Source organism: Falco peregrinus, chromosome 2 (genome assembly GCF_023634155.1).
Source record: "Falco peregrinus isolate bFalPer1 chromosome 2, bFalPer1.pri, whole genome shotgun sequence".
Classification (NCBI taxonomy): Eukaryota; Metazoa; Chordata; class Aves; order Falconiformes; family Falconidae; genus Falco; species Falco peregrinus.
The window spans coordinates 43698751-43842929 of NC_073722.1; positions in this window are offsets into that span (position 1 = coordinate 43698751).

The window sequence follows — 144179 nt, forward strand, 5'->3', positions numbered from 1 at the left end:
CTTGTCAACAGCAAAGTTGCTACAGCAACTGTATCCATGTAAATCCTTTCAGATTTGAATTAGATTCTGGTTTTATTAATTTGTTGTTAGGTTTGATACCTCTGCTTATTAAAACATTCAAAGGGGTGACATCCCAATGATGTATTTTTAATAAAAATAGACAAATTCTTAGCATATTTTTGTATAGTCCCATGGGAGTCAGTGTTGCTACTTTGAATTAACTCCTGTCTGATTCCAAGACTCCTGCACATAAACTAATTGGTGCACATTGAAAAGCATCTAGTAGCATTTGAAATCTCCTAGGGTATCTTGTTGGTCCTTCAACTGTCATGCCAAAGGGCCTAAAGTGCTCTACTGTACCCTGAAACCTCTGCAGATGTCTCAGAGACCTTATGGCTTCTCAGATTACACTTGACCCCTATATGTGGACAATTTAATCAAGCCTTTGCTACATTGTCCCTAAGTTGTGAGAAGTATTATGACTAGCATTAATGGGACATGAAATATGCATTGCCAGTTTCCCAATGCGTTTTGCACCAAAAGCAGAATGTGTAGGTGTGGTGGGTTGGCCCCAGCTGGCAGCCAAGCACCCATACAGCTGCTCACTCACTCCCCTGCCTCAACAAGAGCAGTCAGGAAATAGGAGGAATGAGAGTTAGAAAACCTGTGGGTCAAGGTAAAGACAAAGAGATTACTTGCCTATTACTGTCACAGGCAAAACAGACTCGATTTGAGAAAATAAATTTATTGCCAATTAATATAAATATATGATTACTGAATTCGGTATTGTTAAAAAAAACAAACAAACAAAAAAAAAAAAACATTAAAACTTAGGGAAAACACACTCCTTCTCCTTTCCCAGGTTCAACATCACTCCCAACACCTCTCCTTCTTGTTTGTTATCAATGCAAGTTACTCCGTCCCATCAGTGAGGCAAGAAGCAGCATGTGGGGACTGCAGTCAGGACAGAAGTTTCTTTCTGCTGCTCCTTCCTTCTCACTCTTACTTTGCTCTGTCATGAGTCCTCCAGGGGCTGCAGTCCCTACCGGCATGTCTGCCCCACCATGAAGCATCTTGGTGTTCCCTCTGTTGTGTCTCTGATTCCCTCCCCCTCTTTCCAGCATTTTCTGCTCTTAATTAAATATGTTTTCACAGAGGCACCACAAATATCACCAACGGGCTCAGCTTTGGCCCACAGTGGGTCCATTGCAGATCTGGCTGCGGTGTCTGGCACAGGGCAGCCACTGACCTCTTCTCACAGAGGCCTCCCCTGGAGCCCCCCATTACCAAAACCTACACAACCTACTCCCAATACAGTAGGATATGAAATGTGCATGCAAATAATTTCTGTTCTCTACAATACAGACTTTACTCTTCCTGGGGACTGCACATATGAGGCAGGATGTGTTAGAACTGTGGGCAATTGATCTTGGTTTTGCTATCACCAGGTTCTGACTTGCAGTGTGTCACAAAATAGTGTAATACGTCTAAATTCCTATAAAGGTGACCTAGATGGGTAGCTCACCTACCTTTAATCCCCTAATAATTAAGACATGAGGGTGACGTTCAGCTTGCAATTGAGCCTGTTTGTAGATTTCTCCATGTGAGCTAGGGGGTTGATTCATCTGCCCTATGTTTCCACAGGAGATGAGTATCATATCTCCTATGTGGATCTAGGCAACTGTCCCCAGGCAGTGCTATATAAATAGATGCCCACAGTAGACAATGGAAGTTAGAGATTTCCATGGGGCAGTCCAACATGCCCAAAAATGAATGCCTAAGACAACTGGAAAAAGTCATCTTTTGTAAGCGAATCCATTCCCAATTACTATGGAGATGAGCATATTAAAATAAACTTCCAAATTTCTTCTGGCTCAAGTTCAGATGAACCTCAGCCCTTGTGCTGACATGCATAGAGATGCTTGCTACATAACAATTTACTGGCATTCTGAAGCAAGTGAACTGGCAGGAGACAAGACAGTGCAGCTAAATCAGGACACGGAAGCTCCCTAATTAAAATAGATTAGCAGTATGTAGCTTCTTGTTCAGGAAAAAGAGTTACTAAAGAATTGAGTGGGGCTACTTCAGGAGCGGGCTGGAAACTAGGACCATGCATGGCAATCAGTTAGCTGAGGGCAATGTGCTCGAGCTTGTCTCAACAACAATTAACATGATGAGTCATGTTGACAGAGCATAGGGGAGTGGGGGACGGATGGCGCCAAGGATGGCGCCGAGGAAAGATAACACCTTGCTGTTGATTGATGGTAGTTAACCACCAATCGGGGATTGCCTAGTATGCAATGCTTAGCTCAAAAGAACCAATCTGTTTAAAACACGTGATTTCTGAATGTATATATACCCGTGTTTCTATACAATAAATTGACATTTGTTTGCATCAAGCTGCGTCCCGTCTCTCCATCACAGCAGGCTACTGTGCAATGTTTGTGTTTACTATGCAGAATAGTTGTTACCCACAATGCTTTCAGCTGTTCCTGAGTTAAGAAATACAAATTGGTTAGGTCCTGCCATCATGTCAGGTTGATGCTTCAGTAGATATCATCCCCATTTCACCTATGCCTTTGCTAGAAAAAACCAAGCACATAGACAAGTAGAAAGGTGTGGTGCACTTCAGTAAGCCTTCTGATCTGGCAAGCCATGAGAAAGAGCATTAAAGTGCATTAGGAGTACACCAGATCCTACAGTCAACATATATCAGGTCCGTTTTTGTAGTGTGGTTAGTATGACTGAATACCATATGCTCATAGTTATGCTGGACTACAGAATTAAATATTTCTTCAACAGGAGGAATCACTGATGGACACTTGTTTTGGGAGCCATCTGTATTCAAAACCCAGAAATGAGTTCATGGTACTGTGAAAAGACTTTTTTTTATTGCGTGACTTGAAAGCCAAAGGCAGAAGAAGAGACTGCCTCAATGGTGGTGGGTAGAACAGAACAGGGGAACCGAATCTCCCTCCTTTGCATCATTTCATGTCAGGAATTAGTGGCAAGAGATGCATCTTTTCCTGGCAGTGTGGTCTTTTTTGCTCTACACCTCTGGTACATGAAATAAGGCTGCTGGGGACATCATGCTGCACTGAACTAGAAATAGGCTAAACTCAGAGCTGCAGGGATGCTAGAAACAACCAATGTCTGCTGAAGTCCTCATGTCTCTAGTAAATCTACTGTATCTACTAAAGGTGTTGTAAGTGCTAAGACGCTTGGGAAATACACATACACATTTGCAATTTGCAGTGACTTCTTTGGGCTTTTGCAAACCCATTAGGCATTTTATGACAATGTTCTGTGGATGCCTGTAGTTACAACAGATGAGCAAAAGCCAAACTATCAGTTCTTTCATCCTTGTAACATCCCTGAGTTAGAAGAGAATCAGAAGAATATTATGACACTGGACTGGGCAAAAAGGTGAAGATACTGCCTGTATAAAATTAATACACTGTGTAAAAACCCACTTTATTGTTATTAATTGAAAAGCTCCATTAACTTAAAAAGCAAAAACAATGTGTGGTAAATTATTTTTTTCAGGGTTAATCTGCCATTGAATGGAAAGGGCACATTATTTCCTTCCATTAAAGTGATATTAAAGTTATATTCTTAAATGTTTATGAAAAAGTGATGTTGCATGGAAAATGAGGTACGACTTGATACCCTTTTACTGGGAATTTATTTTGCACAGGGTGATATGATGTGGATGATCAGGATTCCCTCCCCAATGTAGGGACTATTTTGGGGTAATACAAATTTCATACAAATGAAAACATTGGAGTAGTCATGCAGTCTTCCTTGTTACAGAATACTAGTATTTCACAACTGTTCAGAGATTTCAACCCCATAGCAGGTCTAGCAACAAAAAACAGAACCATGGCTCAATTTGTTATTTACGCAAGGTCACTTCAGAAATGCCTGTTCAGTAATCAAACTCAAGCTTGTAAATTCCCTTTCCAGACTATTGACTATTTAATTCCTTACCCGGTAGCAGTTTTAGCAAAAGAGCAAAAGCAAACTGGACCATGTTTTCAGAGTACTTGCACAGAATGGAATTACAATAGTTCTACAAGCTGCCAGGTGTCAACAGAGCTGTGGAATTTTTTGCTTGAACACTTGTTACCTTCACCAAATCTGACATTGGACTTAGCTTAGCCTATTAGAAAAAGGGCTTACACTAAGTTATTCCCATCATATAAGAGTGTATATAGGAGCTGTTACCACCCCTAACCTAACATGTGCTGTCTTCTTTCCAAGTGTCCTGGGATCCCTGTTGCTGGAACAGAATACCAAAAAGATTATTGTAAATGTGACAGTCAACAGCAGCCAGGCTTCAAGCTCTAGTTGCACAAATATGCAGCAAGAGATTCTCCATACCTGATTTCTTTCATAGCCTACATGGACAAGCCGCACACAGAAAAGAGCTATCATGCAAGCAAAACTGGTAGGGGCAGGGATTTCAAATCATAAGCAACCTACAATTGACATTCGGAATTCAAATTTATTTCTTTAATTTCAGTTAATTTCAGGTTTTAGCTATTACTTGTGTTTCTTTAATATGCAATTTCAATACATGCTTTAAGTGCAGTGAGGATGTGAGAAGTGGAATAAGACATAATGTGAAGAAGGACAGAGATTACATCAGATGAGTCAGAGTATGGAGAAGAAGAGGGGAAAAAAAACACAAATAGGAAGAGAATAATGGGCATTTAGAATAACATGAGGACAAAGTAAAGAGCAGACCAGAAAGCCTGCACTAACAATTAAAAGTTTCTTGATGACACTGATAATCAATACAAAGATCGTACATGCCTGGCCCACTGCAGATGTTCCTTCATGAAAGATGCAATTGTCAGCAAAGGTGGAAGAGGAAGTAGTAACAGAAGAAGAATCACTGTAGACTCTTAGATATTCGACTGGAGGTGCCTCCTGGAGACCTTATCACCATTCAGATCTTCATATCAATAGATGAGGAGAAGCACAAGATCTGAACACAGAAGACCATCTGGTGAAACATTTCATCCACTGACAACAGAAGGAAACTAGAGCAATTATGTTTCCAAGATAGATGTACGGACTAAGTGCCTTAAAGTATTTGTTCAAATACAGATTTCACTTTTCTGGATATTGTCTTCTCTGATCATGTATCAGAAAAGGACATTTTTATAAGTTAACTTCATTTTTCCCTTCAGCAATTGTTCTTCCAGGCAGCACAGGTGATAATCATTGCATTATCTGGTGAAGTTTATATTGCCACTTGCTGAGTTTGATGTACCCTAAGGAGAAAGACTACTTCTAGAAATTTCTTTTAAAGCTATGACTAAAAATAGAAAAGCAAGAAATGCCAGGTTATCCAAGCTTTTGGTACAAACAAACTACCAAAGTAAAAGCTGACAGTGACTTTTTTCTTTGCAAAAAGGAGAAGCAGAAGTCTGCATTTGCTGGTTTTGCTAGCAAGTTTTTCCCCTTCTTTTTAAGATGTTTAAAAAAACATCTCAAAATGTGAAGTCTTGTCTTTTTCTTATCTGAGACACATGGCAGAACAAGATATCGGGGACTTTGAAAGCAAGGTGAGAGTACTTACTTCTCCTGTAATAGCTACTGTATCTAAGATTTGAAGGATGCTGACTTCACATCCTTTCTGGAAGACTACTTAGTTACTTCTACAACACGTACAGTTCAGAAGTTGGTATAGTAGATTATATCTGAAGCCTTCTAAATTTATCAAAGTTAAGTGGAAGATCAAAATCACTAATGTTCTCTTTCCACTATAACAAAAAAATGTATTGCAAAGGAGAGACTTAACAGAACAAGAAGAAAAAGAAACCTTTTTTGAAGGGACTATACTGGGTCCAAGTTTTTAGAGATGAAAAGAAATGAAAGAGACTGAAAGAAGCAATTTTCTTTTGTGATGAAATGCATAAATGGGATTATGGAGATTGCATGCCGAATCCAAATGCCAGGCATCTTTCCTGTAGGAATTTGTAACAAGTTATTAATTTTATTTACCTTTGTAAAATATACACAACTTTCCTGAATTTAATCTCTTTATTTAGGAACAGAAATTTAGAAATAGGAAAGCATTACAGACCTAAATAGTACCTCAAATAGAAACTCTTAATGTCAGTATCACTTTTTTGCGGTCTGCTGCCTGAGTATATGGATCAGTCTTGCATTACCTAAACACCTGGTTTACTGGCCGCACAATTCAAAGCTGTTTCAGTAATTAAAGCAAGCAAGGCTTTTTCCCCCTTCCTTCTCATATTCCTTTCATATTTTAAATCAATGTGTTTTACAAATAATTGGCTTTCTTTTCCATTTGCTTGAAATTCTTTTATGCAATATAACAACAATTTTTTATTAAAGATTTTGATACTTCTTTTTCAGAAAGCAGAAAAAAAACCCAGGTTTTTTGTTTTATGGTTTTGACAAGATGCAGCTTCATTGTAGAAAGACTGCGAAAAAAAGATTCCGTTCTCTCGGTTTGGTTCACTCCTTCCCTCATGCACTCAGTCAGCACACATGGCATGTGCTGACTTATTCTGTCAGCATTCACTGTCAGCTTTGCCATCACTGTCAGTCAGGGTTGATCAAAAGGCAAAAGGCAGTGATTTGCCATTTGGCTTCCATTTGGCTAACATGAGCCATGGAGCAGCCTGTTTCTTCCAGTTCCTAGTACAAACTGCAAATGTGGAGATTTTGGGAGGGATAAGTCATTTATATATTGAAAGTACAGCTTCAAAACAGTCTAAACTATTCACCGGCTGATATATCCAAGTTGTTTTAAATTAAATAAAAATGACAGTATATTTCAGAAGTGTCAAAACAATTCACTCACCAAATCAAAAATGCCGGTGATTCATGCAGCTCATACCTGTAACACTTCAAATATTTGATGTTTTCAGTCAGCGAATCCTGACTCTCTAATGGTACATCTCGATCACTGCACAGCTAGATTTATCACTTTGCTAGATGTGACAAAATGGAAGAGTCTTTTATTCTTTTCCCCTTCTCTTAATACTACCAAGTCACAGAAAAAAGGAAAAGTCAAATTATCGGATTGAATTTTTCAAAAACACTCTGCATTTTTCTGAGTCATCACCTATTGAACTCCATGATTAAACTCTTGCTGATTTCCATGGCAGCAGAGTTATGCTAATTCTTACTACTCCTGGACACGCCATGCTGAAATACATCTGTGACATGCACTTTCTTTTCAGCTGGGGTTGTTTAGCACCCATTGATTCCATTTTGCTTTCTTTTTTCTTTTTCCTTTTCTGCATTCTGGTTTTCAATCTAGTAAGTCAGCCGGATGTCTCAGCGTAACAATTCATGATCAAAGTGCTTCAGGAAATAACAGCAATTCCCCCATTCATAAAAAAAAAAAAAAAATGGGAAGTAGTACACTGTAGGAAAATGTATCATTTGCTAACAGCATGCTGATTTTTAAACAAGATTCATACAAATAATAGCTTCTACCTTGCCATTCATTACATTGTAGAACTTTTTATTTTTCAGCCGGTTTGTTTGTTGTTTCTTAGGCTGTAATAAAACCTAATAGTTTTATTTTACTTAGTGAAATATCCTTTGGGGTTTGTTTGGTTTTTTATGATGGAATCTATTTATAAGCTTGGTATGGATAAAAATATACTCATAGGAGCATTGTTACTAATTTATCATTCTTCCTAAGTTCTCTAAGTCTATTGGAAAGATAGTAATATCTTTTGCAATAATATTTTTTTAAAGAAGGAAATCTGGTTTATGTTTTGGGGATGTGGGAATGACTAATTACAATGCATTACATATAGGTTAAGGGCCTTGAATCATGGCAGGAAAAAAAATATTGGGTTTTGGGTATACAGCACAGTTTCCATGAAATTTAGAGCAAATGGATACTTATGAGGCTGCAGAAACTGACTACAAGAACCCCAAAGCATTCTGTGGTTTCCCAAGTGCACTATAGCAGTCAGTTTTCTACCAAATCCTAATACAAAAGCATTTTGCATTAAGCATGGTAATTCAGAAATACCTATGCAGCCATGAGGGACTGGGAATCCCTTGTTACACCAATGTTCCTGTAGCACCAAATGACCCTCTTAGCTTCTTTTCCACATCTCTCAAAAACATGTATAACATATAGTGACAGGCTGACTGTCTCAAAAATTATTGTAAGGGAGAGAAAAGGGCTGGGGAGAAAGAGACCCAGGAAAGTGAATTTACTTGTTTAGAGTTATAGAGTCACAGAGAACAGGCTCCAGACCAAGTGAAATGAGACTAAGACTGAAGGTAGTACCCACACCTAAGGCACTTGGATCCCACAAGCAAGACTGGCCACACTTCAGTGACCATTTAAGGTTTGCATAAAACTCATAGTGTCTCCTCAGTCTTCTTGAAAGTCCCCAAGTGCCTAATCTTAAGAGTCTAACTGTGCCCAGAAAATCTTTCTGAGGAGTTAGTAGCCTGGGGTGAAATGCACAGAAATGCTTAGGTGTCCATCACAAAATGTGAATAGACTGTGCCTGCCCAAGCACAGAGGGCTGCCCCAGACCTAGGCTGCTGAGAAGCCACATTCACTGTTTGGTAGTGGTCCTGATGTTCTCCTACTGTGTATTCTCACAGTTGTTTCCTGCAGCACTGAGCTGAGGACCCGGCAGGCTCTGGGAAGGACTAACAGTTTAGGAATTTTCTCACTTATATTCCGTGAAAAGCTCAACCTGGGCATTTCCACAACACTGACAACTTTAATCCATCAAAGGCTACAGCCCCAACACTTGAACATGACTGGACAAGAAAGAATTGGCACCCGTCTTTAACTGGGAACCCAGAATAGCAGGCAGGGGATCAGGTTAGCTGCTGTCATTATCCTGAGGAGGCACCAGTTCACATGTCCAACCTCTTAACACCAGCTCTAACCACCAAGTGATCTCTTTTCATGCCTCCAGGTCAAAATGCTTATGGTAATTTATACATTCAGCTTCACTTACCCCACAAAGCAGACCAATATCTATATGTCTTTAAAAATTTGAATCTAAATCACCTCACAGGATGTCTGTCTTCCTCCTAGGACTACCTTCCACAAATCAGATAAATATCTAAACCTGTTCAAAATTTTGTGGCCCTATTTTTCTCTTTTGTCAAGCAAGCCGAGCCAAAGGGACCATATTTCTGTCTACATTGTATTTCAACAGAACAGTGCAATAAAATATGTACGTATGAATTGTCATATCTCTAGAATATATGAATTCTCATAAACTCACCAGATGTTTTGAAGCAAGCACTAGGTTTTAATTGGGACATTTAAACTTGAAAAGGCCAATCTGCAATGACACTGTGCTTCTTATTTATTTTAGGCTATTTACATTTTAGAAAGAAGGGAATAGAAAGTTTCTTGCCCTATTTTACAGAAAGAAAAAAAAAAAGAAACAAAGTAATCATTCCATTAATTCTGCTTAATAGAAAGGTGAAAGTGTTAGGAAAGTGAAACAGAAAGATTTCAAAGCACTTTAGCCCTACAACGAAAAAATTTCCAGGTTAAATCCTTTGTGAACTTCACCACAAAATTACAAAATTTATGGCCACAAAGTAAGGATATTATTTCATTCCTGAGTAATGGATTTCCTCTTGAGAACAAGATATTTGTAAGTTAAAAGCATGAGGACTAAGTCCTTTCCTGAATGAGCTAGATTGACTATTACCATATTTCCACAGCAGAATCAAAACAGTGAAAACTGCACTTTCGAAACTGCAATGGCAAAGTGACACCCATCCACCCACTGGACTGCAAAGGTCACTGAATACTTTAGGGTATTTAAAATGACACTAGGGACTTATTATAGTAATCTGAATCCATCTCCAGGGCTCGCTCTGTTAGAATGAGAACTAAGGCAAACAGCTTAGCTACTGTAAGTATCTTAATTTTGACCTAACTCCAAGGAGTCTCACCTGTTCTTGAAAATCATCACCCTAGAGCACTAAGCAGCACATAAGTTCAATGTGAATACCATTCAGGAGAATCACTGGACCTGAAAATCACATGAAATAGGGCTTGAAGAGCTCTTGAGAGATGAATGAACCTATCCTTGCACTGTAAGGCAGGATCAATTCTACCTGTGGTATTTTTCACTGATGTTTAGCCAAGCTCTTATTAAAAACACCAAATGTGAAAATAAGTTCCCAAAATCTTTTTTCACGCAAAAGTCTGTTCTGATCTGAAGACATGGTTGAACAACTTAAGATGCCTTTTTTTACAGAGACTTGGCAGGGACCCATGGAGGGGAGACTGTGGTCACAGGTGCTGTATTTGTCATGTCACAACACCACTTCAGAAGCAGATTGAAGAGCAAGACATGATAATTGAAATGTTTTTCATTGAATTGCATCACTTGGTCCAGTGACTGGTTACAAGGTCCATTTCAATGTACGCCCCAGTGCATCTGCATTAGTCCGATCTAACCCCATCTGCTGTTGCCTTCCCAGTGTTGTCTCTGCAAAGGGAATTGGGAAAATCTTGCAAAGAAGTCAGCCTCCCCCTAATATAAACACTCTTTGGGCTTGGTAGAACAAAAGGTTTCATTACTATCAAACTGACACTATATTGTAGCACAAGAAAACTGAAATAAGTTAGAAACTGGCTAAAATCAGAAGGTACTTCATGTACATGGATGGATAGATGAAAGGAAGGAAGGATAGATAGATATTCTACAACATATTCACATAACTATTCAAACAAAAATGTTAATAATACAAAGACAATCTCCAAATATTAAGAAATACCAGAATTAAAGCAAGCCAAATTTTCCATCTTTTTTTAGCCTGTACTTTTCCATTATCCTCCTGAATCTCAGTATAGTGTCAGGACTAGGCAGGAAAGATATTTTCCCTGTCCTGCTCTACTCAAAATCAATCTAGGACTAAAATTTCAGGATGCTATTTCTTAGCCAACAGCAGCTCTCAGTGGGAGCATCCTCTACATGGATATTTGTGGTGGTTGCTCTTTTGCAAGTCCAACCTAAACCATGACTTTAAAAGGGCACCATAAACCACTTCTATGTGAATGATGGCAAAATATTGATAAATAGACAAAACCTCCCAACAAACTTTGAGTAACTCTTCTGCAAGATGGATTTGTTCCTGCTTAAGAGTTAAAAAAATTGTCCATGTTTTCACTAGGAATAAAACACAGTATTTTTTCCTTGCCTTATTATTCAAAACCATTAAACTTTCCTTGGCAAAATTTCTTCACAGAATTAATTCTGAGGTAGACACCTGGCATGAGATATTTCAGTCCAAACAGTTCACATTTGTCAAAGGTATGAGTCTCTGAAAACAGATTCTCATAATGGGAAGTGTCAGGCAACCTTAAATACACAGACCTATTGGCCTGCCTGCAATGCAGTTTTTAAATGAAATAGCCATTTCATCACACAGATTAAAAAATGCAGTCTATGTTCATTCCAAAACTTCCTTCCAATCTTTCAGACAGACAGCTTTTGTGCTTTAGCCATAGGTGATATCTGTTATAAACACAGTTCTTTTTTTCAACTCTTTAAGTCTCATAATTACTGGATTGTGAAGTGTTAGTGGATAGAAATACACAGATACAGGAGTATTCTTTGGTAATAGCTTTGTCCAAGGCATGAGAAGTCTTGAATACATCTCTTCTACTGGCTAGAGATGATTTATTCTGAAGTTCTCCTTTCTTGCTTGTTTTCCTTTCCAGCTGTCAAGGACGACGTACCCAATAAGAAGGACTGAAAGTAAATGCTCACACTACATAAATGCTGGATAATGCATATATTTACAGCTTGCTCTCTGTTTTTACAGTTAAATAATAATATTTTTCAAAGGCATTTACTTGGATTGGGGCATTGTTCATCTCTTGGAAATGAAATAATTTTAGCATCTGGAAATGTGTTCTAAATTAAAGGCAAGAATATCAAAGCATGCTGTATCAAGAACCAAATTCTAACATTATTTCAGAGGTGAAACCTTCTGTATTGACTTAATCTTGCTCCAGGTGAGCTGCCTTTCCCTCCTAAAGGGTTTGAAAGACATTTGCACATATAGGTCTTATATGCAAAGGGCAGCAGATTATTGGTGCTGATTGGCACTGCTCTGCAATAACTGTGGGAGAATCTGAAGGTGCATATGATGGTTTCACCTATTTGGTTTTAGCCAGGGCACTTCAATATATGTAAAAATTACTGCAATTATTTTAATGAACATGTAATCAGTATTGTTATTCTATCTCATATTCACATTCATTTCAGGTTGTGGGCCTCATATATATCAGGTTCACAACCTCAAAAGTTAGCATAAGCCCTTCACTTTATGGTACACTTATGACCTTAACTGCTGGACCCCTACATTACAACCCCTGTCAGGGAAAAGGTGCCATTCAACCAACATATGGCTTTTTAAAATATTGGTTCATAAGGAGAAGCAAAATGCTTACTGCGTCTGTTATACCACTTCTTCCTTTATCTACAGACATTGCTTTCAGGAGTCATCTCCAAGTTGCAGTCTGGCGTAACCTTGTTTTACCCAGTAAATATGACATAGGCATAGCACACAGTGATCGATGTAGGTCAGCATTTATATGTTCTGCTCTTCAGAACAGGTTTGTATAGCTGAACTTTCTGTAAGCATATAAATCTTTGCCCTACTAGAAGTCTGTGAAGCAACAGATGAGTCCTGGTGTTAGAAGGGCGAAAGAAAGGAAAGGATGAAAAGAAAAATTTTTTAAAAATATATAGTGATCATGGTTTCCACATTAGGGGAACCTTTAAAGTAGAAATGATGTACAGCAATTGTTGGAGAAGATCAATCAATGTTACCTAGGGTTTGAAAATAGTTCTCTCTGTTAATTTATGCAAAATTTAAGCCTGCTGTGTAAACTATGTGGGAACTTATTTGAAATATTGATGTTTAAAATGGCACTCTCAGTCCTTCTTTTTCTTTTTTTTTGAAACAACACTTACTGAAATTTATGTTGACAAGTTGCAGACAGAATGATGGAGTGCCCATTTTTGATCTGCAGTTAGAAGTCATTTACATCCCTCCACCTTATTCTTTTTTTCCACAGAGGGAAGTTTCCTTAACTCAGTTATCAATCAACGAAAGCTCTGAAGGGCTATTTCATACAATTTGTTAAAGTGACAACAATGGTATCAAACACACAGCTCTCCAGTAATAGCCCGAAAAGATCCATGTCACTTGGTTATAAATTGTATAAGGAAAATAATTTAAAGCCATTAGAATTGACTGCCTTTGCTTCCAAAGTGAATATTTTTTCTCTGAAATTGCCATTCCTTTTTTCTTGTTTCATTGCTGTTCTGATAGCTCGCAACTTTAATCATCTGTATTATGAAAACTTGTTTCTGCAAGTGATTACTATCATCTTCATATAAATTTTTAAAACAAAACATCAAATAAAAATAAACAAGCCAAAGAAACAAACAAATTAAAAAATTGTGTGCCCTCTGATCAGTAAGTATTGTTAGTATATATAAACATTAGAACCTAATATATATAGCAATAGTTAGAAGTATGGAGTAATTTAGGGCCACATTTCTTTAGGCATTGTGAAAACATATAAAGTTCTGATTTGGTTTTAAGCATTTATTGAGAACTGACTGAGGCATACCAGGTGCATGTTTGTGAGATTTTCTCCCAGGCAAATGGTAGTTGTTCAATTGCCATGTTAGTGATGGAGACAGAGGTTTTGAGCTGGACAGAGTGGTCCATGGCCCAACCTGTTGCCCACCCCAGTAATTCCAAGTGTGCATCAATCTGTTCTGTACTGATTCTCCTTGTATATCAAGAAATTTTGCCTGTGTTTGACAACTTGTGATTGTATTCCCTCTGGTTTAGCAGTGTCTATAAAGCTACTAAGTAGGTGTTTTGTTTTGCAACATAACAACCAGCCTCTCTTTAGCCATTGCTACGCTGGTATCCAGATACTTCCCAATGTGCTTCTGATTCTCCAAGGGATGATAGCTGGGCTTACTTCTTCAAACATCATCTCAGTGCCTTGAGTGGTGTCATTCCCACATACAAAGATGTAAACCTGTATATTTGCAGAACTGGGCCAAAGGTGGTATAGTCTTATCTTATGAAGGAGTTAGCTTTGACATTTTCCCGTTATTCCAGTGATAAATTGTCCTAAGGGCCCCTTTCTTTCTGTCTGAGCTCCACAGTGTATTCCTTTAATAAAAGGAAAGAGAAGTAGCTCCATTCAAATTTCTGTAAAGGTCCTTTGAACACAAAAAATGGATATGTCTTTGTTGTGGAAGGGAAGACGTGTTCTTTGAAAGTGTGTTGCATCACAGTAGGACTGACAAGCCAACTTTTCCAAACTTTAAAGCAATGTCTGGGTGCAAATCTTTTTATAGCTAAGAAATCATAAATCTAAAGGTGAGAGCTGCAGTTTAAGAGAAAGAAATATAGAGGGACACATGTTATTTCACGAGGAATTCAAACTAATTAAAATTACAAATAGCTGATGTTAGGATGACTAATAACCCAGATAAAAAAATAGGATTTGGGTGTGTAAACTAGACTTAAATGGACTTCAGCTGCTTAATTTCAACATTTTAGTCAAAGCGACAGAGTACCTGTAACTCTTCAGAGCTGTGCGGGGCAGAAATTACTTGTATGTGGAAAGAAGGGGCAATTATCCCGTCAGTTCAGAGGAGAACTGCTTCTCACTGGATCTGGTTCTCCACAGACCCAGTGAGGTAACATTTCCCTACGGCAGCATGAAGAGCTTTCTGCTAAGTCCACACGTCCTGTAAGTGCCTACAGATCTCGTGTACATACCCAGAGATGCCCAGGTCTACCTGCTGACCGAGGTGTGCTGTGGCCAGCAGTGCTGGGCAGCAAGATCGCTGGTGCCCTGGGAGGGCTGTGTTTAGCAAGGCCATTCAAAGAACATCTAGCATATACCAATGGATCAGGTGCCTCATAAAATGCAATTGATTTTTTGTTTTCTTTTTTTAAATGAGAGACAATACAAAGCCCTTCTCCATCTTCCAAGCAAATGGCTGTAGGCAGGAGAGCATGGGTTAGAGAGGGTTCTTTTCCAGGAGACAGTAGGGACTGCCTCTAAAGGGAGGAAGGATTCACCCCTGTAGCCCTGTCCCTGCTAAAGAGAGGCAAAGTTTGGAGGTACAACCTTGAGCTTATTGTGTCACGTAGTTAACCTCTAAAGCAGCATTCAGGTGTTTTCCTTAGCTTTTACAAGTACTTAACATTCTCCTCCCACTAACCAGGCATCCTGTGTCTGGCTGGTTCCTTATTTTGTATCAGAAGAGAGTGTTCAAAAGTTAGGGGTAGCATAGCCCAACGTGTCAGTATCAAATTGTCTTTGGGATATGGTTCCACAAAGTTGACTCAGAGGGTGATGCTGAATTTCCACTCAGTTTATTTAGGCTGAAGGTGCTCCACCAGGGATTTAAGATGAAATTTCCCTCTTCACACCTCCTCTCCCTCTTTCCTATGTGCTTCCATTCTCTTTTCAAATACTTTGATAAGACTTATCCAAAGCCTGGTCAATCCAGTCATGTAATAAGTGAAATAATTATTGATAATAGCCATCCCGATAGAACTATCCCTTTCCACAAATTTATAATTATCTTTCACGGAACCTAATGTGAGTTGAAGTTTCCAGTATTACTGAACATGGCACTTCAGTACTCCGTGTAGAACAAATACACAGCTTCACATGACATAACCTGTGTTTTTAATATTATAATATGTATTTAAAGGAATTATGCAGCAGCAGCAACTGTGAAATCTTTGCTGAATACAAGACTATCCTTTCCTCTCTTCTCCATACCATTTCATTTCCCTCTGCTATAATTTCGCATTGTAATATGCAAGCCAGTAACAGAACTCTATACTGAATTTTGGGATGCAGTTCTTAAGAATGATTGCACAAAACAGTTTTCCTCTGGGTCAAGCAGGACTGGCTTTAAGAAGCTTTGAACTGAAGATGCATCATAGATGTAAATGGTACGATTTCAGTGCTTTAAACTAACATATGCATGCAATCATGCTGAGTTTATTACTGCAACAATGTACAAGACAGTAAATAAAGTCTGGCATAAAACTTTATGCAGTTTCTTCTTCCAGTTGAAAAAAATGATACAAATCAAGACTCAGTGCTAAATGACTGGTAAAGTGAGGTTAGGTAGCAACTGAATAATTACTCTATGTATCAAATTTCCTCAATTGGAATATTATGATCCAATGAGTAAAAATTTATTATATATTTTCTCCTAAAGTCAATGAAAGCCACTGGGATCATGTTTGTCTCCTTTGCTGGAGACTATTACCCGTTGAAACAAAGCTGTGATCAGAATATCTTGAGGCTTTGCACCAGGCAAATGTGCTCTTCTTCATGGTGGAAGAGTGATGCTTCCTTTCTTGCAATCCACCTGCACAGGCACAGATTCCTGTGGGCAGGCTGAGAACATCTCATGTGAGTGGTTGTAACAGGTCGTTGGCAGTATGCAAAGTGACTTTGTACCTTACAAACCAACGTGAGCATTTGCCCCTGTGGGACGCTGTGCTGTACAGGGTGCCCCTGTGTTCACATGGAGGAGCTGTGTCATAGCCACAGCTTGCTGTCTGTATGGCCAAAAGGTCTTCTTTTGAGGGCAAATCACCCTCTAAAGATATGGTTAACATCCCCTGCACTGCAGCTGGATGCAACAGTCAGCCCAGGAGCTCGTGCAGGTGGGGAATGGGGAAAGGTGGGCTGCAGCTGAGCAGGACCTTGGAGCAGGATCCTCCTTGCTTTGTACAGCAGGCAAAGAGGCCGGAGCAGGAAGGACTTGGGACTATCTCCACTGTGCTGCTTTGACACAAGCGCTTCAATGGCACTGTGGTATGCACAGAGCTATAGAGCTGGTTGTTACAATCAAGGATAAACAGACAACCTTCCTGCAATCTGCTGAATAACATTGTTTTTCTTGCTACCATCAAACTCTGATGCAACAATTTAATCCACTCTCTTTTTAAAGTAGATGAAAGTAATATCTTTTGCTATTGTGCACTCAAATGAAATAAAACATTGCTAGCTGGAGCCAGTCAAATCAGTCCTTTCATGAATTTTGATTGGTTTCCATGGAAACACTGACATACTCCATTTAGCACCAGGGTCCATGCCTGAACAAAGGAACTGCTGAATGAAAGTCACAGCATCTTCCTACCTATGTGCATGGCAGAGGGATGCATTTTCAAGTAATGTTAGTGATTAAGTGTTTGTGTAAACATGTATAGTGATGTGAGTGCACTGGAGATCAAAATCAGTTCGGAAGAAGCATCTGTCAGCTCTAATTAAGAGTTAGGAAAAGATGAAGCATACAGTAAGTGAAATATATGCATTGCTATTGGGAATAGAGCTCTATTTTTATTTAATATGAGGATTTTAAAAAATAGGTTTATTTGCAACACAGAGGAGAAATCTGGAGAAACTGAGCTCTTCCAAGGAAGCTGAGGAACTTAGCATCTCTCTGAACTTATCTATTTATCACTGGCCAAGGTGATAACAACAGCTTGCATTCTTCTAGCTGCTTTCTTCTCAAGGTGTCCTGGCTGCACTCTCCACAAGACTCAACTCTTTTGTTGCTCTCTCTCGTGTTTACTGGGAGTAACTCCACAGAAATTGATGGAGTTCTACTGCTATAAAATAACATAAAGAAGAAACTAAATCCTGTTTTCTCTCCCAGACTTGTTTCACAGCCTAGTGGTTAATATATCAGAACTAATTAACAGTCTGATAAGAACCCCACGGAACAGCATGGAGTATGTGTGTGTGCGTGCTGAATGCAGGAGACTTGACAATACCGCGTCCAGATGAAGGTGAAAGAAAAGCTAGTAAAGTGGAACTTTTCAAATTACAAAGACCCCTTATTAAATATCTTGACACCACATCTCAAGCTGCTTGTGAAATGCTATGTACAGCAAACAGGAATGAAAACAACATGCCTGAAAAATGCTGAGACTTTAGAGAAGTGATTTTTTTTTAACCTTTTCTCCCAGTAGTTGGGATGTTGCCAACTTTCTGAGAATGGAATTTGATTTTGCCTTTTCTAGATTCACTGCATTCCAGCTAAACAGTTTGATTGCTTTAGGACCCAAGTGTTTGAGGTGCTGGGATGGAGCTACTGCAGATTGTAGTCCTCATCAGAGTAAGGGCTAGCACTGCTCATTATCAACTATTGTGAGCAATTTTGGGGAAGCAGAAAATATGCAAGACCTGCCCTGTCTGCCTTGAATTTAAAACCATGGGTAGTTCTAGGTGTTATTTTTTTCTTTTTATTTTTTAGCAATAGGAAAGGTAAAGTTAAAATAGCAACTAAGAATTTTATATAAAACAAAGTAATTACCTTAAACTTTTCTCTGAAATTTTACCCCTGCAGGTTTTATGAACTTTTCCCATCTTTGCAAGTATTTCTTACAAGTGCTTGAGTGGCAAAGTGAATTATCTGCATAAGTGATTTTTTTATGAAGAATTTGTGTAGGCAAATTGAGTAACTCAAACAGTGCTCACTTAATAAATTAGATGCCTTTTAGTCAGAAAAGTTCCTTAAGCACAGCAAAGATTTCTAGTCTGGAAATCAGAAAGGCGCAGAGGTGCCAAAGTCCTACACATAGGTGCCTAAGACCACGAGAGGGATGAAATTTCCTGATAAAGATTCTTTTTTTTTTTTTTTTTTTTTTTTTTTGGGGGGGGGGAGATTGATTAGGTAGCCCTTCACTTCTCTTCAGCATGACGGATTTTAAGATTTCTATTAGAAACCTGAATTTTCACAGTCGGAGAGTTGGAGAACAAATGCTGTGTATTCTTACAAAACAGAGTAGCAGTGCTCTCTAGAGGCAGCCAAGCCAGGTGTGAGCGAGCTCTCCTGGCCCTGGAAGCAAGGTAGCGGTGTTAACACGGAATTTTTAGGGCTAATTCACGGTGGCGAGAGGAAGATTAGCAACGCCCAGACAGTTCCAGACTATGCAAACGTGGCTGACCTAGCTCAGTGTCTGAGCTCGCTGCCCGAGCTGGTACTTGCAGTCTGCTGCTGGGGAATAAAACTCGGCAACGCACAGGAATCTTACTGGGAGAGCCAAGCATGCACATAGTTCACCGTGGCAAGAAGCAGCTGTTAACTGAAAATATATTAGAAGATCTGAAACAATCCAACAGATAAAAATCTGTCACATGCTGAATTTTCAATAACTTTTCATGCTTTTTTATGTTTTCATGGTCCTGGCTTCCTTTAGTTTGGGAGAAAAGGGGATAAGTTTAAATGAATAAAAAAGGGAGAGAGAATAATTCTCTCCTGAAAAATCTGTGTTGATGACATAATGCAGAAGATTATGCAAAAGGGAATTATGCATATTTAATCATGGTGCTTTTTTTCTTTCTGCCTCACAGGAACACTAAATAAAACAAAACGTTAGGAAAGTCAAACTGGACAAAACGTTGTATTCACACACAGCATGTTATAAAGTCAAGACACTAATTTCTAGCACAGAGTTGCAGCAGGGAAAATAGCAGGGTTATTTGTAAGGCTGACAAGGTGTGTGGGGCCTGCATGGCCAGGTCTGGGGCGGCTGCCGGGCGGCTCCTGTGAGCAGGTGCCAGCAGGTTCCCCCGTGCCCGATGGCGCCAACGCCAGCCGGCTCCCAGCCGGGCCCGCCGCTGGCCACGGCCCAGCCCAGCGGCCACGCTGGCACCGCCTGGGGGGCGCCGCTTACGCCGGGGACAAGGGACAGATCCTGCGGCAGCGCCAGGCGGCGGAGCAGAGGTGCCCCCCACCCGCGGGGCAGCCCCCGGCCAGGCAGCCCGTGCCCCCCGGCCCGGCCCGGGGAGCCCCGGGGGAGCAGCTGCCCCCCGCAGCCCGGGGAGGGCCCCGGGCAGGAGCGGGCCGTGCCTGAGGGCCGGCACCCCGCGGGGGGGTGAGGAGCCGCCCCTGAGGGGGCAGGAGCGGCAGCGGCAGCGAGTGCGGGACGGGCCGCAGCCCCGCGCCGGCAGGCAGAGCCGGCTGGGGGGAAGGGGTGGCGGCACTGGGGGTTGTTTCTCCTGCCCCGCTCTGGGCTGGCTGGCAATCAGTGCCGCCGGTGTCCCCGAGCGGGGCCGGTGCTGGCCGTGAGGGCACCCGCTGAGCGATCTCCCCCTGCCCTCACCCCCAGCCTGTCGGTGCATTTTCTCTGCCCGGCCCAGCTGAGGAGGGCAGGGACCGAGCGGCTGGGGGGGCACCCGGCGCCCAGCCACGGTCAGCCCAGCACAAAAGAGTATCAAGAGTTGTATTTAATGCCCACATGAGTGGTGGAAGGTAAAATCAATTTAGTGCTTCACAGATCACAGCTCTTCGGATGAACTGTGTGAATTTAACGTTCAGCCCAGGTTTACTGCATGTCAGCATGTCTGAGGGCTTCTACCAGCCTCTCTTGAAACAGCTCCTGGCCAGTGCAAGCAGCGGGCTGGAGGGGCTGGGCCATCACTCTGAGCTAATCTAGCAACTTAAATGTGTAAACACAAGATGTTTCACATTTCATTTTTCATTCCCTTGTTATCTTCTGGTTTAGGGAAAAGCAAACTGCAAATAATTAGGCACAAACTTCAGTGCAAGGCTATGTGTCTTGCAGCAAGGACTGATCAAGCTGTTGGAAATACAGAGAGGCCTAAATGTTGTGAGATTAGGACTTAAAATGGTACTCAACAGAACTAAGGCAATTCTCCTGCCTTGCATGAATTTATAGAGGAATTAATTCTGGTTCCTGGTTGCACTGAATCCAACAGATTTACTATTGCACTTAATGGAAAGAGTAATGATAGCTATAAACAACACACTAATGAACAGGTCTGTCGATCTATCTGTCTGTGTGTCTATGAACTTCATTATATTCATAGCTACCTATGTCATTAGCATCATTATGAAACATTATTAATATCTCATTGGTTTTACCCATCACTGTATAATATATATATTTAGATATATGCATATGATACACATATGATGTACAAAATAGAGTGATTTCATTATTCATTAAATAACTATGGGAGTCTTCCTCAGCAATGAAATGTAATATGCCTCCCTAATGTTTTAAGGACAGTCACTTAATAATAATTCCTCATTTAATCGCATTTCATCTTACCAGTAGTTACGTTTTAAATCAAAAGGGACTATATAAAGTGAATTTTTATTTGAATATATATACTTTAAAGATGTATGGGGCAATACATTATTTATTCACAGCTCTAGCTTAACATTTTCAAAGTATTTTTTCAGTGGCACTTGTGTTAATTATTATCCTTTAATAATTTATATTATTTTTGTAGTAAGTTTGAGTCTGAAAACTAATTCTTACAACTATTTTTTTAATTGCACTGGTTTTTTATCTTACAATCATTGTTATAGGAAATAATTTTATGGATAAATGTCTCCATCTAGAGTTTGTTTTTAGTAAAGAAGAAAATGCTTAATAAATCATATTTCTACATATAGCGTATTTAAAAGCCCACACTACAATAACTTCTCAGTAAAGGCTTTCCAAACAAGATACAAATTAAACTTTATTATATCACTAAATATTACATCATGGAAATCATTGCTTAGATTGTTTCAGCCATGTTTAATTTCATATGAGAGAAAAAAATCTCATCAAGGGGGAACAAAGGTATTTCATTCTTTCTGAGAAGACTTTTGCTGCTTATTTGGCTTCTCTCTGAATCATTCTGAACACCACACTCAGAGCACTGCAGATGGGTTTTCAAAGTGAATGCATCTGTTTGGGGAGATTGAAAAAGTGAGCTGCGTGCTGTTTGCTACCACAGGAAAGAGGGCTAATGAAGTCAGGTAAGAGTGTCAACAATGACTAAAGAGACAGAGACTGCTTCATCACAGGTCCATCTCAGCAGTCATTTTTAAACAGCTGAATCAATAGATATGTTCTGCTTATAGTGAGCCCATTTATGAGCCCATTGCTAACCAGAAGCATAACTTCTTCATTCCTTGGAATACATGACCTAGGAGGGAGGAAAGCAAAGGCCCAAGAGATGTCTGATGCACAACTACATGTAAGTGCTCTGAGCACCCTTCAAACACAGCTATTTCTGCATGGACATGGTATCCTGACCACTACTGGTCTCCAGCGTGGAGACTTGCTCCTGATAATCACACACGCAGGACAGTTAGGAGTTGCCCGTGTTAATTCCCATTACAAATGGCATGCAGAGATGTTAACTTGAGCTTTGGAAATCAGAGCGCTTTCAGCCCGCTTCTGTTCCTGCCTTAATCAGCTTCCTCTAAGTAGGTCTAATTAGTATAAGCTCAGGAACATAATGTCATGGGTTGCTCAGATCTCTAATGACAGGATATAAACAATGGGTAAAGACAGAGGAGATAATTTTTCCTCCCTTAGTGTCTGAGAATAGATGATTGCAATTGATGCAGTATCCTGTATCAAAAAGTAGGGCTGAATTACATTGTTGTGTGGATTGGATTAAAAGCTGATTTCAGAAGATCACCCAGATGCTTTAATTTCTGTCCTGTTAAATCTCTTCCACCACTCTGCTTGTGCCCATCCGCTTTCTTCTTCATCTTCTGTGCTGTCCAGATTTTATGTGGAGCCTTCATCTTCCTTTAGCAAATAACTAAATTATATTGATGGTCTGATGGAGCTAGTTGTCATGCTAGCCATGGTTTACTGCTGGCAACCCATAAAATGCCTTAGTTAGGTAAGATTGATGTCAGTGGACAGGAGGAAGGGAGGTATCTCTTTTTTAGTTAATTAATGCAACATTTCTGCATTAATTAATGGGATTTTGCAAAGAAACATGACTGGTAAGTCAGGAACAGCTGAGCTTTACAACCAAAAGCAGTGAAATACCATAAAATTGCTCATACTTTGTACTATAAATAGCCAGTAATTTTTAGGTTCTTTAGCACAGTAAATAAATCAAAATTTTGTTACTACTAGGTGCTTTCACCTGGCTGTGGCAAAGACTGTTTCCAGTTCCTGGAATAATAGCTCAAATTGTTCTTTTTCACAAAATGAATAGTTGTGAGAAATACCGCCTTGAGCTATGAACTTGGTTCTCAGGCAGCTAATTTTCAGAATGCCCTTACAAACCTTGTACCTTTGGTTTTTTTAACGAAGTGTATACTGTTTAGCTCAACAGCCACACTATTAAAACTTTAAGACGGGGCAGTGAATCTGACTTGGCAATGGAGTATGAAATGGTGCAACTGTAGTGATGTTAAAAATATCAAACAGTAACTTTCTATAGATGACAGACGTTCACAGTGGTTAATGCATCAGAAAGCAACTCAGAACAGGCTTCTGCTGCTAGGATCTGATACTGAAATACTCTCTGATCTCCAGCTAGACACTCAGTTCTTCCATATCTCAGTTACTACTATTTCACAAGTGACTGCATGTCAACTGCTCATAAGCACTCTTAACTGGAGACAAATGGGGTTCACACAGCTTGCTTTTGCCTATGTAGGCTCCTTATTTAATTCCATGCCTACTAAAATGTGACCCCTTCTTAGGCATGTTCTGATAGATGTTTCATGTTAAAAAAAAATATGTTTGATTGCAACAATCATCGGTTTAGCTTACTCCAGTTTGTGAAGGTGCAGTCTACTCAGGCAATGTAAAAATGTCTGTGCACTTTCCTCCAAGAGGCCTTTAGCATGGTCTTTTAAGCTGACCTGGATTTTCAGAATATGCACACCCTAATATCTTCCTTGATGTTATTCACTTGTTCAGAAGAAATAGTTGTTGAGGCTAGAAGAAAATGTGTTTAGCCTTTCAGTTAGACCATTAAATGTCTTTTAAAATTCTTTTTTCTGTATCAGTTTAGAGATTAATAGCCTAGAGACAAAAGTCCCTTTATTATTAAGTGCCGCCTTAAAATCTAATGGGGACAGGAAACATATTCTCTCTTTCACCCTGTGCTGGTATCTCTTAATTACTTTTTCCAGTCTTGCTCTGGACTTCACCTCACTGCATGTTGTCAAATCCTCTAGAGAGCCTGACTAAAACCAGCAACCCAGGTTTGTGCTCAGTTTGCAAGGCATACATTTATATTTGTAGCTGGTGGGGGGGGACACACACGATTTTTGTATCTGCAGGTAAATGGGGCAGGAGATGGGTGCCATTTGCCAGGCTCTCCTGCCAACAGTAGTAAATGGCTTATGGCCAATTCAAATTAACAATATCATCCCTTAATTAAATTCCTGAAAATATTACAACCTTTGACTAAAATAAGCCACTGGTTTTCTATTACTGTGTACTGGCATTTGATTTTCTTATCATCTATGGAGGAAGACAGGAAACTACAGAGAGAAATTCGGCCATTTCCAAAACAGGTATAGAAACTGGACAACATGAATTATCTTGGAAGCAACCTAGGAGTTCCTAAATTAACCTGATCTACACTGACTTGACAAGACATGCCCTGCTTTCAGGGAGGTAAAGTTAGTAGAGTGGAATCACACTAGGAGTTCTTTAGGACAAGGGTTTCTAGAATTTACTTTTTCCAGATTTTCAAACTCCTGTTAAGATTTATACCTCACTGTTGTTAGGTATCTTAGCACTGCAGTGCTCTCAGATAACTGGTTTCAGGAGATACATTAGGTATATAGATCATTGTTCCAAGACATCTTTATACCCATTTTTTTTCTCTGCTGGGATGAACACAGTATGAATGTCACCACGCTTGTTGAGATCAACCTCTTTGATCTCGGCTGACGAGCCCTGGGCAGGGCCAGAAGCAGCAGCTGCCATGTCCCGCACACCTATGGAGGAAGCCCCTGGGGGAGAGATGGCGACCAGGAGTGCCATCAACAGGGTGGGCAAACAGGGCCTGGTGTGGCAGTTGGCACAGAAGGGTGCACAGGGTGGGCATCAGGGCATTGCTGGCTCAAGCAAGGAGCAATGGCATCCACCAGGGAGAAAGCCACGGCCTTTCTCAGTGCTGCACCTGCTGCCACTGAGGCAGCTGCCCAGCCAGCTCCAGTGGGAGCAGGCAGTCACTCCTGTGCTGGGCTGCCGGCCATGCCCTGTGCTCGGTGACAGCACAGGGATGTGGAGCAGCATCAGCGAGTGCGAGAGAGATAGACTCCTGGCATGGCACCCTGCCTTCCCTGGGACAGGCCCAACAGGCAGACAGGACACATGACAGGGAGGATTCTCCGTCCTCTGTCCTCCTGGCTGAACACAGTGACTGAAGAGACAGGGGCCATGGTGACAAGTCCCTGCCCAGTGCATCCCTGCTGTGTCCACCCACCCACCCAGCTGCCCTCACAGGATAGGTATGAGGCTCTTCAAGTGGAACTGAGCAATGACGAGGACGATGGTTCATCTAGCATGGAGGTGTCACTGAGGTTAAGCCGGCCTATATCCTCTGTCAAAACTGCTCCCATAAAGCAAAGAAGATGGGTCTTTGTCACAGCAGACCCCCTTCTGAAGGGAACAGAAGGCCCAGTGTGCAGACCAGACCCACTTCTTAGGGCAGTCTGCTGCCTCCCTGAGGCGCAGGTTAAAGAGGTGGAGAGAATACCTTGGCATGGCCCTCAGATTATTATCCATTATCAATTTTTTAGGTAGGCAGTGATGAATTTACAACAAGTCTGAAGGCAATCAAGAGAGACCTCAGGGCCTTGGGACAAGTGGTTAAGGGACCAGGAGCACAGGTAGTGCTCTCCTCTGTCCTTCCAGTCGCAGGAAACAATGAGGGAAGAAACAGGCAGAGCCAGCACATCAACACCTGGCTCCTAGCCTGGTGTCACCAGCAGAATTTTGAGGGTTTTGATCCTGGGTGGTGACAGACGGGGTACACCTGTCCCAAAGGGGGAAAAGGATCTTTGCACAGGAGTTACCAGGGTTCACTGAAAGAGCTTTAAGCTAGATTTGAAGGGGGAAAGGGATAAAACCAGGCTCACTAGAGAGAAGCCCGGGGGCAGTGTTTGAGGGGTGGGGTGCTAGTGAGGTCCACAATCCAAGGGGAAATGACTAGCGACCTTCTATACCACTTAGACACATACAGGTCTCTGGGGCCAGACGGGATCTACCCAAGGGTACAAAAGGAGCTGGAAGCTCAGCAAGCCGCTCTCCATCATTTATCAGCAGTCCTGGCTAACCATGGAGGTCCCATTTGATTGGGTCAGCAAATGTGACACCCAGGCACAAGAAGGACCATAAGGAGGATATGGGGAGCTACAGGCCTGTCAGCCTGACCTCAGTGCCAGGGAAGGTTATGGAACAGATCATCCTGAGCACCATCACATGGCACATGCAGGACAACCAGGGTATCAGGCCCAGCCAGCATGGGGTATGAAAGGCAGGTCCTGTGTGATGACCCTGATCTCCTTCTACAACAAGGTGACCCACCTAGTGGATGAGGGAAAGGCTGTGGATGGTGTCTACCTGGACGTTAGTAAAGCCTTTGACACCATTTCCCACAGCATTCTCCTGGAGAACCTGGCTGCTCATGGCTTTGGTGAGTGTAGTCTTCGCTGGGTAAAAAGCTGGCTGGGTGGCTGAGCCCAAAGAGTGGTGGGGAATGGAGTTACATCGACCCAGCAGCTGTTCACAAGTGGTATTCCCCAGGGCTCAGTACTGGGGCCAGTCCTGTCTAATATCTTTATCAATGATCTGGATGAGAGGATCGAGTGAATGCTTAGTTGGCAGATGACACCAGACCAGGCTGGGGGGGTGGGCGGGGTGGTGGGTGGTGTTGGGGAGGAGGTGATGATCTGCTTGAGGATAGAAAGGCTCTGCAGAGGGATCTGGGCAGGCTGGATCATTGGGCCAAGGCCAATTGTATGAGGTTCACCAAGGTTCAGTGCTGGGTCCTGCCCTTGGGTCACAACCCCAAGCAAAGCTATGGGCTTGGGGAAGAGTGACTGGAAAACTGCCTGGAGGAAGAAAACCTGGGGGTGTTGGTTGACAGCTGGCTGAATATGAGCCAGCAGTGTGCCCAGGTGGCCAAGAAGGTCAATAGCTTCCTGGCTTGTAACCAAAACAGTGTGGCCAGCATGACCAAGGCAATGACTGTCCCCCTGCACTCGGCACTGATGGGGCCACATCTTGAATCCTGGGTTCAGTTTTGGGCCCCTCACTAGAAGAGGGACACTGAGGTGCTGGAGCATGTCCAGAGATGGGCAACAGGGCTGGGCTGGAATACAAGTCTGATGAGGAGCAGCTGAGGGAACTGGGAGTCTTTACCCTAGAAAAAAGACTGAGGGGAGACCTGATTGCTCTGTACCACTACCTGAAATGAGGCTGTAGCAAGGTTCTTCTGCCTTCTGTGAAGTAACAAGCATTAGGACAAAAAGCAATGGCCTAAAGTTGCATCAGGGAAGTTTAGATTGGGTATTAGGAAAAATGTCTTCACCACAAGGGCTGTCCAGCACTGGAACAGGCTGCCCAGGGAAGTGGTTGAGTCACCATCCCTGAGGGTATATAAAAGAATTTAGATGTGGCACTTAAGGACATGGTTTAGTGGTGAACTTGCCAGTGCTGGCTTAACATTTGGACTCAATGATCTTAAAGGCCTTGTCCACCCTAAATGATTCTTTGATTCTATGATTCTATGATTCTTGCTATGTTAGCTTTTCTCCTATGTTACGTCTTCTATGTCCACTGGTGATATTTATGGCTGGAACACTTTGGGTACAGAACATAACCTTAGCAGGAAACTATGAAAATAGCATTTCTCAAGCAATCATTGCATGAGCAGAAACTCATAGCTGTCTTCCTCAGTGCTGGAGACATCACAAGTGTTCCTCCTTTACATATCTGCTGAGTTGCTCAGGGACTATTCATGAATAAAAACTTGAGTCTGGTTTTACATGCATGCTGGTACCAGTGAAATAAGTCAAGTCACTCCCTTAATTCTTCTATTCACAGTCTGACTTTGATAACATTAGTATCCACTTTGTTCTTTACAGCTCTATCTTGTTGAGAGAGACTGTCCTAATGGGAAACAGGGACATGTGGCTCTTTCATATACATGCTTCATTTCTCTGCAATTAAAATGGGTACTCCAGCTCTGCCTCAAATATCTTGTCCACCACTGCTCCACTGAGTGCATTCTTCTGATGCCATCAAGGACATCACAGCATATCTTTAACACAATGATGTCTACCTTTTGTTCAAACACTATTATGAATGTCTCTTTTCAGACAGTAACTTTCTCACATATTTGTCTCACATTTTGTGTTGCTGCTGAAGAACTTATCACCCACCTTGGAGTTCAAAATTTATCCCCCAGTACCTGTAGCCTTTCTTTTATAACTCATATCACTGTTTCTGTCAGATCTCTGGCTTCTGTCCCAGAGTTCAATTAAAAGTTAACAAACATCCTATTCTCATTGAGTTTCTATGCCACTCTGCTGTTCCTGCAATGTTGTCCATGGCTCCTATAAAAAAATTGAACATAACTTGCAGCACTTTATCATCCCCGTGATCCTGGTCTTCTGCCAGCCCACCTGCTCACCACCTTCTCTGCTGGCTGGCAGGCAAACCTCCGGGTTTCCCAGTCATGTGGGGTTTTATACATCTTGCCTGAGGATTTCCCTGCACTTTGGCTGTTGGTCTGCATCAGAGTCAAGGTACACAGCTCCTCAGCTGGGGGAGCCAGGGAACCCCAAGGAGCCAGGGTCAGGCTTTGCTGGGCTACATAGGCACAGGGCTGCTGCAGGTTCATGGGCTGCAATGCTCCTGCTCCATGAGACAGCTACTGCTCACTGATTTGCCCTTCTTCCAAGGGTGCCAGGCAGTATGGGAAGTGGGCAGCAGGCAAGCTTCTTGAAGCAGGATGGAAGGATTCCCATGGTATCACTGGATGGTGAATTAAGGTCACAAAAGTAGCAATTTTTTGAGGGAAGGAGCCTAGCAGGCCTACAAATGTGGACGCAGGTTAATGGGATTGCTTTGCCTAAGGCACACCATTTCTGTAGGTAAATACATGATGTTTGCCTCCAAAGCTGCTAAGCTAAGGCATTTCAACAGCACTAAATGAATTTTTTAAAGCTGCTGGTGAATGATGAGATGGTATTTGGTTCCCAAAAAATGTATTATAGGAGGATGTGCTGTTCTGAATTCCATCTTTGAGCAACCTGGTCTTGTGGAAGGTGTCCCTGCCCATGGCAGGTGGTATTTGGTTCCCAAAAAATGTATTATAGGAGGATGTGCTGTTCTGAATTCCATCTTTGAGCAACCTGGTCTTGTGGAAGGTGTCCCTGCCCATGGCAGGGAGTTGAAACTGGATGATCTTTAAAGTCCCTTCCAACCTAAACCATTTCTTCTGGCAGATTCCACGTAAATCAGAAACTACAAATTTTTCAATTCATTTTGTCTGTCCAAGGGAATATTTGCCACAAATATGAGGTGAATTGCACAGAACAAAGCTTTAAAGAATAACCTTTTAAAATAAAATTTGTACATTCAACATGGAATAAAATAACCTCGCACCTGTTTTATGGAGGAAAGGACTCTGTGCTAAGCTTCATAACAGCTTATTAAATAAGACAACCAGGTATCCAAGGAGATGGGATTGAAAATAAATATTTCTTGGAGAAATTCTGAAAAAGGCACAAGGGGGTACCTGCTGTACAACTTTAACATTCAAAGGATTGATTAGTACAGCATAGGCTGCCTTGCAGTTCATAGCCCGAAAATACAATTATACCTCAGCAGATGTTTTAATGAGGTTAATGTGATTATTATTATTTTTTAATGTAACTATGGTAATGTAATAATAGTAAAGCATTTTCAAAGAGAACTGTTCAAGGCGGCTGCCAGTACCAGAATATCACCTGTGCTTTAAGAAAAAACAATTCATACAGAATGAAAAACCACCCCAGTGGTGTATGAGTGAAATCTCAATATAAAAAACAAATTACACAGTTAATAAGCTTGATGTTCATTTTGCCAGGAAGTATCCAGCACATGATAGTGCTATCAGAGAACAGCTTGCTGTAAAAGGAACTTAGGTAAAATCAGTGAAAAAAAAGATGTCTACACGTTTTGAGAATTTCCCTTCATATCTTCATTTTTCATCCTATCTCTCCAGAATATAGTTCTTCCCCAGATAATAAACACACATTGTTTGAGTGTGAAGAATTAAGGATTCTTGTTGCCTTCAGGCATTATACTCTTAGAAGAAATTACTAATTAGTTTATTTGGAGCCTTTCGCGGATTGCACCTCTAAGGGACAATTTCTTTCATCACATGTATGTGATTTTTTTCTATTTTAAACAACACAGAGGTCATCTCTACAATGAACACATCTGATCTGGCACATCAGGTAACTTTTTGTGTAGACCTAAAATTTGAATTTCAATTAGGTACATTAAAAATATATCAATTGGCATGCATGTTGGGATCTATAGCTCTCTGTTTCATCCTGACAGTTTATCTTTGCTATGAATCCTTCATAGCTCAAAGCTATCTGTGCAGAGAGTTAAGGGGACAATTCAGCCAAAGACACTCAGAAATACTCGAAGGAAATACCAAGATTCACAGAGAAATGAATTCTCAGAATATTAAGTGATTCAAAATGACTGATAATGCTAAAAAAAAGTATTTCAATAGAGATGATTTAAAAAGTGCTTCTGCAAGTCCATGTTAACATGTGAATTCTAAATCTTGAAGAAGGTTGTGATCTCCCCAGGACCTCAGGGAAGGAAATAGGCCAGATGCTATGTCTCCCAGATTCTAGACTAAAACCAGGATAATCATTGTCTATCCCTAAGCAAACAGTACCACAAGGGATATTGAATTACTAAAGCAAAAGAGGAGCTCTACTGTTTATACTGCTTCGGGATAGTTCCTCAGACATCTTCAAAACCTTTACGAAGAAGAAGTCTCTTGCGGCGTACCAGTATCAATCGCAGGGACTCTTTTGCAGTAGACCAGTGTAGTCAAATAACACAAGATGTAAAGGCTATAATATTTGGACACCAGCAGTCTGCACAGTGTTCATATTCTTTGTATTTTATATTTAGTTCATATTTACATCTCAAATTGTTTAGTAATAAATCTCCACAAACCCTTGAGAAAACAAGCAAGTATTTATCAGCAGTACTACTGCCTTTTTATTTGCTTGTTTCTTTACGTAAATTAATTAACAGGTAGAAAAACTGTGATGAAGAAAGGTTAAGCAGATGAACTATGGAACTATGGAGAACCATTTAAATTGCTCTAAACTTTTGATGAATATGCACTTAGGCAACTACTGTTCACAAAAAAGTTTCTGTTTCGCAAAAAGAAAATCAATGTAAAATTAGTGTTTTTTCTCTGGGATTCCTGATTCCTAGGCCTATATAAAAAAAACCCCAAGGAATATTTGTCTAAAATGTCTGACACATTTCTGTTACAAGGAAGGACACTGCCAATCCCATGACAAAGACCCTCATGTCTTTGATGGGAGTTTACAAGCCACTGACGTGATGGGTGAAAAGTGAAATGGAGCTCCAGGCGAGACACTTGGGTGATCAGTACTGCATAGAGCCTCACTATAACAATACTATATATATCTGTATAAAATGTAACGTATAATAATATAATAATAATAAGTACTCTGTACCAATGTGTAGCCTTCCCATTCTCAGTGCTCAAGGGCTTCAGACTGGAGCAGGTAAAACAAAGGACAAGTAGGGTGGCCATAGAAAGGAGACCCTATCTTATCAGAGGAGGTGAGGGAAACATCTATCCATGATTCCTCCAAGTAGCAGTAAATCAGCCAGCTCCAAACTGGGAAGCAATATAGCTGGATCAGCATGTACTCAGCATGTGCAGCCACATCTCTGGTTCAGGTGGAGTTCTGGTCCCACTGCCCCATGCTGGTATGGCTAGGTGATTTCAAGGGCCCAGCCTAGAACAGTTTTCTAGGAAGATTCACCATTTTTATTGGCTTACATTTTTGCTATTGCTTCAGTTTTATGGGGTTTGGGTTTGTTGGTTTGTTGGGTTTTTTCCTTTTACAAATGATCAAAACCTTCTATCTAAAACTCTACATAAAATGTTGAACCCAGACTCTGAGGGAGGTTTTCCCCAGGCAATACCAAATTTGCCTTGAAGTACCTCAATTAATTTATCATTCTAGTTTCCACCAAAAGACACGTCAAGCATTTATTTTAAAAAAAGGTATGGAAAAGTTTAGCATTTGCCTTAGGGAAGTGTTTTTGAGAAATTACCTCAATAACTCTGAGGTACTTCATGGGATTATGTTACTGTCATGAGCTACCTATCAGATACCCAGTGTGTGAAAGAAGGCACAGGCATAATTTTCTTCATAAACAAAAATACAGCCACTGTAATTGTTTCATCTGGTTGCAATTCTCTACTGAGTGACATAAACGGTGCTGTCACTTCTTTCAGTAGGTCATAATTGCGCTGTATTTCATGTGAAATTAAGATGTTGACTGCAATGTCAAGGGTGGTGCATTCATGAACTAAATAATTAAAATGGTCTCTATTATGTCTCCAGCTGGAAAGGTGATACATTCCTGCTTCTGCAGTTCACGACTGTTACTGACTACATTTTCTGTACAATTTTGCTTCATCCTTTAGCATTAAAAGGAGAAATTTTCACATAGGAGAGTTTTAATTAAAAAAAAAAAGACAAACCATAATTTGGTCATTGATCCCAGAACGGTCTTGGACCAAATGAATGTGAGTTCAGGGTCAGCACCTCAAACGCTGAAGTAATTCCTTTTTACCTCCTAAAAAAACTAAGTAATCTTTTCCATAAAGTAGGGAAGCAATTCCCAGTGACTTACATGGAAACTGGAACAGGGCCAGGGTCCAGACTGGGGTGGGTAAAACGTGCGCTGGAATTGCCATTTGTGCACTTAGACCTTGTGCTCACGCTAAGGAGGGCTCGAGCACCTATTGCCATTTGGGGAAATGAGGCTGGCAGCCCCTCAAGAGTGTGATGAAATCAATTCAGCTCTTTCCTCTGACTTCAAAAGCCTCAGTCCCAAAACCACTAAGCACTGATTTATATGTTCATTATCTGGGCTTGACAGCAGAGACGACTTCTCTAATTCCTATGATTTCCAATGGGGAGAAGCAGGGTGAGGGGTCAGATAAACTGGGGAAAGGAAGGACCCACCATGGCCCACGATTCATACCACATGAAAATTAGAAGCAAGCCCACAGTGCTGTGCTCACCTCTGTGTCAGAGTTGTACCCAGCTCCAATTGTCTCAGTTTATTGAAAAGGACGTATTCATGGTGTTTGTGTGGGGATTTTTTCTTAAGTAAAGCACTCAGCCAACTGATTGTTTCTTTATTACTTGTGAAATTGTTTATGTATTACCAAAAATATAAACTAAAGATACAGTGAGAAGAAAATCACAGAGCTATAGATAAATTACTAGAAAAAACATGAATAATTCAAGCAATGGGACTCAAGTGTTTCTTAAAACTTGTTTCTTTTTTTTTCATAAAAGGGGAAAAATGAGTTTCATATGAACAAAACCGATCTACATCTATAACAGCAGTGTGCAATTTTAAAGGCGACAAATGACAAATGTTGAGACTGGCAGGTAACACTGGGAAAAAAGGCTCTGAATTCAAATAAGGTGTTGAAGAAAGATGAATGTTAACATAATGAGAAAAATAAGATAATTATCATATAGCAAATACTCATCTTGGCTTAATCCAGTACACTATAAGTACGGCAAAGAGTTCACAAGCAAAGTAACTCTACAATAAGCTCTAGATAGTAAGCTCATTAGTGAATTAGAAACTGTTTTCTGATCATATGACCCTTAGGTGGAAGACCTCACATCTTCAGTCTGCAGATGTGGATTCAATCTGGTAGATTTAGATCCAGATGAATTTATTTTCCAACCAGCATTTGCTGGAGCTGGGATGAAAGCCCCTGGGGGACTCAGAACATCACCACATTGGTGACTAAGGCTGGAAACTGCTGAGGAAACTTTCTCTTACAGGAGTTTCACTTGGTGATTTACCCAGTGTTGTGGCAACCATAACGTGAAGTATTTTATTTAATGATAATGCACGCTGCTGCTGCATAAGCTCTGTGTCTCAGGGATCTGATTAACATTATGCTGGAAAAATGTCTCATTTATCGGCAGCAGCAGTCATATTACAATAGACCTGAGAGCTTCATGTGCAGGTGAGCATACCATTGTGCTAAATGTCATATGCCAGTAACGGAGAGATTCCTAGTCCCAGAAATTTTATGGCTGTAACATTTGACTGTGAAGTAGCAAAACAAATAGAAAACAGGATGACTTTTCTTCCAGCTTCCTAGTTAGAAGTGCCTATCTCCTTGCCCTTTTACTAATATCCATTCTCCACTGCTCAGAGCTTTACGTACCTCACTCTGTCCTGTACTGATTACACAGTGCATGCTCCCCAAATGCTAAGGTGCTAAGAAAAAAAATAGGTTTAAACTGAAATTAATTGCATTTCAGAAAAAAATATTTTCAACATTTTTTATTTAATTGACAGCAGATTAAACCAAGTATTATAAAGAACTAAAACGTTCTTTGTAGGATACAACCAACCTAATTCCTTTTTTTATTTTTTCTTTCTTTCTTTCTTTTGTGGACAACTAATGAATTGAATTAAAGAGCCTACCGTGCTGTTATTATTCAAATCTGCTTGAAAGAGATGTTAAGATTAGAGATGACAGACGAGATAGAAATGTCTGTCTTTTTTAGTCACCCAAAGTTAATTAAAATAAACCTGACCTGTTATCTACCACCCGAAGTGTCCTATGGAAACTAGACTCTAATGGTACTATAGACAAATTGGCTTGTCTTGCTAAAACTCCTTAGGGTTAATTAAAAAGCAGCTTATTCTTTGAAGAGTGCCACATCAGAGATGGTTACTTTTCCCCCGTTCCTGTTACACATTTTCTGAACATTTATGATAAGATTTTATATAACTAAACAAGAAAGCTGTGATTTGTATCAAAGTGAGCAAAGCTTTTGCTTAGCATAGGGAAAGAGCATGACAGCTCTCAAGGTGCTCAGAGCTGGGAAGAGTCAGAAAGCTCCTACAGCTTAAGGCAGAAACTTATGGAAACATGACCATGCTGGCTTCAAACCAGCTGGCTCTGGTGCTGGAGCAACTTGGATCTGAGTGTGAGGTGTATGCTAATTCTGGATGTCTTTTTAGTCCTGGTCCTTTTTTGAGCTCCCAAGTAGTATAGTAATGCATATGGTACACAATGGAGAAAGGGAGGTGGTCATGGCTCTCTTTATAGAAAGTGCCTTAGTTGCCACATCATTTTAGAAGTGTTTTGTAAACAACACAGGTGATGGGGAAGTGACCTCATTTTCCAATTAGACATCCTTGTCAGGAGCCAGAACTGCTCAGCCTAAATGAAGATTGTTTACCCTAGAAGCGTTTCCATATATCCATCTAAATCACCCTCTATTTTGAACAGGATAATGATATTTAAACTACTCCTAACAGGTGTCTGTTTAAACTGATTAAAAAGACCTTGGTGAAGACTACACAGCAGCCATCCAAGAAGCCTGGGTTTGTGCTGCATCACCACTATTGTTAGGAAGCATCCCCAAAGAGTCAATGAACCTCTCCTCACATCTTTTTGCTACAATGTAATCCTAATATTTACCCTTATACCTTGAACTGGATGTAACAAAAACTAATCTGGTTTGTATTTGAAGCTATACACATTGGAAGATTGTGTACAGTAGGTAGAACCTAAGTCCTTCCCAGCTGGCAGTAAACCAGTGCTTCAAGAATCCCTTATATATGATATTTGCTGAAGTTTTTGTTCCAGTTCTTAAGTGGTACACAAAAAAATGGATACAGCAGTCTAGTTGCAGTCACTCTGGTGCTGTGCAAAAATAAATTCATGGGAAGGATAGGAAAAGTTAACATCCAAGGCCTGGCACAAAGCTCTCCTATGAACACATTCCAGAATAAGATGTGTCTTTATTATACTTGTACTGTTAGTCAGATCTATTACCTGATGTTTCATAAATCAATTGTCTTTTCCTTAATCTATCAGGTAATCCAGATATGCAACTCAGTGCTGCAGGACACGTTAAGGACCTTTGTAATATCTGAAGAGAATGTACATTTATATGCCTAGCAAGAATATTAATATTATTATATCTCAGTTTAATATGGATCTTGAAGAGTCAAAATTCACATGTCAGGACTTATAAAAAGCTCAGACACTAAGGACAAAGATACAGCTTCCTGTGGAAGGCTATTTTTTCTCATTTGCTGAATGTGCACTACATTAAATGACAACACAGGACAGTTTGCTCATCAAGGCTGCTACCACAAATATTATTAAAGCCTCTTGACACAATTTTTTTTTCACAGTAGTGGCCTTAGAAAATTGTTTAGCCAATCTGAGTGAATAATATTCCTAGTGAGAAAAGTCATGCTCTAGATTTTAAGGACAAGTCACTTCATATCTGAATAGTGTGGAGACAGATAACAAAATATGTAGATGTGTTTATTGATTCAGGTGTTCAACACTGTGACTTTTAAACTGGTTTGGGGGAGAATCAGCTTATCCAGGTTTCTGTGTTGGATTTGATCCTTAGATTAAGAATCATGGCTGCTTTTTGGAAAGCCTCATTATCTTTCCAAACAAAAGTGTGTATAAGCTCTGTCTACATATGACCGATGGTATTCAAGTGAAGCTGGATTCACCACCTCCAGAAAACTTCACAAATCAATCTTTCTGTAACTTTAACATACTGCTTTCTTATTGAATTTTGGAAATCTCATAGTCTGAATGAAGGAGACCTCATTACCAGTGAGAAGAGTAGGTCAATGATACACATCAACTTCATTCATAACAAAGCCAATTGCTGATGAAAAGGAACTGAACTAGGGATGATTAATTCTTTTTCAGTGGCTACTTTTGGTAGTCATGACAATTATTCATCCTAAAGAGCTAATACTTTTTTGCCTTATTTAATTCATCTTAAACCACCTAAGGGGAAATTTCAAAGTCCAGTGAAACCAGCTAGAGGATGCTGTTTATAATGGGCCTGCCTACAGGAAGAGCTATCCCTCTTTCCAGTTATGCAACTTATGTCATTTGTCATACTTGCCATTGCAATCTGTTTTCCTTTCATTGTTTAATCAATTTTCAGTTAAATAGACCCTTTTTGATCCAGAAACAAAACTGCTTTGAGATGGTAGGCACACTAAAAACACAATAAGGTGTGATCAGCCTCCTGAGGTAAGCAGTTCATATTTTAGAGAAGTCTTTGTGAACCTTATTTCCTAAAGGAGGGTAAAGCCAGAATACCAACCTGAACAGTGCAAGTAGGAAGCAGGCATTTTGACCAGGTACCTCAGTTCCTCTCTGACTTGATGGTATATGTCATATCAGAGCTATGGGTTCCAATTAAGCTAACATTTCCAGCTACCAATCTATCAGTGTCCTGTGGGGTTTTTTTATACATATTACTTCTAACCCTATGGCAACAGGTCAAATTTGACAGCAGGTCTAAATCGCCTCAGCCTAATAACCCCACATCAGTAGCACCATGAGTTGAAGTTTCAATTACAGGCAAAAAAAAAATGTTACTCTTTTCCCTGCTGACCATTCCTTGTACGATTCAGTTATTCCTTTACACACCCTTAGCCCCTGCTTACATATTTCCCCCTTGGTTCTTTTTCTGTTGCCAGCAAGAGTTTGCTGGAACAGAAGTCAATCCATTGATTACATACAGATCTGGATTTATCTTTAGCTTTGATATAAATGTCCTCCGAAAGGTCAGATTGTTCAAAATCCTCCATTTTCAGGAGTTGTTAGATTTAATCTAAACTCTTCCGTGTGGTTTTATATCTGATGTTGAAAATTAGTTTTAAAATTATGTTGGATTACTAAGAAGAGCACAAAAGCCTCTTGAAAGCATATTTTTGATCCTCAGTTGTCAGTCTGCATTCAAATGTTAAGAATTCTATTGGAAATTCAAAGAGACATCTTCACATATATTAAATCATCACTGTTTTATGCTGAAAGTTGGCACAGAAATTGGAGAGAACAGGCAGAGCCCCAGTTAACCTCTCAAATTACTTTTTTTTGTTTTGGGCTTTTTTTAAACTATTTTTAAATAGAAATGAGAAGATATACTATAAAGAACTCTAGGTGGAAGAAAAGCAGTAAATAATTCAACACTAGGGAAACAGAAGGAACTGTAGAAAGTCCTGCAGGCATTTTGTTATAGAGCAGTTGGCTATCTCAAAGGTGAACAACACACAAGAGGTGCAAATAGAACTGGCAAACAGCCCTTCCTATTTGCAGCTGTTGTGCTCTCAACTCACTGATGAACGTTATAGTAGGTTCCAGATAAAAATTAGTATTTCCTTCACGGCTTGTGTCCCATCATTCCTATGTTATTTCTGCCAGGACCATGTTGTCATCTCAGATACCTTACATCTGATCAACTGAAAGGAATATCCCCTGTAGAAGGATGAAAGCCTAAAATGTAGCCTAACCACATCCATCAATTATGTAGGGAAAGAAATTCAAAGCCAAATCTCCATCTCAGCTGCCTTTTTTTTTATTATTCCTCTTTAATCAAATAAAGTTGAAAACAGTCTTAATGTAAAGGACATTAATTGCCTCCTGACTATGCATCTGTATGAAAGTAAGGATATGTCATGCCATCTCTGTGCAGCACATTAGGATTTTTCAGGTTTAGAAATGGAAAAAAAATTAGATTGGAATTTAAAAATGGGAGAATGGGAGAATGTATTACCCACTTGTTATGATCCACCACTCCCATCCAGACAGCAATAACCATTCATACTCTCTTGAGCTGAATAGTCAGAGACAACCATCTTTGTCATTTGCCTTGTCAGGAGACCTACTTCTCTCTTTTTGAGTATACTTTAAGTTTTCTTCTGCCTCAACAAATCAAAGAAAAATCTTTTTCTCTTTCATTGCAAATGCTGATACTTTTGGCAATACCAGGCAAAAGGTCAGTGAGGTTAACACACTATCAAAAAAAAAAGTTAGGAAAAGAATCAAGTGCCAAGGAACTGGCACTAAAAATATTTCTCCTTTCTGTCTTTTATCTTTTTCTATATATTCCAGCTGAGGAAAAACAAAATTAAAATAGCAGAGAAGCCAAAAAAAAAGGGGGGGGGGGGGGGGGGGGGAGGGGAATCCAAATGAAAAGTAGATTTTTTTTGTTTGATTTTTTTAAAAGGGAGAGGGGGAACAAACTTTTAAAAATCTGAAGATTTGTTTTGGATCATTTTTTTCCATAGGGAACATGCATTTTATTTTAACACAGACAACTCTATAGTTTAAAAAGTCTTTATATGTTTGAGCTTCTCAGAAGAAGAAAAAAGAAACCACGCTTATAAGAAAGACTCAGTTGAAAACCAGATGGCTTCTTCAACTGTGAATAGTTTGAAAACTGTGCTGGGAGTGAACAGCTCCATAGATTAGGCAAGAAGTTGGAGAGATCTTCTCAAAGAACACAACAGCCATGATTCAAAACACTTACTGAGTTTTTATTACAACATAATTGACTGAAATATATCATGATTTATTTCACTATGCCTTATAGTTAGTACATTTGCTGAAATTACAGGAGAATAGAAATAAAACAAACACTCTTTTAGATTGAAATGTGGCGGGTATTTTCAAGAAATTATTAAAGCTTGCGTTTAAAATATTTTTAAACTGAAAGTTGTGCTTTCCTGAAGGGAAACTCCTCTACAATAAAGTAATTATTTACTAATGGGGTTTCATGTTCAAATAAATAAAATTAAAAAAAGAGCCTTTCAGCATTTTGTTTTTTCCCTCCAGCATCTATAGGTTCAATTTAAATTTTTTTTTATTATTATTATTTCCTTCTTTTTCTTCTGAGAAAGGAGAGAAGAAAGGGATGGAAATGGAGAAGCAAAGTAGAAAATGGAAAATATAAGATTGAACGGTTACATTTCTTGGGAATTAAAATACTTCCATGAGGAAAAACTTCACAGAGGAAAATAGGAAAGTACCAAAGTACCAAAAACCCCACAATTACTTTGTTCTTTCAAAGGTTTTTATTTTAATATTGTAGAATTGCAGTTATGAAAACAATTATAAAACCCTGCAAAATATAAAAGAAGATAGATGGTAAAAGCTCCATACTTTCCCTGAGTTGGCATATGGCTTTCCAATTCCGTAGAACAAGGATGATAGTCATGTGAAAAACAGAAGCAATAAGAAAAACCCAGGGGACCTCCCTGAGTGCCTGCTACATCTATTCTTGAGTTTATACACTCTGTTGGGAAGACGCATGTGATTTTTATCCATTTCTCTTTTTACTTTTTCTATGTAAAGAGATACAGGTTTTCAGGTTCTGCTTAGTTTCTGCTGGGGCATGAACACTGAATATTTGTTGGAATGGCCATTTCTAGACTGGCCTCTGCATTTCAACCTCTAATTCTTGAAGACAGTTGTCAAAGATGTTTTCCTTTAAAGCCTAAGCACAAGAGCAGCATGGCTGAAATAAAAAAGAATTTCATCATCAAAGAGAATCAAAGAGAATTTTAAACTACCTACCCTGCCCTCCAAAGCTGAATCATATCTTTTATGAGACCAGGGAAAGTTTAACATCAGCTTTTGAGAGATCCAAGGACAAAAAGATGTTGATTGGGCCCTTTATCTAGGGATCAACTTTCTTCTTAGCTCAGTACCATATATAAAAATACACAAAACTGAAACATAAAACAGAAAAGCAATGAGGAAGAAAATCATTGCTTTTCAACAACAATTAAGTACACTATAACACCTAATAAATTAACACCAGTGTCACTGAAAAATAAAAATAACATATTCAAAGGACAGCTTGTCATGTTCTCATGACTCAGGGACTGTTGTTTGTTTTTCACCTTTCTACTCCCCCCTTTAATTAATATATTTACTTCCAAATAAGATCCAAGCATTAGGAAAATGTCAGACCATATGTGTGTTTATTTTTGCTCAAGTAATTATAATGGTGTAGGATATCTCTTTTCCTTTCTTCGCTTGCTGAGACAGAATGTTCCTTCAGAGGATAGAACAGCCTCAAAGCAGCTGCTGCGACATCTGAGGCAGACAAAAAGTCAAGTCTTCATACTCTTTTCCTTGTGCGTGCAATGACCTTTACGAGAGAGTGAAGGAGTCCTTCCCGCAGGTGCTCTGCCCGCAAGCTTCGGGGGAATCTGCCTATGGCAGCAAATAGAAAAGGGGTCTCCTGTAGTCAAATGCAAAGCTCCAACATGACAAATAGCATCCCTGTGAATGCATTTGCAAACGAATGCCCAGCAACTTATGCACTTCAGCATGGGAAACCTCCAAATGCTGACTGCTCCTTTGAAGAAAAAGCTACTAGCATTTTGACAGCAATAAGTCAGTCTGAATCGTATCTAAGCAACTTGTAACATGGAGCCAAGCCACTTCAAGCTGTAGCCCAAAAAGACTGCCCTCTTGCACTGGGATGGTAGAAGCAGCTTCCTTAAAGTTTCTGGGGTGGAATTTTCTTCTTCACTGGTGAATATTTCTTTTTCATCTTCCCAATGACATCTGATGTTTTCTGAGTGCTCAGATATTTGCAGGTGTTTTTCTATTATTATTTCTGTTATTGCAATCTTATTCCAGTTTCTAATCCAATATTATACTCAGGTATCATTGTTAATCAAGCAGAAACCTCTCTCCCAGAAAACAGAGATCATCTAGAGGTCCCCTGGGGTTTTCTTACTGCTATTGGTTTCCACATGTTCGTGTTAAGATGGTGTCAAAACACGGAAAATATCTTGTGCAGAAGGAAATCGTGTGACAACTTTGTGATTCTAGACATAAAGGGAAATACCATTGCCACCAAGTTGGATGTTTCAGATGCCAGGTGATTTTAAAGGTCTTCAAAATATCTGTGATACTTTCTGCAACTGTAGCCTTCTATACCTATAGTTCTTCTGATTCCATTCTCAGAAGACTGACATTTGCAGAGCTGAGAAAACAGCAAGATACCAGAAATAAGAGCCAAAAATTTCAATTCAGGCTGCTTATTCTAGACACTGTAGGAATGGACAGTACAGACAAAAACATGGACCAAAACACTTCCCTTTCTCTTTAAGACATGAATAAAGAGTTCTTATAACCAAAGCAAAACTGCACAGAGGCTCTAGTCCTCTGGTTATTGATTAAAATAGAGTCTTGTCCTTCCTGTATCCACTACTAAACTTGTGGGATGCTGCTGTCCATTTGGGTTTTGATTCTTTTCTCCAAGAGCTCTATTTCGTTCCAGTACAACAAATCATGATGCTGGGAAGCAGAATTTAGACTTAAGGTCGTTCACTTTCATATCTATTTACCCACAATAGTCCCAATGGCATAGCTAATATGAGATTTCTATCTGAAATAGATTTTATTACTTCATTTCCATGGGTAAAGGAATGAGGGGTTTAATATAGCAGGTTCAGGGTTTTCTACTTAGTTGTTTTAAAGTGTTGTGTAGGTAATGAAATTCCCTGTACTTATTTATCTGTCTCAGTGTTCATTTCCTTGATGTCAAGATTCAAAAGTCCCAATATTACTGTAATATATATTTGACTATTAGGTATTACTGAGAAAGTCTTTTTTGCCTGGGTGTTTTTTTTAATCTATCTTCAATGATAGCGCAACACTATGGGATATTAGGATACACTTCTGACAATCCTAACCTGAATAGTGCAGGAATTAGAGACTTCTTGGGGATTTCCTACCTCTTGCAGTGATTTACTTGCACATGATAAATCCATTCTGAGGCAGATCCTTCCCAAGCATAGTGGTGTCCAAGGACCTAATGGATTCACAATAGAGGTGCAATGGTCATACTCAGTGTATTCAATAAAAGGGTTGTCAGAATAAGTTCCCTTGTGCTCACAAATCCTTCTTGAGACCCAACACAGCTACAAATAAGCATTGGCCTTTTACCCCTTCCTCCATGCACAAGGATGTATCTATGGCTTTGGAGAGCAGATGGTTCAGCTTGCTAGGTCACTGTGGTGGTGAGAAAAAGTTAAACTCCTCCACAGATAGCCTCCAAAACAGAAATTTCCTGATGAAAGAATTATGTCCTATTGCTCACAGCAGAGATCATCAGAGAGGAGAACTTCACCAGGTCCTCCATCTGTCTTCTTTGGCTGAGTGACCAACAATAATGACAGTCATGGCTGCAAGCAACCCCAAAATACATCTTCACCCCAGAGCGCTGAAGCCAGGGACTCCTTGCTGTATCTCTAACACCTCAGCTTATTTACCTAAAACAGCTGAGGACTTTAGAAGGCATTTAGATTACTTTTTCACCATCTTCCTTGCAGAAGTCCATATATAATGTGCAAGACCTATGGAAAGGTAGGAAGAGTTGCTAAGAGATGGCTGCAGAGGCGACATCATACATTACATGTGGACCGATGCCTAGCTAGGAAGCATGCACCCAAACTGGCTGCTGTACTCTTAGCTGTGAGAGCACCTTTGATGAAACATGAGGCATAGCTCAGCTGGTGAGGCACCACTGCCTTTCTAAGGTAGGAAATCTGTTGGACTGCTTCTCTTACTTCTCTCCTCCATAAAAAACAGCAGACAACGAGACTAAGAGGTAAAATTCAAATAATAAGTTGTCTATGTCTCTCATTAGGCACACCACAGAGAAGTTTTAAAAAGCTGGTCCTGAAATGTGATGTCAGAGAGACTGTCACATCATGGTGGACCACATAAAAAAAATAATATGATTATTTACATGCTTTTTAACAAAACTCTCTTAAGACATCATAGTCAAGTCATGGTGGCCTAAGAAGTCCTTGCCTAGCAGCTAACAATAATTACCTTGTAGATGACCATAGCTCACACTGATTGTAGGATTCACTACTTTCAGGGACACATGAGCAACCACACTGAGTAAGGTGCTGCAGCTACTAGACAGTGTACACCTGAGTCATGCTTGTGTTTTACAAAAAAAAAAAAATGTTCTTTGAGTTCAGAAGCATTTTGGTCTGGCACTGGTTATTGAGGGAGGAAGGAGTCATTTGTTATGCCTTGGTTTTTCTTTTCCTTCAAAATGGAGTTAACAACAAAATTGACCCTGAGTTGCATCTTAGCATTGATTGTTCCCTATCTGGCGCTATTGCTAGGCACTTAAAACCCTGCAAGGGAACACTAAAACACCTTTGGGATGCTAGGCTTTCCATAGCATGCCTTTTTTATACTGGACTATGGATGCCAAAGTGACCTCTGACTTCTGTGATTTTCTCGTTATTTCATTCTATTGCAGAGTCTGAAGGATTCAGCTAAAATCACTCACTTCACTACTCATATATGAAGTAAGCATGACCTTCACTGCTTTTCTTTCACCTTCTTCCTCCCCTTCATCCTCCTTGACACAAGCTTAAATCAAGTACACAGCTATAAGCAATGGCAAATTATTTATGTAGCAATGCATAAGCAAAGGCAATGTTGCCTGATAGATTATTTTAAATCTCACTGACTGACCATTAGTTAGTGAAAGCAAACATTGAGCACAGTTTCAACAGACACGGATGCTTTTCATGTTTAATGAAAAAGCAACTTGTTTCTGCATTGTTTCCTTGACTCACTCACTTAGTCTGTGTGACTCAGTATCTTTAAGCATTCCATGTAGTTTGAATAAAACTGGATGTTGGGTAATAATCCAAGATTGATCAACACAAATAAAACAATTTATCTTGGGGAATGTAGAACATTTGGGATTCAAATCACAATGTTTTCCAAGGTTCTTTAGCTTGAGAATTTAAACCAAGAATTACCTGCACCCTAGCATTATTTGGAGTAATTAAAAAGCCTATGAAAGGCAATATAAATGATCCCATGTACTTTGACTCAAATACTATAGTTTTTTACAGCGTGCTTAATATCTTGGTATAAAATGTATGTTGAACAAAACAAAATGTAGGTGAAATTTGCTACTTTTTTTTTTTTTTTTCATTTTAACATTAACTTCCAGACTTCAATCGTGCTAGCATTTATGCATGAACTTATCTGGAAGCACATCGATAATCCTCTTTATTTCAGTAGCAATACTCATCTGCTTAAACTAAGCTTTAAAGGCTTCCCACAGAAGCCATTTTTAAACACATTTTGAAAGTTGTGTTGTGAGCAATGTAACTTAAATTATAAGGGAATTGTATTGCTTCTCTTGGACATAAATCCGGCGCTTTGTACTCCAGGGAAAATAGCTAGTGTACATTAGTGCACCAATCAAATCATTGAAAATTTCAAAGTTAGTAGCTCTGACCAGAAATGCAGAGAGAAAAACTGTGGAGACAGTCCCCAACAAAAACAGAATGCCAAAAAAGCACCTGTCTAGAGGTGTTCTGGACCAAGGAAAAATTAGGCAGTGTCAGCTTGAGCTAGATTCAAAACAGGTTGCTGATCTGCTCCTCCAGCCTTCTTTACAATGAAATGAAATCCAGTCCCACACTGGGTAAGGATGAGGTTTATCCCAGTTAACAGCAATGAACTGAATAACAGAATCAAGTTCTGCATGAATGTGACTTTTTCAGCAATATAAGGAAGGCAACTTCAAAGTATTAACCTATCAAACGATTTATAGCATCATGTCAATTTATGTAAAATGGGGATTTGGCTCTTAAAATCGTTCTAGCTTGCATGCAGTAAAATCACACAGTACATCCAAAGTTCAGTACACTCTAGCAGTGCATCCGAAGCATCTACTTGATCTATGGGGTGAACTATGCACAGTCATGGGACTGGGTCCATAAACCTGGACTGAATTAATTAGACTGGGATCACCTCGCTTTGTCTTTTGCATATGCTTTTACTTAAGGAACTAGATCTTTTTTAGCATGATACTGGGATCTGTCATGCAGTGATGCCATGCAAGTAATCCCTATTCAAATGGCTTTACGCACACAGTTGCTAGAGAAGGTCCTCAGGCCAAAGTGACCTGTTGTCCTGCCAGCACCCATAATATTGTAGATTCCTGATCACAAGCAACAGATAAACAAAATGAAAAGAAATCCTCGCACAAGATAGAAACCCAGCCAACCAAGTGGAAAAATTTGTCCATTTCTCTTTCTTTATATCAAGACACCTCCAAGTGTGTATGTCCCAAGGACTGCTTCCAGCACAGATAGCTATCATGCTTGGCAACAGAGGAACTTTGTTGAAGGTACCACATGCTCCTCACAAAGGTCCTTTCAAGACAGTATGGTCCAGCTCCATTTTCCACTGGGCTGTGGCTGTACAATGAGGGGCAGGTGCTCTGAGCAATGGTTTTCCACCATTTTTTGCTTGCAGAGCATTATATTTCTTTCAATGAACATGTAGATCGATATGGGGCAAATCCAAGACAACTGATAGGAGAATGGCTTTTCTAACTACTTGTCAAGGGTCCTGGAGCTGTCAGCTAAGAGGTTTGACCTGAGAGGAATATATGTTGACAATCTCACCTGTACAGGTTTGTTCAATGACAGCAAGTTTTCTTCTTCATGTCAGTCTTCAATACACAGGTCTAGAAAGTCACCCCTATTTCCAAAGCTTATTTTCCTAGCTTATTAGGGCAACAGTCATACTTCAAATTTCCTTTATTAAAAAATGAATAATTTCTAAATGCATATTACTATGACCATTTAAGCCATATGGACTTTCACGTGAAATATTTATTCACTTCCTCTCTCATTTTTGCTTTTAATAGAATATAGAGAGATGGAGAGATGGAGAGAAAAAAATTATATTTGTGAAAATTGCATGTGGTTAACATCAGAACATTTTAATTGAACTTCAGGTTGCAAAAATCCAGATGGTCCATGTTCTGTTCAACCTCAGGGGACTGCACATGCTACCACATGTAAGATGTATCGTCCCTCTTCCTCCTCTCTGGTGTACAGAGAACTTTCAGTCAAGCTACCACAGACTGGCAAAAGCTGAATTCTACTGCTTCTTGGGGATTCCGGCAGATTGCAGGGAATGCTTGAGGGATTTGGGACTACCATCCCTCCTTTCTTGTGCACGGGATTTCTAAAATCACTGTTTTTCACTTTCTGGGATGATGCAAGGGAGCTAGCCTTCAATGAAGTAGAGTAGACCTGTCTGATCTTCAGCTGGAACGCTTCAGTTCCATAAATATGCCACATCTGGATCTGGCCCCTGATTTACAGCAGCTCAGCATCTAGCCACCAAGATGGGCAAGTAGTTTTGTATTGGCACTCATTCTCTTCAGACTTTCACCTTTAAAACATAGTTTTATAGGCCTATTGCATCATGGTGTCACCCCGCTCACAGTACGACACCTTGGTGCAGTCAAATGTAAATCTGTCTCTCTACTCTCCAGTTGCAAGAAAGCACTCCAGTGCGCCTGGCTCTGTGACATTACAACATTTTTCTGAATACCACCAATGACCTCCCAAGTTAAGAATGACCTATGTAGAATGCCATGATTGATACAGACCTGCTCCACTGTTGTTGAAGCTTATATGGCCAAACTGGTGGTAATGCCATTACACCAGGTAGTAATTCTACTTACATGAACATCATCATCTTTGTTTTAGAGATTGCTCTCAAACTAAATCAAATATGGATGTGGTGCCCCCACCACTCCTCAGGAGACCACCACCTCCCACAGATTTCTTTGTCTTCTCCTTAAACACAAATTATTATGCCCTGAGGCACATGACAGGCCATAAAGGGCACAAGACAGGCCATAAAGTACAAGGTCCTCACTCATTCTTGGGAGCAGAAGAAAGGTGGGCGTAAGGATTGTGACTCAAAACTAATCGGAATAATGTTCAGTGTCTTCCTGTCATTTTTAAACTGCCTTTGCCTATGATCAGTGACCTTCTGCAAGTGCTAGTTTAGGTGTACAAATAAGGTAAACTGCAACTGCAAGGCTTAGTTCATGTGAACATTGGCATCAGACACACCATGATCTTGTAGCTGCCAGCTTGCATGAGAAATAGCAGAACATTTTAGCAAGTGACTGAAAGTGCTGCAAAGGGATCTAAATTGGCGGGCTGATGTGTGGAAACTGATGGGGGGGAAAGATTTTGGGTTGCAAATACATTAAGCTCACTAGTGTAGGAAGAAGTTTTATGGCCTCAGGCCCATCTGCAAGGAAAAAAAAACAAACAAACAAAATGAAAATTAAAATTAACCTGAGGCAAAGTTCATTTGCTTTTGACCCTCATCAAGATGAAATTACTGCAAAGAGCTACTAAGAAACGTGTTGTCATAGTTCTTGGGTTTTACCTCAATGATATTAAAAGGAAAATTCTAAAGAAAGCATCTAATAAAATTTAATGCTGCTGCCTTATCTTGGGCAATACACAAGAAAAGCAGGGTGTGAGGCTATACTTTCTCCTTACAGGATGCCACTTCCACTAGCTTTGAGGACCTTTCACCTTTGCCGCCTCAATATTTAAATTTTCCACTTTGTTTGCTGGAGACATTGCCAACTTATCAATGCTTCACTGAGCAGAGCAGTGAGCTGGTGCAAGAACCTCTCCTGTGCTTCCACACACATCCTGCTGTGTTAGGATAAGAAGATAAAGGATTTAAAAAGATTAAAGATAGGAAGGGGATGTTGCAAAGGAAGGAAGGGAGAAGAATAGCCTCAGGAAAAAGAAAGAATTTTCTCTGCCATCTTTCAGAATGAGTAGGAAGGGAAAGAGAGCAGGGTGCCCAAAGACGGAGCCAGGTCCTCACTGGGACTCTCTGCAGACTGTTGTCAAAAGCGACTGGTTGTGGTGACAGCCATCCAGTATGGGGAATGTATGGGAAAGCTGGACTGAGAGAGCAGGCTGGGAAAGAGGAATTTGAACATTACCTTTTTTTAATAGCAGAAGGTGGTTTAGACAAATTACGTTAAAATTTAAAAATCAATATTAAATTATGTTAAATGATAAATTATGTTAAATTTTAAAACAAAGCTCTGACCATAATGATAATCATAAGGTAACAGAACTATCATGGCTTAACAAGCTGACACACTTCATCTAAACCACTGTCCCAGTCCCTGTGCACACCCTCAGCCCAAGGCAAATGTACAGCAAAATGATTTAGCTTTGCTCACAGGGAAAGAGGGTTAACTTAAGTTACATTATTTCATATGGCACATGACAAATTACTGCAGTTCAGTGATGCATGGCAGCTCATGACAACACACTTGCTGTGCTTGGAGATGTGTTGGGCCATGAAATAATGGTCTGAGTCCCCGCCGCTGAGCCACTTAGAGCTGAGCATGGAAAAGCACATGAGGCAGAAACGGATGCTCTTAAAGTGGAAAGAAAAGGGATGGATTAAATGACACCACAAGTTTTCCAGTGCTCAGTCTTGAGAACCTGCAAGCATAGTCAAGACCAAATTAATTCCCAAAGTAAATCCAGAAGAGGTCATTGCCGCTCCCAGTATTAGATCACAACAGTTTGCTTTGTATTGCAGGGATTCCCACAGGCCCCTTCATAAACTGGTAGTCGGTCACATGGAGATATGTGATATTTGCTTAAGACTTAGCTAATACTAGTATCCTACTCTGTTAACTGGTTTTCTGCTACACCTGACTCTCCTGTATGATTTGGGAGTGATCGAAGGGTTTTCCACTTGCTTATGTTAGTGGTGTCTTGGAGAAGTTATTAGTATTTGCCTGGCTGATTGTCATGCATCATTAGTTAGCTTACCTATAAAATCATCAACACTCTAACCCAACACAAATAGGCTGGCCATGCAACTTAACCCACACACAGCCCGTGCCCTGTGAGTTGTTGACATGCATGTCAGAGTTTTAGAGTTAAAACTCACACAGTAGAAGAAAATACCCCACACAGTTCATTAAAAAAAAAAAAAACAAAACACCAAGGCTAAAATTGCACATCTTTATAAGGTTAACATTCATCATCCTGTTTGCTTTTTCTTCTCTATCCTGCTTTTCCCATCTGGTTTAGTACCACTATTCATGTCATTTTAACAGCCACCCTCCACCCCCTCTGCACTGCATAGATTTTCAAACTTGAAATAAAAACAAACCCACTGTAAAGCACACTGAAAATTGTCACAGCAGTCCCAGGACTCCCCAAGCCAAGGAGCACTCTGTCAAAAGGCAGGCGCCATATGGAGCATGTTTATTGCTCTCAGTGCTGCAGTCACAGCAGTCTTTGCTGCTGTCTCCAAAAGAGGAGGGCTTGGAAAATCTGAGCTGCTCCCATATTTATTGTCCCTCTACATATATGCATACAGACATAAGTTCAAGTCCAAATGTATGTTTTAGGTAAGGGTAACAGCAACAGCAAGACTGCAGAGGAGCCGCTAACAGGACGAGGCATTCTGCTCTGATAAGCAGAACGAAAGGCTTGATTGGCAATGCTGAAAGGCAGGCTGCTTATTTGCTACAAGCTGACTGATGAGCGAAAGCCAAAAATATCCCAGTTATTAATAATAATGAATCACAGAGAGAAATGTAAGAGGGCACGGGCTCCTCAGCTATTTGTACAAGTTGCACTTACTACTAGTAAGGGAAAAATCAGCAGAAAGTCAGAAGAAAAGGGGAAAAGGAGAAGGGAGAGGCAGACATTGCAAGTGGATTATAAAGCCTTTAACTGAGGAACTGGTGCCATAAGGAGGTCAGCTATACCGGAGCATATCTGTGTGATAATTAGTTGGACGACCATCTTTCTCCCCCAGCTTGCTGCCAAAACACTGCTGAGTCCTAAGGCCAGGCCTTCTTAATCAAACTGTTAGATTTGCTGCATGGTCTGTGCTGCACACGTGTCGGCACAGCTGCCACTGTTATTTCCAAGGGCTGAAAGAACTGTTCAAGGGACCTGCAGAGGCCACTGGGACCCAAACTTAGCCCTGGGAGTGGGAAGGATGCAATTGTGCTTTGGGGGACAAGAAACCAGAGGGCACACAGGCATCCAGGGGCTGGGGGACAGCAAAAGTCCCCAGATAAAGGGACAAGTGAGGGGTCAGGATTTTCTGTGGGTCTCTGTGTCACAGAGGTGATAGGAGTCTGGATCCACCACCACCCCTGCACCCATTTACTGGCTTTGTGGCCCTGTGAAAGCCATTTCAATATAAGGAGGTTCATCTTGTCGTTCTTCACAGGGCTGTCCTGAAAATAAAATCTATCAGTGAGGTCAAGGCGCATGGTCTCATGTGCATGCAGTGCCTGGGGGACCATCTCTGACTATGGGTGATGGGAATGAGCGGGTTCCCATGCTTATGAACTCTATAACCACATGCACAAGCGCTTCTGTAGATCATTGACTCATAAAAAGAAATTAGCCTAAATCACAAGCAATGGTGAATTTCCCATTACCCAGACTTTCTCCTGCTGAATAAAGTCAGACCTTCCTGCAAAGTGGCTACTTTCCCAGAAAGTCCTCCTGAGACTCTGGCTCTTTCCCAAATTCACCCCCTTCCTGAGACAATGCAAAGTGATGCTCAGCTGTCTGAAATATGCCTTTGTGGGCATGAACTTAATGGATGCAATAAGAAATGCAGTCCTGAATGCCACACGTGCACAGGGTGAGGGTTTCCAAGGCATTTGGAAAGTGCCATCCATAAAAACTGGAAGTGACTTGGCAGATCAAGCTATTCCACTTGTGCCACAAAGCCATGATTTAGATGGAACCATCATCTGGAGTATGTGTGGTGACCTTTGTGCAGTAATAATAAAGCTTGTATTTCAGATTTTTTCACTCTTTTCAAATTTAGCTTCTGTGCAGAGCGGGAGGTTGCAGACTTTAACATCCAGTTCTTAATGCACCACAGACACTAGCTATACTTTGACCAGCAGTGGAGAGTCTGAGGCAGACCAGTGACTGGTAACATTTGGGCAATTAATGTCTGAAACAATAAAAACAGAGTCCTTGAATAGGCAGGTTCCTCACAATTAGCCTTTTAAGAATTGCCCAGCAAGCCCTTAGGAGCACAAGCTTGAAAGGACAAAAGCATCATCATGATCAAAGGTGACGGTGACTTTTTCCTTTTCCCATTTCAATCAGTAAGGAGAATAAGGAAAGAAAAAGAAAATAACACACCAAGTTTTGAGAGGTTTTGCCAGGCTTTGAGTTGAAGGCTGAAGTGAAATCCATTTTGTTACCCTTGTAGAGTAGGTGGTATAACTCTATAGCCTGGCCTTCGTGGACAGCAATACACAATGTTCTTCTCTGGTTTAGACATTATCTAAGAGAAGTCTCCATCTTTGGAGGGATTTTATGCCTCAATCAAAGCCAACTTGTGTCACTGCCTCACTCTGCATTTGTCAGTATAATAAAAATAACTAATGGTCCAACTCATCTAACACTGAAGTCAGAGGAAGAACAAGGAAGAAAATTAGATAAAAGACATGAAATAGTCCATCTTCAGTGGTGTTTTATTAGCGCTTGTTCTCTTGGTGCATCTAAATCCTCATGCATAAGGCCTATGATTACACCCAGTGGGGAAATTCAGATTTATGTTAACAGAGAAAGAAGACAAATTTATAATTTGTATCATGTGGTATAACTATATTAAATAAACGCACACTGTAAAGGACAGCGGATCTGATCACTTGTTAAAGAGAGTTTATATTTTTATTTTTAAAAAACACAGAGAGATCCATTATTATGGAGAACAAAGACAAAAACCTGAGCAGCTGGTACCTGCACAAGCTATTCTGAAATACGTTCCTAAAACAGGTGAGATTAATTACCCTCTGGAAGTTGATTTTAGGAATTTTTTTTAAACCCAAATGTACCATGGGACAGTGATGTGAGCACTCAGGCCACCCACATTCATTCTTGGAACCTTGGTGCTTGGATTTTTGTGAACATTAAAAATTGGACTGGAATCTGAGTGAATATGATTGAATGGGCATATAAAGTATGCAGCATTGCAAATTCACAGCTGCAGGCAGTCAAGATGTAATTTGCGCTAGCATCCAATTAGTAGCCACCATCCAGCTAGAACATGAACAGCATAATTTCTCTGATAGTCAGCTGCCTATCTGTAACCTGTTGTGCCCAACAAAGGCAGTCGGTAATGCTCTCTCATCAAAAAAGAGGGAAATCTTAACAGAATGCATAGAAGAAAATCTTATCCAGCTTACTCCATTTTGGAAATCAGCACTAGCTGATTTGGGAAGAGTAAGGTTTATCTCACCTGGCAATCTGTAATTGTACCTCCATGGCTTACTGTCAGTCTGCTCTGCCACTAAAGATGTCATCTAGAACTCTTTACAGGAAAGATAGCTTCCAAGAGGAAGTACATACCACCAGTCCAAGGCACCTGTGTCAAGATGGTTTATATTCTATCAGCCGAGAAGAGCAGCTCAGCTTCAAGACCGACTTTTTACACAGATAGAGTAAGGTGGGATGTGACTCATTCCAAAGCAAGATGAAAACTCCTTGTTAAAGTAAAGCTTAAGTACTTACAGGTTTCTTACTGCAAAAGTGCTCTGGTTGAAGCATTGCGGAAAAATGACATCGATTAAATTTTGCAAGCAGATCTTAACTCTGACAGTTGGACCTCAAGGACACTCCACCCCAAGGTACTAGAGTTCATGTTCATGTAGTGAATTGCAAGACCACTGCAGAGACACATTGCAGAAGAACCCTCATTCCTTAGGTCTTCAGCCACCTAAGAATTCCCCTAATCCTAAATTTATCCATTTTCCTGAAACCAGGAGTGTTATTAAAAAAAATAAATACGTGAAGTTTAAAATATGAATAACTAAAGTAATAAATGATGTGTGCATACATGTCTCAACACTCAAAGACAGGTTTAGTAATGGAAGGTCACATCCATGTGAAAATGATATTACATGCTTGGAAGCACTGACACATTTCTGATTATCTCCAGTGCAAAAATATAATAAAAAAAGAATTCACAATGCAGAAAAGAAAAAAACACTGTCCCCTAACTGGCATAGATAAATACATCTTTTACATTGGAGTTCACCAAAGACATCTCATACTTGTAAAAAGAAACCTTGCAATAGGAGCAAAAATTATAGCAAACTCGTTCATGCCTTGCTGGTCTGGTATCTTTGGTCTCCTACATAACACTTCTCTTCAGAGTCACCAAATGAGTCATTCTTGTACCCTAACTGGTACAACTATTGCTTAATTTGTCTTTTTACTGTAATTTTGATAGACCAGTAATTGTCTCCAATGACAGGATAATGCAGAGAAGTAGTATAGCCACAACTGTTAGTGCTGTGTTATTGCTCTTCATTACAAACATGTTTAACTTGCCATACAGCATGTCTTTATGGACTTTTTTTTTTCTATTTGGGTACTCAAATTGTTGTCTGAGGCTTACTAATAGCTAGCTTCACAAACTGCTTCCAGTACAAAGCTGTTAATGGAGAGTCAGCCAGAAAGTGGACAAAGGCATCATCTGTCTTGTGTGCTAAAGGAAGATCAGTTTCAGGAAGGAGAAGGGTATCTCTGGAAGCCCTGCATCACCCAAGCTTCTCTAAATTCACCTACAGGCAGGGAGACAGATTTTTGACTGAGAGGAACTTCTTGCTTTCCCTACCTTGTAACTAAACTCTTAAGGACCTGCACATCACATCTCAGGTTTATCAGAGCTGATGTCCTCCACTCCAGTTTCAGATGATCTAGCGGCGTCAGCTGGACCGCTTGCTGTGGTGAGACACCCAGACATGTGGCTTCTGGAGCAGCTCTTCATTCATTCCCATTGATCTTCCCCAGGGGAATGTCACTATTTACTCTTGTGCACAAGAGAGAAAGCCATTCCTCTAATTATTTTTGTACAGGGAAGAACTTCTCCTCCTTCTCAGACTCTCTTGTTCCCTATCCTAAATGTCACGAAGGTGTGGAAGATCATTTTTATATTTTTGGTTGATAAGTTAGTATCTAGGACGATTTCCCGAGGGGTGGAAGACCTGGGTTTACATTATTCATCTGCAGGAGTTGGATCATCTGTGAAAGTTTAGGTTTTCCTCTCCAGTGAGAGCTGAGGATTTCCAGGTCTCTTCCAATCTCTCTTTGAGATCAAAACCAGGCTACAAATTTACCTGTAGCTCAGGGAGTAAGAAACACTCAAGAAGATGTGAATTCAAACCACATCAGGCAGGTGCCCTACAGAAAGCCAGGCTGGTGCATGCACTACTTTGCAACGGGTTTGACAGATGAGCAGCAGTGTTTGACTTCACCTGCACGGGAGAAAGCAGTAGTTATTGCACTAAATCCTTAAAGCCAGACTGCAAAACCAAATATGATTCAAGGCAAAAATCCGATGTCCACTCCATTTCCTCAGACATGAGAATGATATTCTGCTGGAATTAAACCCAGGCTAAAGCAGCTACCCCAAACCATCTGAATAAAAATAGTCACCTAGCCACGGGAATATAAGAGTTTGAGAGGGGAAGTAAGAGCAACAATAGATCAGTTTAGTTTGGCACCCTACAGAATAAAAAATATTCTACTACCTTATTCCCGATGCAAGTCTTGGGCAACATAATGAAGCCACTGTCATTCTGGTTTTAGTATACTGCACCCTTTCAAATGTAGATGAGTATCTATGTTTTCTGAAAGGTCAGCTGTGACTCAACCACTATTTTTATGTTGTTCTGCAAATTGTTACAGTGAATCACTATGTACTTTCCCTCACGTTCACAGGCATTTTATGTTTCTTCATCCCTTGTTCTCCAAAACAAAAGTGGTCTAGACTGAGAAATGCAGTGCATAATTTGTTCATTTTATGTGGGAGGAAAACAAAAATACCTTAATTCTGTGAAGTGCATCTGGTTTCCTTAAGCCAAGGTTTCCTATGACATTTAAAGGTCAAACAAATTTGATTAAAGGAAATTTCTACCACAATTAATTTCATCTGCCTTTTGATGAAAAAACTTGAGTGAGTCAGACCCAGCTAAAAATGAGCTCACCAGAAAGTCTGTGGGCTGTTTCTGAGGTGAATGTGAAACATCCTGAGCCCAGGAAGGAAGTTTTTCATAAATACAAAGTATAACAACACATTACAGTATTTGAGTAACACATCATGAGTCAACGTGCCATTTATGTACTCTGAGATCACCGTGTTAAAATGATACTTTCTGACTACACAGAGCTGGCCCGTGGGCACCATCGGTCATACCTGTTGATTTCATGAAGAAAACAAATATGTTTTTTGAAATGTTTTGTTTTCTTTAGCCCTTGGAAGTCAACAGGTATGTGTCAGATAATAAGGTGCAAGAAGGAGTGGTAGCATGGATAAACTAGAACTGACTGTTGAGAAGCCAGTTCTAGTTACTATAACTCATGTTTCTTTTAGTCTTGATTCTCTTTGGTCCACTTCCCTTTTAAATTGTGTTTCTTATTATAAATTGGGTTTATTATTTAAACTGTGTTTATCATAGCAAAAGGAATTCTCTCTCTCTCAGGCTAGTGTAAATATAAAATCATTAACATCTGAGAGATTTAGGTATGCCCCAGTGTTTTGGCTTGTATGTTTACCTAAAGATAATATTTACTTTTCTTGGGTATTTACACCAATAAAACTGTAATACACAGTGGTCTTGGGCAGTGCCTTTAGATACTGAGGGACAGACGGCTAGCCATGAAGAAAGGATTGCTAGACTGCAACAACTGTTGTCAACCAAAACTCTGGGGAAAAAAACTGTGACCAAAGCAAAGCCTTCCTTTCCCTGAAAATAAATATTTTTATTATTCTTTTGATCAAGTAGAAAACTCTTGAAGTTGAGGGGTGTATGAGGTGGTTATCTAAATACAGTTTATGCTGCTCAGAGCAGCCCAGTTGTAGGGCTTGTAGGTTTTGTACATCCTAGGCAAACATGCTGATTTTTACTAAATTCATCATTTGTTTACATAAACTGCACGGGAATTCAAGGAAAAAAGTCTTTAATTTAAGTGGCTGGATTAACTCTTCAGTTAAGGAGGGTTAAAAATGCCACTTGATTTCTTGCAGACTGAATGGGAAGAAGGGGCTCAGTGAGATAGTCCAAAAGATGAAATCTTTAGCATTGTGAGAAGAACATCCCATGTCTGTTTTCAAGATCAGAAGTGTTGGATCTGTTTAAGGTTTAAATGACTCAATGAATAAAGTCTTAATTGGAGTCTCAGAAAAGAAAATGCTTCTGGATTAAACCATTTCTCTCTCTGTATAAAGATTTGTGGTCCTGCTGTTTATATTTCATGTTATCCTTGAAACTCTCTGAAGGATGAGACAACCAAGCCTCCCCCAAATTCCCATAGAGGTTTGGCAAATAGGAAACCTAGAGACAGATTTGTAGTCAGTAGCAGTATTTCTTACTAGAGCAACATATCTGGGCAGGTTTTAATGCATAAAAACTGTTCTTCAGGTCTATAACTGATTTCAGTACTCGACCCTTAAACTGCTATTACTTTTTGTAAGTGATTACCATTAGCATATGGTTGGAGTGCTAACTACAGAGGATATCCGGGTAATACTAATTAGGAAAGAGATGAAACTGTGAAGATTTTCTTGCTATCCTCTGTTAAACTACTAATATTATTTACACTGTACATTACAGTACCTAGGATAGATGCACCCTTGTGCTAAGCACTAAGCAAACTAACATTGGAAAGTCTGTGCCATACAGGACCATACAAACTAATTAAACAAAACTGACAAGGAATAGGACAACCAACTGACGTGAAAACCGAGCCTCAGGTCACATAACATTAGAGCTATATATAGCCTGAATACCCAGCTTATTGTTATAAGCTGGTGCTGCAGCCGTTGCATCAAACTGACTCTTCAAATGGGTGAATAGGAAACAAGATAAACCATTAAAGGGTTTTGTAATGTGCTCAGCAATTTTCACGAGGAAAAAGATGGGCATCTGCAGTGTTGAAATGATCTGTTGTAGAACACAAAGCACGGTAATCACAGAGGGACACTTTCATCACTGGGCAAAAAATGAAATCATAAAATTAAAGGGAAAAAATGAGTGAATATTTATATCCAGAGGAGCAGGGCTCGATCAGAAGTAATTAAGTTCAGCTCTTCAGGTATTGTCACTAAATTGTTAGCAACAAGAGGAAGAAAACATGTTTTAAATGGTGGCATAATTCATAACATTTGGTGGAGGTTGTTCTCTTTTAACCTAAGCCATTCAGTTAAGAGAGGCTTACAATAAAATGAAACAGATTCATCCATCATTAATCAGGCCAATCCAAAAGAGAGTGCCATCATTTAGAGGATGCTGTACAGTAATAAAGCACAATGGCACATCGGAATTGACAAATATTATTAATCTTTTGAAATGGAACATAAGGTGGTGGCAGCTGCATCTATGATCGCTACACTTAAAATCCAGCATTCCCCTTCCAAATGTAAAACAAATTGTTTGTCTTTGACAAAGAAATCACATCAGATGCCAATAAAAGACTTCCAGTTATGTAGGTGATTGTGTAATAACTGGAGATACATTTTCAGAGGCGTGCTGCAGATTGTTGGTGGGTGCAATGTGCATCTAAGGAATGAATTGGGCAGGGAAAACTGAGGTGTGAAACCAGTCAGAACAAATGCGACCTACAAAAGTGGGGCTGCTGTTAAGTCGGACTGAAAACTTTTATTAGCCCCAGCCAGCCTTGAAACTAGGCACCCTCTTGCATGCTTACCTCATTGACCCATGACTGCCTATGGAAGTCGTGTCTCTGGACTCTGATGTGCTACATGACCACAGGACTCCTGCTTCAGTCTAACCAGTTTAGACTGAAATTTCTTGGGTGTGAAAAGCCCTAACTATATATGACTCTTCTGTTCAGAAATTAAACGCCTGCCGGGCTGAGGGGGAACTCTACAGCTGTGAAAACTGCAAAGAAAGTGAACAAAGAAAAGCTGTCCACAGCTCCTCAAAGGACAGGAATAGGGAGGCACACCATATTTTAGGGTGAAAGGTTTATACTTCAAAAAGGGAACTGTCATGCTTTCCGTACAATGCATACTGAAATTGCAGAACCTCCTCTGCTGCAGGGTAGGACTGGGTTCAAAGTTGGGAAAACCTGTATAGGAGGTCAGCCAGGGCTATTAAATATGAAAGGCCAACTTCCATCCCAGAAAACCAGTACACCACTAAGCATGGGAACTGAAAGGGCATGTGAAGAATGGTCTTCTATATTCTTTCCTTCTGCATCCACAGCCGACCATTTCAAGGGCAGGATACAGGGCTGGATAGCTCAATATAACTGTTAGTATGCTCTGATCTTATTTTACTCCCTGAGGAGCAGAGTTGTCACTTCCTGACAGACAATTTTAAGGTAATGGCAATGACCAGTCACCAATCATGTTGGTGACTTTTGGCCGGGAGCTTTCACCCGAGTCTCAGAAACTCTTCAAACTATGGTGAAAAAAACGGCAAGAGGAAAGTCCACACTGAAGTCAGATGATGCTGTTTATGGCTGGCTTCTCTTGGAAAGAAAATGCTCAGAGATTAAGAGCTATGGTAGTGTACAGTATTAGTAGCAATAGTAATGAGCAAGAATCAGACTGCTTCCAGGTTATACAAGTATAAAAAATTCAGAATATTAGGTCTCAGGTCACTGACTTGAACCAAAAGTAATGACAGCTGTAATCACTGGGAGTTAATAAAACAAGATACAGTATTATCTTTTCCTGCTGTTATCTGCTCAGTTGTCAAAAAGAAAACTGTGAAGTGACTTGCAGTTGAATCTGAAAATGCCAGTTAGCGAGGAGCTCTCTAATCCAGTAGAGAAAAGCTTCAGAGGAACAATTGGTAGAAGGTTCTCCACACCAATTCCTCTCAGCAATAAGGTCGAAACGTGGAGAAGCAAGGGTACTTAACCGCTGAAGCAAATTCTCAGAGGAAGGAGCAAACTGTCCTTCAGCTGAATGACAGAGGCATTTCTGGAAGATGTTCCTCAGTGCTCAACAGAGGAGAAACTGGGTGAATTTTGAGACCTGAGCATGTAAGATGCAGGAGGTCAGGCTAGATAATATAACGGTTTCTTTCTGGCTCTAAAATCTATGAATCTACTAAAAAGGTATTAGAAGCTGGAGGTGGCACCAGTATAATCCGGAACCACTGCTATGAGCAAGATCTAAATGTGGAATTCAAATTTCTGAGTTTGCACATAAATGTGAAACAGCATTTACTGTAAGCATAGCAGTGAAACTGATACTGAAGCAGCATCTTCTGAGAGCATTGGCACTGCGTCTTGCTGTAAAAGTTTTCAGCTCTGATCTTGGCTGAGACCTTCAGGCCTTACTGTAATATGAATGATCATAATCATGGGATTAAATTATAGTATTCTGCAGAGCAATGAATTAACCCCTACAGATATTTCCAAAAGAATATCTCATGGCTGATGGAAGCACGATCCATGGCACATGGCTGCTGGCTGCCAGTACTCCACAGGGTGTCACAGCTGCAAACCAGGCAGTCTCATGGAACAAATACTTCTGAAGCAATGCCAGTGCTGATCCAGGAGCAGCACTGCATTGCGCTGCCTCGGCCCCTTTGCCCCCCTCTGCTCAGAGCAGACCGAGACTTGAAGTGAAATGTCCAGACAGCTTGATGGAAATAATTCCTGCCTTGTCATTTTTAAAATAGCTGCTTGTCCTCTGCAAAGCATGGCCTTCTGCCCCAGCACCCCACCCTTGGGATCACCAGGGGAGAAGAGAGGATGCTTTTATTATAAACTTTTTTCCATTCCTCTTCCTCTGGCTGGTGGTGGTCCTCCCTTTCACTAATAAGTTGTCTGAGCTGGGTAAGTTTATGGTGCAAGTGGAGGTTGTGATCCTTGAGGGGAGAGGAAAGGAAAAGGGGTTACCCTGAGCGACAGAGGTCCTGTTTCCCAGATGATAGGGCAAATAGAGATCCCCAAGCCCCACACTTACCATAGTAGGAAACATTCTGGGACTAGAATAGGCAGATAGGTATTCCTGAAGGTGCAGATCATGACCTAGGCACACAATGAAGACAGCAAAGCAACAGTGGCAGAGACTTCATAAAAGATCCCTCTTTGATGTGGTACTTCTGTGGAGCCTAAATGATATTTCTTGTGTCTTTCACATATCTAACCTTTTACCAGCCTCCCTCTGAAGAGACCCTAAGCAACGACCACCTCTGTTGGTGCTTGAAATCACTTGAAATCATGTACTGGGGGACTGTGGTGAGAGGTAAACTACATAAGTATCTCATAATGATAACAGTGATTCAAAGCAGACATTTATAAACAAGCTTGCACAACTGAAAGCTACTTTTTGACAATTTTAAAATTTAAATCACCTTTTGACATTAGCACAAATACAAAAGATCAGACCAAATTCCCAACTTTCTTTCTCTTTAAAAAGCAGGGAGAACAAATTCCCTGTCTATGTCTCTAGCACTGAAAGAATTAAATTTGTATGTTTTTAAGATCTCTTAGCTGACCCTTTATTCTTATCTGTAAATGTCAAAAAATACCAGCTCACAAACTGAAAAAAGAATTTTGTCTCTCTCATTCTGCAGCTTTTATCAATAAAGAACAATGTTCTTTTTTTCTCTCTTTAATTACACTCACAGACATCTGCTTAATATTGCGGATAAATATGAGATGAGCACTACTGGATGGCAAGCAATAATACTTCTTTACAAATTGTGATGAATAAAGTGGAAGATGAATGTGTACAGATAGTGTATCAATGTAATGGACTGCTTTCTAACAGACATTTTTTATTTGTGTTCTTTGCTCTACTGCATGTAAAATTAAATCTCCAGTTCTGTGCCACAGACACTTTTGCATGAGAACAAATTCATTCTCTTCACTGAGGAAGAGCTTGGTTCAATTTAAGGACAAACTGCCTCCTTGAGCCTGAGTATTTCTAAACTATGAGCTCTTTACCAAGTTTTTTACCAAGATGATCCAGTGCACTTACAGCACTTTGGTTAGTTTTGACAATGACTGAAATATTGCATTTCTGATTGCAAATCCCATCTTCTCTCAACAAAACAGAACCACCAGCATGACAAAAAGAGACCTCCTGAGTCAGCTAGCCTTTCTATAGCACATCTTACAATAAAATCCTCTTCATGCACATAGCAGATTCCTAGTTAAAATAATTAGATACAATTTTTTACCTCTTCTGCTATGACTAAACTTTTTCACTCTGTCAGGAACCTTCTATTAACCCCTCCTAGGCTTTTACTTTTACAGACTAGACACCAGGAAAAGATACACACAACTCCTTACCATACATGTATGTCAAAGTCACAATAAAATGTTCCTAAAATACCCATTGTCTTAAAGAAAGGAGAGAAATCTCAGCTCTGACCTAAAATCATAAATCTAGGGGCCAAAGAAGAGGTATTGAAATCCAGCCCTGCTCTAACTATTAGAGGACCAGATTTTTCTGACTTCATTTCAGGCAGTTAAGTGAGATGCATGAATTAAGAGCAGCTATCTTAAGTTCCTTCCTTAGTCAACAATATAAAATTAGATGGGGTTGCAGAGTGTCAGTCAGTTTTTATGGCAGAGATGCAGCCCTATAGTAGTGGTCACTTTCCATATTCACTGCACAGGAAACTCAGAGCTACCATTCTCCTAATTAAGGGGCGAAATTTCTAAATATTGGTGGATGAGACATTAATCTTAGGTCTTTCTGAGAATTCTTGCTTTTTTTTTTTTATCCTATTTGAGCAGATTACCTACCTGAAGTGTTGCTCCTAAAACATACCACATACCTGAATATACCACGATGCCAGCATGGGGTGGGTTCGTCTTACCAAACCTGGGATGTGGACACTCCTCACCCTCAGAGGACGTACCTGGTGGATTAAATTAACAGCACATCCCTATACCTTTTCTATAAGGCTCCTATGAATTACTCCATACATAGTTCTTATTTATAATTTTCTAGTCCATGGGTCCATTCCTCAGCTCATATAAGTGACTTTTTTTCTGTGATGTAGAAGGACACAATTTATATTGGGTGACTAATGTGGACAGATGAATTGCATTCTGTCAGTTAGGGATCTTTACTATCACTGAGCTGAACTTTATACTGTAAGAAGGGAGCATTTAAAGATTAATTCTTCACAAAACATAATAGGATCTGGCCCCACACTGCAGTGTGCACTATCACTTGGGGCATGAAGGACTCATTGAGGTTAATTGAAAAGGCAGAAGGAAGCCATACAGCACTCCTCTAAAGCAGTGGGAATAACTATTTCAGACAGCAAACTGGTGTTCTATTACCTCTGCCGAGAGGACTAAGAGTCAGCCTCTCTCACCAACACTCAGATGGGACCACAGCAAGCACAGACCCATGCAAACAAGAGGTGCCTCCACATGTGTGGGTACAACAACCCAAGGAGCTCTGCAGAAGGAGCTCAAGTCCTCTCCCTTCCATGACAGCTCTGGAGACTTTTCCCTCACTCCATCTGGATGCCCCAGCTGTGTTCACTGGGCTCCATGGTGCAGCCAGCGGCAGGAGTTCAGGTGTAATGCAGATGTCCCCCCCTTCATCTCAGCTGGCAGGAAAGCCCTCTCCTGACCTCTCCTGCTTGACATCAACTTGTAGAAAGCTCTCATTTGGTCATACTGTTGGTGCTTTTGGTACAACACTTAATTTTGATAAATGTACTTTCCTCTTATTTAAAAACACCTATAATTTAAATAAGGCCATCTACCAATGTCCTGAGCCCTCAAGCACATTTCTATTACTAAAGCATGTTATTAGTTTACCAGAGCAATTTTACTCAAATTTACCTTTTCCTATGAACTCTCTTATCAACGATGCCAAAATATCACTGTTACAGTATTGATTTCCCTCTGCTCTGTGCAATAAAGCCAAGGCCGTGTCTGCGTGTTAAGCAAACTCCTTCATTTGAGAAGGTGTTTTGCCAAAAATAAGTAGCCTCAAGCACAGTTTAAGAAATAGCTTTTACTTACTGCAGATGTAGTTTACTTTGTTGGTTGGGGGTTAGTATGTTTGTGTTTGTACTGGAGGAAAAATAGAAAAAACAATCTTGAGAGGTTTCAAGTTTGGAAGCTTTTGCTAGCAATATGAAACTGCCTTACTGGCTCTGTACATCCAAATATGAAGTGGAAGCATCTTCAGAACCAATTTTTAAGCCTGTTTTTTGTGTTTACTTGGGCATAATAAGAAAAATGTGAAAAGTGCAGATAGACCTCAAACTAAGAAGAGAGATTTTAAACTGCTAAGTTTTCTCTCTCTCATATATTTCATGTATCAACCTCTGAGGAGCCAAGCACAAATAATAATAGCAATGCTGGCTATTTTCAGTTTCAAGGCATTTTGCAAAGATTAATCTACAGAGTAGTGGAAACAACACCAAGTATTATCAAAGGGAAGGAGAGAAATGACTGTAAAACATATGTCTAGGAAACAAGACATTTTACAGCGACGTTGGAGCAGAAGTCTAAAGGGACATCCTGTACCACTCAATACACTCTCTAGTCCCTCATTAAATTTTTTGTACAGAAACTTATCCAGGTCCATCTTAAAAAGATGTAGGTTACTGGCCTCCAGGCCTCCGAATACAAGTTTTTTCTAGTATTCCCCTGTTACAGTGAGGCAATTTTAATTCTCAGATCTTTTCTGGTGCTACAATCTAGAAGAAAGGGAGGGAGCATGATCATAGAGAGATGATCTTGCACTGAGACTCAAATCTAATTTGCTTTGCCCCTCGCCTACTGCATGCTCTTGAGCAGCACTCTTTGCCTTTATCCCAGTCTTTGCTCATGTCCTTAATTAGACAGCACACTCTCAGAATGATACTGCTTTTTTTTTTTCCTCATTAGCATTAGTCAGGTTTCAGTGAGGCTTTGACATTGGGCAGTGTATATATGTGGTAATGTAATAAAACAGCCTTAGTTACAAGTACTGCTGCAAGGTCTGGTTTCACAAACACTGTCTCACCTCCAGACAGACACTTGGCAAAGGTTCTTCAGAAGATTCAGTACATCTAAAGCTACATTCAGACTTACTTGCTGTTTACACACATTCCTGGAAATAAAATCATGAAATAAGTGAGGGAAAGAGAAATATATTTTCTCATAGAACAATTGAGGGTTGCACAGAAATGTATAAATACGTAACCATCCCAGTATTTGCAGTACATTATTTTCCTAATGTTGGGTATTTGGATCATCTGGTTAGTTGCTTCTCTATTATAAAAGGGAGAAAACCAGTAAAGTTTAAAATATACCTGTTTTCTGTTGAGTTGTCTCACTTTCACAAAAATCAAGAAGAGGTGGGGACCTGAGATTTCTTAGTTAACTAATTGCTCAGAAGGTTCTTGTGTTTTCCTCAGAACAGGCTGAAAAATGTGCTGAAAATTAGATAGCCCAAAGAGTATCCAAACACCTCTCACAGTATTTAACAAAAAGTTAGAGTTCTGCAAGAGTAAGTTTTGGCTCTGGTCTTCAAGATGTTAGAAAAAATCATGCATCACATATTAAAATAACTTTGGTTTGAATATATCTAGGGAGGATTAACATAAATGTCCAAATCCAGGCTTAGTCAGCTAGGCTGCTCTCAAATCTTCACCTTGTTGGTCCATTACTCCATTAGATCAGCTTAATCAGTGTTTTAGGTGAGTTTAATAAAGCGCTTGAATAAAAAAATGTACTATGAAGTCCTTCTGCAAATGTTATTTGCTTCTGATGACACTTGAATCAGAATTCTTCTATGGAGAATATATTTAATCTGATAATACTGGAATGGGTCAAAGGAGAGAGAAATGAAGAAGCATTAGCTTCTGTAAATGTAATAAAACTCTCTCCTCTAAAGCCTTTCTTACTAGTAATGACTTTTCAGTTTTCCATTCCTAGGAGATTATTCTCCTAAGGTCATCTAGAATTTGTGGACGTAGTCAAAAAGGAAAACAACAACAGTTTTTGTTGACTTATTTGGCTCTCTTGTTTCCTGCCATTTATCTTCTAGGTTTTCTTATGGACTAAAAGTTGTTCACAGTTGTAAAAACACCGAAAGTCCAGTGAATGGATTCAAAGCTCAGCTCATAATGCCACTTCTGTGAAATCAAAGGAGCTAATCTGAACACCAGCTGAGCAAGTCACCCTGTATCCATCACCAGTGCAATTTTCATGATGATCAGGTTTGAACTTAAAGCAAAGAAATATGGCAAGGGAAACAAGCAGGGCAAAACCATGCAGAATTTCAGAATGCTGCTTAGATGTTGGCTATGTTATGCTGTTAATTAACTAATCAAAAGATCTCTGAAAGCCTGGAAGAGTCTAGTGCATAGCTCCAATTTTCAGTAAAGCTTCATAGCTGGGACAGAAGCAGTTTCTGTCACAGAAGCAGACCACAGTTTGAGAGTCATTAATGTTGGAAAATGGTCATACTCATTTCTTCCCCAGGATGGAGTCTGGGAACCATAACTGTGTTGCCAGCTTTATGAATTCTCACACATAATGCACTTTTATCATAAAAACAAATGTAGCATCCAAAAAAACAGTGTTTTATTCACAGCCTGTTGGGAACCAATTTACTGCTCTACAGACTTGAAAATGAAGATATAAAGTGGCACTAGAGAGCCACAATTATGCAAGCCAGCCACTGCAACCTATGACCATAAGTACATCGGGCATGCTGGGACAGGCATTCAGAGTTTTCTTCACAACTTCTTGTTTGCAGAGTAAGAGTGGCAGGTGCAGGATGTAAAAAGCTGCGAGACCTGCTATGAGGACAGGTCTGTGTGTGCAGGGAAAAGTTGTTTCACAAAGACTAATGGGACTGTGAAGCTGAAACGTAACATACAAAAAATGAGTTTGGGAAGAGCAATGTACAATAAAGGTAGAAAAGCCCAAACATCCTAAATGGATTCTTAGCTTGGGACCCAGAAAGTCGGGACCACTCCATTCCTGGCTGCATATAGCCTGGGAGCTTGGAAAAAAAAAAAAGAGGGGGGGAAATTAAAAAAGAAAAAAAGCCCAAAAACTTTTCTTTGACTGCTTTATTTAAGTCTGACTCCCAAAACTAAAATTCCTGTTCTTAGGAATTCATCCGAGTTGAAACAGAAAAAAACTCCAGTAAGAGGTAAACTATGTATATAGCCAAGATACTTTGCCAATGGCAGATAGTTTCATTTATTATCTTGCTACAGCTAAAATCGCTGAATAAACTTGGAAGAAAAAAAAAAGACACAGCAGCCAGCATGCCGCGATAACCCCCCAAAAGTGACAGGCTAGGCACGCCTAATATGGTAGTATAGTAGAGAAAGGTTAGACTTATTTCTGATTATTGACAGTGACACACACACTCACATAAGTTTTCTTACACAGGTATTTTAGTTATATAAATAATATACATATATCTGTTTTACACTATAACAACAAATGGAAAGACACCTGTAATGTACAGGACTGTCTGTAATACATAGGACAGTACACATTTAATGCTGTGTTAAGCACATGATAACTCTGTTATGCTAAGGATATCAGTGTGATTTAATTACCCTAAGAAAAAGTTAACGAAGGACTTCTTTGTCAAAGCGATAGGTATATTTCCGTCCTGCAAATTCTCATTCCTGACTTTTGCTTTGGTGCACTGCAGAAAGTATTTTCAATAAACCACCCACAATAAGAGTTAAAAGTAAGGAAGATGGAAGGAAAAAATCTGGTTGCAAAGAGCAGATAATAAACCTCTGTATGGAAGAAGACAGTCTTTCAGTATCAGTCTCTGGTGGAGATTACATTAGCACATGATAAAGTGTTTTCAGAATTTGCAGTAATTAGCAAAAAGCACAAGGAGCTTGCAGTTTATTGATAGAGGAGTTACAAGATCATAATTAAAAGGTGTGAAGGCGTGAAGAGGCACAAAGCCATGAAGTCAGTGAGGTGATTCATTTGACCAGTGCAAAGCAGGATTTGGCAGGAGATGGCCTCAGATAAGCTCTGTGGTCTTGTTCATAGGGCACAGAGGAAGGAAGAGAGGAGCTGTTTTCCTACTTTTGCATCTGGCTTCAAACAAACCCTTTTCTCCATCCCTGCCTTGCTTCCCCACCTCTCACACTCTGTTATAGTAATAAACTCCTTGAGACCACTTCTCACTTTGGCCTGACCCTCACAGCTCAACAGGAGGTACATAGCTGAAATGCCTAAAGTAGAAACCAATTTTCCAAAGGATATCAAGACTCGCTGGAGAGAGAAGTCACAAAAAATCATACCTGCCTGAGAGGATTTTGGTCATATCTCTGTCCCCTCCTTTCCAGAAACTATAGGGCACACCAGTGTAATTAGGCACCAAAAGCAGATCGTTCCTGCAGCCAAGGGGAGGTGCAGGTGTCCCAGAACACTCTCTCAGTGCTGAATCTACCAAGACATGGCAAGTTTTTAACGTGAGCTTACAATTTCCCAAAGGTTTACAGTGCACACAAATCCAGATGTGCTTCCCCACCCTTTCCAGAATAAACCTCTCACACAATTATGCTCCTGCTATAAATTTAATAGCCATTGGCACTAGCAGTTGAGGAGTTTTTTTACTGTCATCATTTTTTTGTTAATGTAGATAAAACAATTATTTCTCACTAATTGCATTTGTGGAAAAGGCTTACCTATTTTTGCTATGTTCAAATAAAAACACCCCAGTTTGAGTCAGACTACTTGGCCACAATGTCTCAAATTTGGCAAAGTTTTAAAAGGCAAATTTTAAGAAGAATCTCAGAAGTGGAAGTGTAGATTTTACACTGTGACCTAATTATGCAATAGGGCCAACTGATATGGAAAATCTGTTCACTTAGCCTTCATGGGACCCTTTGCTGTCATGCAACCTTTAATTTTTAGCACTTATTTAGTTTTCATTTCTTGTTAGTATTCCTAAACAATACAATCTGCTAGAGCCTATATTTGCTGGAAACTGCTCTGCTATTTTTTCCTTCCCATTTCTATAGCCAGCCAAATCAGATACTATCAATTGATTAATCAACATGTTCACTTTCTCTCCTCCATAACTGTGAACATGAGAATGAATATTTATGAGAGTGTGTAATTAGAGGCTTGACTTTGTAAATCATCTGGTGATGCTGTCAGTAAGTTTTTAATTTGCAGATAGGCTTCAAGTCTTACCTATCTTCATGAAAGAAATGATGAATTTCCACAGCAAGGACTTGGAAGAAAATATAATTCTGTTATCACATATAATTTACAAAATTATATTTGTGGTGATGCTTGCTACATTCTTCACCAAAGATCTTATAAAAATGGGCTGATGAGCTAAGGGAGGAGAAAAATCAGAACAAGTATGTCAGCACTAAGATTTAGCCTGAGCTCTCTAAATGAAAATGCTTCAATTGTCCCCCTGAAATTAGCATTTAAAAAAATAAATATTTTTTCTTCAGAGGAATGTGTTTCATTCTTACTGTTTCATAAATTCACCGCTGATATTCAATTGGTTTTGTCAATCACAGTTGTGAACTGTACCCCCGCTAGAACACTGTAAAATCTTATATAGCACTCTGTAAAATCTTATATATCTGTTATAGCATCTAGAGCTAAGCATGCAGTTGTGTTAAGCTAACCTCTAAGATACATGGCTTGTCACAAAAAAACTCCACCCTCACCTCCAGAATGAGTGTGCTTGTTCCAAAACCAGGTGTGTGACATTAAATGAACAGGACCAAAGGGAGGAGGTGGCACAGACAGGCTGAGAAGGGACTGGGCTCTGCATCCCAGTGCTGAGCTGCTGGTAAGTAGGGAGGAGGCGGCAGCAATTCAGTGCTGCACCGTGGAGGTTTAAAGAAGAAATGCAATACTTCTTGCCACCTTCCTGATCAAGTGGTGACATTTCTTTCTTTTAAATGTTTTTTTAGCCTTGGACCTCTCTACCTTTCCTCCTCACCTGCCTAATGTCCTGTTGCCTCACCAGCACAAATCATCATTTCCCTTGGTTTGCTCTCCCTCTCTGCACAACCCTCAGATTATCCCTGTTGCCCACACTTTTTTTCCTGCTCTGTTGCTCAAAACCCCATTTGACCAAACAAATCTCTCCCACTGAGTTCTCCCTCTATATCTGTGACCTCCTCCCAGAGCATCCCTCACTCTCACCCAGTTATAATTCCAGCGGGGCTCTGCAGGTCAGTGCATTCAGCCCACACTCATATATCCTCTTATGCACCTTGGGTTTGGCTACTCTCACCTTTCTCTCTCACCCAATCCTATTTCACTGCATTTTATTCATCTCACCCAATTTTAAACATCTGGCATACAGACACTCGTACCTGAGCTGTTCACCTGTAGTCCATGGGTAGTGATGGGCATGTGCAGGTTGTGATCCCCAATTTGGACACCTGCTATAGGGTGGAGGAGGCTGTGCCCTAAAGGCTGTGCCTGTCAACATAACCTGCTACCCTACACATGCAGAAGCCCCAGGGCCAGGTACTGGTCCACCCATCAACTCTTGCCCACTGATGAGACTCTGACTGAAGTCCTCAGCTAGCTATTTGTGCCCATCCCTATAGCTCGCTTGCCAAATGATCCCATGGCACGTCCATTGTGTCTCTTGTTCCCCTAAATGTGAGGAATAGGGGATACAGGGAAAGCACACCCGAAAAAAGTCCAAATATTCATTTTGCCTGGAGAACAAGTTCTGCTGGAAGACAGCCCTATTTATGACAGCAGCCAAGAGACATGGTCCATATGTCTGACAAAGGGATTTAGCCTACACTTCAATAAATAATTTTAAGCATTTATCTGAACAGAAAATACTATCAGCTGTGAGAAGAGTCTACAAGAAATGTTTCTTTTGTTTTTGATAGCTGCTGTATCTGCTTCACTCCAAACAGCCACCCCATCTAGTCAACGACTACGCCAAGCCATCCTGGCCACCAGTCATGCCATGTGTATGTACTGGAACCTTTATATTCTGTGGAAACGTCATATCTGTGTTTTATTCTAACATACTCCTGTCCTCTCTTCTTTCTCTTTCCCTCTCCTCTTTTTTGCTTTCATTTTTGTATGGTTTCCTGTGGCTTTGGCCTAAATCTTAAAATGATTGATGAGCACTGAGGTGTAGAAATCACATCAATACTACACAGGTTTTTAATTAAAGCTTCATATGCATTTTAACTCTGCTTTTTCTTAACAGTGATGAGAAAAATTACACAGCTGTGATCAGAGCTGTGTAGCTTCTATAGAAGTTCTTATTGACATAACATTTGTTTAATTGAGTTGTGTCCTTTTATGTTCAAGAACAGTTTCAGGGCCATTTGTTATTAATTTAGGATTGTTTGATCTACAATTCATTATTTGATGAAATTTAGAAAAAGCTTTTCTAGCTCTTAGCTTTGAAACTTTAAGTAGCATGAAAGCAGTACTATTAATAATAATAAAAATAAAGACAATTAGTAAAAATGCATCATACTTCCACGTGTCTTCAAACTTCTGGTATCCTCAAGTTTTTGTTATGTTTATATATTCCAAAAATAATCAGAACAAAAAAGCTAACACATTTCCTCCTGAGAAACCAAAAGTCTTATACCAGTTTTGGTTTTTTTTAGATAAAACATTATGTGTGTGCATTTAGAGGATTATTCAACTTCTTAAATGAAAATACACTACACGCTTCTTTCGGAAACCACTAAGTTCTTTTCATCCACAACTCTCATTAGCTTTCTCTATGGATAAATGAGCCTAATGTGTTCATATAACTCACAGGTAAGGGTGCAGCACTGAAATGGGTAACACCCACTGTAATGCAAAGAACTGAAGTCAGAATATAAGAATTTCAAGCAAAGCCTTCTCCTAGATGATCCGGCTGGCTTGATGTCAGAGCTGTAGACAAGCAGAAAGGAAAGGAAATGCTGTATTAACATCACCTGCCAAAATAAAGATGAATCCTGAGTTTGACATTTCTGTGTAAATATTAATCTGTGCAGAGCAGAAGAGCTCCATTTTTGCATTGCCAGATTGGTAAGTCTTAGGCCTAAAATTTTTGCTTCTCTGAAAACCTCTTGCTATGGGTTAACACCTCAGCGAGCAAGAAATGCTCTTCATGGATTCAGAGACTCAGGTTTATGAGATTTGTAGACCCAACTGTGAGATTTGGTCCAGTGGGACAGTGCCCAGGGGAGCTGGGCGGCAGCGGCTGGGCATGAGCCCCCAGCGTGCCCAGGTGGCCCAGGAGGCCAGCAGCGTCCCGGCCGGTGTCCGAAACGGTGTGGCCGGCAGGGCCGGGGCAGCGCCCGTCCCCCTGCCCTGGGCACTGGTGGGGCCGCCCCGCGGGGCCTGGGCTCAGCGTTGGGCCCCTCACGGCCAGACAGACACTGAGGGGCTGGAGCGTGTCCAGAGCCGGGCAGGGGCTGGGGCAGGGGCTGGGGCACCAGCCTGGGGGGGCGGGGGGGTCAGCCTGGAGAGAAGGGGGCTGGGGGGGACCCGGTGGCTCTGCAACGGCCTGGCAGGAGGCTGTAGCCAGGGGGGTCGGTCTCTGCTCCCCAGGAACCAGCGACAGGACGAGAGCAAACGGCCTCACGTTGTGCCAGGGGAGGGTGAGATTGGGTGTGAGGGAGCATTCTGCACCGAAAGGGCTGGCAGGCACATCTACCTGTGTAGATGTGGTGCTTAGGGACATGGTTTAGTGATGGCCTCAGCAGTGCTGGGTTAATGGTTGGACTCAATGATCTTAAAGGTCTTTTCCAACCTAAATGATTCTGTGGTTCTATAACCTTGGATTTTTTTTCTAGAGTGGTCCAATGCAGCCAAGTAAGTTTCACAACCAAAGCTGATTAAAATGTTCCTTTCTGATTTTTTTTTTTCCTACTGAAAATGGTTTGTCAGTAAAATTTAGCTATTTGAGCTACAAGGACAAGGATGCTCCAAGAAGACAAGAGTAGAATTTGACTAGATCAGTTTAGCCAGCAACAGGGAGAATATCCTTACAGAGCAACTAACCTGCATCAAGATATTTGAGAGGAAAGGGGAGAATGAACTTACTTGGGGGTGAGTCAAAGATGGTTTATGAAAACATGTTGCTTTTTTAACAAATAAAGTTCAATCATTTAGATTGTCTCTCTTTGACCTACGTTTCTGCTTCTGTAAGACATTCAATTTTTGGGGGCGGGGGGACAACGACAAAAAAACCCAACAAATTATTTCAGTTTTAGGGAAAAACAGAGGGAAAATCACACATAAGTAAAAAATCCTTTCCCAACCAAATCTGTACAAAGTTGAATCACATTGCTGTCCATGTGCTTCATGTGAGAGCATGGAGGGCAAAGCCTTACATAATGCTAAATGATGAAGATTAGTCTGTACTTTATTGTCTGAAGTCAATAATGTTCCATTTTCTTCCCCCAGAAACACTTTAATAAAAGTGACTGAAATCATCCAAAATGAAACTGCTGTTCCTCAAAACCTGAGACAGGAAGGGAGAGAGGAGAATTTGGGGAAAACTGTTTTTGAGTTTTTCAAGAGAAATTTGAAAACTTCTGTGAGGAAAGAAAAAAAAATCTTTATTTCAACATGAAGTTACATTATGTTAGAAAGGGTTCTGATTTAAATAAAAAACAACCAAAAAAACCCCTTTTCTTAGCTAGTATAATGGAGAGGTTTTATTGAGCTTCTTATTCATGTTTAAGTGTTTTTTTAACCTTCCTGAACTATTTTCCTTAATATATCCAGCAGCAGTGAACTTCACTGATGATGTCTTGTTTCCAAAAGCACTCTGTTACACTTGTCAGCTTTTTCTGAAAGGAAATGAGTTGCATATCCATCACATCCTTGCTCTTTTTTCTCATCTATAAGACTCTAATTAATCTTTCCACTACCTAGCTTTTTGCTTTCAGTCATCTGCTCCCTCTCCATTTCCTTTTGCTCTTCTTAATCCTCCTCCATTTTTATTCCCTTTTTCTTTTCCCAGTTTGTGATTTATACCATCTATCATGTTGCTTCCAAAATCCAACAGTGGCCTAGTAAGTAACAGTCCTGCCTTTTTTTAAACCACTCTTCAAACATCCCCTCCTCTTCTGTTCTCTTCACCACTGATGCAGCAGCACCTTTTTCCCTGAATTGATATCTATAGTATAAATGACACATAAAAGGCTCATAGAGTCTTTGTTAGGGCTTAAATCTGCCACAGGGAACCTCGAAAAAAGACTAAAATATGTAATTATTAAAAATAAATTTAGTACAAACTTTTTAATTAATATATATATACAAGGTATTATTATTTAACATATTTTAATTATATATATACTCCCCGATAAATATATTTTAGTACATTGTAAGTACTCAGCGGAAGCACCCATCCTTTGTGATCTTTATCCATGTTATTGGAATTGAATATACTGATCATCAGCAATATACTTATTGTCTAATTTAATTTTTATTTGATGAAATTTCATAAATGAGTAAACAACAATAGTCAATCTAAGTTAAAGAAAACAAGTACCTTTGAGATGGGATAAATTCAGAGAACTGAAAACTTTTCAACTGGAGGATAAATCAGATGCAGATATTAATTTTACAGTGTTAGCTTTACTGATGAAATCAAAAATAGAATGTAAATCCCTTGAAATTTGTGAGCTTCCTAATGAGCAGCAGGACCAAAATTTCATTTATAAAAGGACCCCTTCAAACTGTGCACATTTCAATGGAGTCTTAAAGCCACAAACTTGAATACTACTTGACAACTGCTCCAAACCACAGCAGAGAGCTGTGCTTTCATTCAGCCTCGTGGAAGGCTGATGAGATCTGACAAGTGCCATATTTATGGAAATGCAAAAGCTTTACTGCACTGACATTGCTGTCACCCAAGACAGATCAAAAAAAGAAGACAATTGGCCTCCAGCTTCTAACCTGAATATTTTATAATTATTAGAAGGAACTAGCAAGCAGCACTTGCACTGCTGACAGTTGCTAGAGTCCCACCCATTTACTACAAACTTAACTAGTCTGGACAAGAAGCCAAAAGGTTCCTTTTTTTTTTTTTTTTCCTTCCACAACTGAAGTGGGTAATGCACCACTCCATTTCCAGAGGGGTGTGAATGGATTTGATAAATTCATTGATGCATGTGATCTGCAATAATTAGGAAAAAGAAGTTGCAAAAAGTAATTGTGATGAGTTCAGTCATAATTCCATTGTATTATATTTAGTAAAATATAGGGATTTTTTCAATAGAGGCTTGTGTTTGTTTCTCCATGTGAGAGCAGAATAGAAAATAAGTCATTAATGCGGATGAGACCCACTGCTCACATTACAGCCCCAAGCAGTTGGGTTCTGTGCATATTAGCTACCAACATCTCAGTCTTTTAACAGCTTATTGCCCACTAAACCAATTCTCTTGGTGTGCTGAACAGCACACACACAGAGCAATAAAGCATGACTCGTTCTGGATTTCGCTATGCGTTCTTGTAAATACAATAGCATTCAGCAGTTCATCGTGCAAAAGGAATTATGTGGTTGACATTCTGCTACAGGAGGCTGTAAATTGGGTGTTTGCACAGTGATCTCAGCTACAGAAGTTGATTTAGTGCTTCGCAGTCGCTGGGTATTCTGGTCTCATAGGTCCTGGTCCTGAAAGATTCTGTAACATTGTGCATCCTTCCTAAAGAACAATTCTTTAAAAAGTGTGGGGCAGTTGGTTTGAACCGTCTAAATCCTGCAATAACAAGTAACTGGGGGAGCTGATTTTTCTGCCTTCTCATTTCTCCCTGTATGATCTTTTGTATCACACCTCAAAGGAGACATTGGCTGCTCAGGAATGAACCAGGAACAAATTAATACAGTCAAACCACGCTTTCAGCATAAGCCCAGCTGGACATGCTCCAGGACAGAAGAAAAACACCTGCCTGATTCAGAAGTTATTAGCCAAGGTGCTGTGCTAACACATTTATACTGCCATGATAATCCATCTGTATTACTTTCGCAAGCTGAGTTATACCTCTGCTGTGCACCCACTTGGTCTGAGCAAGATGAGAAACCTCACAGTAAAAAGGTCACTCGGTGCCTCTGCAGCAGCTGGCTGAGAAAACTCCCAGCCAGGTCAGCGTGGGCATCATCACAGGTGTGATGGGCTCAAACCTCTTCCTACCTCAGCCTCGTATTTCTCCTGGGTATTTCTGAGACAAATCCAAATGTGAGAGATGATGTATCTGTTATCATATCTCAAAGGTGATGACAGTTGTGGAAAGGAGAGAGGAAGCTGGGGTTTTCAAAAGGCGGCATTTTAGTTTTCTGTTCATCTGCTTGTTTTTAAAATTTTAATAGTTCTTCAATGTTGTTCATTAAAAGGAAGAGAGGGGAGGGAGCACTGGAGGACAGCTAAGGTATTGAGGCAATTGAGGTAAGGTAATTGAGGCAAATGCTAAACAGATGAATATTTGTTCTTTGGAAATAAAGGGAGATTATGCCTCATTGAGATAGTCTGAATGTAGGAAAGGAATAAGAAAGCCACGTTGCCGAATGGGTTAAAGCAGAGGTTTGGCTTGTGTGACTCATCTCCCAGAGAGACTCCCTTCCCTGAGGTACTCTGGTCTTCCTCAGGGCATCCCTGTGGTGTGTGCAGCTCAGCACAGCTGCTGGAGTGAATGACTGGAAACAAGTCCTGAAAACACACAGGCAGCTGTCTTGTTTCTTAACACCCTGCAGGGAGGACTTCAGAAAGCACCAGAGAGGCCACGTATCATCTGGTGCCAGTCCCCGAACCCTGCCGCGTGGCTGGTGCAGGGCAGTGGGGGGTCTCCGACTGCAGGCTGCAAAGCTCATTTACACCTTCCCTTGCCATATTTTTCTCCACACATCAGGGCAAACGAGGCTAATGCTTGGAGGATACACACAGAGATGTTTCCAAGGGAATAGCGGAGTGGCAGATCCAAGGTGGGACGTTCTGCAGAGGAGCCAGGGATGGGAGAGCCCTGGGAAGATAAGGGGATGTCACAGCTGCTGGCACACAAATTACTGAGATGCTTATGCTAACTAATAGGAAATACCCAAAAGAGAAGGGAATAGTCCCTGTGTCTCCTTTACAAGCTAATAAGAAGGAATACCGAGGCACTTGAAATGGATTCAGGCTTTGAACAACACTCCTTCACTTAAGTGCCTGCAGAACTCACCTGCCCTGGGGACTTTCAGGATGTTTGGGAGGGACTGGTCTCAGCCTCATTTCAGCCATCTAGAAGTTGCACACATAGTCTAAGTAAATTTTCTCTTTCCACTGGAGAAAACACAAGCGATTCGCTTGAACAAGAGCCTAGGTGAATCCCATTGTATTTTCTGAACAGCCTTTTATGGCTAGAGACACTTCCACCATGGTAGCTTCCAGTTATGTGCAATAAAAACTGTGTGCGCTAAGGATCTCTTGAAGGTGCCTTTGGATACTGCATCTACCCAAATACTAGTTGCATTACTCGGGATTTTTGTGCATCGTTCTTGTAAACTTAGACACAAGCATCTTGTCATATGTTAATTTCTCTATGTGCCTTTGTAAAACATTCCTAAAGGTAGGGCATGAAAATTCCCCACCACACCTCAACTGACCTTTAGCTTCTACTCCAAAAGGCCAGGAGTCTCGCATAGGTCCTGTGTTGTATCTGCCAGTGCTGGTGGTTCTCAGGTATCACAGGGATCTCAAATGACACTGGACTCTTGTGTTCCTGAAACTAAACTCTGGACCTAAATATGTTACAGGATAACTCATGAACCTTGCTTTCTATTTTAGTTTGGATTTCTGTATCATTGGACCCCTTTTGGCAGGTGGGTGGGTTTTTTTAATGATGCAATTTTTAAAGATAAGTATGTATTTCAGACAACTGGACTTGGCTTTCTACAGATTTGGAATTAGAAGTGCATTAAAAATGGTTCAAAGCCAGTTCTATTATCACAGGGACACTAGAGGTGAACTCGAAATATGGAAACCAAAAGGTCAGTGATACATATCAGCTTTAGACTTGTAGAGAGCTCAGCCAAGAGCATAAAGACACTGTCCAGATAGCCATCTGCAACCAAATCATTCTGAATGCTGAAATTTGCTTATAAGCTAAGTTAGTATAAGTCTGAACTTTATTGGCTTGTTTTAGTGAGCCCTGAGAGCTTTGGAAACCCTTGCCTCACTTTGACCCTCCTGAAGATTTGGCCTATGTCTCTACATCTCCTTAAGAAAGTCATTCAGATTTAATGTATATATTTGATTCATGACCGCTTTTGTCATTAGCTGAACATATTGCAAATTGTTGTAAAGTTTTATTCTTATTTTGTACTCTGACAAAAAAGCTTCACAAAATGTTACTCTAAATCTTTGATACTACTAGCTAAATATTCAGAAGGAGTAAGGGGATATAGTATGTAGGGAAGAATTACCATCTTAATGAGGTTTGTCTCATTAAACAGTCTCACTCAATTAGTTTCACAGATTTTACTTTAAGAATAGGAACACAGAGCTCTAGATATCTGTAGCTAATTTTGGCTTATTTAAAACTGAAAGACCAACCTGCCAAAAAATATTGGAGTGGAAGGACAGTAATGAATGTGGTCTTGGATCTTTTAAAAACGTAAGTTTTTGAATCAGGAAATGAGATTAAAATACATTGTCAATTAAATAAGAAATGTGCTGGTAATTTCCCCAAACAAAATGTGATAAAGGATAAAGCATTATTTGTAATACAAAGGCCCTTGGTGTTCAGACAATTTAGATTTGTGCTGTTTTCCCAAAAGTCTGTATGCACATTCTGCTTTCTACCTTTGCTGACCTATGATAAAAGCTTGTCAAAGGTCTTAGGCAACATCATTGTCATCTGCTGATAATGTGAAAGCATCACCTGCACACGAAGTGACATTTTATGTGGCTGAATAGAGTTGCTTTTTCTAATCTGTCACTTCTTGTTGTGTGGGCTTTGTCAGATTTCCCCCGCATTGCACTCTGTTCTCTGCATCCCTTGTATAAAACAATACCCATGATGTTCAGTAAAACTACATTAAGGATCAGCTGAAAAGAAAAATGTTTTCAACAACATCCAGCAATGCATGTTTAGGGAAAGGATGCCAAACCAAGGGAAGTGTACAGTGATGCTTTCCTCAATATGCCCTCCTATCCCCTGGCAATCTAAGGTTTAGGGACTTTAAAAGCTGGAGGATGCATTGTATTAGGAGACCCAATAGACCTTCTCCAGATGTAGTCAATTTTTTAATTCAGGTACAACCTCTGCAGCTAAATGAACTCCATTAAGTGGCTTCCTCAAGTGCAAAAGAGATGAGGCTGATATGCTGTACGACAACAAAGTGGATACAATGCACTGCAGTATCAAAAGGCAAGATATATTGGAGTAGTTCACCTGGAAAAGTGGAACTAAGATACTCTCTGTAACCTGGGTAGTCAAGCTAGCTTTTCTGCATTATGATATATGAACTAACCAGCTTGTACCAGAGGTAACCACAGGGTGCAATGTAGACATGCTCTAAAACTCAGTCGGCATGATTCATCTCACCAGACTCTCAACATCTGCAGTGAAACTGCCTCTAATGGAGGTGGGCACCTGCCTGGAAAATAATGGGCACTTGTAGGAAATTATACAATTGACCTACTTTGGCATGAAATGAATCATGCCTCCAAAATACTTGTACCTCACATAAGCCTACTGGCAGGCTGGAGTTCAGATGTTGATCTCTGTGTTTGCTTGGATGAAATGCCATTCCACTCCTATGATAAATATAACTCAATCTACCACATGAAGTGAAGAAGAGAAAGAAATTAACTCTATGCCTGATCCAGAGACTAGTAACATCAACAAAAAGACTTTCACTGACTTTACACCTAGTTCCAATTTGCTGTCTGTGTGGTTTTCTAAAGCATTTTGCCCAAAACAGTTTTCAGGAATTTATACTGCTGTGGAAAATTTCCCTCCTCCCTCCCCGAGACATCCTGAGATACTGGTATACTGCAGATTTTAGATGAGTCTTAATTTTGGGGAGTATGGATTTGTCAGGCCTTAATGGTTGGTTCAAGTATTTTTCAGTAGCAATAACTTCCAGCAAAATGATGTGTTTTTAAATCACTTGGATTTTTTTTTTCTTGAAAGTAATTTCTGAAAGAAAGAAATAGTGTTAAAAATATTTTAACTTGCATTTATGAGCTACTTTTGAAATGGGTCTTTTTTAAATAGTTTTAGAATCATAGTCATAGAATTGAAGAATGGTTTGGGCTGGAAGGGACCTTAAAAATCATTTGGTTCCACCCCCCCTGCCATGGGCAGGGACACCTTCCATTGGCCCAGGTTGCTCCAAGCCCTGTCCAGCCTGGCCTTGGACACTGCCAGGGATGGGGCATCCACAGCTTCTCTGGGCAGCCTGGGCCAGTGTCTCATCACCCTCACAGTAAACAACTTCTTCCTAAGACCTACTCTAAATCTACCCTCTTTCAGTTTAAAAACATTACCCTTCATCCAATCACTACACTCCCTGATAGAGAGTCACATCCCCATCTTTCCCCTTTAAGTGCTGGAAGGCCACTAGAAGGTCTCCCCAGAGCCTTCTCTTCTCCAGGCTGAACAACCCCACTCTCTCGGCCTCTCCTCATAAAGGAGCTGCTCCAGCCCTGTGTTCACCTTTGTGCCCCTCCTCTGAACCCACTTGAGCAGGTTCATGTCTGTCTTATGCTGGGGGTCCCAGAGCTGAAAGCAATGCTCCAACTGGGGTCTCACAAGAGCAGAGAAGAGGAGGGACATCACCTCCCTCAACCTGCTGGTCACAATTCTTTTGATACAACCCAGGATGCAATTGGCTTTATGGGCTGTGAGCACATACTGCCAGCTCATACTCAGTTTTTCATCCACCAGTGCCGAAGTCCTTCTCCCCAGGGCTGCTCTCAATCCATTTACTGCCCAGACTGTATCCATGTTTGGGATTTCCCTGACTGAGGTGCAGGGCCTTGTACTTGGCCTTGTTGAACTTCATGATGCTGGTGCTTAGGGACATGGTTTAGTGCTGGACTTGGCACAGTGTTAACATTTATGGTTGGACTCAACGATCTTAAGGGTTTTTTCCAACCTAAGTGATCCTATGAAGTTCACGTGGTTTGCCTCTGGACAGCATCCCTTCCCTGTAGATTATTAACCACACCACTCAGCTTGGTGTCATCCACAGACTTCCTGAGGGGGTCTATGTCCCCAGCAAAGATCTTAAACAACACTAATATAGACCCCTGAGGGACACCACTCATCACTGGTCTCCACCTAGACATTGAGCTGTTGACCACAACCCTTTGAATACAATCATCCAGACATTTTCTTATCCACTGAGTGGTCCACCCATCAAATCCATGTCTCTCCATTTTAGAGATAAGGAAGTTGTACAGAACAATATCGAACACTTCATACAAGTCCAGGTAAATTATGTCTGTCACTCTTCTCTTCACCACCACCACCATAATCCTATCATAGAAAGCCACCAACTTGGTCATGCACAGTTTGCTCTTAGTGAAGCCATGTTAGCTGTCACCACTCACCTCTCTGTTTTCCATGTGCCTTACCATAGTTTCCAGGAGGATCTGGTCCATGATCTGGCTGGCCACAGAATTGAGACTGACCAGCCTATAGTTCCCTGGGTCTTCCTTTTCTGCCTTTTTAAAAATGGGGGCTATGTTTCCCCTTTTCCAGTCAGTGGGATTTTCACCAGACTGTCACAATTTTTTAAATAGGGTGCACAGTGGCTTAGGAACTTTGTCTGCCAGTTTCCGCAGGACCCGCAGATGCATCTCATCAGGTCCCATGGATTTGTGCACCTTCAGGTTCCTTAGATGGTCTCAAACCTGATCTTCTCCTATGGTGGGTGGTACTTCAATCTCCCAGTCCCTGCCTTTAGATTGTGTGAACTGGGATGTTTGGCTAGCACACTTGCTGGTGAAGACCAAGACAAAATATTTGTTGAGTACATTCCCCTTCTCCATGTTGGTTGCAGACAGGTTTCCCGTTTCACTCATCAGGGGGCACAGTTTCTTTCATCTTCTTTTGTCATCCTGAAGAAATCCTTCTGGCTATTTTTTACATCCCTAGCCAAGCCCAGCTCCAGCTGCGCCTTGGCTTTCCTAATCCCCCTCGCCCTGCACTCTTGAGCCATAACTTTATAATCTCCCCAGGCTGTGTATCCCTGCCACCACTGCCTATGCCTTTTGGTTTTGTATTTCAGTTTGGCTAAGAGGTCTTGACTTAACCAAGCTGGCCTCCTGCCTCCCCTGACTGACTTCTTATATCTCAGAACTGAGAGCTTTTGTGCCCTAAGAAAAACGTCTTTAATATCTCCCAGCTCTTGTTCACTCCTTTACCTCTGAGGGGAGTTTCCCAAGGGATCCCATGGCACTAGCAGCCTAAATAGCCAAAAGTTTGCCTTTCTGAGGTTTAGGGTCCTGACTCTCCTTTTCACTTCTCCTGTACCCCTTAAGATTGGGAATTCTACCAAGGCATGATTGCTGCAGCCCAGGCTACAGCCTACCCCAGTCCTGACCTCTCCAATAAGTTCTTTCCCATTAGTGAGCAACAGGTCTAGCCGTGCCTCTCCTCTGATTGGTCTCTCCATCACCTGGACTAGGACCCCAGTAATTTCTTGGACTGCTTGTCATTTGCTGTGCCACTTTTCCAGCAGATGTCCAGGTGACTGAAGTTCTTTATCAGGATCAGGGCCTGCAATCATGATGCTTCCTGCAGTTGAAGAAGGAACTCTTCATCAAGCTCCTCTCCTTGATCTGGTGGCCTGTAGTAGAAACAAACCATAAAGTTTCCTTTGTTGGCTTGGTCTCTAATTTTTCATCTATAAGCTCTAGACCTGCATATTGCTGTTCTCCAACGATAGCTCTGTGCAATCGAGCCTACTTTTGTCACAGAGGGCAACTCCCCCACCTCTCCTCTCCTTCCTTGCCTGTCCTTCTGAATACTTCAGAGCCATCAATCACAGCACTACAATCATATGATTCATCCCACCAAGTTTCTGGTCATAGTTTTCCATCTGGGCAGCAGCTACCAGCTCCTTCTGTTTGTTTACCATGCTGTGTGCATTAGTGTAGAGACACTTCAGCTGGGCTATTTGCCACATCACCTTTTTAAAGGAGTTTGCCTTAATTCCCTTAAGGTAATTGACAGGTATTTCCCAGTTGCTTTCTGATGCCTTAGCAGCCCTTTATCTTTTATAGATAAAGAAATCAAGTCTTTTCTAAACAACAACAACAAAAAGAACAGTTTTGTTTCAAATATATTTTTTTCTGATTGTCAGTGTTCTAAAACAAATCAGGAACTAAAAAAATAATACCTTTTTTGAAAGGATAGTGTGCTATATATTCTTTAATGGAAAAACTCTGCTTGTAATGTTTGAATTTTAATGAAGCTATGCTTTTTAATAAAAAATAACATCGATACAGAAAGTTCAACAGTTTACACTCTCTCCTGTGCACTACAAAAAATGTGTAGATTAGCTTTAGCCGTATTTTTAAAATATACATACACAAAATTCTGGGATGAAACCAAGGTGGTGTTTTTCGTATTCAAGGAAATAAAGTTGATATTCAAGCTAAACTATGAAAAAGACACACATCTTCTCAAATATAAAGATAATCACCAAAGACATTTTTTTATATTCTTATCAAAAAGGAGGAATATGGGGGGGGGGGGGGGGGGGGGGGAGGAGCACCAACAAGACATAACTGTTTTAATGAAAGAAGAAGGTATCAGTAAATGAGGTGGGGAAAAAATAGCCTATAATCCCCATTATGAAGTACAGATTGTAAAGACCAACAGATGATATCTGTATAAAAAAATACAACCTATACAAATAGCAGGGGACCTGCGAATAAGCCAAATCATCAAATTGCACATGTGGGTCTGTAGGGTTGCGTGTGAGCCAGGAGTCAGTTCATTAACCCAAATGACCTACAGTGCTGCAAAATCAGGTTACTGTTGAGTCTGCCATTCATCAGGTCCTCTCTCCCTTGAATTCCTGCTCCTACTTGGGAAATAATTGCACAAGTTTTACTGAGAATAAAGGCATCTGGGGCCTCTTGCTCTTCTTGATAGCTTCAGCATGTCTCAGCTCAGCACAACACAGGTGGAGGTCACCAGAATAGCCCATCTGAGTCTCTTCTAGTCCATTTGATTCCTCAGACAGAGACCACTCATGTTGTATCAAGGACCTGATTCTTCATAAAACATTTTTGGGAAGATCTTCCTTCTGGAAGAATGAGCCATAAGTCTTGAATGCTGTGAGGGAACTCATAGACAGCATCTAAATGGCTGAATGAATAATCACAAAGGCCACACACTAGCAACAGATGTTTTTAGGCTGGAAATAAAAAACAGGTTTCTAAGCATGGCAAGCATGAGAGTCTGGGGTAACAGCATCCCAGTAGAAATATGCATATGGATTGAGGAGTCAAGAAACATGCCAGTTTTAAGATGAACCTTAATAGATTTTGGCTGTGGATTATGGTGATACCTCAGGATCTGGCACTGTGATCATGAAAGTCCTTTTGAATCTGATGCTTTACGTTCCTTTTTTTTCTGGCAAACCATGAAATGTTAACTGCTTTAAAGCCTTTCCTCCTACTGCATCAAGAAGGCAGAGTGGAGCAGAATGACAAAATTATATCTTACATTACCTTCTCTTTTCTCCACCTCATAAAATTTTCCTTTGTTTCCATGTGTGGTTTTAAAACTTTATAAGAAGCAGATTAAATAAACCCCATTTTTAATAATTCTTTTTTTTTCCTGTTTACTTATTTGTTTTGATCAACTACTGACAGTATATGCACTGGCAAACCATAAAACACTGATCTGATGGCTGACTAACAAGACTTATATTGCCATCTCACTGGGCAGAACAATGATGCAATCTTTTTGTTTTATTAACAATAAAATAAATACATTGCTCCTGAGAGTCTGGAACAACATGCAGAAGCATGAAACAAGCCCGGCAAACCCAGGAACACTGTCACTTCAGAGTAACGCATGACTTGAAGCCTGATTTAATGTCATAAACTCAGAAAATAAAGACAGAAGATGGCGAGAATAGTGGACTGAGCTCTGTAGGCATTAATTAATATTTGTCATGTTTTTCCCAAAATCTGCTGTTGGTCCTCAGTGAATCCTGGGCTAAGTGTTGAGGCTTGGGGATTCCAGTCTCTCCTGGCCTGCACACAGCAAAGCACCCTTAACTCGGCACGTCTTGGTAGCACATCCCCCAAATTCACCTTCTCTCCTGAATGGAGTGTAAATTTGACACACACACCAGCTAGGTCCTCAAGTAGCCATGTCTTTTGAATTAACAAATTCTCCAAATTGTGAAGAAAAGGGGATTGAAAGCTAGGCATGTTGCACAGGTTTTCCAGGGCAGTTTTTAAGGCAGCTATGCTGACTTCGCACTGTGAATCCTGACACTCACAAGGTTCATTCCGTCAGTGTTAGACACAATCTCCAGCTGAGGGTAGTGGAACAACAACCACAGGAAGCAACCTCTTAAAACATGATGGACTTTTCTGCACTGGTGGTTTGGCTACAGCCTGAATTGTGTTTTCCCAATGCACTTGGAAATACCATGTTGCGGATAGAGCGCCTGGAGAGAAAATTGCATATTTTGTTTTAACATTTAACACACTTGATACATTGCTTTGCAAGTTGTTGCATCCATGCTACAAAGCAGTTTCCCCCCAAAAAAAGATGTCTACAAAGACTGGGCAGGTTTGCAACACTTAATGGATTGTAGAGGTGGCACCAAGCATGCTGGTACATCATGCTCTATCACGCAGTGTACCCTGATGAAAAGCTAGCATATGTCTGTAGGCCAGTGCTGTTGTATTAGCCTACCTGAACCTCCGGTCTTGCAAGCTCTGTCTCTCCAGGAGAGTCATTTAATTATGAGCTACACTGGTTGTAGTTCTGGAATTCATGCAATCATTGTCAGCTCCAAAGTCTTCACCATATATCTACTCTCACTTCCTCTGAACTTGATAAAATTTTTGTGGTAGTGTCTCTATAATCCTCTTTTTTCCTAGCCAATCACTGCTCAGTCATGCACTGTACCTTATACACTACAATGTTTATTCTAATGGTTTGAATTACATCCCCTCTATGTCCCCAGAAATGCATTTTCTGCTAGAAAATCAGTGCATTGTGACAAAAAATCAAAATACAAACACTGCAGCATGATTTTTTAATTCTTATTTAAAACAAAATGTGATGTTAGAAACCTTAACTTAATTATTCTTGGGTTTGCACAACAAGCAGTTTGAAAAGACAATCCAGAAAAAATTATCTTTGCACCCGTTTGGAGCTGAAACCCTGATTTGGAGCTCAGATTTACAGTCCTACTCCTGCAGAGAGGATGGTATTGGTATGTAAAGCATCAGGTCTGTTCCTGGCACTGACTGCATAAATGGCTGCGTGGAGGCACACAGCCCCTGATGTCATTGTGCTGGGGGAAACCTGTCATGCAGGAAGAGGGATATGTCAGCCCAGAGCAGGCTTTCAGCAGGGCACTCCACCTCATAGTGAACATATTACAGAGAGAACCTGGAAACACATGAACTGTCTTTTACACTGCTGCAGTACGTTTATAGTGGATGCAGCACATTGGCATGGCATGGATGTTCTTGCTGCAGACAGCATTTCTAACACCCATCACAAATACTTACAGTGGAAGGAACATCAGGCTAGCTCTGAAAAAACAGCCAAATTGTAATCTTCTGAGAGAGAAAAGAGAAAGAGAAATTTGCCAGAGATAATCTCTCTATACATTAATTTTCATTTCTTCTCTTAGCCTTAGCTAGAAATCCAGATTGTTTTCTAGCTGGATTAATCTACAAAGGCCCATTTTCATTGTATTTCCATTAGATACAGATGCTATCGCTATGTGCCAGTGCATATTACCAAGCAATTAATCTCAAGAGTTATTATTTCCCTTTTTATTGAAAGAAATATTCTTGAGTTCATAAAACTATGTAAAGGCTTGGAGCAGCTTAGCTAAATTCCATGCTAAAGGCAAATGCTCTTTGGAAAGAAATTCTCTCCAAAACTACAAGCCTATGCTCCTATCTAGAATAATTTCACCCTAATATAAACAATGGCCTCTCACAGTCTGAGTGTCTTTGCAAGCTCCCCTGACATTATCACTCAAAACTCTTACTCCTTTGTTACCCACTGTTAAAATGAAAAGTTCTTTTTGTGGTACACACAAGCCAGAGGTGACACAATTAAATTAATCTATTTGTCATAGAAAATTTAAATCAGCAGGAATTAAATGACAAATAAATTAAGATTGGCAGCCGCTTCCCCAGGGAACAATATATAAGCTTCCTAAATTCAGTGAAAAGTGTTCTCCCCTCAGCCTTTGATCTGCTATCTTCAATCAATATTTCCATCTTTAAAGACAGCCAATCCAAAGTTGCACCATACTACACATTTATGAAAATGGTTCTCGCTTGACGGGGTGGCTAGAGGTCATCTGAGGGTATGAAGTGAGGCAAAGCTGCCATCAGCTTTTAAAAGTGTTACCAGAAATTGGATTTTCCAAGAGCAAAACCAGCATCCATCACCATTATTTCGCCAGCGAGTCTGAAGGAGGAGACCTGAGCTCCACCGGCACAGTAACTGCAGGACCAATCTCCTTCCAGGTGTCCCTGTCCCAGGGTAAGACCTAGAGCAGGCCTGCATGGCTCAAACACCACTCGTTTCGCCTTGTTGGAGGGCTGCAGCTTGTTAACAGATTTCTAATGCTTCTTCCTTCTAATGCTGGAGTTAGCTTCTCCCGGGCTTCTGCACCAAGGGAAGAGAGAGGCAGGCCTTTAAATTCTGCATCTAATGGCTTTATCCTCCAGCTATGAGAAGATCAAAATTATTTACAACTAATGCTATCTAGTGTAGCCCTGCTCCCACGTCTCTGTCCTTCTTCCCTTGTGGCACCCAAAGGTGGCAAGTCAGTACTTCATAATGCATTTCCTCATGCCCTGGACCCACTTTCCTGTCCCATGACAAGTTGTCCCTACCTCAGCTCTGCTAACTGCCTTAGTCCTGGATTACAACCACACAGCCATCTTAAAAAACTCCAAACTCCTTGCAGACTCTACTCAGTACCTTCTTCTCCTCAAACTGAGACTCTCCCCACTGCCTCCTGCTGTGGGAGCCCTCCTTCCCAAAGCCTGTCAGATGTTCTCATCTCCCTTCCCACCAAAAGCACAGAACTCAAAAAGCAAATATTGGAGGAAATATCTTTCTTAAAAGAAAACAAAACCAAGCCTTGAGGTCTACCAGGATTCCCCTCAAAGACAACAGGATTGAAACAGCTTAACTATGAGCAACCTGGGCCTTTTATTATTTTTAACACTAATCATGTACTTACTTGTCATTGCCATTAATTCTGTACGCTGCAGACATACCAAGTGTCTCATTGCACTGCAAGTGCATGGAGTGAACCAGAACATGTATGTCCCTTTGTGGTTGCAACGTGGCTTCTGAGGAGGGTTAGCTTTCATTTTTTAGTTCAAACACTTAATATTCAGACACTGTCGTGGACATTGTTTATCTGTCTAGTTGATTCCTGTTCCAGAACCAGCAGCAGAAAAGACAAGGTACAAAGAACACATTAAAAATACAGGAACCCTTGTCACCCTTTTATTATGCAAGACCCTATGTCACCATTTTATTATACCAGAAATGTCCGATCGAAGGAGCATGCATTTTTTTCATCCCTCATTAAAAGAGTATGGCCAACGTATGCACTTTCTGCACTATCACCAAACAGGACACTGTATTCAGAAAAGATTTCCGAGGAATGCACAATTTTATCATGAAGCTAAATAGCATGGAATAGGTCAACCAAAGTTAATGGTCAAGTAGGCTAAAATAAGTCAATGAAACGCCTCGCTGTGAGGACTGTGGTGACCGATCACTGCTGTGCTTGAAGTCCCAGCCTATATCAGGCCCCTTTGCTCCAGGCTGGGGGTTGTTCCTGTCCCTGCAAGCTTCCAGTGTCCTGGCCTGATTTCTGCCAAGTGGCAGCACACTTCCAAAAGTAAATGTCATAAATCATCACTGGCTTTGTCAACAGACAGAAAGGGCATTGAAATGTTGTATTAGTCTGTTGATGCCATTTCCAAGGAAGAAGGCAAGGAAGAAAGCTTTATTTATTACGCAGAAATGGCTGGGGAAAGCAGGGGTGAGCGGTGACACAAGCCATGATGCTACTGAAGTGACACAGTGAAAAAAGCCTGGGGATATAACAAAGGCAGGGTTCAGTGTGTGCCTGGTGCCATTTTAGATACCTTAGGGTAACTGACCTGGCTACAGATGCCTCTTCAAACCTCTCTAGGTCCTGCCAGACCATGTGGATATCTCAGGTGCCCCAGGGCACCTGGATAAGCACTAACTTTGCATGTTTAAGCAACTCAATCCCACTCCAAGTCTCCAGCTTCCTATACATCCACTTTTAAAGTAGTCTAAAGAGTGTGGCTTTTTAGCTTACAGTGTATATTCAGTTATAAATCATGTAGCACAAAGCCTGTGCGACTAGTGCATCCACACAGCCCAAAGTCCCTGGATACTACCCTGGTACAAGTTATGACAAATTAGGCTGAATCTAGGCTCACTTATTACTCTTGCATAAAAAACAGGGGGTGCAGCTTCCTTGAGTGTAAATAGGCCCTTAGAGCACACACACAGAAGTAGCCAGCCCACCAGCCACAGTGCAGAGCCCCCGTGGGAGAAGATCCAACAAAGCACCACAAAGGTCCGGCCAGCTGAATTCCACATTGAAAGAAGATAACAGAGGCTTGCCTGCCAAACATCCCGCTCAGATGTTTGGGGCTTGACACAAACGAGAAAGCAGCAGAGAAGCAAGGACACGAGGGAAGCACTGCGAGTGCATTATACATGAAGGATATCTATACTGATGATAGCTAGAGACTTTATAAGAAAGCAGTCCTAGACCAGAACATTAATGTTACAAGAGTCTATCTAAAGAAATCTTCCCAAACAAGAAGCTGGAGGAACTCATTAAGAGAAACTTCCCTTATAAAATATAATAAAAATAGTTACAGACTTCCTTTAGAACTTGACACTCCTCTAGGCACTGAGGAGGTGATTTTTCAGACCAACTGTAGACTTTTGCAATGTAGATTTGTACTCTTGAATGAGTCTCCATAGGTTCCTACGAAGCCGCTGGAGACAAATAGGCACTTCATCTCACTCTAAAGCACGTTGCAAAATATGGTAAATTAATTGTGCCCTAAAAATGTCTCTTTTTCTTCCCATCAGCTGTGAAGAGATCCTTGGCTTATTAGCTCAGATGTGAGATGATTAGCTCACATCTACACTGTGAATATCTCATGTTTATGCAATATAAATTTTACATGGAGTGTTTGCTTATTTCAACTGTATATGATGACACTGTTTCATAATATATAGCTAATGCTTTATGTACCAGTATTGCATATAGGTTTTAAGATCCTCTGCAGATGTGGGCAGGAATGAATTTCTTCATCTACACATTGTTTGAGATGTAAAAATTCTTCTCCTTTGTGTATTGAGACAAAACCAAGATATTTTTAAGTTTTTCATAACCCTCAAGGAAAATTAATACAAGGTAGCCAGTTTCATGCCCTTTGGGGGACTGAACAAAGATCTTTGAGATATATATTTATATTTAATTTTCATCCCAGTCCTAAAGGAGATACTACCTTCTGATTTGGGTGTGGCATCTTTGCCTTCAGGGAATCTGTAGTTCATTGGCATAGGGATTTTTTACACAGATTTCTCATATCTCACACGACTTCTCAGACCACCCTACTACTGTATGTCCCATAAAATAATGCTACTCCTTCCTTTCTGCTTTAATGCTGACAGGAAAGTTCCACCTTGAATCTAAGAAGAAGTTTGCAACAGAGGTTTTGCTAAAACTGACACATAAGGGCAAGGTATTTCAGTGCAGGTAAATCATCATTTACTTAGGAATAACTTCATTTAATTAGACATGTAATAGTGTTGAGGTTCTTCTCTACTGATTACAGAGGGAGGAAAACAACTACCTTAATTCACCTCATGTTTAAATTGTTGAAGTGAGGCATCTTATCCTTGTGAATGAAAGAACAATTGTGGTGACACAGGTCGAGGCGGACTGAAAAAACACTATGTCTGCATGGCTAGGTTTGGACAAAATGGCAAAAATGGCCTTTATTGTTTATACAAAATATTTATATATCTTAGACAGTACATGTGTCAGACCCTCATAGTGTTTTGTGTTCTTCTTCTTGCTTGCTATTTGCTGTTGCTGTAGGTGCCCGTATGCTGCGGTTCTAAGTTCCGGTTCTTCACACCCTGTTTACATACCTGACAATTTGTGGCTGTCTTAAAGGTACACGGCTAAGTATTTGAAGTCAACTAACTTGTCTGCAGACCCTCTGCAGACCCCAACAAACAATAGAAAAATAAAAAATAAAAAATAATAAAATCCCAACCAGTTCATTAGGAAAAAAAATAATGAAACAGAGAAAAAAGTGCTCAAATTGAGGAACTGTAGAAAAAGTGATTGGTTTCTCTGCTTCTTTAGCATCATCATATCTTTCCGTGGGAGGCTATAGGCAGGTGATTCTTCTCAGAGAAGCTTTCTCTAAAGCAGACCCTAAAATTATTATGTTTCAGTCATTTACTGCAGAAGAAGGAAAAGAAAGTAGTATTCAGTCTTCAATGAGTCTTCTAAAACATATTTACTGCTGATTGAATACCAATGGAGAGTTTCAAACAAATAAAAATTTTAGAAGGTACAAATCTTTCAAAAAGGTGTTAAATAAATATTCACTTTCAATCCACAGATGCAGTTTTGATTCCTCTATAACTCAAAGAATGAGCTGGCTCTGAGCTGCAGCCTCCATAGCATTTCAAAAGTGCTGCTTCAATGTCCTTACCTGACAAATTTCTTTAGCATGTGGTGGTATGTTGTACAGAACTGACTTTAAAGGACTGCTTTACTTAATCAACTGCTTAAACCCTCAGCCAAATGGAAAGTGAGATGAGCAGACAGCTGGCTATATCCTAGCATCCCCAAACACCATTATCCTTTTCCAAGCAAACACCTATTGCAAATCACAAATCACAGAATCACAGAGCTGTGACCCTTACTGTGGTGTGACTCTAGCATAGACTCTTCCGCTCCTTGTTTGTCCATGTGCTTTTGAAAAAGTTAAAAAAAAAAAAAAAAAACCCAAAAAAAAACCACCCGAATATCCTCATTAGTATTTGCATGCCAGCTGGACACAGAAACACAGACAGGCTCAAGACAATGGTGGGCACTGTATGTGCATACACAAGGAGATCTCAGATAGGCACTTCTGAAAAAACAACATTGAAAGGTGTTGTGTGAAAAACAGTGAAAGTATCAGCATGTCACGTTGCTGCTTCTAAGATTGCTTGGTTTCAATTTCCAGCTTAGCCATCTCAACATGATATAGGATAAGGCTTTGAGACTCAGATGAGAAAAATACCCTGATGTCTACCTCCCATTGAGATTACTGTATGTTAGATACCTCTGTTACTGCTCTTCATCTTCTCCACAGCTTCTCTTTATCAAATAGGGGAAAACAGTCTTATTTCCCCAAAATGAAAATTCAAGTTTTGACCAGTTACTCATTAGCAGCGTCTGACAGGATCAAGCCAAGCATCTTGAAGCTGACTTCTTTTGGGATTTAATTATAAAGGTCTAAAGTATAAAGACTTGTCCTCCCATTAAAGAAACAGACTGACTATTCAGTACTACTTGTTAAAAAGAGCGTTGTTAAAACAGCAATTTTCCTTCTCAGATTGCTTCCCCCCAGCTAATTTTTGATGATGAATTCAAATCTAGGAATATTTAAGATGTGTAGCACAAGCAGCTGTACTTTCTTTATTATCCTTTTTTTTTTTATAGAGAACAAATCAATCTCACATCTTAAAGCAATGGACAGCAAGAACCTACTTTTTCAGCTTTACACAAAGGGATTAATCAAGGAAGACAAGGAAACTAGTAGGGAGAGTGTCTTGGTAGAGTCGCCACAGGTCTTCAGGGCAAGGGAAGGAAGGAAGATTGCTAATGGGAAAAAGCTATGTGGCAGCTCCAAGAATGAATGGCATTTACTTCTTTTTTTCTGGGGAATGCAAAAAGCTCCCTGAAAAACTGCATACTGTGTTTATTCAGTCTGTTACACAACAGACTGTTGTCTTTTCAGTCATTTCTTAAATATTTATTTTGAACTCCAGCTCTCTCAATAGGGTTTAAGAGGATGTCCCATTGGCACCATGCAGATGGTGGCAAGGGGAAATTCTGGAATCAGCACAGAGGAAAATCAAACTGTGGGGGACGCTGAGATGATGCCTGCAACAAGACCAGGCATCTTGTGAGGTCCACTAATTTCTCTTACTTCTTAAAAAAAAAAGCTACATGTGTTATGAAAAGACTTCGTTAAAAATCCTGTCAGTTCTCTCCCACCTTTATCGTTTCCCAGTCACATATATCCCATGTCACATCTGACCTCATTCAATGAAAAAAAATGAAATCAACAATTAAGACACCTATCTCATTTGAGATGCCTACTGAAGGATGGCATAAACCATGCCCTTAGATAACCTCTATATCTCTCTCCTACCATAGCTCCATAAGCAGAACATACAAACCAAAGTCATGGAGAAGCAGCACATTATAAGAAAGCGCAAACTGTTCCTATGTAAACCATACATAGTCAAAGTGTGCTAGAAGGTATCTCATAATGTTAACAGACTTTTGTAATAGCCCTTGAGTAGCTCTTTAAAATGCTTTCTTTGTTCTTCTTTCTGAGATAAGGTTAAAAAAATCCACACAGATGGAAGTATAAAAAGAAAAGGTTGTAGGCAAGAGGCACTAGAAGCAATGAACTTTACACCTCCACAGTTAAAAGATGATCAGATGACCTGATGAGGCTGTCTACAAAACCTTGCAGTATAAAGACGGGGTGACAAATTCTGCACAGCCACTTGCTCTATGTATAAGGTAGCAACAAGGTAAGGAAAGAAGGCCACTTCCTTCAGCTGCAGTTCTATGAATGCTTCAGTTCTCACCTGCAGATGCAAGGAGACCTTGACGTCATCCAGTTTAATCTCGAAAGCTCAGAGAAGATGCACTCCATACAGACTGGCCTATTAAGTTTTATCTTCTTAAAACTTTTTGAAAAGTCAGTATTCTTTCTTCTGCCTTTATAAAAAGGTTGAGCAGTGTTTCAAATAATTTTCTTTTAATTACTGCCTGGAATATTTTTTACCTGTCAGCACAGGGAAGACATGCTCCTTCAAAATATTTATTAGTATGGTTCCTTGTCATTCTTCTAGGACTTCAGAGCCTTTTTGTCATGTGTGCCAAGAAAAACTGGAAAAGTAAGAGTTCATTTTGTTAGGCAGGTGTAGAATTACAATCTAGAAACAAAGAGGAGATAATAAAAATGGGAAGGAAAATAATACCAAGAATCGTAGAATCATTTAGGTTGGAAAAATATCTTTAAGATCACTGAGTCCAAACATTAACCTAGCACTGCTGAGTCCACCACTAAACCATGTCCCTAAGCACCACATCTACATGTCATAGCCAATGTATTTTTAAAGAATGGAATAACCTTAACATGTAGCATAGCTGATATGCATCAAAGTTTATAATAAATTTACAGATTTTATGTCACTAGATTAGTAAATCTTCCAAAAATTTATTTAGTGCAAAGTCCACTTACTAAGCATTGGAAAGCTGCTGCTCTGAGCACCTGGACAAGAGCTAAATGTAAATCAAGATTGATTTCAGTGCTAATGCTGATGCAGCCACCTAACAACGAACAAGACTATGGAAACTGGAATATCCTCCCAGGAATTTCAAGCACTGGGATGGAAAAGGTTTGAATTGATTCTGGGCTTAAAAGGGCTATTCATCATGATGCAAGAACATTCCTTTAAAGTATGGAAATATAGAGGACATTTATCAATAAGAAGCAGCAAAGACTTAGAGATTAACTATTTCTCTTTGTTCCTCTTCCAAAGCATAAGAAAAAGTCAGGAGATGCTAAGCACCCGATGGATTTTCAATGAAATATGATCACATAGAGATGGAATGCATACACCTGAGCAAAGTATCTACATTAAAGTGTGCTCATCACAGGTGATACCAACTTTTTTTCTAGTTAGAACGTGGTCCAGGGTAGTTTTGAAGCTACTGAACATGCCTGAATAAGAGTTTAATTAGCGAGACAATATGGAAATAATAATCTGATTATCAGATCTGACTGGTCTCCACCCACAGCTTCTGGGGATCTTGAGCAAGATCACCATCCTTCTGCCCTGAGCACTGCACAAACTCATGAGGACAAACACTTCCTAATAGAAGACAAATTAATAATACAAGGGTATGATTCAACTCACAGATTAAAATACCTGAAGTCAGATGTCTGTCTTATGGTACCTGGAGGTAAGGTAGGTGTCTAAACTCTCATTACAGTTCATGAATTTGCAAACTGAACACCACCTCCAGTGTCATAATTCTTTTTTGGTACGTGAGGAAGTCGAACACAGAGATAATGAGAGCCCAGACTATTCAATTAAATGAGTCTTTAACTAGAGAGAGTGAGTACAGGTCAGATCCCAGTGACTATCAATTCAACTGTATGTACTACCATACCACAAAAACATCCAAACTGGGCTAGAAGACATAAACACAGGATTGAAGGAAAGCCTCGGCCCTTCTGGACCAGCAAGTAGAGACGTGGTAGAATGCCCTAGATCATCTCAAATGACTATATCTGGATGTTTAGGCAGCTGGACTGACTTTGTTCTTATCCAGAAAGTCTATTATAGAGTTAAGATCTGAACACCACCTTGTCAGTCCAGAGCTTTATACACAGGACCAAGTGATTTCCTTCCACTGTTTGTCAAAAGCCACCTGATCTGCACTACCATGGACTTAAAGCAATGATTGCCATAAAGCACAGCAGCTTTCTGTCAGATCAGGATGCCATGAGACAGCCCTTTGCAGAAGGGGAATATAGGCATGTGAGCAGCACATCCTATCCCCAAGCTTCTGCAGCCATACCTTTCTGCTTTTAGCACTGTAGAACATGTGCCTCTACCATTTGGAACTTATTTACTATTTTTCTGATGTTCCTAAATAGGCAAAGGGTCACACAACAAAGCTAGGAAACATGCTTTTTTAGGAAACCATGAATTGTCACTTTAATCAGACCTTGAGCGATCTGACCAGTACATGAGGTTGAGCTTGGGAAAAGCACTGAAAAAAGAAACTGAGATAGATGGTGAAGTTTTGACCACTGAGTAAAAAAAAACCAAAAAACCAAAGAGTCGTCTTGAAATAAACATGCTACATTTTAGCTAGCAAGTAACCACAGAACCTGGAAAGGTTGCTTTGTATCAAGTCTTTACTCCTATAAGTTCAACACCCAGGCTATCATGACCAGTTAAAAGGGAGGCCTCCTCTTAGCTGAAAAACAATTAATGGAAAATGAAGGTTTAAAGTGAAAAAGAGAAGAGGGGAAGCACAGATGAAACTATGCCCAGAAGCTGCAATGCCAAGAGGGAAGGACAAAACATTCTGGCAGATACTATTCCAGAAGCATGATCCACCCAGTCCATTACCATGTCTTCAACAGTGGTTAGGGCTAGATGCTTCAGAAAGCACCAGACATCTCTTCATAAGTTAAAGGACTCTTTCTTCTTAGTATTTTTTTCTCCTATTAGTAAAAGTTGTTTTCTGTCTCGCAGAATGAAGGCAAACCAGGAGATTTGCCTATATTCACAGAAATATCCTCAAAGTAAATTTGCAAAATGCAGGTGCCACCTTGTTCTGATCATTGCTTTGCACTGAAGCACCTCATTTTGCTTGCTTCTCTTCTTGCAAAGGCAAAGTTTCTACAAAATACCCATGACTGACAATATATGTATGCTAGAATGAAAATGTACCCCAATTCCTCTGTCTGTGTCTAAGCATTCAGACTCAAATGGTGTTAGAGTGGGCCGTGTCCATGTGTCTGAGGGGAACAGATTTGTGTTTGATCAGTACAGAGTATCAGTTTGCCTTTGCCTCTCCATGCAGACATGCTTCAAGGCCAAAAAAGCTTTTCCTTCATTTATCACAGTTTCCTTTTCCTTCATTCATCACATCATCAACCACAAAGACTGTTTTGGTGAGAGGGATGGGATCCATGATTCTCCCATATTTGACATCCAAATTGGCAGTAGAAGGAATAAATGCTTAGTTCTTCAAACCTTGATATTTTTCTCCATGACCTGAGGGCAAAGGTCCAATTTTATATTACTCAGCTTCTGCTTAGAAAACCATGCCAATTCTGGATGCAGAGAAGTCTGAAACTTAGTCTTATTACAATGTGATGAATAAAAAAACTAGTTTGAGATTTTGAAACAAACCCTAGTCACCACTTCAATGCAGTGATTTGGAGGAACTTCTCAACCAATTCAGTAAAAAAGGCAAAATAATTATGAAAATTTATCAGTCAGGCATAACTTTTGTCATGCCTTGAGCTGATTATTTCTTCCATTTCTGAAGTGGAAGAGAGAGGGAGAACATCCTTTGACCTACAGAAAATGTTGATCATTAGAACGGGACTGTGGATGGAGGGATGACGGTCCTTTCAGAAATGTAGTTTTAATTTCAGTTCTGAGAGAAACCCAGGAAGTCTACCTTTCCCTCTCTTCTCCCTCCTTGTGCTTGTTTTTCAACTTTTAATGAGGAAAACTTCTCTGAGTCAAAAGATAGCAGTGACTCATGGGGCAGCTGAGTGCACAACACCAATGTCAGAGCTATTGTGCATTTAACATGGCTTCAGGGCAGGGTGCCATATTTATTTCCCAATGGAAAATTAAAGCAAATTCTAATTCCACAAATAAGGGCAAAGACAGTTAAAATACACATTTGCTTCACCTCTTCACATACAGGGAGAGTTATTTCTGTGTCACTAGCTGCTGCTTGGAGGAGAGGGCTGGTGTGCAGTGTGTGGGGCTTCCTCTGTGATGGGAAAGGGCTGCAAGCTAGAAATGGCAGGGAAAGGGTCTCCAACTGTCAAGAGTTGTAAGTGTCAGCTTCTATAAGACTGTTCAGCCTTTTATCCTATGGCCTTTGATGCTGACAGCTGAGAAAGAAAAAAAAAGAGTGAAACAAAAAAAACCTTCCCAGACACATACAAAACTTCAGCATGTGCCTTCAGTTTGTATTACATCTACCCACAAGATCAAGTTTTTCTTCATGCTGAATCCTGTTCTCATGTAGATCCAAAATGTGGCATTACAGGCAATTTAATCTGCAGAAAGTGCCAATTTCTGCACACCCACAGTGATGTAATCTTCCTGTTCCTGTACTTCAGGACACTAATAGGACAGGAACTAGACAAACACCTGTAAAATTCTGCAAGAAAAGATCAGCCCTCTACAAGTGTCTGAGGTGAGGTATATAACAAGAAAAGTTCTTTAAATCTTAAAATGCTTCAACCTCAAGGTCTAGAGCTGAGATTCTACCTTCTCATGCCAGACTTTTTTCCTTATTCCCAGACTACAGGGTTAGACAACTCACAGGGATACAGGCTGCAAGCCACAAAGCTGTGAGCTGTACCAGGTCCCACTGCTTGATAAGGGCTGGAGGCATCACCTCTCTCTTTCTTGGGAAGGTGCTCCCTGATGCAGGACAGAGGAAATAATCTCAGCAGAAAATGGGATATCATTGTCCTGTAACAGGGAGGATTGCCCAGGCTACCTTACACTAGACCATTTCTGCTCCTTAGTACACACGTGTTGTTTTCAAATTACAGAAATCACAGACTCACAGCATGGTTGGGGTTGGAAGGGGCCTCTGGAGACCATCCAGTCCAGCCCCTGCCAGAGCAGGTTCCCCTTGAGCCGGCTGCAGAGTCACGTCCAGGCAGGTTTGAATGTCTCCAGGGAAGGAGACCCCACAGCCTCTCTGGGCAGCCTGTGCCAGGGCTCTGCCACCCTCACAGTAAATTAGTTCTTCCTCATATTCAGAAGGAACTTCTCATGTTTCAGTTTGTGCCATTGCCCCTTGTCCTGTCGCTGGGCAGCACTGAAAAGAGCCTGGCCCGTCCTCCTGACACTCGCCCTGAAAGTATTTATATGCGTTGGCAAGATCCCCCCTCAGTCTTCCCTTCTCCAGCCCAACCAGCCCCAGCTCCCTCAGCCTCTCCTCATCTGGGAGATGCTCCAGTCCCCTCATCACCTTCGTAGCCTCCACTGGCCCCTGCCCAGCAGTTCCCTGTCCCTGGAACTGGGGAGCCCAGCCCTGGCCACAGCACTCCAGGGGCGGCCTCACCGGGGCAGGGCAGGGGCAGGATCCCCTCAGGGCAGCCCCAGCCCGTGCTGGTGCCTGGGGCTGTCCCTCCCCAGGGCAGGGCCTGGCACTGGCCTTGGCTGAACTCCATGAGGTTCCTCTCCGCCAACTCTCCAGCCTGCCCAGGCCTCGCTGAGTGGCAGCGCAGCCTCCGGGGCATCGGCCGCTCCTCCCAGCTCTGTGTCACCAGCCAACTCGCTGGGGGTGCTCCCTGCCCTTCACCCAGGTCACTGGTGAGTGAGTAGGATGGGACCGGACCCAGCAGTGACCCTGGGGAACGCCGCTGGCTACAGCCTCCAGCCAGACTCTGCGCCGCTGATCGCAGCCCTCTGAGCTCTGCCATTCGGCCAGTTCCCGACCCCCCTCACTGCCCACCCACCTCACCCGCGCTGCCTGAGCTGGCCTGTGAGGGTGCTGTGGGAGACAATGCCAAAAGCTTTGCTGGGATCAAGGTGGACAACACCCACCGCTCTCCCCTCTTCAATCCAACCAGTCATTCCATCATAGAAGGCTATCAGGTAGGTCAGGCATGATTTCCCCTCAGTAAATCCATGTTGACCGTTCCTAATGACCTTCTTTTCCTCCACATGCTTCAAGATGACCTCCAGGATGAGCTGTTCCACCACGTTTCTGGGGGTGGAGGTGAGGGTAACGGGCCTGTAGATCCCTGGGTCCTCCTTCAGGCCCTTTTTGAAGACCGGAGGCCATTGGCTTCCCTCCAGTCCTCAGGCACCTCTCCTGTGCTACATGACCTTGCAAATATGATGAAGAGGGGCTTGGCAAAAACACCTGCCAGCTCCCTCAGCACTCAGGGTGCATCCCATGGGAGCCAAGTTTGCTTAAGTGATCTCTAACATGATCCTCCTCAACCCCAGGAAAGTCTTCCTTTCTCCTCTCTTCCCTTCTTGCCTCCAGGGTCTGGGAAACTGGAGGGGCAGCCTTGGCAGTGAACACTGAAGCAAAGGCAACATTCAGTAACTCTGCCTTCTCTGTGTCCTTTGTCACCAGGGCACCCGCCTCCAACATAGTAGCTAAAGGGGTGACAAATTCTTTCAGAGATATAATAAGCACACCTGTCTCCCTAACAGCCTTTCTCTATGCTCAGGCCACTCTGATACTGACACTGCAGCATAAAAATTCAGCGCTTGTTTGTAAGTCTCTTTCATGCATCTTTTTAATGACCTTATTAACCAAATCAAGGAGGCATGTAAGGGTTTGGTGAGTGTGTTTTTTCAAGTAATTTTCAATACCTTATGATCAGAAGAAAACGTATATGCAGCTAAAATTAGAATAAGGTTACTGTGCATATGTGAAGCAGAACAATCAGCCAGGTATTCTACTGCTGTCCCCTTCAGCCCTCTCTCTGCTATGGCTATTTACGTGTAAAAATGTCAAGCTATTACTTTTCTGTGGCTCAGGAGGGATGTCTGTGGTTTGATATGTTCAGGCTTCTTTATATTCTTGCAGCCCTAACATCAGATTGTCAACCCCACATTAAAAATGATTGCTGCCTGCCTCAGCATTAGTGCCTGCTGTTAACCCACAACTGCGCTGGTGCAATTTTTTAAGAGTGCCTGGGGGTCTGAATCAGTTCTGTCAATTGGAGAGTGAGCGTATTGTATTTTTAGGTACTTTTCAAAACCCTAAGGTGATATTCAGCAATACGTCATCCCTGCAGCTGAGGGGACTGAGCTGCGAGGCCATAAAGCTGCGAGTATCCTTTGTATCTAATGTGAATTCAACCAGCCTGGCAGGTCCTCAGCTGGAGTATCCTGAGCCAGCTGCCTCCAAGGACAGAGTCTGGTAATGCACTAGCGGGTGCTGTGCTAGGCTATACAGCTGCTGAAGCTCTTCCATCCAGGGATGATATTTACTGCACGCATGACCTGTCATGACAATATCTCACTACATGTTAAATGGTGTCTCTTTTTTTTCCCCTCTAAAGCCTTGAAAATTAGTTAGTCATATATTCATGTCAAGCTATCCAAAACATTTGATATATTGGATTAGTTTGGATATTCTTTGTTTGTTATAAAATATTTGGGAAATGCCTTAGCTCCTGCAGGTGGGTTATGCAAGCAGAAATCCCAATGCATTATGACGGTTGGATATTTTTTATTCTGGCAGTAAGACATGAAAAGCAGACTTCAACTCAGAAGCTGGCCTGCTGCCTGAAGCAGGTTTAAATTGCAAAGGTAACTGGTGATCTCTGAACCATGCATGCAGTAGCGCTGATGACTGGAATTGCATTTATATGTCTTAGTCTGAAATTTTGGGTCAAATTTTATGCTAATGTAAATGATGTGGTTTAACTGATTGTATCAGAGATGGGCCAGTCTGGACTGATGGAGAAACTGACCCAAATATATAGGTTTTAACTCATCCTGAGCTGAAACTCATTAGGAATTTGGAAAGAATCATCAGGAAGTTTCCACTTGCATTGTATGAAGTATGTGTCAATGTAGACAGGCCAGGGCTATTCATCATAAAACTTAAATTAAATTAAAACACTATTTCTCCACTGGAAAACAAAATTTTATTTCATCTTAACCACATGCAAAGAAACAATGTCAGTTACTGACAGGATTTTTCACCAGAAAAAGAAATGCATAGATGTTTGTCCGCCTTCATCAGCTCAGTTATTCTCAGGAGCTATGGTTCCAGGTTTCTTGTGATCTCCTGAGGATCCAGCCAAGCTACTTCTTTCACCATGTTTCATTGCAATACCCCAGGAATAGGCAGGTCTCAGATCTAGATCTTTCAAGCTTTTATTTCTATTACAGTGATGTGTGAAAGTGCCAGTGTTGCCCCCTGAGATAGCGAAAATGTCAAAAAAGACAAGATGCAGAAAGTGAATATATGACAAACAGCAAGAAGAAAGGAAGAGGCAGAGCGACAGCTAGAGCAAAGAGTTTACAAACTTACTTCAATCACATGTAGGCACAAGTGCATTGTTGTGAATTATAGAAACATATTTTAATAGAAATAGAAAACCACAATCTGCTATCCCTTCTCTCCTGCCCCTATCCATTGCCTCTTTGGGATTTTTCTGTAGGGATTTCAGCAGAGTTTTCTCCCTGAAGTTTTGAAGGAAGATGAAGAGTAGTCAATATCTAAGGAGTTTTGTGAAAGAAGCCTTTTCATTGGTGGGTGGCTAATGGTTACTGACTACAACATGTAAGTAGGCAGGAAAGGATGAAAAAGCCCTCAAAAATCAGTCGACAATATTGAAAATTATATGGAGGCATGGAGTTTGCACTGTAATGCTCGTGAAAAGACCACCAAGCAAACTCTTATCTTCCACCAACCTAAAGATGGGGTCCTATTCAGGAGCTGATGCACTCCTGGGAATGCAGACTCATGTCAGATTGCTTTACACCTGCTGGACATGGGAACATGGCATGAGTGTAGCATGAACATGGAAAAGTGCTGCAGTGATATGGTGAGGTGTGGTGTGGTGTCCATGTGGCTCTGAGGACTTGCATTCCCAGGGGCGCTGTGAGCCGAATTGCCTCTTTGGTCAATTCCCTGCTCACAGGAGCTTGCAGGGGCATGGTCCTTAATAAGCATTGGGAAAAAGTGGATGGAGCCAGGGGAGAAGGACAAGTGCATAGATAAGATAAAGACTTGATCCAACCACAGATTAAAAGCACCTAAACCCAGTGTATGCACTGGGGGCCTGAATTCCCATCACAGTCACTAGAGATCAAGGACAAAATTTATTTGCTGAATCAAGTGTCTGATGTGTTTTAAGAACCTCCAGAGGACGGTGTTTGGTCTCCAACACCTGCTTCAGAAGGGCACAGGTCTCCCATTTAATAGCCTGCACAGATGTTTCATACATACTGCGGCCTATCAGATTACACTAGGCAACACCTATGAACCTGAATCAAGCTTGCATGTCTTTCTCTGAGCCAGACCTTATCCTTATTAACCAACCAGAGGTGAATTCATTTCTGATGATTTGTGAATATCAGAAGCTCACATACCTGTTTTTCCTCCTCTTTCTTGCTTCTAAACAACCATCGACACCAATACCTGGGATCCAAAGATGCGTGTTGTTTCACTGGGACAGTAGAAACCCTCTGCAATAAACTGGGTTAGAGGCTTGAAAATGCAAGTGCCAGCTTTGCAGAGATACAGAACTTGGGGAAGAATTGGAGTGGAAAAGGATAATTCGTTTCTAACAAGCAGGACTAGTTGAAAGATAACTCCTCGCCTTGGGCACCCAATGAGCTATTTAGGACATTTCTAGCAAGAATGAATAGAAATATTTCACACATAATCAGCCCTTGTGATTAAGCACAGCAATCACTCTGGAGATGCCAATGTCATTTGTCATATGAAGAGGGACATGTAAAGTACGTACATGCGATGGTGGTCTGGAGTTTTTTCATTTTTTACTACCTTATAACTTTAAGTCCTTTACCTTACAGATTTTCAAAGTCTTTATAAAAAGGAATGATTTATTTCCATAAACTCAATAACACTGATAGTGTAGAGCCTAATTCCAAAAGCCTGTTTCAATCAGTAACTGTCCATTACCTTTTCAATATCAGGATCAGAGACAGTGAGCAAGATTTTTAAGTGCGGTGTCAGAAGAACAAACATCTCCAAATACTCATGGTTTACATTAAAGTTCCAGAATTCCTCACTTTTTAAAATTCCTCCAAATACCTGTTCAGGCATTATTTTTTAAAAAAAAAGCCCAACCCTCGTCTTAAGTGACTTCTTTGATGTCATAGGGAGATCTGTGCTAGAAAATGAAGTGTTGCTGATTCTACAAAGCCATTTCCTTTAACACATCCTCCCACCTCCTCCTACCCACTCCATGTGTCTGCTTCATCCATCTGTTTCATCTCATGAAATGCATGGATCATGAGCTCCCTGGAGCACGTCCAATTTTCCTTGCCTCTGTAGCCGAACATGTACATTTTTCCATCCTGTAGACAAGCATAAATATTGTGTAGTGAGCAGTTTGCCTTGTTTCCAATTTCAGCATATCATATTCTGAAAACTATCCATTATTCAGAATGGTTCATGGGTTTATTTATCAATTAATTCATGGTATTGTGATCTTTGAATCCCCCATTGGGGGCATTCTCAGTGCACTTTTCTACTGCTGGTCTTGTGCTATTTCTGTGTACCTATTGAGTTACCCATTAATCAATCAGTTAAATTGCATCTTCATGACACCAAGGAACCAGGTACAGCACCCACACTTAGATATGAAGTTTTTTGCACTGCTGTAGCCTCTGAGCCTGAGTCTTCAAATGCATCTTGGTGCTCAGCAGCTCTTGCAATGACATTCCAACATACTGAGTCTTCCCAGGGGACAACATCAACGCAGGTGGCACTGTGGTTAATTTGCAACTCAAACGTGCCCTTTAAATTAAAAATGAGCATTTTGAGGTAAATTTGATTCACTAGAGTATTTACAGAAAGCAAACAAAACATTGGAAACAGGCAAATCAAGCTGTGTGGTAAACGTGTGTGGAATATTTAGGTATTCACCCAGCCTGGCCAAGGCTGTTACAACCTGCAATAATTAAAAGCACTCATTTGACCTTTGTGGAAGGAAAGCGCTAGTCATTTCTATAGATTTTACAAACATCAAAGTCTTGCTCTAAAGTGCAATTTTAACTTAGAGAGGCTCATCCTTATTCCAAGCAGCCTTGGTAGTAGTGGGAGGGTGGGTGCAAGTGCATCAGTAATAAATTTCTCAGGCTTTTACCCTGGAATTTTATTTCTCTTGTTGTTCACGTTGGAGTTGCTGCCAGGTTATCCACCCACTGACAGCCCTGAGAGAGCAGGGCAGAGTCAGCTGGAAAACCTAAATATGGAGATTAAGATCTGTGACACTATTTTAAAAGAAATCCAGAAAGTGTGTTTATTTTGGATCTGGCCATATTGGTATAGGGAACTGGAGACATGGTTTCTTCTGAATTTTTTTGGACTGTTTATTACTAGTAATATTTCCATTTTCTTTCCTTCCTGTTAAGAAAGTGATCCAATTGCTAATCCAATTGATTCTATAAGACAAGCACTGTGGTTTGCAGCTGGAGGAAGTACAGAGGCGAGCATCATCCTCTCCAGACAATTCATGTCACCACAGCTCAGGTAAATTCCAATATGCAGGAGCTGCATAGCTAATCTTAAGCTCTCATTTCCCCACTCCCAGGAAAATGAAGAAAAATCAGGGAGGATTTTGCAGGCATGTGGGCCATGGGTTGATCCAACTGTGATGACTTGATCCAGGCAGAAAACGTTGAAATACATGTAAGCAAAGCTCAAAAGAGTCAGCACACGTCTTGCTGTTTGATGTCCAACTTCTCATTAGAATAGGATCCAGGCAGAGAACATGCTATCAACTCCAGTCTCCTGTTTTTCTTTCTGTGTTAACTTGTAACTACCTTTTTTTCTGGATCTTCACGTATTTCCATGCATCTAAATCACATTCACTGTAATAAATAAAGAAAACATCCCTGGGCATCTAGTCTTTTTACTCTTGTCATTGATGAATACCTCCTTGTGACTCAAGAACAATTACTTTGCCAGGCATTCAGTTAAAACAGCACAAGAAGCATGGTGATGTGAGCAAATACTTAGATAAATAAGGAATTCACCATGAACTACACAGACATGGTGTGTGTCAAACAGCAATCAATAGACACATACACACAAGAACGAAAAAAAATAGTGACATGTAAATGCATAGAAAAGAAAATAAACAGATGCTTCCTTTTAGACCTTGAACCTGAAGGTCATATTCTCATAACGAGTTTCTGTTAACATCAGAAATAAGGTCATGATCTACTTGATTCTGTACCAGTTACCATATATGAGTAAACAGAATTTATCTTAACTTTTTACTTTTTACATATGTATATTTCCAAGTCTCTCTTTTCAGGAAGTCTTGCATTCTTACCTAATAAAAGGCTATAAGGTGAACTGAAAAACAAAAAAATACAGTCTCATTTCCATGGACACTATCACACTGTTATCACAGGGACATGGAAAAGCAGAAACTCGGGGAAGTCATCCTGTTGACGAATTTCTAGTGATCTGGTTCAACCATGGAAAGAGATATAATGGATCAGACACCTTCACACTTCTCCTTCCCCTGATTCTGGAAACAGGGTCAGAGAAAGCAATTGGAGAAACCAGGACTCTGGAAGATAGAGAAGCATGTTGTCTGTACATCTCTGCAGTAGAGATGTATGTTGATATACCAAGAAGCCAATGGTGGGAAATGCAAACCACAGATTAATCTACAGCTAAAGGGGACTTCCTGGGGTCACATAGTCCTGAGATAGGATTGTTTCTAGCTGCAGTTTGAACATCCAAGCAAAGATGACAGTATAAACAAATAATACAAAAACAGAACACCAGAAGAGCCCCTGGCCATCAGTGAAACCTCTCCCTCACAAAAGCAATCACCTAGAGGGTGTTCCAAGTGTAATCTAGTCTCACAAGTTGCAAAAGCACCACAGGAGATGAACAGAAATAATCAAGAGTGTTCGCCTTGTGATGAGAACAAGGAAATGCACTAGACTGAAATGCCCAGACAACACTGACAAGCAGACAATACCCTATCTTATAGCAGGTAGTGAAAAACAAAATAATCCACGCTTGTTTGACTGGGACTTCTTCTTGACACCAGCTTTGCAATGCAATAAACTCCCAAGCGTGAGCAGGATGCACTACCCAGGAATCTTGGCCATTTTTCAGTGCAATTAGGGGCACAGGTAAATTCTGTCCAGTGTCTCATCTCCAGCTTTCAAGTGCCTTGAAGCACAGAAATCTTGTCCAGCTTCTAAGCTGGCCATCACCCATCAGTGTAATGTGGCTCTTAGTCACTAAACAACCCTCAGTCAGTGATGGACTTTTCCAGAGTATGCACAACTGGTCTTCAGAAACTAAACTATTTACTCAAGCTTTCTGACCACAGAAGGAGATGGCCTGCTCGCTTCCACCTCTCAGCTCCCTTGGATCCAGGCCAGGAAATACATCACTGGGGATCTCAACAGTGACCTCTCCCCGGAGACATTGGGGGGATTTATATTCTGCCATATAAAATTCCACCCCTGCCCTGAAATTTACAGCCCCTTTCCCCCTTTGAACATTAACCTTTTGTTTACACCCATTAACTCAATTTACTGCCTGTATTATATATATGTATGTCTCATAGCATGCGCTAAGAATCAAGCATTTCTATGTGGTGCTTTGTTACATTTATCTCCTGGCTGCTTTGCTTAGTAGAAGATCCAAGACATTTCCCCTGATGCTCTTCAGATTGCAGCTCCATGAAGTGTGCTCTCATGGTAACACGCTTGCACATCTCAGGATATAGTCCTGTGGGAGCAGGTGAGAGAAGGGCGCCTGTAACTATTAACAAAATATACACAGCTTTGGATTATGGAAAATGTTCCCATGCTAATGTTAAATGCAGGTTTTCTGTTCTTCCCTAGGCTGGAGCTCTGACAGGAACTCATCTGTAGGTGAGTCCAAGTGAGGCTGGAAAGCTAACAGAGGTATGGAAATGTGAGTTTATAGTCAATTGAGGACCATGAACTGTCCCGGATGGTGGAACAGAGAAATAAGATGAAAAATTCAAAGAAAGTTTGTGGGAAGATTGAGCTTATTTAGGCAGGAAAAAGAAAAGAAGCACAGGTGTGGCAACGTGCAATAAAGATGGTGATGAAGAACGTTGTAACCAATCATTTTGTATGGCCTGTTGTGTAACCCAGTGCAAGGTGCAAACCAGCTGATGTCCACCAGCAAAGACTTAAATTGGATAACAGGAAAACCCTCTGCAGATTGCTGCTAACAGGCTGTCTGCAGTTACACAATTCCTTTCTTAGCAGGTTATTAAGAATAGATTAGACAAATCAGCTGCTCCTTCCACGTCATCTTTTTGGAGGGAATATGGACTATACTCGGGACAAGAGATTCATCTACCCTCAAAGTAATCACACCAAACTCTCTTTAGTAGTCAGTGGAGAGAGCCTGACACATAAGGCAACTAACATTATATACATGAAATGTTGGAAGCAGTGTTCCCTGGGGTCACTTATTTATTTCCTTCAACTGCAATGGTGATGAAGGTGGTCATCTCTAACCTAAAGAACCACCCTCTAAGTACTTAAAATGGAGCAGATGCCTCCAAACCAAAATGCCTGGTATCCTTGCCTTGCCTTTCTGCTCTTCCTTGACACCAGCTTCTCTCTGATTAATCTCTGTGCTCTTATTCCCTGTTTCATGATCCTGCCAGCAGCAATACAGAACATTGTCCCACTTCTAGAGCCACCTTGGTCCCCACAGCATGCATCCTTTCCAATCCTCTGCAAGTCCTGTCACGCCAATGAGACATTGATCAGTGAATCACTTGCTTCACAAAACAATTGGTTGAAAAGGAAGAAGAATCTGAGGAACCCTAATGGAATTGTACACATCTCAATGAGGGTTAACATTTCAGTGAAAATGTTAGTCTTTTTTTCAAGTTTTGTCTACGTTAATTTATTTTTTTCCCTTTCTCTGATGCTTTTGTACAAATCAAAGTGTGCATATAGAACACAGATGAGAATTCATCTCATTTCATTTACATATGACTTTCTCACCTTAGGTTCCATTTTTAGGTAATGAAAAGAGGCCAGAAAAGTAACGCTATTTTTATCTCAGACATCTGTATTACCTCTATATTATCTCCCCATATAAAAGGGCCTATTTCCAAAATCTCATACTAGGGTTTATATCCTAAGGTAGGAAAGTTCTTTGGATACTTTCATGCTTATTCAGGAGCACACTCCAAATGAACTGAAGTCTTACTGACATCAACTGTAGGAACCTATGCAATTATTTCACTATCTGTCTTCCCAATCAAGACCTGTAAAGTAAAGACAATGAAAATATTTACTGTCACCATTAGTTTTCAGAGTTACTAATGTCTGGAAACTGTGAACCGTTATAACAGCACTTCAAAGGTAACTTTCACTCGATTGAGAGACCTTCTGGGGAGCTGCCCATGTAAGAGGGAAAATAATTCAAGATTTGTGCTCATCAATCCATCTCTCTGTCAATTTATATAAAAATTTAGGTGTCCCTACTACCTGAGCATCTGTATAGTATATATAGTATCTACTATAAGAAAATCCAGATTTTCTATCATTCTGCTGCAACAATATAAACAAAACTGATGTCACTGAAGCTCGAGTTAGCCTCTCAGCTAACTGTCCTCCTGACATTGCAGTGTAAGTAAATTTTCAATAAAACCATAGATGTATCTCATAAGGATCTTTTCCAGCCAGAGAGGAAGGACTGTGTATAGCATTGATCAATCTGTAGAAACCAGCTCTAAGCAGAAATTTTAAAAAATAAAAATAAAACAAAATCACAATATATTCAAATAGTGCAAGCCAGTACTGTAGCAGGACTATTTTGATTATGCGTATTTCTGCATGGATTCACAGAGGTAATTTCTGACCACCAAAACCAATATTCAGATACCAGGGAAGAGCTGAAAACCTCTGCAGATAACAAAGAAAAGGAATAAGTGATAAGACTATTGTGGTGGTGGGATACCTGCCATAGTCGTCTTTGGTCCTGTGCTGCACTGCTCGGTGCAATGTAATGCACTGAAAGCCACTGATCCCAAAAGATTTAAGAGAGCATCACAAAATATGATCATCTCACAATATTATACTTTTAGGCAGCAGCCTAACAAAATGTTTAATGGATATGAGCCAACAGTAGAATCCACCAGTCTTAATCTGATGAGCACAACTCAGCTCACAGGCTCTGGTCCCTACACGTTGGAGGCATTTTTGTGCTTTTTCAGTAAATCAGCAGGAAAAGAAACAGTAAGACATTGGTATGCTTGGATAAAGCCATGTTATGGTAGGGTTTCGGTGACATTTCCTTCCTGCACATATTCAAAAACTGGAGGGCTACTGCAGAACAAACCATCTGTGGATGGTTCAGCTGAAGTTCAATTCTTGAATTTTGCATTTGTATAATTGATTGTAAAACTTCATAATTCATGCTAAGTTGGTTATTTAAAGATGTCATCCAATCAGGGAATTAAAAAAAAAAAAAAATAAGTGCAATGCATTTAAGTAGCTAAGATAGGGTGAATTACAATCAAATATACAATTAATATATGAGTAAACCTCATGCAAGCTGAAAATAAGATGTACATATTTAAGGCATGATAATTAACCATTGGAACAAATTACTGAGGCTCATGGCAAATTCTTTTTCATTTGGGAGTTGCTAAATCAAGACTAAATGTCTTTCCAAAAAGATATGTTCAGCTTGAAATCATTAGGTGAGAAACAGAATTATTGATGAAAATCCATATTCACTATTTTTCAGAAAGCCCAATTAAATGTTCATTACAATCTTCCCTGCCTTAATAAGGATTAGTTTATTTGGATGTCCCTTCACAATAGCAAGCAACACAAAATAACCACAAATATCCGAAAAATGCTACTATTTTAATATAATATGCACTTACATGATCAAACTACCGTTTTACTGTTGATATGCACCTTTTGAATTACTAAAGGGATACAGCTTGAAATTACCAGAAGAAAACATGCCACTGAGGTCATTTTCATATACTAAAAAGAAAGTTTGAAATTTCTTCTTGCAAAGTATTTTAAGGTTGCTCTCATACCAATTTTGTCATAAAATTGTGACGTTGCAGTTGAGATGGATATTCTCTGTTCATTTTCTATGACTAAGCTTTAAATATGTTATAGCACACAATGATAACAAAGTAGATAAATAAACACTGAGCACTTGGAAATCTGACCTTGGCTATACTTAAGGCATTTATACTTATGTGAGCTATATCCTCCTATCAGGTTACATTGATTATATTGCATTGATTATTTTTTTTTACCTACTGGCTTTAAAAGAATAGGAGCTTGCTCTTGACCTTTGTCTTATCCCTTTCTTAGTTGTCGAGCTCTTAAAGAACAAGACAAGATCCTAACGGACTTATTCTAAGGGACTTACTCATTAAAAGACTTGTAGTAAGGGTTCATAAGTAAAAGACTGTAAGTACATTGGAATAATGAAGGAATAAGATGGTGAAGCATAAAGATGTTTGACAAAAGGGCTGCAGAAAGGACAGACCCGGGGAAGCATCAATATTCCACAAAAGCAGCAATAATGTGGCCAAGCTCTGTGAAAGTAAGGAGGAGGGGAGATAATAACTTTCCACTGGACACACTGGGATAGCCTGGGATATGGGAAGGGAGAAGGAAGTTGAGAGGCAAATTCTTTCAAAAACCAAAAGATTCTTCTTCATATAATAAAGACCTCAGCTGTCTTGGGACAATTCTTTCATGGTGCAGTTGTTTCCAACCCAACCAAGTCTACCCCTGATTTCCAGCTGGGCTGGGCTGACCGTGGCTGGGCGCCGGGTGCCCCCCCAGCCGCTCGGTCCCTCCCTCCTCAGCTGGGCCGGGCAGAGAAAATGCACCGACAGGCTGGGGGTGAGGGCAGGGGGAGATCGCTCAGCGGGTGCCCTCACGGCCAGCACCGGCCCCGCTCGGGGACACCGGCGGCACTGATTGCCAGCCAGCCCAGAGCGGGGCAGGAGAAACAACCCCCAGTGCCGCCACCCCTTCCCCCCAGCCGGCTCTGCCTGCCGGCGCGGGGCTGCGGCCCGTCCCGCACTCGCTGCCGCTGCCGCTCCTGCCCCCTCAGGGGCGGCTCCTCACCCCCCCCGCGGGGTGCCGGCCCTCAGGCACGGCCCGCTCCTGCCCGGGGCCCTCCCCGGGCTGCGGGGGGGCAGCTGCTCCCCCGGGGCTCCCCGGGCCGGGCCGGGGGGCACGGGCTGCCTGGCCGGGGGCTGCCCCGCGGGTGGGGGGCACCTCTGCTCCGGCGCCTGGCGCTGCCGCAGGATCTGTCCCTTGTCCCCGGCGTAAGCGGCGCCCCCCAGGCGGTGCCAGCGTGGCCGCTGGGCTGGGCCGTGGCCAGCGGCGGGCCCGGCTGGGAGCCGGCTGGCGTTGGCGCCATCGGGCACGGGGGAACCTGCTGGCACCTGCTCACAGGAGCCGCCCGGCAGCCGCCCCAGACCTGGCCATGCAGGCCCCACACACCAGCCCAGAACTGCTCAGCAGTTTTTCAGTTTCCATTATGCTAACAGGCATTAGCGAGCTACTACTGGTGTTCTCCTGAGCCAAAAATTGTCCTCTTTATTTACCTTCCAGTGGCTTGAAATTGCATGACTAACTTGTGATACAATTTTATTCGATGGAGGGGAGGAAAAAAAATTAATTCCACTATTTAGTTCTGCCCAGAACAAACAGATGTAGGAGCACTCCCAGAGCATATGGGTTAAATTAGTGCCTGCTGTGTCCCAGCACCAGCATTTGTCTGATTTAGTGACACTTGTTTTAAACAGTCAGAAGGGGGTCCAGGCAGCTCTGGAGGTGGTTTTCAGCTGGATTCATCCTTAATCAGTGGTCTCATAAAATTCCACTTTTACGTTCAGTCTGTGCTGAGCTGCCCCCAACTTTGGGTCACAGGAGGAGGCATCCCCTGAGATAAATCATGTAGGTCACAAACTAGCTGCACAATGTCCTTTTGATGATAAAATACTAAGCAGAACTGACATTTAAATTAGCATCCCCGCACATTTTCCAGCTAGATAATGATATGGGTAAGACAGCCAACACCTGTGGCACCAGGAGGGATCCAGTTCCCAGGAAGCCATGGCCAAAGGTTTGTCATTGTCCCAAACCATTTATGTTACAACTGATTGAAAATAGGCTCAGACAGTCAGAACCTGGCTGTCTCACAATGTGCTTTGGGTTTACAAGCCTTGCTTTTATCCTTTGAGCCTCGTCCCTCCTGGGGTTTGGTTGGCTTCACAGCACTGAGGTCTTCACACTGGCCCTCATAGCCAGGAAAAAGGGGGATGAAAAGAGGAGAGAGCAAATAAACACACACACAAAATCTCTTTGCTTCTAGAGCACAGGGGAATAGCTAACATAAAAGGTCACTACAAGGGCACAGAGCAGTAATATCTGAGCATTGGCTTTTAGCAACTCCTTCCTTAGCAAAACGGCTCTGCTTCCCCTCGGCACCAAAATCAGTCCCAGGAGTCTATTCAAGAGCTGAAAGCCAGGGTTTCCTCATGCCGTAAATGGTAAAATCAGTGCTGTTACGAAGGAACTATTTTTCCCCAAGCATTTTTTGATGGCTTACAGCTAGGTGGTGGTGAAGTAGCTACACCTTGTTAGAGAATAGCGGCCCCACATAACCCCAGCACCTGCCTGTCCCCTTCCAAGCACCGCAGGTGGGTTATCAGCATGCCCTGCTGCAAGGTGAGGCATCAAGGCAGGGTTATGGAGCTTCACACTGCATCAATTTAAATGTGTTGTGAGGTACAGGAACTGCCTCGCCTTCTCCCAGCGCAGCATGGCTCATAAATATTATTAGGCATCAAGTGGAACTAAATGAATCGGCACAAATCAGCCAACTTTACCATGCTCCGGCATCTATCCTGTAAAGAGGTGCCCGACCCTTTGCCGCTGCCTGATTTAATTTGGAGCATATTGATGTTATTTATGGCCTTGTGGCTTTAAACCTCATCAGACACTACAACAAGAATACCCATAAAAAGAGTTTCACATTTCAGCTTCCACTGGCTGTAAATCAGCTTGTTCAGTGAGACAAGAAATCTCCTAGAGATTGTTTCTGACTGCAGGAATCACCTTGCACAACCCTCCCTGGTAAACAAGGGGTGTCTTTTGGAGAGGATCCTTTCAGGGTCATCTGTGGGCAAGCCAAAAGGGTTTATTTATTTATTTTATTTGAACCTGCATTTTGCATCTTTCTGGCTGCCATTTCACTGATCCTTCCCTCCAGCAAACCCCTGAAGATGAAAACCTGCTTAGCCTTTCCCTGCAGCGGGCAGGGAGATGGCGGCAGCTGTCCAGTTTGTGACAAAAAGGCATATTTCAGTCAACTCAAAGCAAGAATGAGAAGTGGAAAATTCTGTTGCCAGTGAGTGCGACCCAGCACCAGGGAAAGCACATGAACATCAAAGTCAGATGGGTCAAAGCACTCAGCTCTGAGTTAATTATCATATTTTCTTAGATATAAATCACACTTCAGACAGCCTAATTCCCTTTAAAAGTAATGGCACTTGAAAGTGTGTCCTCGAATAATCTGCGCCCACTCTGCACTAAGGCAGGCAGAGGGTTTTAGTACTTAGGGAGCAAGCTGCAGGGGAGCTGTGTCACCCACCACTCTGTGTGTGTATAACCCATGCTGCTGCTGAATCATAGATTTCATTTTAGCAGGTTAGACATGCAAAAATAGGTTTGTTTCTCTACAACAGCACAGTGCCTGGTATTTGAATATCATTATGCTGATTTAGCATTCTGACCCTAAGTTGCTCCATGGAAGATTTAGTAAATATAGCAAAACTAAAAGAAGACTGTAATAAACCATTAAGTGCAAATTGAATAGCTTGGTATAATCACTCTGTAAGTGCAGTTTTATACAGCTGTTTGCTTCTCTTAGATTGCACTGGAATAAATCTGCAGTAGCAGATTTGACCCTTTGCTTCTGTGCTTCAATTCCTTGCCTGTAAAATAACCCAGGATAGTATATTTCCCCAAGGCACAGGGCTGTGGCAAAGACACCTAGACTTAAAATGGTGATTCTCACACATTAGCTTGATAATATGCTACTCAGAAACCAGAAGAATGCAAAGAGCTACCAAAGAAAAAGCAAACTAAACCCAAAAAAAATTAAACCACCACACAACTTGGACTTCAAGAAATGCTGCCGTTGACATTGGGCTGAGTGCGCGTGGGAGTGAGGGCCAAAGCATGACATCTTATTTTAATTAAATGAAAGCAATCGGTTCTCTCTGCTCAGGAGAGGTAATGGAGAATTTTACAGCTTGCTGTAGGAGGTTAGTCCAAAATAGGAACCTGCTGTGGGACACATCCCTGCACCTAGAATTGCATTAACACAGCAGAGAAATGTCAGGTTCAGCCCTGGACTTAGCAAGGGTGCCTGTTTCATTTGAGAGTTGATGCTGCAGATGTAAGAAATGAAGCAAATGTCCCCTCTTCTTTCTGCATTTCAGGTTTGATATCATGGTAGAAGTTTCCAGACAAAGCTGACACATCTGGAATGTACCAGTGCAGTAAAGTGGGGAAGGAGCAAGAGGAACTGGTAGCGTGGAAAAGGAACAGGGATGAGTCTTCCAAAACTTCTCTGGAGAGTGATCTCAGTAAAATATTTTTGTAAGTCTTGCACAGAAAGTCTGGGTGAAGTCATGGAGTATGCTGGTGATGCAAAGCCAGAGAACAGCATGAATACAAAAAGAACTGGAAAAAACACACAGGAAAAACTACATGCCTTTGAAGCCTGTCAAAATAATAAAAAAAGGATTACGCTCTGTAGTACAAAATGATCTCATGCATCTCGGGATGAAAAATGGGGATTTCTGTTCTACGGTGTGAGTTAGAAAGGTGTGAGTCACTCTTAGACTGAGGCACAAGCCAGATGCAGCCATGGAAGAGGCAAGTGTGACCTGTGGCTACATCACCATTGGTAACCATTGAGCCCTCGCCTGGTGTGCTTGGGATGATTCACATCATATGTGTCAAAGAAAGAGGAAATTCAACAGGCAAAGGTGCAGAAAATATATTCCAGAGATTGATAGTATATTCTATTTCATGCAAGAAAAAAATAAAATAGGTGACGACTTCTTCTGTTTAGTCTAGCAAAATGAATTCTGAAAGGGATGAAATTGCAAATATCTCCTTGAGGATAAACAGCTGGGGGGAGGAAAGAACTATTTAAGTTAAGGGACAGACCTAGCAAAAGAGAAAGTAGGCATAAACTGCCCAGAAATAAATCCAGTATGAAAATTAGAGAGAAATGCTTCTGCCAGCCAGAAGAGTGAGATGAGAAGCAGCATTCAGTCAGACAAACAGGGAGGAAAACCCAGCTGCTTTTAATGTAGAGCTTGATTGATAATGAAGAGTGGAGCAGAATGGATATACATCCATTTTTAAAGGGGGAGGAAAGGGAAAGAAGCTGGGGTAACTTCAGTTCTCAGAAGACAGTGAAAATATAAACATTGTCTTTCTTAAATAAATAGTTGAGCAGTCTGTAAATAATAATCAAATAATTCCTGGCAAATAGCAAAGAAATGGGTGTCAGCCAATATAGATTTATTAAATAGAAATCATGTAAAGCAAACAAAATCTCCCATTATGACAGGATAACAGACCTGTGGAAGAAGGGAGTAACAATAGATGTCTTTTTTACTTAAGCCTTTTGACAATACCTCATATGACATCCTCATAAACAAGTGATGGAAGCCGACTCAGCAAGAAGTGTTGTAGAATTGGTCCAAAACTAGTTGAATAATCAGACACAGAAAGACGTTGTCAAAGGTTTGCTGTTAAAGTGATGTATTGACCAGTTTTCCACAGGGTTTGTGGTGGGTCCTGCAATCTTCAGTGTTTTCATCAGTGAATATCTGTCCCATTTGTAGCTATTACAAGAGTGGAAAAACTGCTTTGTAAGATGACAAGTATGAGAAAATCAGTGTGGACAAGTGCAAAATAATAACCCTTAGCAAAAATCAAGCTAGACATAGAGAAGATGGGATCCAACTGCTTAAACCATTCTTCCTCAACACAGTGTCTGGGAGACTGGCAGATCCAACCATAACACCAGTTAAATGTCCTGGTGCTGCTAAAAAAAACAAACACCATACTGGAACATGTGAAATAAGACACAAATCCTTTGGTTCTTGTTAACTGCTGGAAGTGTCTTGATTCTCTAGATTTGAGTGCCACACTTGAAAGATACAGACAGGTAGAACTAGAAGAACCCACAGAGGTTCATGTCCTCAGGGAGAGGGGCTGAGAGATCTGGAGCTGTTCATACTGATGAGGAGAGGAAAAACAGAGAGATGGCAAACAAATTCTGCTGCAAAGATAATCTATTCTTGGTGCCTCTGACAGGATTGAGAATGAATCTTAAATTATACCAAGAAATACAGGCTAGCTGTTAGGATAAATAGTGTAATTATAGGTGAAGCATTTGAATTCATTATCTGAATAAGGTGTGAAATGTCTCTTACACTGGAAATATTTAAAGAAAGACCACAAAAATGTATGCCAGGAACAACATGAGAGTTGGTTGGTCCTGGTGAAAGATCATGTGACAAGAGTAACAGCTTCTCAAAGTTCCTCTTTTTCTCTATTTTCCAGGTTCTTGTGAAATGGTCTGTGGGATACAACTTCTTAAGAATATGGGGAACTAGACTTGAGGTCCGAAGACCAATGTTCACTTTGACATATACACGTACGTCATTCATACCTAGCCCTTACATATGTTGCTCTGAGTTAATGTGGGCTATTATTCTTGCAGGAGTATGCAACCACTGTTCTGAAACCACAGATGAGGGGGGGCAGGTTATGTCTTTCAGTAGGATTAATCAAAATTGGTTATTCTTCAGCACTTTGCTGTGGAGATTATGCATCAGAAGTAAGTACTTGTCAAAGGATTATGGTATTAGAGAAAAATAGTTGTTGTATCTCTTGGCTTATTAAATTTGCCTTAAGGATCATTTGCACTGTTTAGGAATATGAACATATTTATTTCTTTGGTACAACTTTGTTTCTAAGTCAAAAGGTAGTTTCTAGAGATCAGGACAAACCAGAAGTTTTGTTTGTTTGGGTTTTTTTCACTCCCAAACCAATCTCGACCATCTTAGGACTGGAAATACGCAGATAAATGAGTTGCCATACATAATTTAAAACATTTGCTTTAACACTGATGAATTCCAGGCTCATTTTTTTTCTCTCCTTCTGACTGAATGCTGATTATCTGACCTTTCTCATGTGAACAGGGTGTGATAACTTCTGATCTGCTGCAGGAGGAGCTGGATTATCAGAGCACGGCTTCCTGTAGTCCTGTATCCATGCCTCACCACCCCACTCGCTGCTATTGGAGGTTCACTCTTCCCAGCAGCTGTGGACAACAGCACTCTTTTGACTATGGGGCTGGTTTTGCAATAATCTAGTGCATCTCTGATTACCAGACTTTCAGAAAGGTGACAAATGCCGCCTGACTCCCCGCTGTCTCCGTAGCCCTGTACCAGCAGGGGAAAGACAGTATCTTTTCAGAGCCTGCCCTGTGAAGGGATTTGGAGCATCTTCTCCTTATTTACCTAATTCCCTTTCATCACCTTCCCCCCAAATGCGATTCTCTGGTATAATATAAACAAGGAAACTGAAACAAATAGCTTCACAGCATGACTATAACCTGGTTAAGTCATTTTAAAGCCAGCAGATGGTTTATAGCCTAAAATTTTCAGCACTGTGTCTTCACAGACCTCTGCTCCTCAGCAGGAGGCTGAAAGTAGGCCAGGGGCTGTGGACAATTAAAACTTAAAACCTTTCATTACCAGTCACCAGGTCTCCAGGTCAGTTTGATGCTTAAATGCACCTTCTGTCACTATTCACTCAGGGCAGGTCAAATTGTGATGAGTTCTGCTCAAAGCCTTCAGAGCCAGCCAGCTGTGGCCTGCTGCCAATGGTCACTTCTTTCAAGAAGACAGAAAGAAACTACCTGATCCTTCCAGTGACCTGTGGACTGGTAAAACTTAGCAGAGTCCATCCTCTGTACCAGATCTGAGAGACGCTCCAGAAACTTGCTTCTCTTCAACGCCTATCTGGACCTACCAGTAATTCTGTGAGCATCTTTGGTGGTTCTTTGGGCCGTATCGTCCACCTCATTTCAAAGGTTTCACATTAATCTATGTTGTCTCTCTAGCACTTCACCTGTCACCAGTTGCAGCACCAACTTTCAGGGTCACTTCTGGCATTTCATGATGCTTTGGCACCTCTTATAGGGAAATGGTCAGGCTCAATGAAGGATCACTTGCTAAGGCCATTCATGAGGCTCAGGTCAAGCATTACGGAAGGGAAGATTGACTTATCCCAATCATTTCCCCTGGTGCTGGTGTGCCACAGACAACACAGTTTTTCTCACCAGCGTAGGATGCTTTCCTGATTCTGAATGAAGTGAAATGAGGAACGGTTTCCCACCCGTATTCAAAATTCACCCAAAGAGAACCAGCTTCTTGGCTAAAGAGCTTGTTATTTCCCTCATTTTCACCATAACTGTTACTGTCTTGAGTAGCCCCTTCATTTATCTTCATTGTTGCCTCACTGCAGCATTACAAATTGCCATGACCACTGTTGGCTCATGAATTTCTATACGTGCCTTGCTGATTTTCTACAAGTGAAGGAGTTGATACAAAACAACTATTTATGTGTTGTTAAAAATAGAGCTAAACTACTACATTTAACTGCATTTTACATTTAACTACAATTAACTACATTAATCCTAGAGCAAATTTCCACCAATGTTCATGTTTGGACATGAGAGTTTTAATTGGGTTTTCTGCTGGTTTTAGCCTTTCTCAGCTCACCAGAGACTAGCCCCAGCTGGAATCAGAGGATAAGACCAACCTACTGGGGTTTTCTAGAAATTATATCCAGAACATACCTGTTTTGTGTTTCTCAGCACAAATCTGGGTTAAATGACTGCCCGGTTCAGAGACCGGAATGGGTTTTCTCCACCTTATGTTGACCTGGACCACCTGTGCAGGTCTTCTTTTTTTCTTTCTAGAATATTTACTCAATTAATTGCCTTCAGGATCTTTAGGACCCTCTTGTATGATCCCAGGACATGGCTCCCCCATACACTTGGTCAGGTACATTAAAGTTGAAGCATGAGATCTAAAGTTTACTGCAGAGGACTAGAAAATGCTTAGTGATCTATGATGGGAGATCTGGTTATAATGTTGGCACTTGGTCCATAAAATATTTTTTGTGATTACATGGGATGGATTCAATAGCCAAAATGCCCTTCCAGGCCCTACATCCACTATTGCCCTTTAACCTATTAATGGGATTAATATTTGAGTCAACTAGTAAATGTAGAACATGGTTCTCAGGCTAAACTTCTTTAGGAAATTTACTTTTTAATGTTATACTGGAAAACAATAACACCAACTACCATGAACACCAGAATATGCTCTCTCAGGGTCACTATCAAGGCTTGCAGTGAAGATGTGTGTAACTGTGGAAATAAAAGAAAATAATAAAATTAACTTTGTATTCTGATCTGTTCTGGGCAGTTCAAGCACTATCAACACCTAATTTTTCCATTCTTATCATCACAGAGTGACTTAATGGTTGAGGCTGGAAGAGACTTCTAGAGGTCATCTTGTCCAAAATCCTTGCTCAGGCAGGACCACCCAGGGCCAGTTGCCCATCATCTTGGGGGTATTTTCTGATGTGGTAGCCTCTGGCTTTAGGAATTTTATCAGGAACATGCAATGAATCAGGTGCAAATAAGAGTTCAGCCAGATCAATGGTATCATGCAACCATCTGCAAATCAGCTCCTGGGGTTCAAGCACATGCAAAGCACTGATTGACTTTAGTAATGACTTCAAAATGTAGAGGAGCATAATCCTGGTTTGAATGTTACTGGCTTCAGTAAGTTTCCCACATGGAGAGAACACCAAAGTAAACTGGTTTTTTTGCCATATCATATTTAATACCAAATAGCAAACATTTCAGTATTTCCTGGTACTCTGCAACTGTCCAAATCTGTACTTTTATGTTCTAAACCAACTGATTCCGAATTTATAAGTACAATTTTTTGTAATGATCTGCAAAGTGTGAAATGATTGCACCATTGTTTAAATGAAAAAGGAGTGACTATTGTGACCCTATTCTTCATGCTTTAACTCAGCCTCCTGCACTGCCTTTTCGAAAGAGGAACAGAGCATGTAACCATGTAACCGGGTGCAGAGAGCAGTGACACTGTCTGTAATTTCTCCCCCAGGCTCCTCCCTGGTATTTGGATTTCAGTCCCTTGGTTTTAAAAGGTCACTTAGCAAAAAGAGAATGCCACATTATTCATTCCTCCCCACCTCCCTGCCCCATCCTGTCTCTTCTCCTTTTTGGGAGAAATGCAGAAATTAGCAGCCAGTGTCTGTTTAAAAACAGTGCCTGAATCTAAAGTGGAACTATTGACTCCTGGGTTTTATTCATTGCGGTCTTGTCTTGTGTTAGAGGGAGATTATTCCTAAAAAGCAGCTTCATCCCATCCTTCCCAACCCTTTCACAGGCATCTTCTGTATACTGCTGCACTCCACTGTGTACAATGGCTCTTGCAAAGCGGCAAGAGTCGCCAGGAGCCCTAAACTTTGCCAAGTGAACTTGCCATGGTCCACTGGCAAAATAATTCCCTTTGTTATGGTCCTTAGTTTCCAGCCCTTTCTAGGAAAAATGTCCAGGTTATTGAAAGCCCCACTCAAGATAACGAGAGATGCAGCCAAGGTACAACGAGATAACTAGATATGCTGGAGAAAGATGCTGAGTCCACTAGAGAAGTCCTTCATCTCACTGTAGTGCCCAGACCAGATCTGATGGCCTAAGTGGGTACATCCTTACTGCCTTTGAATCACATCAGAGAATGGACCCCAGCTCCTGACCCAACTGGTGGTGTCTGGTTCATGTCCACACTGCTCACAGCAGCACCATCTGGCATAGACTGGCTATGTCTACACTTCATCTAGAATCTCTTCTGAGCCCTGTGTGGTGTCCCTGTAGGGCTGATCCATAATTACTATTTGCTTTTCATCTCAAAGTGCCCAAAATAACCAGAAGGCTGAGTTCACAGTGGGATTTTCATAGCATGACATCAGTCAAGATTGCATGTTCCTGCTCCAGGACACAACAGGAATGTGTTTATGGAGAGGGAACAAGGCCATGCCAGGACAGTGGTGGAGGACTGCCAAGGGCAGAAGGAGCCATACTGATGTGATCTGTGCCTACGCTGTGTATGTGATAGTCACAGGATGTTATACCCATTCTTAAATAATGTTTCTGTTAATATACTGCAGTCAGGAGATACAGGAAAGAGAAAGCCATATGGTCCCGGTATTATTTATACTTGGTACTCTCTAACAATAGAATTAGCACATGTATATTACCAAGAGCCAACGTATCTGTGGCAGCATATCAAAACAATTTTGTTCATCTGGTCATCTTGTGCTTTAAGGCTATTAGCTTATTCAAGTATCTTTTAGCAACCAGTATCATTCAGTGGTCTCAGCTCTAATATGCTCACTTGGAAAGACTCTGGTCAGAGATAAATCAGGAAATGCTTCCAGAAAAAAACTGTCATTTCTGCTTTCTTGTCATTGGTTCTTTATTGTAATCATTATTTGTTGCAGTTCCCTGCAGCAATTTCTTTACCAGGATTGCTTTCTGGTGAACTTTTTCCAATGAACTTCAGCTGCCACAGAAATCCCCCATCACATCTGCATTCCTGTGTCATCTGCAACCTTCTCTCCCAAAGCTGCAGGAGAGAGGGCTCTAAGTTTTGCCTGGTTTTCATTCATTCCTGTACTCTTTCTGTACAGTGCAGGGAAATGCACAGATTGTACATTCTTCACAAATAATGTGGTGCCCAGTCCAAAGCCTGGAAATGGAAATAGAAAGTCTTAATAGTTTTAAGGGACCTTTTCCTTATTCCACAAAAAACCAGCTCTGATCTTCACTAATGCTGACTTCAGTGGAAATAAATCAATATGGAACAGCAGAGAATCTAAATTTTAAAGAAAATGGTTTGTGAACACATATAAGTAGGCCAGGACGCTGGCAGTGCCTTGTGCCTGCTGTCTTCAGAAGGAAAAAGGAGAGCTGCACTGCAACCATGATAGGCAAACAGCAAAGGGAAGGCAGTGAATATTCCAAGACAGGCCAGATGGATACAGCTCCAGCACTTATATCCACAGCAATTATTGCTGTTCCTTCAGAGCAATAGGTGCATATAAGCTGTCTCTTCAAGTTGGGGTTTAGGCTAAAGGGAAGTCTGCCTCTTCCTGAGTGGAGATCTTCTAAGCTCATTTGTGTATGAGAGACATATCCTCAAAGAGAGATTTGTCTTCTTTAGGGGTGTAATTCCACAGCTGCTTTATTCCTCCCAAGGCACCGGGTACTAAGGAAAGGGTTGTTTCAACAGCCGTCTACCTCAGCCAGTTATTCCTTTCTCTGTCTTTTTGTCATTGCTAGGTTTTCTTTGACTGTGTCCAAGAAACTGAGCTAGCTGAATGCAAAATAAAAAAAAAAAAAACCTACCACCCCCCCACACACACACCCCCAAAAAAAATCAAACCAAAATCCACCAGGAGTAATTGTCTGCCAGCTCAATTCCCTGTCCAGATTCCTCATGAAAATGAACTTTAGCACAAGGGAGTGGGCAAGATTTTACAGCCAAAGGTGGAGGGGGAATAAGATCACTTATTTTCTGCAGCAGCTGAGACTGTAAAACAGCTTTCTAGAGCAGATGAGATAAAACCCCCTCTGGAAACACTTACTCTTTAATGACTACAGAGAAAGCCCACACAGAGTGTTTCAGCTTGAACAATTAAATCTTCAGTGTCTATAATGAGGTGAAATGGATCCTACACATGAGAAAGGAGATTTCCAGGACACAAGTACATACACATCACAGCTGTACAAAGCCGCTGCTTCAGACAGCATGTAACCCAGAAAACAAAAGCACTGATCCCCTTCATTTTGTTTCATAATTCTGGGGTTTGGACCAGCTAGAAGCAGCAAGCTTTCTCCTAAACATAAAATAACCCTCATGACTGCAACAGCTCCAGTTGGGAGAGATGGAGGGCTAGGAATACAAAGTGTCTCTGTTCAGATCTACAGAAAAGTTGGTGTGGAAGGACAGGCTTTAGTAGTGTGGCAGGAACCCAGACAGAAATAGACCAATTATTTCTAAAAAAAAACCCCAAATTTAAAGACTTTTCCTCCTGAGTTTTCTCCTTCTCACTGGACTTTATGTAAGGAGCTGCTCACTCTGAACCAGAGGCAAAACTCAGCCTGCCAGAAGACCTTCTGCCTGTTAGGTCCATGGAGACGTAGAAGAGACATCACCAGAATAGCAAAATAGCAATGAAATTTCTATAAAAGCTTTCAGCTTTTCTTTCTGAAGTAAATGCATGCCTGCTTTTTGAAGCCAGCAGAAAAGCACAAAAGCATTTGAAGGGTCTTGTGTGACAAGCAGAGTCCAGGAACTTCAGTATCAGCAAAGAAGGCTCCTAAGGGATCTGAGATGTTCAGATCTAAGAGTCCAGAGATGCAACTCTCTCTCCCCGTCCCCAAACTGAAAGTCACATGGGTGCTAACATGAGGATATAACTAGCAATTGGTGTAGCAATCTTCTAGATAACTTAGAGGATTAAATCTGCAAAAGAGTTTAGTGATCTGGGTTGGGAGTAAGGAGAGCAGAGGGAGGAAGGGCAGACATAAATTAGATGTACCCCAAACTCAGGTTATGATTGAGTTTTTTAAATCAAACAGTTTATAGTTTACATTTTTTGCAGGTAACGCTATGTCCAGGTGCTGATTTAGAGGTTGATCCATTACCCACGAAACTTTGGTGACCACCCTGGCTTCGGCATCCTAAATATGAACCCAAGTCTGTAGGCACACATCTCCACCCTCAGCCCGGACCCAGTACGGGTTCACAGCCACCAGAGCACATAGAAAACACACAGAATAAGGGAACAACCCTCAGCAGTTTCCTTTTACTTTCCTTTTCTTGGCCCCTAAATCCTTTCTCTATTAAAAGGCACTTTAAACCCTGTGCCTTATCCTGGAGACCAAACACTTTGGTCTATCAGCTTCAGGCCTCCTGAAATGTGTGTGATATGCTTCCATTCCCCCTGGCCAAAACTGGTTTATTTTCTAGGAAATCTACTTGGTTACAAGTATTTAAAAAAGAAATTAAAAAAAGAGAAAATAAACTGTTTAGCCTTTTTCCTGGGTAAAGGAGACTTCTATAGTAATTTTTAGAGGGAAAGGCACTGAAAGAGAGTACTGGAAATGATGAAAGAAGCCCGGATCCTGTAATAGGCACTATCATAGAATCAAGTATGGTTTGGGCTGGAAGGGACCTTAAAGATCATCTAGTTCCAACCCCCCACCATGGGCAGAGACATCTTCCACTAGACCAAGCTGCTCTAAGCCCCATCCAGCCTGGCCTTGAACACTTCCAGGGATGGGGCATCCAAAGCTTCTCTGGGCAACGTGTACCAGTGCCTCACCACCCTCACAGTAAAGAATTTCTTCCCAAAATCTAATCTAAATCTACCCTCCTTCAGTTTAAAATCATTAACCCTTGTCCTATCACTACATGCCCTTATAAAAAGTCCCTGTCCACCTTATTAACCTCAGTATTTGCAATTTAGGATTGACTTAGATTTAGAGGTGCCTGACTTAAAAAAGATCCTGACAGGGACACATGCTCAAGGCTGAGGCAGCATAAAGTATTTGTTAATAACTTGGGGTTACTGCAGGACAACTTGAGGAAATTCAGACTGGATCTAGTCGGGGCTAGATACTCCCAGTGCAGTAAGTTAGCTCCATCCTAGCAGATGGCATCGCTGCCAATGAGCTGAAGAGGAAGGTGGTACAGTAAAAAAAAAAAAAAATGGCTGGAACAAGGAATGGTGATAATTACTTTTTTCAATGGGGAATTCAGCTTAACCCCAAACTTCAGCGTGGAAAATGAAGGAAGAGTAGAAGTGATGGAGAAGGGTGACTGACACCAGCCTGAACCGTTTGCCCTCTCTTTTAGAAGGGACCAGGATGGAGGGAACAGTTAAGTTTTTTTCAGTGGAAGACCTCAGAAGAAATTAGTTGTTTAACAATATTATCTTCAGCAGAGACAGCTGGTGGATTTGTGTCAGACTTGCTTTATGCAGACACCGAGAATATTTATAATGCCACAGGGAAGAAATCAGTACCAAGACTGACTCTGCCTGCAGCTCGGCAGCGGTACCCCAGAAATAGTACTGGTGGCAAATGGCAGCAGGGGACTCTCCTAGGAGAAGCATGGATTGTCAGAAAAAAAATTGTTTCAGGAGGCATCTAAACAAAGAAGGCTAATGTTTTTCTATGTAAGGGAAAAATGCCAGACTCAGTGATATTTTTTTAAGTATATTTGGGTAGTGTCTGAGCTTAGTGCAGGAGGGTCAGCCTTTCTGAAGGGAGTGGAACCAGCAGAGTCATCCATAAAGCGATGTTTTGGAGAGATTGGCTCCCACAGCCTGCAGGGATTTGAAGTACATCACAGGCGTTCATTTCCTGAGGACAAACATAATTCATTACCCAGATATGTAGCCCTAATATTTCTTGGTCTAACTCCATTTCAGTGAAGACTTGAGTCCGGTGGAATTACACTGGCACAGGAAAGGGGCTTCAGACCAACAGCTCTCTTACTGTTAAATGATAGAGAGGCAAAAATAGTCTGCCTTTTCCATTTTTTACAAAAGTGCCTGATCCAAAACTGGCAGAAGTCAACGGGGAGCATTTCCATGGACTTCAGCAGATGTTGGATCATAACATCCCTGGGAACTGGAGCACTTCACTCATTTACCAACCACTTTCTTATGACAGATAAAGGAACTGCAAATGTCTGAATTTATGGTAAAACTCCCCACCAGCCATAAAATGCAGAGAACTGAAAAGCTGCAGCAGCTCCTATAAAGTTACTGTAGCTAAAATTGAGATTGTTGGTTTGGGGTAAATAATCTCTGTGTTGTCTTTAGCCACTTCAGGGTTTAGAATTATGGTTATTTTTCCTCTTTTTCTTTCATAAACAAGGTGGCAGTTATTCTCTAATAGCCTTTCTAACAAGTCATGAGATCAAGGTAAAATGAAAGTTAAATATTGCTCCATTCCCTTGGCACCATTATTTGAATGTTCCCAACATTATTAATGTCAAAATACCTTGGAGTGAAATAACAGCAATTTATTTGATACCAAGAGGGGTTGTTTTTCCTTGTTTGCCTCACTTAACAGTGGATTGAACAAAGTAATGGGGAATAATAAAGGACAGCTCCTGATAAGTGGGGATGGCTTACAGTCCAGAAGCAGAACAAGCAGCTCAAAGCAAGGGGAAGGGCTCAGAGAGAAGCTCTGCAACGTGGGTGCTGCGTGCACGTGCTTTGGCTCCGTCCCCTGAATGAACTCATGTCCTCAAGGGAAAAGTGTCAGGGTTAGATCTGTAAAAGGCCCTGCTAAAGTTTTCAGCTCAGGATAAGGCACAGAAGAGGGCAATGGATGGCGCTGACCATCTACCACCTAGGACAGCAGAAATCACTCCTTTCTCTCTGAAATGTGGAGGTGGGGGAAAGAAAACAAAATCCTATATCTATTTATACACAAGACATTTCTGCGATAGAAGATATTTTCAAGTCCATCTCTGCCTGATATAGAAGGGAGAAATTACTCTGTGTCTTCCGCCTCTCCAGGCAGCTGTTCAGCAGGCTGCCGGCATAACCTAGAAGAAAATTTCCTTCGTCTCCCCAGTTCAGGTTGTCCCAGTGAGCATAAGAATTAAATATTAATTGAACCAGAGAGACCTGTGAGAGAGAGAGAAAGCATGAGCAACGCTATCTGGAACAGTTTCATGGGGAAAGGGCAAGGGAGGACTCGCAGGAGCTGGTGCTGCCCTGCCTGCAGGAGCAGACCCGGGTCTGCATCCCTGCTTCTGCAGGTGAGCGCTTCTGCAGCAAGACGCTCAGGTATGCCCCTGCAAAGTTAATCTATGCGAGGGCGAGCGGAGCAAAAGGTTTGCCACCTAGCAATGGGAAGAAACAGTGAAATCGTTGTGTCTGGGGAAAAACTCAAAGGCAGGAGAGGATGTCAGCTGGCACATTTCCAGGGCTTATGGATAGAGGTTACTGTGAAATGCTGCCTGCTGTCTGCAGGGCTACTCTACTTCTGGCCAAGGATATCTGAAATGGAATGCCCTCCGCAGTGAAATACTGCAGCTGTGCAACTGCCTGATACTTTTGCAAAAGATTTTAGGACTGGAACTTAAGAGAAAAAAAAAAAAAAAAAAAAGAGGGAAAAAACCAGCTTGATCTGACCGAAACAAAGTATGATAAAAATAAAGTCCAAGAGTGATCAGCACTGGGATAGAGAGGTGTTTTTCCTTTAGAAGGCAGTACCATTTTTGTGCAAGGAGATTTGGATAGCTCAAGAAATTGTGTGTGCATAACTCCAGGCAAGAAAACATTTTGGAGATTGCAGAGCATCTAGGCAGCAAAATAAAGGCTTGGTTCTGGCAAGGCAGACCCTGGATTCAGTGCCACAGGTAACAGAGTCCCTAACACATGCCAGTCACTTAAGTAAAAAGACAAGCAAGACAAGTAGCTCGTATTTTAGTGCATAGCTATTTGGCAATTAGTTCACACTGCTGCATCTCCAGTGCAGCATTAAGCACCAGCTGGATTGCAAGTTTGCCTCTAGAGGATAGAGTCAGATTTTTGGTACACCATGAGTAAAGGTATACCCTGCTATACCTTCCAGAGTGAGGTAGAAAGAGTATTTAGGGGATGGTCTTGATTTTATCAAGATAATTTTCATCTGGATTGTGAGAGCACCACTACAAAAAGGCTTCTGCATTTGTTGGTTATATAGCAAAGTCTTACTATTTGTCAGGGACTTATCTGAGTTTCAGGAAATGAGACCTGAGGGTAGCTTGATAGCAGTATTGTTGCATTTAATATGTGTATTTTGACTGTAAAAGAGCAAGCAGTAGTATTGCCAGTAGTGTGAAAGCTCAGAAGCTCATAACTACACGAGCTGCTGCCTTTACCGCAACACTAACAACAAAAAACAAATTACGTGCACACAAGTCAAAAATGCAATAAGAAAGTTGATTTTACTTTTGCAGAGTTTGGAGATACAGCTGAAGAAATTTAGGGGATGTTTTGTTGCACCAACTGTTATTTATGACAGCTGCAAATGAATGAAATATCCTCTACATTAATCCCTTCTGGAAATACAAGGCTTTCCTATGCCTTATGTCTTTTTAAAACTTACAATACAAAACAGAGCCCATAGAAAAATATATGGACAAACATAAATATGAGGGTTTTTTTCCTTCAATGCATCTATGCAGCATCGGTATCTATAAATTTATATTATAGCTCTACTGCCATCAAGTGATAGAAAGATTTTTAGTGAAGATATCAAAAAAAGAAAAAAAAAAAAAGGAAATCTGTGTAAATTACAGGAGCTACAGAGCTCTTACACAGAACTCAGGCATATTTAATAATCCTCCCTGCCTCTCCCCATGCTGGTATCTATGGTTACGCATGGGAAACCAAAAAACTCTTCGTGAACTGCAACCTGAGAAAAGGCGAGGAGCCTAATTAAAGTACACATCAAGATTTAATTATAGTTTGTGGGTAGCACAGATGAAAAGAATCCACGTGCATGACCTTTCTTAACTCTTGCCTCACGTAAGATGCAGGGAGCAATAAGAGCAAATGCTTGTTGCTACCAGCAAAGCTGTTACAGCTCAGGAACCGTCTGTCTGCCATTTTCCTTTGCTTGGCTGCTTACTTGTGACTCTGTACTGCAAAATATGGGCTGTTTCAGTGGAGCAGAGGGGGGAAGCTGAAGAACAGTCTGACACAGCCTTTCAGTACTTAAAGGAGACTTGTAAGAAAGATAGAGGGATTTTTTAGTAGGGCTCGTTGCAGTAGGACAAGGGGGAATAGTTTTAAACTAAAAGAGAGTAGATTCAGACTAGATATAAGGAAGACATTTTTTATGATGAGGGTGTTGAAACACTGGCACACTGGTTGCCCAGAGCAGAGGTAGATGCTCCATCCCTGGAAGCATTCAAGGTCAGTTTGGACGGGGCTCTGAGCCACCTGATCTGGTTGAAGATGTCCCTGCTTGTTGCAGGGGGTTGGACTAGATGGCCTTTAAAGGTGCCTTCCAGCCCAAACTATCCTGTGATTCTGTGACTTGGTCCAGAAAAGGTTGTGTCTAGAGCAGTTCCCTTCAAAACTGCAGGACATCACAATGAAATCTAAGGAACACTAGGAATCATATCTGGGACTGCTTTCTGGCATGGTCCTACAGAATTTGGGGGTTTCTCTTGTAAGAGAGACACCACTGAGGAAAGCAAACTCTCTGGGACCTTTCCCACAAAGACAGCATCTGTGCTGCAGTCCCTCTTTACACTTTACTGCCTGGCACCCTCTCGCCTCGGTGACTCTAAAACATGTTACTGGAGCTACCTGACATGGATTCTCCAACCTCCAGAGTGATTTTGGCATCTGCCAGTGACAGGGAAGGGAAACTTCTAACTCCTAACACACGACCTTGCTGCACACAAATGGAAAAAAGCAGTTTTCATCGGGTACTAGAAGGCATCTTTGCTTAGAAGTATCCCTTCTTCTCTCAAACCCAATTAACAGCACATCTTCAGCCAATGTTTTACTACACTTCCTATCATTGTAAATCTGCAGGATCTGAACTGGAAATACTGTAGTCTCATGCAAAGGAAGCTGAGGTGTTAAAACAGATGGTGACTCCACTGATCTCAAAGAAGCTATAGGAGAATCACCTGGGACCAAGCAGTTGACTGTGAGTAAATTAATAGACCCGCTTTCCCTAATAGCAATGGCTCATGTCTGGCACATCTGATTGGGATTAAACCAGTAAGGTCAGTTCTGCCTCCTGCACCCTTCTGCAAGAGATCTTTGCAAGACTCAGCCTCTTTGTTGCACACACCATCCAAAACGCACATTCAGTTGACAGCTTTGCTTTGTCCTATTTCTGGAAACTGCAAGTATCTCTGCTCGATACAAATACAATACAAATTAGAGACTGCTTGAAGCTGAGTACCCCAAAACAGCCTTTTTACAGATGTGACCTCAAGCTTGAATAGGACTAAAATGAGATGTATTTCACAAGCTTTTTCTGCTAAGTTGTAAAGACATTACATGCTATTAAAGATGAGTTCAGCACAGGTTATTTTGTATGGAAGGGAAAGGAAGGCTATTCATAGAGACACAAAAAACCCTTGGGTTCAGGGTTCAGTTCCTAAATGGTCAAGATTAGGTTATTTCTTTGTAAAGCATCTTGAATTCCTGTGGAATGAAAGACATAATACAGAAACACAGAGCTGGGACAGTCAGCCAGACTGTGTGGCAGAAATAAATCAGAAGAAGCTCTAATGGCTCAGAGTCCTTTGGGTGATTAATGGCAAAACCAGCATTTACCATCCAGTAGAACCCAGTAGACTCCTGAAGCCCAAGAAGATCTGACAAGACCTGAGCTAACCACTTTGGGAGATAGAAAGGGGGAAAAAAATGTCCTAATAAAGCAGAAGGACTAATAATGGACTTGGGATATTTGTTCCAATTGCCCCAAACTTTGTTTGGAGCATGGCGTCATCCAAAGAAACATTTATGGGCTAAGGCAGCTGAATATCAGGTCTGCCTGTCATGTCTCAATCAAAATAAATGGAGAAGGGAAACAATGTGAACAAAGGATAAAAAAGAAGGATGGAGACAGCAGGAAACAGCAAACAAGACTGTTATCTCACACTTCCCCCCCACCCCCCACCAGCTTTTTATTTATTTTCTGTGGGCTCCTGTCACAAGGCAACGGTATGCTTCATGAGCTAGGAGATGCTGTATGCCTGAGTGAAGTTGTAAGGCAGCAGGCGTATTCAAATATGTCTCTGTCTTTTAATTTTATGTGTGTAGTTAAACACACATAGATGCCATGATTATATAAAAATCTAGATGCTTATTTGTACATGTGTATAAAAATCAAAGAGAGATCTGAAGGGGGGCAGGGGGAGAGAGAGAAAGAGAGAGATAGGTATATATAAATTTCAGATAACTTACTTTTACCAGTTGGTGACTTCCAAAAGGCTATTTCCATGCCAGCAATGTAGCCTTTTCTTTGGAGTGCAGCAAGTTAGACAGGAGAATAAAAGTTCAATTAAGAGCCTGCTTGCCTGTGACTGATAGTGGTTTTGACATTTGCAAAGTCTCCTGACAACAATGCCCGAGCAAAATGGGGAAAAGGAAATCAAAGAACAAGTTCTTTGCAGATGGCAATGAGAGGGTTTAAACATCTGAGGTTTGGCACTCACCGCCTCAGAAACAACCCTTCCCACCACGCAAGACTGCCAAACGTCTTAGCTTTCCAAGGAGCTGCGCTGTTCTTTCTGAATAAAATCAACAGCTTTGAGGGACCCTACCTGGAAGGTGTTAAATCAAGATAAATGTTTATTTTACTCTAGCAAGTGCCCTGATCGCCACCACTGCCGCAAACAGGGAGGTAACTGTAGGGAGAGGAAGGAAAGGGCTGGCTGACTGCCAGCCTAAGCTTTGCTTTTGATCCTGTCAATTAAAGTAGCATCCTTCTAATCTGAGGAAGATCCAGAAGGTAAATTCCCATCAGGCCAGACTGAGGCTCCCAGCACACTGTGCATAAAAGCTCTCTCAGTCCAAGCTCTTGACTGAGGCATCTGAGGCAGAGAGTGCCATTTGCTCTCTTCTGTGAGGTTACAGTTGTATTTTCAGGCATGGTTAAGATTAAATAAAGTTCAGTGGCACTGCCTGCCTGGGATAAAACTGGTGCTGTCTCTTTGAATCTGGATGCTCAATTGCTTTTGCAAATGTCTGGATTGAAAATGTGCTTATTTGCCAGAGAATCTTGAAGCCTCAGTCACTGGCCTTTTAGAAAAACTGAAATTTTAGTGCCTGCTTTGCACATCCATACAAAGAGTTGACATGAAACACTTTTTTTTTTTTTTTTTTTTTTTTTTACACTGACAACTTTAGGGAGAGTAGAGAAAAGAAAGCTTAGTTTTCAAACTCAGCCTAATGGACCAGAAGCAACCAGAATTAGAGCCCCTTCTGTATTCAAACATCCTCAGCAAACATGAGCTAATGACTCCAGCTGATAGCCTCAGAGGTAGGCACAGAGCAGCAATATGTGGGAGACTGCATGGGAAGAGTGATCAAATGACCAGCTAAAGCACAGAAAGGTGTCCTAACGCATCATGTCAGCAGGCCAGCTAGTTTTACGTGACCACTGCAATACAATCAAGTCCAGGTCACTTTAGAGCGAGTACAAGTGTATGCACTGGGACATGTGCCATTGTCTGGGAATGTCCTACCTCTCTTGACAATATCAAGAAGCACACTGTCAGTACATCTATATACCCCTCCAGTGCCCTGGGCAATGAGCTCCTCACAGCCCATCGTGCACTTCTGCTCACAAAAGCCCTATGGAGCAGGAAAGCTCACCCCTTTCCACAACGGGCAGCTGAAGCAGAGAAGAGACCTAAGAGATCTGCAACAGTTACTGGTCTCCCAAGCCGTATTTTAGCAGGGTGACTATCCTTACATTGCAATTTACACATCCAGGCAGCAGGGTTTATACTGCCTTTGAAATTTTATGAGAGTTCCTGGCTTCTAACATGTTTCCCTCGAGTGTGATGTGGCTGATAAGCAAGGAGAGGAGACCTGCTGCTGCAACTCGTCAGAGATATTTGCCATTGGCTCAAGAGCTTCAGGCTGGTGATTTTGGATGCAAAGAACCAGGCTTCCAGTATCAGATGCAGAGAACATGATTATTTTGCTGTTTATAGCTCATTAATTTATTACTCTAGGCCTGTATGGAGGGTACTTTTCCATGTCTGTCTTTCATATGACAACTTACAACTTGACATAATAGAGTAATTTCAGGAAGAGAAAGCAGAGTCATAAACTTGTCAGATCATTTTTAGCCAGTGGATGGAATTTGCATCAACAAAACATGAGGTAATCAGTGTGCATGCACAATATATGCATGAACCCACACATGTGTATCGCTCACACATCAATGTACTTCACTCCCTGTTCTTAAACTGTAAGAATCAGCCAAATCTCTGCTCAATACTCAGCTGTAATAATTCAAATTACTAACACAGAGGAGCAAGGAGGTTTTTGAACAAAACCACAGCTCATTCAGCTGAAAGAAACGTGTTGTTTTGACCTCTCCTATTTACTTCCCAATCTCTGTCGTCCAAGACTGTCTAGAAAACACTTGAAGAGGATGCAGAGAGAGTGAAAATGGGAGTTCTTAAACATATAAGTATGGATTTTCCTCTGTTGTCATTAAACAAGATTTATTCAGGGGTATTAAAGAAAGTGTCTAGTAGGATGAAGTGTTCCCCTTTGCCATTGTGAAGAGGAGCTCTGCTTCCAAAGGCCTGCTAAAAAGGATAGACAAGACTTTGAAAATCTGGTACCAGCAGTAACCATGCTTATTTTCTAGTTTTTTTCAAAGCAGTCATTTTTTTCCTGCAAACACCACTATCACCAATACATGAAGCAGTTAGACAAGGTCCATGTTGGAAAGGAAACAGGCTCAAGCCAAGATGGGCAGTCCAGCTTGTTATGCAAGCAGAAACAACACTAGCCGTTCAAAACCTGCTCACAGACCCTTCTTCAAAAAAAAAAAAAAAACAAACCAATAAAAAAACCCCACACCAAACAAACAAAACAAAGCATGGCAATCTGAGTAGAATCAAGGTATTATATTTGTGGGTGTGCCTGTAGATGTTTATTTTTTATTTTTATTTTACTTCTCATATACTGTTACCAAAGTAAAAATCCACATCTTGGGTAACAGCAGGTGGAATTTCTATCTTAGCAAAATTTTAGCTCAATAGAAAAAAGATAGCTTAAAAGAGTCCAGCTGGAAGTTTTGCAGAAAAATAATTCAAGAAACAAAAAGAAAGGGAGGGCACTGATGTCTTCTGGTATTCAAACAGAGAGAAGCTGTTTCAAGAACAAGGTAAGGGATCAGAGCATGAGGGTGACTCCTCTGGGCATGCATCATGAATTCTGTCAGTGGCTCATACGCGTATTTCAAGTGGATATATAGGAGCAAGGTAGGTGAGTAGTGGTCCTGCCCCAACCATGTTCTTCCAGCTTAAATGACCTTGAGGCTTTCTGTTTTACAGAAATGTCTTTGCACCTTAGAGTCCTCAGCAGATTTTTCTTCATAGCTTTGTCCAATTGTTCTTTGAACCCATCAGGAAGTTCAGTACCCAAAACATCCAAAGATGAGACAATGGTCTCCACTGTTTAACAGTGTATTTTATGCAGAGACACAACCTATTGCTGTCACCTGACATCTCATTTTCTGATTCATAGTATTCATTTTATAAGGGGCAATGAACAGATAGAAGAAAGGGCATCCAAAGATGGATAGGAAGGAAATCTGCAAAGAACAAAATCAATTAAAAGAGAAAGAGAGAAATGTACAGCCCTAGGAAAAGAAAAGCTGCTGAAATTACAATATACTTCTGATATAGACGTACTGGCAATATAGTGGCAATAGACAGAGGTCTTGACATTTTTTCCTGTGTGTAATGAAAGAGAATGATTACATGTTTGATTTCCCATAGGTACTGGAATCAGCATGAAAGACTGATATCCAGTGAAAACCACCGAATACAACGCTGAAGGCAAAGGGAATATGGTATAAGGAGCTTTGTGCAAGACTGATGATAAACAAGGCAAAAAGCATCCCTGGAGCACAGTGATCATGGAAATCCTTATCCCTATGCAGAGGTGACACAATGTGCTCCACGAAGACAGAGTGCAGAGTCCTGTGCTGCAGCAGACAGAAGGGCATCTCCCATCCCTCCTTCCTAGGCATTGTACCCAGAGCCTGCCCCAGGCATACCTGCACGGCTGCCCAGCACAGAGGCTTTGCTGCACAGCTGAGTAGAGGTGGAGGAACAGCTACAGTGGATCAGGTAATGGGTTTCTTATGTCAATTGTGCTTTATAAACTACAAAGCATATGATGTTGCATGTCCCAAAACTCTGTTCATTCAGTATTCACAAATACATCATTCTTGTGTATATTATTGCTCTGGTCGGTTTAAGGTGACTGCTACGATGCCAGAGATGAGGTTTTCCGTGGGACGCTTCACAGACTATTCAAGGGTTACTGTCCTGTTCACAATATCCTACAGCTAGGTCACAGCGACTTGAACTCTATTCTTGACTCTCATATTGAAGTACATAAAAAGATGTGCATTTCAAAAGGTTTCATACTCTTCTGGGAACTAAATAAACAAGTATGCTGACTTGTTACAGCAAATACTATGTACCTATTGTGATGTTCATCTTGCAGAAGGTAATAGCAAAATGACAAAGCAGGATGAGATGACTTTTTGCAACTGTGTCTGTCCCGGGGAATTAAAAGGCAAGGGGGAAAAGAAGAAAGTTTAGTTTTCTTGAAGTTTAGCTTAGTATAAAAAAAAAATCAAATTCCATGGGCAACAGAAAGGATCATTTGGAGACAGCTGCAAGAAAACTACAGCTATTGTCAAATTTCTTGGGACAAATGTGTAGGTTTTCAAAAAATGACAAATGATTTATTTCTATCAGAGAAATATCATCAGGCAGAAATAATGGGGGCCAAGGCTTTGTCAGATTATATCTTATCACTAGTCCATCAAGTTCGGACTTCACCTCCAGAAGTGATCAGCACCTGATGCTGCAAAAGGAAGGAGAAAAAAAGAAAACACTCGCTATGCATCTAGCAATGCTGAAAAGCCATAATTGGAAGGAAAGGTACATAGAGGTGTGCAGACTCTGCCATGACTGACAGCCATAGAGGGATAAAAAAAAAAAAACAAAAAAAACCCCACACACAGAAATCCTGTTCAGGTCCCATTTGCTGTGGTGGAAGGGGAGTGAGTGTTGAACACAGGGATTTAGTTTAGCACAGCTGAAACCATTAGGTCCAACTGGTAGCACCTCCTTCTCTCCCTGCTGCACTGCCCAAGTCACTGCTGTGAATACAGCCCCACACCAACCTGTGATACTGGGAAAGGGCTTCTTCAGCTTTCCTATGAAGCAGATCACTAAAGCATTACTGATTTCTCTTGTAGCACACATCGCTGGAAAGGAGCATCCACTGACCTCCAGGCAACCATGAACCAAACGTTTGCTATGCTTGGGTTCCCCAAACAAGACCCAGATTTCTATGTTTCCTTTAGTCCCGGTTAGTTTTAAGATCTCTGACTTGCACCTTCTTTGGCCCACAGCTCTGGGAAGCTGGATCCTCTTTTCAAACTCAAGTCCACTCCCTGGAAAGCCAGCATAAGTCTATAGCTACAGAGCATATCTTTGAATGACTCCAGAGACAGACAGCTCTGGAGTCCAACAAAACACAGTATTTGGCATACCAAGTAAAGCACCACTGTAATTTATGTAAGCGAGGTTGGAAAGATATTGACATCTCCTAGTACCCCTAAATAAATGTTTCATACAAGGCCAGGTACAATCCTGTCCCAGAAATGAGGGATGAAGGGCAGGAGAACAGAAAAAGAGCATCTGGCCTTGTAGCCCCTGACCCAGAACATAACCATTGTACCCGACAGAGTTAATAGGGGCTCTAATACCTTATTTGTCTTCCTTCATCTAAACCTTCTACTTTTTTAACTTGCCAAATCTTCTCAAATACTTGTTGAAATGAAAAGCACGAAGTTAGTGATTTTCGGCAGATTTCCTCCTGGGCTCATGTCCACACACAGGAATGCTCAAGGAAAAGAAAGGCAAAACATAAATGGAAAATTTAGAAAAGCAAATCTTTGAAACCACTATTGCAGTAAACTTCTGTGCACAGCAGAGAACTCCCACAGAAAACATCACTGAATAATTTTGAATGATGAGCAAAACCATTTTAAAAAACCAAACAAGCAAAATCTGCTTACAAATAAATGCCGAAAACCTGAGATAAATTCCTGCAAATAACTTTTCAAGGTTGGTTGAAGTTGCTAATGGCTACATTTGTCCAACCTTTAAAAATGTTTGAGCAGCATTCATATTAGATGACCTCTTGCAGTGAGCATGCAGAAAACTTCTGAAATCCTCGTCAAATCGCTTTCATCCACCTCTGGTGTTAACAGTTTGAGGCATTTCCACTTCCCTGCTCTGCTTCCTGCCACCTTTGCAAAACTGTTTTGATACTTCTTCTTTTCCCTCAGAAATTATTTCACATCAAAGGAAACAAAAAATGACAACAAGCCCTGTAACTTAGTACCCTTTAAAACATGCTTTTCTGACTGCAGTAACAACCTCACTCTTGGACATTTTCTATGAAATTGATGGCCAACCGACTTAATGCCCTGCAGTCCTGCTTCAAGCCATCAGCTCTCCCAGTCAATCATTAATCACCAGAAAAAAATGCCCTGAGCTTTGGTATTACTGCTTAAATACAAAAATTTGTTAGCATAACACTTTATGGTGTCTCTCACAGGATAAAACTTACAGATCACTCTTCTGGTTTCTTTGTAATGTCTTGGAAATATTAGCCAGAGGAGATCTCTGGAGATCTCTAGTGCAATTTCATGTTCAAAGCAGGAATATCACAGATCCGCTCAGTCATGGATTCATCTAGCAGAGTCTTGAAACCTTCTCAGAAAGATTTCACTGCAACTCTGGGCACCTTTCCCAGGGCTACACCACCTGCTTGGCAAAGAATGGTTTACTTAAAACCCAGCCTGAGCCTCCCAACCTGCTCTTTGTGCCCCTGCTACCTCCTCTGCCCTTACTGAGAAAGATCTTGGTGCTCTTGTCCTTGCAGCGCCCCTTCAAGGAGCCGCAGGCTGCTGTTGATTTACCAGCCCTGGCAAGCCCAGCTCCCTCAACCACCTGCAGCACACCTGCTCCAGCCCTGGCTGGGTGGTGGCCCTTCCTTCAAACCTCTCCATCTGTAGACACAGTTTTCCAGGTACAGCCTCAGCAGCAGCAGCCACAGGGAATAAATTTCACCTGCTTGCTGGCCATGTGGGATGTGACACATCACAGCAAGAGTGCATTTCTGGGTCATACTTTATCTAGCATCCCATTACCCCCAGGTCCCCTCCAGTATGGCTGCTTTTTGGGCAGTCAGCTCCCAGCTGGATTCTCCACCCTAAGAACAGAGCTTTGTACTTCCCCTTGCCAAATCTCATGGGGTTTCTTTTAGCCCTGTCTTCAAATTAATCCAGGTCCCCTGGGCAGCCACTCTGTCATTTGTCACACCAGACTCTCCCCCTAGTTTAGTATCATCCACAAATTACTTTCTTTATGCTGCTGGTTTTGGTAGCACAGCTTGAGTGAAGAGACCATTTAAATGTCACCCCTGGTGTGTTTGCTCATGGTAGATAGTTTGTGTAAATTAGAGTCTCCTGCTCTCCTCGCTGTGCTGCCTGCTGACCCCATCCTGCAGCTGAATTAGCTCTGCCTTAATAGATTTTCCCCTAGTATTTCAATGCTGCAATATAAAGCCTCATTTCATAGTGATTCCTGAAATGAAAATACCTCAGCACCCAGCAGTCTGAATAATCTGTGGGACTGAGCTACCCTGCAAGCTTTCAGAGCCGTAAAACCTCTGCTGCACTGGCTGAGAGCAGCTGTGGGCTTGTCCTGTGGAGATGTTTCTCCTGAGAGGAGGAAGCAGTCCATATACCTCTTAGTGCAAGGGTTTGCTCAAAAAAATGTACCTTTTTGGCTCCTTTGCTTGCAAACAAAAAGGGATTCCCTGCTTCTTTTCTTTCCTCTTTGTAGAATGAGCTTTGTTTTTCACAAATCATGAGAACAATTCTGTTGCCTTTTTCTTTCCTACCTACCATGTCTCTTTGTCAAGGAAATGGTGTCCCTCCCAGGTATAGATCACTGGCCTGAATAGGCTGCTGCTATGCTAGAAACAGGAAAATTATAATACTGCCCTTTGTCTCATGAGTCAGGTGTAACTGCTTCCTCCCCTTTCTGCCCCTTAAAATTCATCTCTAAGTGGCTTAGAGGAAGAGCTGTTCTAATCCAGTTCCAACAGACAGTATTCTTTCAAAAAAAAATAAAAATCAGAAATAGGTTCAAAAAGCATCACTGCTATGTTGGGAGAACTGCCAAAATGATGTGAATGATACATAAAAGATATAGCACCTAACAAAATCCTCCAGTGCACCAGCAATCGGTTCAAAGAAAAGGCAATCAGTGTCCAGTTACCTGCCCGTGGGCTGTACTGGTTGAGTACTGTACACTGGAGAGCAGGGAGACATCAACATTGTGGCCACCCATGGCTCCACACAGGTTCTAATTGCAATAGGCTCGCTGTGGTAAGCGGCACGTTCATTTGCTTTATCCTGCTCCCCCGTGGTCACTATGGGACCACTAATGGCACCCGTGAGACCAGGTACAGTGGCAGGTCTCTTCAGAGCGGCATGCCCAAGGAAGCAGGTACAAGCTGATTTACCCCATCTTTACTCCGCCACCTGCCCACGTTCGCACTGTTTTCTATCTGAAGCACCTTTTTTTTTTTTCTCCTGATCTGCACCAGAACGCTGCTACTCTGAACTTTGCTGTCTAAAAGACAGGTGAAATCTCTCCCAATTTCAAACCAAGTCACAGATTAATATTTTTTTACCACCACTGTCAATCAATGCCATTTGCCTGGGCTATCTCCCTTCTCATTGTCCTCTCCTTATACCCCATGGCTGAAAGCACTTTCGTATAGGCTTTCCTCTCAGATGCATGTCCCAGCTGTCTTCTATACTGCAATGTGCAACCAAGCATGGGCAGAGAACCAGAGGAAAACAGCTGCATGAGTCCAAAGCAAACTCTCATTTGACTATTTAGTTTCACATCTACTGGGAGTTTCCCTGTTGCCTACTGGCATACTGAGGCAGACTGCGACTCAGGTGGACTTCTAATGTTTTTCCCTGTCCTTCCTGCAAAGCTAACAGGCTTCCTATTCCAGAATTTAATAAATTATGGGTTTGCAAGCAATATTTAAAATAATCCACTTCTCTGCCTGCCTTGGTTCAGCATGACTGTCACTTCCCGAGCACAAGCTGAGTGAGTCAGAGGGACCAGAGATCTGAGCTCTGTGCAGACCTGAACCCTATGCCAACATTTCATGTCAGTGAATAACAGCAAGTTTTGTAAATGTTACTTTTCTTTCAAGGCAATTACTGTATTTATCCTTTTTTCAGTTTCATTTCGGGCAGAATTTAAAAATGGGGCCAGCTTAGGCAGGTGATACATTTTCTGTACATCTGTCCATGTGTCTCATTGACATGCCTGGAGTCAGATGTGTATCAAGCTGGGTGAGCTGGGACCATTAACCTCAAAGTTGTTTCTCTGACTTTCCCAGTTTTCCTTGCCACAGATCTGACATGTATAAAATTTTCATTTTATCTCTGATCATCAAACTTTTGTAAAGCAAGTCAGTGACATTTTGTAGTATTTCCAAATGATAACATCTCAAACCTCATCAGGTTTGTATTAAAATGCTCTTTTAATGACAAACAGGCTATCTGCCCCCTGTCTTTGAGTAAATCTAGGAGCCAACATAAACTATTTCTATTGACAGCTATAAAAACGAGCAGAGGCCAAAATCTTTCACATTTCTGCCTTTGTCCTCCCTCGGAATTACTGATTGAATGTCCCCTATTTTGAGCGAAAGCTGAGATATGGATTTTCTTTTCATCATCACCACTTGCACAGCTGCATCAGTCATTAAGCTGTCCTAAAGATCTGTTACCCAGGAACTAGATGCCAGGTATATATCGTATCCTGAGGTGAGTTGTGGCAAGGCATAAATTGATCATGTGGTTCATGCTTTTGAAACCCAAAAGAACATCAATTGTCATCAGCTCCAGGAATACAAATAGAAAAGATCAAATCAGTTCTGGCCTAAATGTGTTAAGGAATTAAAAAATACTAAAAAAAACCAAAACCAAAACAAACAAACAAAAAAAACGCCAAAGCACCACAACAACAAACACACAAACAAACCACAGGTTACTTTGATCAGAGACAAAAAAAATTATAGTTTTGAATGTAGGACATAAAACAGAGAGAAATTTCTTCAGTCAGCCAGTCCCTTCCCCATGCATTTTAGACAACTGCCTCCTAAGACTATGATCAAATGCATTAGGCTCCATATTAAAATATGGTTTTACTCCTATTGTCTGTATTGAAAAGTCATTCCAGAACTACAACCCTCTGCAGGTTAACTTCCTTCAAACATCCAGGTGAAATGTAGCCATGGTCCTTTTAAAGCTATTTGCACTTCTGTCAGGATAGGTGTTTGTCTCAAACATCTTCTGTTAAAACTCCTGATGTGATTACAAAGTCTCTTCTATATCATTATGTCAATATAGTCTCATTCCACTTGAATTACAGTTTCCTAGGTTAAATAAGCAAAGCTATTACTTTTTTCTTTTTTTCCCTAAGATACATTCTCCATCATCTATTTCAATTTAAGTTCAGCCTTCGTGAATATGTGTGAATAGGACTGAATGTCACCATTCTAAACAAGATCTTACAGCACCATATAATTCCCAGTTCCTGCTGGAAATTACCTTCTGTGAGATACCCTCATATCCCATTTTCTTTTCTCACTATTATCTTGAAAGCCCATGACCATCTTAAGATCAACAAATACAACTATGTCTTCCTCCTTCTTTCTTGGTGGTTTCCAAGCCTACAGCAGGAATTCTTGTTATGCATTCCTGAGTGCCTGATACTGCATTTTTATTCAACTGCCGTTGCTCCACTCTGCTGTCACCCAGGTCCTCAGTCATGTTACCTTGTCCTTCTCCTTGCTCAATGTCATCAGCAAGTTTCACCCCCATCGTCTCACTTTTTATGCTAGGGATGACGACTGAAAGTTAAATATGCTTGATATAAAGATGTGTCTTCGTAGAGCTTCATCCCTCCTACTTGACAGTTCAGTTTTCAACCAGTGTTATTTCCCTTCTATGCAGTTCCTTATCCCCTGTATGACTTCTGTACCAATCCCCAGCTTCCCCATGTGGTAGTTACAAATGTTCATTGACATCTAAATATATGAAAAATGTTACCATTGTCTAAAAAAATCTATCAAAGAGGATAAATTATATAGCAATGAATCCTATGTAATAAATCCTGTTTTAATTTTGTTCCATTTATCTCCACATTTTTAGTTACTCTACCCCCTCTAAAAAAAATGAAGTCTTCCTTGCTATTACAGCCATGCTAGAAAGTCTGTATATGCTTAACACCATTTTTTGCCTTTTAAATTTATGGGTTTTGTTATTTGGCAAGTGTATAGCATTACCTTTGTTAGGCTTACACTAGACCCACAAGTTCATGTACGAGTTTTGTCTGAATTCTGGGATGGAGACTAATTAGTCTCCTCATTTAATTCTTTTAATCCTTTAGACCTGCACTTGCAAATCTGATTAATATGTTATATAAAAGAATATCAAATACCGCATGTGTATTCTGTTTTTATAGAAACTGGAAAACTCCCCCCATTTACACATGATGCATCTATAACATGGGTCTTACAGTATGAAGTCTAGAGCAGGATTCAGTTGTCTAATAAATTAGCTTAGACACAGGTATCTGAGATGCTGTAGGGTATCTCAGAAAGCTCAGAGCTGGCAGATTCTGCACAGGACCTACAGGAGACCTTGGCTCTTCTGGAACAGTTGCTGCAGGGCACATGGGGTACCCAACTGAAACTCGCCCTTAATCTACTGATTTTAGTTTGGAGGGGTGAAATGAAATTCAGAACTGGTAACAAGACAACATCAGATTAGTTCAGTTTAGAAACAGGGTTGGTGTTTCCTTGCAGCGAGATTAACAGGGTAAGGTGGTGTCACAGTGTTTATAAAGGATGTCTTTGGAGAAGGCAGGCTTCAAACTAGCTTTGGGCAGTCTGACCCTATGCTAACTCAAGTATACTCAGGCTTTCTTGCTTTCTGATACTGACTGACAGGACCAGCAGAGCTCAGGGATCAGAGCTCACTGATAAGCTTTAGGAGATTGGTGCCTGGGAGAAAACTCTCCCCTTGGCTGTACCATCCTGGACTTTCAGAGCTGTTCATCTGGATTTTTGATTTCTCT